Raw genomic sequence first — 144,179 nt, 5'->3', positions numbered from 1 at the left:
ACCAGAGGAACAGCAGCTATACAGCGCGCTGTGGTTAATTTGACCTCTGAGGACACTGAAGCACTCTGCTAACTAGCCCAGACTCCCAGGCACAGAAATTGTCTTTTGATATCATCTGAGTTATTGCCATCCCCTATGAGCCTTTTGAAATTCTCTCAATACAAGCGTTAGGACCTAGGAGTCCTTTAGTAGACGGTATAAATGCAAGCCAGAGATCATTGAATAAATCAATTATTACATCTCACGGCGTCGTTCAATAGGATTAAATAACCTGAAGGTCTGATAGATATCCCTAGCTGTAGCAGACACAACAGCGACCACCATCGGAGAATTTTAACTGTCGCTATAGTACTGTTAAAGGAGAAGTCACTGCCTGAGCATTCACAGCCCATCCGAGGGCTCGCACGCACACACCACCCCAGTCTGTCACTGCTGGGACCAGGGTCCCTTCGCAGCAGGCAACCCCCAGGAGCCATCGAGTGGCCCCTTCCCACTCCTCACACACACACACACACACACACTCACTCTTGAGCGCGCTTCCTCCTTCTTCAGGCTCGACCCTAGGTCTCCCACAGCAGTCTCAGGCGTCGGATTTCATAAAAATAAATAATTTAATTGTAAGGCACAGCAGCAGGGTCAGCCCGGGCTGGGTGCCTCCGGAAAGGGACCTCGAACAAAGAAATCTCTGGGCAATTATACCCTTGCGATCTCTGCACCTGCCCCTCATCCACTGTTCACACATCTTTTAGTCCAGTGGTGATTTTTGGTCTGGGGTCTTCTAACACCTTCTTGGATTCTTTTCCTGTGCCCAGGCGGGCTGACCATTGACTGCTCTTTACCTTGTTGGTTTGCAGTGTCTGCTGAGGGTTGGAGCCTCCTCCTTATCTTCTGGTTTACGAGTTTTGTGCACCTGCACTCGCTGGCAGAACACCGGGAACTGAAAAGTCCCAGACTTAGGGAAAACACCACCAAAACATCAGTGTGTTATCAACATTTTTCTTATGCTAGAAGACTAAACACAGCAGCCTACCAGCTGCTAGGAAAATGACTAAGAAAATTAACTCCATTGTGGCCTAAAGGCTTCAGCAAATCTAGCTACTCATGCCAAGTAAAGCTAAGCAAACAGCATAAATCACACCATATTATAATCCTAAGTAATTTATTCTAATTAAAACTTACTTATTTAAGCTAAACAACTAATATCATTCTACCATATTAATATCAAATCTTGGAAGAGAAACTACATCTTTAAATGCCAAAGTGTCACTAAGACACAAAAGTGAATGATGAAATCTGTCTTTCTGGCCTTTTAAAGAACAAAATAGGCTCCTACAATAGCTTCTGCTTTTAGGGTGAGGGCAGGGGTGCATCTCTCTCCACCTTCTTCATGATACTGATGCTTAGCATCTCCTGAGCTCTTGTCTTTTGTCATATAGGTGAATAAAAATGTCAGATTCTTATAATCTGAAAAATACTTTGATTTTAGGATATACAGATTTTGTATGCAGCATCTGCTTTACATACTCCTTGCAGAAGTAATGTAGTAAAAATAAAGGTCTGAAATGCAAAGTCTGGGCAAGAGCTGACAGACCACAGGTTTCCCCTTCGCTCTGCTGGTGGACCTCAGTGCACCTTTCAGGATCTTTCTTTCTTCTTTAACAAGGCACTGCTGCCTGCGCTTGAGTTGTGCTATTCCATGACACCATCACATGTGCTGCGAGCAGAAAATGAGTGCATCTGCTATTCATATTCTTGTGCTTCGTCGCATAAACAATGACTTGAACCTGTCCCTTCCGAGCTGCCATCCTAGTTCATTAATAGATCGAGCAAGGCACGTAACCCTAAAGTGAGCAAGTTGTCTCTATGGGATATGCCTGACTTCAAATTCAAAGACAAAGAAATCCAGCTGAGACCTTTGTTCTTTCCTCACATGGCAAGCACTGAAAGCCCCACTGGAAATTCGGAAGGACAAGGTACACACACTTGGTGGGTTTCCAGAGGGGTCAGCCTTAACATTTAGTACCTATGGTTTGGGGAAGACCAGATTTCAATAACCACACACACAGATTAGCTGTTAACTTTGGACATACATATACTTAAGTCTCACCACAGTAAGAAAACGGTATTTTTAGAAACATAGTATTCAAAAATTCACACAGTTCTTATATTCTTGAACATTCCCAAGTTCAGTTTGACAGCAGAACTAACTTCTGGACAGAAAATCTGAATTGCTTTAAACAGTATGAGATTCCACTGCTGTACTAGTTGACAAGTATAATTCAGACAGCTCAATGCTCAGTTCTGAGTTACTGTTTGAGTCTAGCTTGCAAAGAAAACCGAAAAGTTTCTTAATGTGTATTCTTTTGGAAAAAAAAGAAAATAAAATCACTGTAGGATGGAAACAGCAAGATCCCAGCCCAAAGGCTAAAATCAAGACATAATATTGAAGAAAGAAAACAAAAAAGGAGTAGATACCCACAGTGAAAAGAGGGTATAAGAAAAACAACTGTGTGGAAAAAAAAAAAAAAGGCACCGTGAAGGAATTTTCTGCTTATTGTTATGTTGCCATTCTCTCATTCTAATTACCATTTACTTTAGAAGCTAATAAGACAACATAAGCAGATGAGAGATCAATAAGAGCAATAAGCCGCACTCACAGATTAAAAGCAGGTGGCAGAATGAGAGAATAACAGGAATGAGGGAGGACTCCTGATCTGATGGAGAAAGATGTGGACACAGCTCGCCGAGGCCGGGCTCCAGCATAGCGGGGGAGCGTGGTGGCCCCCGCGACTGGGGCTCCTGCCGAGAGCCCGAGCTCGCCCATCTTTCTCACTCAAGTAACATGAAACCACAGAAAGAAAACTAGAACTCTCTCCAATGTTTTAAGTTACAAAAGCTTTTGTCAGTGCCCAACAAAGAACACAACTGAGGCAGTGCCACTGAATTAATAAATAAAAGGCAGAGTTTCAACATACATTTATAATCTAAGTATGTAAAGTATGCTGCATATACAATGCATGTATCTCTCTTTACGGAAAGATACAATCATGCCTTGTAATATTTACATATAACTTCTATTTAATGCATGTGTAAGCATCATATAGAAAATATAAATTATATGGGTGAAATATAGATCATATGTGTACAAAAAATCACCCACTGAGAAGAAGAGCGTCTTTACCTTACAGTGTTCTGTGCTGTCTTTCCTACACACTCAGCCTATGGAGGTCTTCCTAAACCCAGCACCAGCTCGGGCAGCCCCCAGGCAGGCTGTGTTCAGGCAACCGAATCCTACTTAAACATTTAGAACCACGATCAACAACACACATCAAATATTTCACTTGTAGTGCTGTTGAGCACCTTCTAAATTTAAAAAGCTGAGCACATTACCCATCCAAAGAGGGTATTCCTTGTTATCTTGATGTTAGATGTGATTTACAAGGCCAAGAAGTAAACAGCACAACCAATAGCTAACAAATGTTTTACTGTGAGGGTGGTGAAGCACTGGAACAGGTTGTCCAGGGAAGTTGTGGATGCCCCATCCCTGGAAGTGTTTAAGGCCAGGCTGGATGGGGCTTTGAGCAACCTGCTCTAGTGGAGGTGTCCCTTCCCAGGGCAGGGGGGTTAGAACTAGATGATCTTTAAGGTCCCTTCCAACCCAAACCATTCTGTGATTCTGTGAATCCATAACATACAAGTAGCAAACATGACTCAACTCACCTGTGGCTTATCTCTTAGTACACATAGGTGCCTGTACTCCAGACTCTTTTCCAGTTCTGCCATAGCTAAAAAATTGAAAGCAATTTCAACCAAGAGTTTTACAGACCAGCAATGCAAATAGTCTTAGGAAACATGACAGGTCCGTCTCTTTAATGAGCATTTGTCATCAACTTATGGAAATGTGGCTGGAGGGAAAAAACGGAGAGATTCAGAAAATAAAAAAGGAATAAGGGAAAGAAAAACGAAGTGTTGCCTTTACAAATTGACGAGAATGGTGATTGAAACAACCTTAGCACAGAGTTTTTAGGAATTCCCAGCACCCTCAGTAAGGAATTGGTTGGGCAACTGGTAAGCCAGAAGCTTGACCAAACTAATGTCTTGAATAATGCAGAGGGTTGAAGGGAGCATCTACTTATGGAAGGAAAAAAAATAATCCATCAGGTATCTATCTTCAGTTGTTTATATTATTGACCTGATCACTTGGCAGGGTAGGTGAACAATGTGAAGTCAAATTCTCAAATGGTTTAATTCAGCATAGCTTAATTCAGCTTTACTTTAGCAGAGTTTCATTGACTGCAGTCCAGCTGGGCTGATTTATTCCAGCTAAAGAGTTAGCCCCATTCTAGTGTAACTGGTGAAAACTATTATCCACTGAAAGCACGATCATAAAGAAAAAGGTATTGAGAGGCATAGTATGAAATACGCTGTGTTGATATACTGAATGCTAACAATGTTTATAGCAAAGACAGCTCACTCTTTCACTGCTGTGATTACAGTTGCCTTTTGTTACTACAGAGCAAAAGAAGAACATCTTTATTGCTTGCGAGTCCCTGTGCTCTCCTATTTATCTTGCACTTGAAATCTTTACCCTTAGTTTGTGACAACATAATTATCTCCATGGAAACTAACTAAATTCTCATTAAATAGAACACTTACATAAAATTTGGACCCTGCTACTTCTCTAGTAACCACGCGTCCTGTACGAACTGCCACTGTGGACAGACTTCATATGAGCCCACTCTCCCTCTTGTAAGAATGCTTGAACACAATGCTTTTCCTGCTTCTGTTCATTCAAATTATACCACTTACTACATTAAGGCTCCATAAACACCTTAATTGTTCAATGTAATGAAGAATTACTCTGGTTTCATATTCAGATATATGTATGTCTACCTAAACGAAGCTTATGGTGATTTATAGAACAGCACAACGTATGAAAGCTATCATCAAAAATCAAGAGCACTTCACAAAACTGAGTTTCCAGTTTTGTAACCTGAAAACACAAGTCAAGCAAGGAAAATATTTCCTAACATAAGTTAGAAGTTCATACCATGGAAGCTTAGCGACAATGAGAAGATTAAGTATGGGAGTTCTATTAAAGTATTTTTTCCTTTAGTGCTTTTGAAAATCCCACTGCACACTGTTAGTTGCAACTATTCTGGGCCAATCCTATTAGCTATCTCCATTAAATGTTCACAACTTCCACTGAAAGATGTGCTCTTCCATTTCAGGAGATATTTCATAAATTAATCGCAGGCTTTTCACAGTTAAGTTGCATTCATCTGATTTTAAATTCAGCGTGCATTGATGCTTTGCATGGCATTACATAGAGACCCTTGAATATACCACAACATTAATAAAAAAAAATAAACACATATATACGCACATACGCATTTTTCCGGGAGTAGAAGAAAGGGAATTGTGTGGTAACATACCATGCATTTGTAACATATTGCAGATATCTAAAGGCCAAATTATTTTTAGCCTGCTCTCCTAAAGAAATGAGTCTTTTGTGCTTGTGCCTCTGTCTGTCCCTTTGAATCAGTTACCCGCAGCAGATAGGCAGTATTATTGGAGAGATTGTTGCTAAAGATTTCATGAAAGCCAGCGGCTGGTTAGAGGCCAGAGCCAAATACCATCCCCATCAAGGAGACGCTCAGAGGACTTTGTCCCTGTACCTTCTCACAGCATTACTGCTTGCTGCTCGTGCTGAGGACGTGCTTACCCCTGGACTAGCAGCGATAATGTGCAGTCTTGTGCCCCTCTAACTATGCAAGAGCTTATGAACTATTGGGAAAGATTATGAAATACTAAATTAAACAACTTCAGTAGAAGACAGGGCTAGAACACGGAAAAGACTTTGAGGTACTGACAGGGAGAAGATGTGATGAGCGAAAATGAAGTTGCTGGCATGACAGAACACGTGTAAAGAAACTGGACAGAAATGTGCAAGACTTCATTAGGGAAGGTTCATAATGGAGTTTGTCTTGGAAAAACAAGTGCTCTCTTATGGTAAAGCAATTAACCGCGATTCACTGTCAAAGCTATTGTGATTTTGTAAATTATTTCAAGAAAATAATCATCTAAATATACTAATGCTTTTTGTTCCAGGTGAATACATAAGGCTTTTTCCCCCCTAAGCTACTCATTTCTAAAGCTGTCCTGTGCTCCAACAACAGCAATTTCATCCCACATTGTATTTAGTAAATTGCACTGAAGCGCATGAAGCCTTCCCATAATCTCTGTAAACATGGCCGTATATCTAAAAGCAACTGTTACATTATCTATTCTATTGCTCAATATCTCCTATTCACGACCATGTCATCTCAGTAAAAATGAAGTTGTTTTGCATTTAGATGCCAAGTAAGATGTTCTAAAATATATAAAATACAAATATTTCCATAAACATAATTTGCTATTCATACGGTAGATTATATCAGTCATATAATGCCTTTAAACCAAACAAAATATACATCTGGAGATTTAAACAGCTCCACAAGCACCAGGTATTTCGCTTTGAATGCGTTATTACCTGTATACATATTATCTTCTCCTGGGCAGCAGCAATCTGAAATGTTTTGGAAGTTTCGTTATGCATCTGAAGTTTAGTATAAACCGATTCAGGAAAACAAGAGGCCAGGGACAACAATTTTCCTGAAACTCAGGGTGGTGAGTAACACAGCTCACACATATGGTGTGGCACCTGGTGCTTATTATGGACAAATCAACCAACCTCATCATTCTTGTAAAGCATTTCTCCAATATGAGCCTGTTAAACCCCCTTCTCTTCTATTTCTCTCTCATTTTTAGACATCATGGTCAAAAGGTGACAACCGCTAACAGAAACATACCAGTTTGCCATCAGGGAATAGACTGCAGCTGAGTTCCCTGTTTCTAAAGACTTTCATTTTGTGGTCCTTTTAAGATTAGGGCGCACGACCCACCCACAACAGCTGAGAGCACTTAGCAGTATCCCCCCCTCCCTCATTGCACCCTATAGTACGCATTTCAGAAGCTCTACATTGGACTGAAAAAACAACAGAATTCAAAAGCTTCTAACAGGAGTAGCAGAAAGCCTGCAAAATCAATGCAAAAAAACCCACATAAAATAGAATTGTTAACAACCTGCAATTTGAATCAACTTGATAGAATTCTTGCTGCAAGATCTGGGCAGTTGCAGTGGTTACGCCAGTGAAATATAACCAATGCAGAATATTCTCCAATGCCATTTAATAAAATGTAGCCCAGTAGTGTTTACGTAAGAGTGGATACGCACAGTGCGGCCTCTAAAGGACTTCTCCTGAGGTTCTCCGATTCACCTCCTACAATGTTTCCCGCAGACTTTTTCTTAGGTTTGCAATAGGCAGAACACATTTAATGACCCAATAATTAGCAAAGAAAAGCTTTAATTATATGACGATTTGATGGCTGGGTTAGGGAGGGCTTGTGCTATGAAACTAGATGTCTTACAGGAGCACCTTGGTGAAGCACACGTTTCAAAATTAATCCATTTTTATTTCATATCTGCTTTTTGGTCTAGAATATCCACAGAGACCTGCAAAAAGGATGAGCTGATGCTGTGGCAGCCCCATGATTGTATGAAATAGTATAGGGAAAAGGGACCGTCCTGCTTCTCTGTACAAGAAGCTCTGTAGTACGGCATATCAATTACCCATTCAGTAATTACCCCCTCAGATTCCACTTACTTTTTAAAAAAAATAAATCTTTCCATCTAGTTTTCTTATATGAAAGGTGATGCTAGAGGAAGAGGCCAGCATTTGCATGTGGGGTTTTTTCCCTCTTACTTAATAATAAAAGGGACAAAATCTGGGCTTTTAACTTGTAGAACAGTTTGGATTCACTAAAGCTTCTGGAACAGCTCAAAATAAAAGTTATAGAGTCAGGCACAGAATAGTAAAAAATAAATATAATCCATAATAAAAAAAATCAGAGATGATACATATATCTCTCTAAGAAGCCAGTGTCTGGCATTTTGATACAAAAGTTCATCATGCTGCTATTTTGTGATATTTTCAAAATCTCATTCTTTTCCTCAAAGAAGAAATTTAACATTTTTTGCAATAGTATACAGCTCATTATTTTAACTGTGACGTGAGGGAAAGCAGTCACACATGAGTAATACATCATCAATAACAGATGAAAAGACTATTGGTAACTACCTTTATAAAAAAGATTTTGTGGGTAAGTGAACATATATTTAATCTCTGTTAACTTTTTTTCCCCACAATTTAGAGCAGGAGCTTCACTGTCATTGGAACACTAAAGCATCATCTATCATAAGGGGAACAAAAGACCAAAGCACTATTCAGAGATGATAACATGAAAGGCTTTGGGGGCCTTTCATGCTTTCAATCACGTAGCACTGAATCCTCCCTTTCTCAATTATTTCTGTATATGACTATATAAAACCATGCATCTATCCAATGGCAGCTTATCTGGAGGTCAGGATTTAAAATAATACTCATCCGAAACCACAAATTGTTTGGATGCTTTCTCAACTGCGAGCCCTTTTTTTCCTAGTTTTCATAGTTGTTATACCAAACAGGTGAAGGCATCTGTCATAAAACAATTTATCCTTAGTGGCAGTGTATTTAGGCCCCATGGCTATTTATTCATTAAATCTTTATTAAATAATACTTCTTTTCATGTCTTTAGTGCTTTTCTCAGAGGACTTCAAAGCATTTCACAAATTACAATTAACAACATCCTAATCAGACTCATATTTTTATTCTCATCTTTCCAACAGAGAATGAGAAATATGGGCAGTTTTTTGCAAGATTTTTTTAAATCTTAAAATAAGCCTGTGGCTTATTCTGTCTGTGGGACAGAACCCATAATCGCAGATGTCCAAATACTGTCCTTTGAACACAAAAGCATTATTTCAGAATGTGCCTTGTTTAGAACAATTTTCTATGCTAGTAACTTTGTAGACAAAATGCAGCAGAGCACTGAAGCCTTTCAGTGTTTTTTTGTTGGGCCATAGGTACATGAAGTATTTATTCACATGTTGACATGAATTGTGTCTATGTAGCCTATGAGAATTCTTTCTTATTCTGTTTTCTTTCTACTACGTCTTCAATTTTTCCACCTCTCATCAATCCTCCAGAAGTACAGCACATGCATTTTAATGGAGAATACATCAAAGGTCCACAATGATGCCTGGCTACTCAACAGAATGCCAAACTGGTGAATCACAGCTCGCAGACAAAACAAAGACCAACCTAAACACTTTACATGTGCTCAGTATTTAATCTCTGTACTCAGGAATATGCTCAATGTATTTTCCTGGGCTCAACAACATTTCAGCTCTGCTTCTACTGTTCGCACACAGTTTTTGCAGCCTTCTAGAAATATCAGCAAAATCTCTAACACCTAGATCTGTTAGAACCGTGTCTTTGCCAACCCTCCTGAAAATGTCTTTAAACAACATATTAAAATTCTATTTGAAGAATGAAAGCAAAAAGTGAGGTGGAAGGATTTTTGCAGAACAGTGTATGAGAGATTTTGATTCTTGTACTTGCAAATGAGGATGTAAAGGGAATACAATTTATCTAGAGGAAATAAGCTATATCTGAGATGAGGTCAGCTCTATAAAGCATTGTTTGCCTGCTGGAATTAGAGGCAGGGATGAAAGAACAAGATTGCATGTAAGACAGTTCAAGAATTTCATCCATACCCAATATGTTCCATCCATTCAGTAATAGTGCTGTTGTTGCATAGTGCCTCCCCCACTCTGTAGAATCATTTCATTTTTAATGGAATAAATACATAAATTTAAAATCTGAAAGCTTGCCTGCAGCCATTAGACGACTATTGACAAAGTCGATACATTTTCCATGAAAAGACCCTTCCTTGCATCCCTCAACACTGGCAAATCAAAGGGCAGCATAAAATGAGTAAAATGGAACCAAAAGTTGAAAACCAAATTTCTAATCCATGAAAATGTTGGGTTACCCTTGCTTTGTGCTGATTGTTGTCGCTTTTCACATCAGAACTTCACAGTACTGAAGACAGACAGCAAAAAATTAGACAACCTGTGTCTCCAGGAGGTAGCACCAGTTTTACACCAGCATGACTCCGTGGCAGCAGCAGAACGGTTAGCACTGCAAAGCTGTTGTGATTGAGTGATGCTTCAAGCACAAAAACCTACTCTTATGGCTGACCAGAAATGCCAGAAATCTAATGGCAGAAGCGCTTCTACAGCTGCTTTACTTACATCCAGGTATGCTTGACCTGGGATTAACACGTAAACCCCAATCTCATGTCAGTGGTGACCTTCTCTCCTCAGCGCTCCTGGGGTGTGGAATAGGAATGGGTCTGTGCCCGGGACAGACCGTAGGACCAAGGATTCCCATGGCTGGGGTACAAACTCCTCCTTTCTTGTGTCTCCTGAGTGCCACCTAATTATCCCCACTGCTGACCAGATCATCAGAGTGGGCTGCCAGGATCTGATGGTGAACAAACCGAGCATCTTTGCTGGGAGAGCCTGCAAGGCATCGCTCAGGATGCCAGGAGACTTCATCAGAGAAGATCTAATAAATCTGAGCAATCTAACTTCGTGGCAGCTTTTGTTTTCTTTAGCCAGAGACCCAAGATTATCTACAAGCCTGGCAGAGAGCAGATGTTATTTGTATCACATACTGCAGATACTGTTTTGCATCAAAAGCTGAAAGATATTTCTCTCTAAGCACGTAGCTTCTTAGGTGCTATTTGGACCTGGAAGGTGGAAGGATGAGACATCTGTAGAAAAACTACAACATTCACATGTTTTAAAGTGTTTAGAGTCCAGGCATACCCAGATCCACCCTCCCTGCTTGCAGAAAGCAACGCGGGCTCACATTAATTCCCATTTTTACCCCAGTACATACCTAAATTAACTGGGAAGTGAGAGGTGTAACCACTGCTGAGTGGAGGCTACAAAACCAAAGCTTCAGAGTAGAGAAGTTTGTAAGAACTCGTCCTTCTGAGAAGAAACACATCAGTATGATATTGTCACAGAGACAGCATCCAATCAAACTGAAAGTAAATAATACATTAGAAATAAGATAGCAGGGAAAAAAAGGTGGGTTTGTTGTTTCTTGGTGGTTTTTTTTTTTTAAATTAAACACTCTTGCCTAGTTTTCCTTGGCTAATTAGCATCCCTTCTTAGCGGTTTAAGTAACTGCTCATTTAGATCAGTGAATGATTGCTCTGAGATTAGGGTGTGGGAAAAATCTTTCTGTTGGGAATAATCTACTTATGCTACTGTTTATTTGAAGCAGTGATAAACATAGAGATTTTCCTTCCATATGTGCCAAGTATAAGAGAAAGCAGAATGATTAATGAAGCCTTGCATTTTACCAATAAATTACTAACTTCAGACACAAATTTATAGTTTTCGTTAGTACAAGACATCACAAAAAATCGTAGCTAATTTAAATCAGTTTCATTGCAAGCTATTCTTGTTTTTTTAAGAATGTTTATATTATTTCCATTTGATCTGCTGGGAATGGAATTTTGCGCACCATTATTTATAATCTACAAAAATTAATTATGCTTCTAATTAACAGCATGCAAATAAATTATTGCTCAAGGAGTTATTTATTCAGTTGTAAAGCAGGAGCTTTAAAACTGTATATATACCCATTTCAGTCGTGCTTCTGGCGTTTTCTGTTTTTCCCTTTTCTTTTTACTTATTAATTTCTTCCCAGATTTCTGAGGTCCGTTGAAGTTTAGCTTTTGTCTAAGTTTTCAGATGCTCGTATTTACTTGTTCTCCAGTAAACAAGAACTGGATATACAACTTCATGTGCATTTCCTTTCCCATACATAGGATGAGAAGTCTAAGAAAAATAATAATGGGAAAGGAAAAGTGAAACTATATTGACTGGTTAAAGTACTCCCTTCTCATGGCCATTTAATGAAATTAGCAGTTGTGGAAGACACCAAAGATGGCTCCGGAGACTGATGTCTCATTACCTACAGAGCACATAAAGCAGACAACCACAATGCAAGCTACTTTCTTTTGCCCTACTATTTTATCCAGGTGCAATTAGAAGGAGTCACCTTGTGACAGGTGACCCTGTCCCACTCCATTCTCACCTCCTTTTGTCAGGGTCTCAAAAAGCTGCAATTTAGTGGCAGTTCTCGCCGCGGGTTTGCAGTGGACCTCAGTGCCTTGTTTCTGAAGAGCGGGTCTGACACCATCCATCTCTTTTCAGAGAAAGTCTCCCAGTAGCTGTTACACGATGGAAACTCTCCCTTACAAAAGTGGCTGAGTGAATGCAGCCACACAATCACTCCGTTTGTGCCTGTTTTCCATACATTTACAAGTTAATGATAGACACAGTCCTAAAAACATATTTTGAACTGATGGTGCAGAATATTGAGAGAAAATGCACTTTGCATCATAAATATTCATTTGCCCAAATTTAAGAAGTAACTGCTCCACATAGGGTGTCAGGGAAATTGTAGGTGGTGTCTTGTCCAGGCAGAACACCTCCAGTTTCAAAATGCAAACAGCCAGAAAATAATTTGAAAACACTTTATGGACTGCATTATGCTCACAGAAATCATTTTGAACAAATAAGCAAGCCCACCCTCTCTGCTCATGGGCAAACACAGGATAGAGAAAGAAGTTAACTATCAAAATCTTAATTGTTATGCCAGAGGTAGCCCGAACTTTTTTTTTTTTCTTTAAACTAAGATAATAATTGCCTACTGATATAATTTATCTGAGGTTCAATGAATTGTTCATAACCTTTAAAAATAAAGATTAAGCCATCTAGGACAGTTTTCAATACTATTCCCACTGTGTGTTTTGGGCTGTCTGTGTCTCTCTCCTTTTCCCAAGCCCCAAACCTCAGCTGAGGTTTAGTACTTGAGCAAAGATGAGCGAGCGCCGCCTCTGTTGTCCCGCAGCCACTGTCACACCCGCTTCTGCAGAGCTTCCTTCATGCTCTTGCAGTTCGTATTCTGCAGCCAGTGCCACCGTACGGCTGTCCACAGAGGCTCCTCTGCTCTCCATGGAGTCAGACAGAGCCGAAGCGACCAGCTCCGCATCCCTGGCAGCCCGTCCGCATTAATCTGCCAGCTATTTTCTAGAGAGTTGCTCTGGCACAGTCCACTTCGGAGGAAGTTGCAGAAGCAGCTGGAGGTTTTTGGAAGCAGCCACGGACTAAATGAATAAGATTATTAAAATGAAACAGATTTTTAAAAGACAGAGCCTTGTATTTATGGAGGGGGCCGGCCGCTGTTGAAGAAGGGTCCATCACTGTTAGCGCCGAGGGCTTTGTGCACAGCAAACGTAGCGATGGCCGGTGGTGCCTGGTCTGTTCCGCTGAAAGATCCGTCAGCTCCTCCTCTTGGTATCGGCAAAGCTGGAGGAGGCTGTTTTCTCCCTGGGGAAGGGACTTCATTTCAAATATAAAGTTTTTATTAGCTGCCAGTGAGAGTCTTGCTTCAGCCACTCATTAGCTGCGTAGCATCTGCCACAGTGACATGCCGGGGCCCTTAGCAAGAAGGGGAGTGCAGGCTGCTGAAGCATCAAAAAGAAAGCAAAGCGTGATGACAGCCGTGTGAGGGGAATCTGGTGGCAGCAAGAGGGAGAGGAGACTCGGAGTCTTCTGAAGGAAATACTTCGTGAACCTGTTGCACATAAATGTACTCCCTTAGGTCAGAATTATTTCAGGCTCTACGCACCTACCCCAGGGTGGATTTATGGCAGGGATGCTCCTGCTCATGAGAGGCTTCCCACCGCAGAGGTGAACATATGAACACACACAGAGGAGAAGGGAAGGTCCTTGTCCAGGCCCTGCTGCTTGAGGATTGCCAGGATGAGACCCAGCCCAACTGTTTTAACAGGGGGGCAATATATGGAATAACTGAATATAAAGCACTACCAGGGACCAAATGCATGAATAAAGGGTTGTATGAAACCACTGAATACTATGGCGCTAACACCATATTGATCTGAAAAAGTACAATAACAGTACAGCAATTTTGCTTTAAATATACAGCACATACATAAGGGGAAGTCTTCCCTTTCAATACTGGTCCTTGATCATCTGTTCCACTTGGTAGTTGCCATGTGGGTCATGTTGAAAGCGTAATGAGACTATCAAAAGGTATGTTGGACAGTTTAATAGAGAAGTCTAATAAACATATGTTAGTAATGAACAGCTACCAAATATATTAACATATCTTCTTTCTAATAAAACATAACGTAAAGTAGATGGATTGTGATACTCAACAACCTCAGCAGTGGAGTTAAAATTGAATTATATGGAAGAAGAAACAGCTCTGTTCTGATTTCAAAATTATGATGATCTACTATTATGATCCATCACTAGCAGAGCAGTAGGTGAAACAATAATAAATCACTGTTATTTATAATGCAGCAAATCATAAGAAGCATCAAGAGGAGTCATAATTCATTTTCACTTCAGGTCATAATTAGACATCTACTGCATTGTATTTTTGCATAGGTATATCAGTAGCATGGTAATTCATAATCCATCACACAGAATCGAAACAAATGCAAACCAAGTAAAAAACTATTTTTCTCTCCCCAGTGTATTTAATATATGCATTAAGTAACTGGAATAAGTACAGATGTGCAGTACACACAAGTGATATGCAGTGTATTTTTTCTATTATGCTAATATATTTCAATAATTTGTGCAAAATGCCCTAATGGCTTTTGAATTTGAGAACTTATTAAAGAAACTGCATGCTTCCAAACATACATTTACCGGGGGTTTGCCATACTTTTTGGATAATACAGTTGGTGATTTGCCAGGCAGATAGTGGCTTCTGGTTTCCTTCTTGATTTCTGAGTGCACAGACGTTCAAGGAAGCTTAGTAGCAAACTGGTAGGGATTTGCATTTGAGGGGGAGAATTCAGTTATTTTACCTTCTCCCTTTTCTTTTTTTTTTCCCTCTCCTAGTGTGAGAAATTTTGCTCCGTGGATCACGCAGGAAGCACCATACTGCTGAAAAACAGCAACTGTGATATACACCTGTTCAGATCGGTGGAGTTTATTATAACAGGGATTAGAGAGTCTTAGTTGTATTTACAAAGAATTTCTCTCCAAAGCAGAGCGAAGCCCATGCAGCTTATTCTTCATAAATAAATACATTTAAAAAAAAAAAAAAAAAAAAAAAAGCAGCACAAGATTAGTTTGACATAAAGACATTGACTTTTTCTTTGAGATCCTGTAAAAGAAACCTAGCCTCTTGGAGGCAAGGGGCTGCATTTCCTAGAAGCCAGATCCAAGCACCAGGACCAGAGTATTTGTTTTTTAATATATATCCAGGTTTGTACATGCCGGGGTTTCTGATGCGCAGGAGCTGTTCATTAAAGATGCAGGTAAGGCCCCGCATTGTGCATCTCTTGAGGCGCAGCTCAGAGGCACAGGCAGCCTGGGTTGGCTCCGGGGCGGATGGGTAAAGCCAGCAACCTCAAGGCATAAATTCAGAGACATCTGGAGAAAGTTACGGCACTTTACGGAAAGTTTACAGCACAGTTGAAACTGCTTCAACTTCCTATGGGTCGTGGCATTCCCGATGCCCGGTGTTACTCAATTTGTCGCCTCTCCCTCCTCTCCTGCTACAGCCTTTCCCTCGAGCTCTGCCCCTTCCCTCGGGCTCCTGACACCCTGACCTATTCCCGGCAGTAACAAGCAACGCATTTCGGTTACAATTTACGGCTGGTCGAGGTCAGACTTTAACACCTCTAAGCACTATTCTACAATGCTGTTGTTCATAGAATTATTTCACTGAATTTCACTGAATTTCACTGAATTTTTAGAGTTGGAAGGGACCATAGAGATCATCTAGTCCAACTCCCCTGCTGAAGCAGGATTGCCCAGAGCATGTCAGAGCATGTTACTCAGGACTGCATCCAGGAGGGTCTTGAAAATCTCCAAAGGAGGGGACTCCACACCCTCCCTGGGCAGCCTGTTCCAGGGCTCTGGCACCCTCACCGGGAAGAAGTTTCTTCTCATATTTGAGTGGAACCTCCTATGTTCCAGCTTGTGCCCGTTGCCCCTCGCCCTCTCACTGGCAACCACTGAAAAGAGTCTGGCTCCCTCCTCCTTCAACCCACCCTTTAGATACTTATAAGCATTGATAAGGTCTCCCCTCAGCCTTCTCTTCTCCAGGCTAAAGAGTCCCAGCTCTCTCGGCCTTTCTTCATAAGGGAGATGCTCCAATCCTTGAATCATCCTCATTGCCCTTCGCTGGACTCTTTCCAGTAGTTCCCTATCCCTCTTGAACTGGGGAGCCCGGAACTGGATGCAGTATTCCAGTTGTGACCTCACCAGTGCAGAGCAGAGGGGGAGAATGACCTCCCTCGACCTACTGGCCACACTCTTCCCTATGCAATATTATTTCGTGAGAACGTCTGTCTTCCACTTAAAATGTATCCTCACGTTATTTTTTCACTCCTAAGGCCAGAGCTGGAGAAAGAAGCCACCCGATACCAAAACAAGGCAACTTTTGAAGAGCCCTGCAGGAAACGTGAAGGTAAGCTATACATCAGAATATAGTTACTCCTGCTTCACAAGGCTTTATTCAAGAAAAAGTTATTAGTCTTATATCTCCTGTGGTGCAAAGGGGCATTCCTCGGCAGAGCTCCTTCACCCCACACGGCTTTGGGAGGTAGGAGGGTTAAACACATCCCCTCCCCGGCAGGTTGTGGGAAATAAAGCACCGTTACCCCTGGAGCGGGAGGGGAGCTGCCCCTCCGTATCTGTGTACTCCAGGTTCGGTAGAGACATCTGTCTGATAAATAGCTCATTTTGCAATCACTATCATATAATTTAGTATTTTGACAGGTGCATAAACTTAACATGAGCTTTATATAAATATTAAACAGTCTTTCTAAAAATGAAAGCTCTGAAATGAACACAGTTCCCTAGGCCTGCCTTAATAATTATTCTGAGGAAAGGTTTTTCTGAAGAAGAAAGGGAAAAAGGTCTCTCTAGTGAAAGAGCATTGGAGTAATTTCGTTATATTGTATCTAGGTTTTGAGAGTATCAGTCTCAGGTGCTATCAGAGTGTACCAGTGATGATAGCTTTGTACCAGGCTTTCCTTTTTTCTCTTTGTTTTTGGGGTTTTTTTTGGTTGGGTTGGTTTTTTTTTTTTTTCTTTTACAGTTCAGGCTTATCTCTTTTTCACTACCCTGAAGGGAGATGTTTACTATAAATCTGCAAGGATATCACAGGATGGGATCAAGGCTGAGTGAACACACAAGAAGATTTAGGAAAGTAAATACATGATAAAATTAATGAAGATGTTCCCTCCTGATGCTCTTCCTGTTGTGTTACCCCTTTCACCCTGCGATAGCCTTTCTATTGTCCACCTCCTTCCTCCTGGCCTCCGCTCCTGCCCTTGCTGGGCACAGCTTTGTTCCCAGAGAGGCACTTAAAGGATAAATCCTGAAGTCTTTGTGCTGCTTTTTTCTTTTTTTTGCCTTTTTTTTTTTTTTTCCCCTCACAGACATTGATTTACACAGAATGCTCTCTACTCTCAGCACTTATTGCAATCAACATAAAAATAGTGTGGTACCACCTCCGAGGGTACCTTTCTTGTTTTGTCTCCTATTATAAAAGATCATTTAAAGAGAATGATACAGCTGAAACCTGCTGTTTAACTTCTTGTAGAAATGTTCTCTTCTTTTTTGTCCTTAAAGACAGTATTTAAAGTAACCTTTCAGGAGGCCGCCTTTTTGTCATAATGAACCATCTAAAAAATAGTGGTCTAAATATTCTCTTGCTCTGTCCTCATAATGGCAATTAAAAGCGACACCAAATGCTTGCCTCACTTTAAAGATGTTTAATGGTCATCAGTTAAACAATACCATCCAAGCTCTTTAAAGATAATTAAATAACCTATTACCAACTTCACACTAGCAGCAGGAAAATGCCCCTGAGCAGTTATAAGTTGTCTGACACAACCGAAGGATCCAGCCTTGGGACTGAAAATTGAGAGCCAGGAGCTCCTGGTTCCTAATTCCCCTCTGTGGTTAAATCTAATGGCCCTTCTTGGCCAAGCGTTGCGTGGACATCTCAGAACCCTGATGGGGACACACTAACCAAGACACCAAAACCTCAGTGAGAGCCACCACGTAAATCACACAATCTCTGTCACTTCTGCCTCTGATACTTCCTTGTATATCTTTTTTCTTTTTTTAAACACCATCATATTTACCTGTTTACAACCTATTTGCTTACTCATTACAGCTTTGTGAAATTCTATACATTCCATGCTTCACTAGATTTCTTGCTCATTTGTTATTTTCGTAGTATAATGAGACACTTTTAGAGTAGATATAGCTTTGAGATGAGGATTTTCAGGAGGTTTTCTTCCTATAACATTAGCTGTATTTCAGTCTTTTATGTCCCTACTGAAATCCCTTGCTAATATGCAGTTACAAAGAGAAAATAAATATTCATGCATCATTTCTATTAAGGACTAAGTTCTGCTGGGCATGACATTGAAGGTGAAGTTTTCAAAAGATAAACTTTCCCACAGGAGTGAATGACATAATTCTAAAAATTCCTTCTTAAAATGGCAATTTATTAATAACAGCCTTATGCACACACAATTACTGGGGAGCTGATTTTTGTGACATATTTTTTGTGACACATTTTGCTTTGAGAAGTAAAACAAGCCCGTAAAATCCAGAATGTTCTTTAAATTTATTCATCAGTATTCAGACACTGAATATGTTTTATTGTCTTTTTTTTTCTTTGTATTTTAGACCAGTGAGTTGAACACATAAGCTCTGATTCATGATATTGGGCTATAGCAGTCATCTCCCCTTAATATGCAGGGCACTGCTTCGTGTATGAGCTGAGTACCTGATCCCGCAGCTCTGTGTCACTATGATGCTAACAAAGTAGATGAGGAAAGCCAGCCTGAACTGTGTTTTCAAAGGCTGATCAAATAAATCTGGTGTTTAATCAATTTAGTTTATTATTTAAAGGAAGGTGCCAGTAGCTGCTCACCTGAGGTCTAGGTCCCGCGTGGGCTATTTTTATACACGAGTGATCTCATCTATGGAAAAAGGTGAATTCACTATAAATAAATTTCACTGCAATAAGTTAATATGCATAACTGCTCTAGCATCACATGTAGTATTCTAACACCAGAAAATACAGCCATGGGCACGTGAGTTGAAAATCTAGACCAACTATAAATATAAGATACTTTGAATTCAAAATCAAGATGATTAAATGCAAACTCCAAGAACATTTACCAGAAGTTTTCAGGAAAACTAAATCCATTTCTTGTGACTGCTATATCAAATAAATTCTAATTCCTACAAACCTCTATTTGAATATTTCTATACTATGTCACATTGCCTTCTTCCTTACATGAATAAATCCCCTGAAGTCCCTCATTATTATTTTACCAGAATGGCTCCAACTAAATAGAGTATTTGTATGTGTTGAAGAACTGACTTTTAAGGACAGATTTTTCCAGTAAAATACAGACCTCAATAAAGTAAGAGAACTCCCAAAATATTTAACAATGGTTATTTTTAAGACCCGTCTGAATTTCATGGACAGGTTTTTTCATGTGTGATTTCCATTCCATTTTCTTCATCTCTGTTATAGCATAAAATTTCATCAAGTGTAAATGTCAGATCTTTTCTTTATTATTTGCTAATGTCATAAAAAGCTGAAATGTTTGCTTTGTTAAAGGGCTTACTGAGCATTGACTTTTCTTTATTTGTATTTTACTACCAAAAATGTTTTAAAAAATAAAATGATAAAAAAAAATCCCATCTGAAATGGGATTTAAATAACAGAGCAAGGTTTGCCATTATCATAAATGTATAAAGTGCTTTGTGAGTAATAAAATGGATCATGGATTCTGGATAATTCAAACTGAAATGTTATGTTCAGTATCAAGATTAGATTACATTAATGTAGTTCATTTTAAATGGTTTAAAGGCCATCAGATGCATGTGAAAGGAATCTGTATCATAACTTAGAATAAATAGACTGAGACATTTGTTTATAATGTCAGTGCTAAACAAATCTATTACTACATTTCTGCATGTAACATTATGTTACCACTGTTATTAAACAAGCAGAGCATGAAGATAAATTATAGCTTTAATTATAAACATTACCTTTGAATATTTATTAATTTAAAATGAAACAATGTTCACTAACCTTGGATTATTTATATTTGCTAACATTTTAATTAACTTTGGTTTATTTATGTAACTTCTTTCCTGCTGGTGGTCATACGTAGCCACTTAACTTGTGTAATCTAATTTATCATACTACATATTATCCAGGAAACCATACAATGTTGTTATGGTCAGTTTTGCTATAAGATACATATAAAAAATCCGAGTTAACAACTGATGGGAATCCCCTTTAAGCTCACTTTTTTTTTTAAATTACACCCATCTACCCAAGATGCCAGCCATAATTCAAAGAAAATTCTGCTTACCCTGAAATTATTCCATTTGACAATATGCCCTTGATTCAATATTTCTAGCGTTCATTCTTAAAGTGATTTGGGGAGAAAAAAAGCCCTTGAAGGACTCCATGTTTATTATGGCTCAATAATGAGCAGATAATGGGTTATATGGAGGAATTAAGGTCATAATACAGCCTGAAAATTTTCTTTGCCTGGTTGAAGTATATCAGAGGAAGAGAAACTGCTGAAGTTTCAAATCCCTGGATAAGTTTCAAATCCTTCCAACTTCCAGCTAGAAAATGGGAAAACAAGCTTAACAGTGAAATTCTTACTGCTGCTGTACAATGAACCTCCTTATAACTTCCCATCAGCCACACTTAGCTAAAGTCAAAATGAGACTCAGCTGACTTCAATAGCAACTCTGTTGGGCCCACCTGCAAAAATCTGATTGAGCAGCTCTCAGCACTGTAGGCTTTGTCTGTCTCTAATCCTGATGACCCGATAAAAGGCAGTTCTACCAGCATTTGTCTTAGGATAGAGGTTTATGTATGGCTGGTGAAGTGGATAAGAAGCAAAGCCATTCCCACACAAATGCTTTTAAAATTAATGTTAAATTCTTCTATGAAATATTGGCTTATACTTATATGGATTCTCTTTGTCCCACACATCTGGGAGAAAAATTGTTTCATATTTAAATAAAGAAGAAGTATTCAGAGTTTATCATATTTTGTATAATTAAAGTTTTTAAAAATAAGTTTTATAATGAAAATGCAATATGTATTTTTAATATAGAAAAATACTTTGAATAACAAATGCCTTTAAATAAATAACATAAATAGTTTTATTGTATTACTCCCTCCAATGCCAGAGTTGCCTTAGTAACCACAAGTCAGAGACACTAAAGGGAACCAGCTAAAAAGGCCTTAGAGTGGAATGAAATACTAATACATTTTTAATATTGAGTAGAAAGCTTAAATTAAGTTTTATAGAGGATTTACACCCTGTGATCCTTACCTTTATTACGCTACAGCAACATACATTCTGAATAACTGGGAAGCTCAATATACTCCATCTTCTACACGTTACCGTATGCGAACCCAATTCTGCAAAATTTTTCTTGCAAAAGTGCTGAAGATGACTTGAAATCAGCCTGACCTGAGTTGGGATTTAGCCGACATTCAAAGAGAAGCTACTGGTGTCCTCCCCATCGCAATCAGGTGCAAATTATTAGCAAAACAGTGGTTTTTAAGACTCTGGTCAAAGACCTATCACATCTGAAATGAAATAAATAGACGGAAGCCCAGATCACTCTGTCCCTTTTAATATTAGAGTAGCGGAACAAAATATGTGTTATTTTTTGAAATATTTCTAAGTGGCACAAAGAGTTGGACTTTGCGGACAGTTCCCCAAAATTTCAGTTCCCCAGCCACAATGTAGCTGTTTAACTGACCATATGTCCAAGATTTTCCTGTTTTACTAGGAAAGTAGCTTTTTTTTTTTTTTTCCTACTGTGGCCCCCAAAAAAGGATTATGCAGTTTTAATACATCTTAGTTACAAAAAAAATGAGCCCAAATGTTGTCATTTTCCTACTTTCCACACCCAAAACTGAAACTCTACCTCCATCTTTATCTAGGACCATCTAAACCGCTCTTTCAGGAAATAGTATATACCATACAGTGTTGCAGCCCTAGCAATGACAAAAAATACCATTAATTATAGGCTGCCCTTTTTTAAAAACCTGATCAGTAATCCCATCTAAGAGCAGTTGAACCTCTTTAGTGAGATCACATGTTAATTTCTGATAATCATCACTAAAACTGTCCAATTATTCCAACTCATCATTCATTATGACAACTGAAACCTCCTTTATCAGCTCTTTTGACCTCCATAGTTTTATTATTCTTTAAATCATTTACAGCATGTCTCTTGCCATAGCTGAAATTGTAATTAACCTTAGTGATATCATCAAACATTTTATCAAATTCTTAATCTGAAACTTTGGAAAAGGTTGAGAGTAGTAAGCAGAACTAAAAATAAAATGTCCTCAGTGGTGGACCTTGTTCATCCAAAATTTGTTGTGAAAAAATGATGTAAAATTAAGGTTATATATGGATGATAAAGTAAGAATCATCATTCTTCCTTTAGAAGAATACTGTCTTAGTTTCTGCATAAGAAGACAGTATTTTTAATGATATTCAATTAAACTCAATAAACCAATTAGCATTAACTCTCGGGGTAATTACATCTCTGGGCTTGACAAAGATCATACTTCAACCAACATGCTAGCAGAGCTTAGTGACTAAATAAATGTGTGGTTTACCTCGCAAGGTCATCTCCCTGATGTTATTATCCCTGACAAAGGAGTCAGCACCGCAAGAGCGGAGCAAGATGGCAAACGTGCACACTTGTCTGATTATGCTTTAGCCCCATTTTCTCGAGAGGCAAGAAACATCTCCTGGCACAGCTCAGCAAAACTCTGCGCCATTCTGGCCCTTCTTAACAAAAATGGAGGAGAAAAGCAATCTAGCCATGCAGAAATTAAAATAGGAAGTGCCAAGATAATGCAATTTTACTTTGTATATGCTGGAAGGGCTGGCAGAGCAGAAACAAAAGCCATCCATGCGTGGTGTACCTGGGGAGATGCTGCAACTGTGAGACTCTTGTATCTACTTTAGAAACGGTGAGTTATGCAGTTCTTGGGCTGTATTTCCCAGCGATTCTCTTCCTGTGCAAATATCGTACAGAAGAGCAAAAGACCAAGTCAAAATCTTATGCGTTCATTCAAAAACAAATCCTGCAAAGTTTATAATACCATTTTAAAACATCTCAGAAAATGCTCCAAGGTTGAACAACCTTTAATTTCACTGAATCTAGTTACAATTTCAAACACAAGCATTTTCTTTAAATTTTATTTAGTTTAGATTTTGCCGAATCAGTCTCCTACTAATCCAAACATGCAAAATTTTATTAGGAAAAGACAAGGAAAAGGAATTATCTTATTTTTATCCATTTTTTTCAGGTGGATGGAAACCCCACAAGAATGATTTACTACACAACATTATAACTCTTCCTACTGATGTTAACAGATGTATCAAAATGCAAAAGTGAAAAAGGTGGTAGACATTTATTATTAAAATGTGCACAATAAATTTATTTCTGATTTGATCCTAAATTGATCCCCGATTTAGTTACATTTTCTCAACTAGTTCACTTTTCCCTAATACCTTCACTTGTTCACATCAAGAAATCTTAAGAAAAGAATTGGAGAAGCAATAATGCTAATTCTGCTGTGACACTTTCAATATTGTGCCAGATTTGACAGTCGGAAAAAAAACCCTATTTCCAGCATGAATCTTAACTACAGGATTTGATTAGATTTCAAAAAGTTACATTTGAACTTCAATGGTGAGCACGTCCTATTTGGGCAAATAGAGGAGAGATGAAGTGGTGCTCGTGCTTGTGAACCTGCACGTCCAGAGCTAAATCCTGCTCTGAAATGCAGCGAGCACTGATTTTGAAGGCTGTTGCCTTTCCCCTGACTCCAGTGGGACCCTCCCCAGGGGCACAACCTTTTGATGAAGAAAAGGGGGTGACTACACCTGAGCACCTTCCACCTGGGTCTCCCGTTCTTTCTCTTTATGGCAGCTGGTACAAATAAATACGAAGAGATGCAGATTGGCTTTGCAGGTAGGTGGGACAACTTGCAGGACTTGCTCAGACCAGACAGTTGTATCCAACATGTGGGAGCCATGTCTGGGTGGCTGGGACTCCAGCAAACCTCTTTTCCAATTTCACAGCACATATGCGAGATGTTGATCCACGGATGTTGTGTATATAATCTTAATAGCGCACCAATTTAATCAGGTCTGCCACACTACCTTAGCTATCATTTAATTGACTGTGGTTTATATCTTGCATATTTAATAGTTATGTGATTTATCCACTTAACCAAAAATAGACAAATATTAACAAATGTTATACTGTGAACTCAATTTAAATATGATGGTTTTATTTCTCTGGATTTTTTATTGGACTAAATAAAGCTCACAAGCTGAACCTGTAGAGGAAAAAAAGATGTTCCTAATTATACCTTTCCAGTCCCACAAGAAATCAAAACATCATTGCTGATACAGCTAAAAAAGATCTCATTATGTCCCACTCATCCTTAGCACCAGGTCTTTTTCTAGTAGCAGGTGATCTTTTGATCTCCCCCTTTTTCCTCCAGGTTAACTACATTCAGCATTTGTCTGTAAGGCTGCAACACGTCTCATGGCATTTCATAAGCTTTATAAATTCCATTTTTCCTTTTACTTGTTTCCTCTGGTAGTTTCAAATCAGTTTATCTCTCCCACAGAGCAGAGGTCCTGACCTGACACAGACCTTTGACCGTCACAGTGCTAACACAAGAGTTCACTTATCAGACCCGAGTGCCTTGGAAACCCAAAGACAGCTGGCACTTACTGAGAATGGGAGGTTAGTAAAATTAATGATGTTGTACTGAAATGCACAAGGTAAATATTTGGATATGTTAGAAGAGCACATATACCCATAAACCTCATCCATATGGACACCACACATGAGCGGGGGCTGAGCCGGAAAGGGAGAAGCAATACTGAATGCCACAAAGAGGTTGCTTCCTCTCCAAAAAAAATTTAATTTTTTTTTTCCACCCACATTTGTATTTTCTATAATTGAGTTTTAAGATAAAAGGGAGGTCACTCTGCTTGTCCTTGGGCTTCCTGGAAAATTACTGAAAGTCAGAGATATGTGCAAGATATAATGACCTCTTCTGCACACCCCATGAAGGGGCAGCCAGGTGAAATTCTTAACTCAATTTGTCATCTAACTTATGACAAACAGTTAAATTAAATATTTGGGGCATAATGTCTATAAAAGGAAATTTTGATATCGAATGCTAAGCAGAGGTAGATGCTATTTCAGCTGACATATCAATTTGCTCATTTTCAAGAAAATTAACTAGGAAACAGCTGCAATATTTTCATAGGAAAAATACCCCAGCCTTTAGGAATTCAGAGTTTATTTAAGGTCTTATAAAAGCAAGAAATACATAGCATGAATGACTTTTTTTCCTCAGTAATTCATTCAATTTTCACCTTTGGAGAAAAAAAAAGAATTGGAATATCTGTAAAACAAGCCCTAATTTAATTATAGCTCTATACTGGTTCAAGTTTTCTAGTATTGCCACAATGTTCACATTTGCTATAATGTTTTCTGGGTGTTTGAAGGAAATTCCTGGATAATTATGTAACCTTGAGAAATTTAAGAGGGAGAATTCGCCACCTCCAAAATTAGGTCTCTCTCAGGAAATATATCTGGAATGACATATTAATTTGTAATGAGTATATAATTCATTTGTAGTTTGGTGGAGTAAATTTCAAGGTATAAGTTAGGTAATCAGTCTTACTCACTGCGTTAGCATTTATATTCCTCCTTCCTCCACCGTCTGTGCTGGGGCCAAGACAAGGAAATACCCTTTTGGGTTTGGATTCAGAGCTGGGAAGTGTAGCTACAGTCAGACTCTGCACAGCCCCATCCCAGCAGGGACACACTGGAAACTGGAACATCCCTTGTTCAGCAGGGAAAATGGAACTCGGATGTAAGGGTCACATTTCTCTTCACGTTCCTGGGGCTTCCTCTGGTACACATACATGAAGAGTGACACAGCAAATAAGCTGCTTCCTAAAAGTTGTGAAATATCTGCAGCTAATTGTTTCCAAGCAAGTTTTGTAATTCTGAGCAGAGGCCACCGAGTCTCACCCAATAATCCATCCAAGTAGTTTGCGTTTGTACCAGCAGGTACACTGTGAATTAATGACATTAAAGAATGGACAGATTACTGTATTCCTTGTTAATAATTTCAGCTGTTTGAGTATCTTTATAATATCCTGCCAGAGAAGTACAACCTCAGCTGGGTTTGCCCTCAGGAACTGGAGAAGTGACCACTTGAGGAGTCTTTCACACCATTCTTTATTTTGAATCTTGATGGTCATTTTCCACCTATTGCATTATGACTTTTTTTGCTAGATTCATGAACACTGTGATATCAGGGCTCCGTTTCTAATACATATCCATACCCACATTCTACTTTAAGATTTTTGCTCATCATATAGAGGCAGCACGTCTTATCTTAAGCTAGTCTTACCAAAAATGCAGTCTGCACTTTCATGAGCACTCCTAGCAGCATCAGTGGGAAAATGTATACGAGTAGGAATACGAAAACAGGTTCTTTGTTCTCAAATCTTGATTATTCTAGTGAAAACTAGCTTGGCACATAATAAAAATGGTGCTATGAACATGTTACCAGGCATATTAATATTAGTGGTGCAGTTGTTAAGATCCCAAAAGTTTCAATAGTATTTCAACAGTGGATTTACTTTTTTTTTCCCCACTGAAAGAATATAATTCAACATAGTAGCTTGCAGTTTACAAACAAGTTTTACATGTACTTGCGTGAGAATTTTCCATTTCCCTAAACACTGAAAAAAAAAAAAAATCAGACCCTGATGTTAATAGGTAACCCCTGGATTTGTCAAATGTAATGGCAGTTTTGCCATCGGCTTCAGTAAAAATAAATAAATAATCAGGATTCCAGTTACATGTCCATTCTGCTTTTCCTTCTTGCTTTTGTAATTAAGCATGTTTGCTCAGTACAGTTCATAGTACTTTACAAATAAACCTTTCATAGGCGCTATCCTACAGAAATGGACTAATTGCAATTCAAAACATAAATAATGGGAGCATAAATAAGAGAGCTTCTCTTTTTCCCCTGACTCGTTCCATCTTCAAGTTTGACTTTGATTGGAGTGGGATTGCCAGTAGTGTTGGACAGTTTACAAGCTGTCCCCAAAATCCTGAATGATGTGTTTCTTGCTGAGTCTATGCCCCACAGGATCCGCCAAGCAGGCATCACACTAATCCAGTATTGAACTATTCAAGCATGTGGGAGTTCGAGCTGTCAAGAGCTGTAAGAATCATGTGTAAGAAACTCAGCTTTTTCTCTCTTTTTCTTCCCTGGTTCATATATGTAACTACATTTATCAATACGTTATGTGTTCATCTCACCACTAGCCTATCTTGATTTCTTGCTTTGAACAAGCTGCTATAATCAATCTGAACCAATCTAAACAATTCAAGGCATCTCGTATCTTCGCTTCAGAAAGAGCTTCTGTGAAGAAAAGGCTTTTACAATTCACACGAGATGTGGATGCAGGGGTAGGTAGCCGAAACAGGACAAATCTCAGACTTCTGCCGAACCCCAAACAACAATCTGAACCTCTTCTTCCCCTTACCTGCCAGTACGGCCTCAGAAATCAGTGAATAGTTTTCACAATCGAGAATTTATGTAAAACATTAACAAGACCAGTTTCCCCCCCTCCCCAAGTTTAAAGACAGAGAGGAAGAAATGGGCTGATCCAGTGCAGTGGGATTGCTTGGCTGCGCGACGCTCCTGTTCAGAGCAACCTCTGTTGCTCAACGGTTTGCAAATGAAACAGCACAATTTTCTTTAAATACATGGTTTGGCTTTAAGGATTTTATATAAAATTCTGAGCCACTCTTCAGAAATGCCTTGACACGGAATTACTCCTAGGTGACACAATGTAATTGACCCTGCATTTCTGAGAAAGGTCTCCAAGAATGAAGAAAAAAGCCCTACATTTTTGGTCATGCTCAGTGTGGAGGTCCGCTATTGCATATGACCAAAAGAAGGTTAAGAAAAGCGGATGAAGGGGGAAAACATTCCTCAGAGTTGCTATGTGACCCCAGGAATGGAAAAGATCCTGGCTTCAGCTCTCTGTAGCATAGTGGGCAATATCTATTTCAAGAAAATGTTTTTATCATTTATTATGTCATAAGCAAAAGAGTAAAATAAACTGTTTATTATCGTGTATAAAATGCTTTTGACCAGCCAACTGAAAAACTAATTTCATTTTCTCATTACACTGCCTCGGGCATCCTTTAACGTCAATTTTTATTACAGACAAAGACAGAAAATTAAAATGATCAGTTGCAGTGGAAGGAAAAACATTTGTTTCAGAATTTTAAAAAGTAAGACTAATAAGCACTGAAGCTGCTAATCATTCTTTGTAATTACCATTAATTTTGCAAGAAATGGAAGAGGGGTCCTAGGGATCTGTATTTTAATGCCCCAGAAGGAACTCTCCTGTGTGGAAGTATTAAGGTTTCTAAGAAAACTTGAAACAGTAAACCCAGGAGTCTCTGCAGAGACTGCTAGGTCTCATTGCACTAGAATAGGAAAGTTAGTTATAAAGATGCTCCCTAAAGGAGAATTAGAGGCATTTTTCCTTGCTTCTAGGTGGAATTTATTGTTCTCCTTTGGGTACGATTAAACCAGCTTCACCAGCACAGTCACATGCCTTAGTACCTTTTATATTTCTAAAGTGCATCAGATTGCAATAGTTTTATGGACTTACCAAACAGGACAAGAAAACGGCCACAAGGGAGGTCACTCAATGGCCCCCCCGCCCCCCTCAATGGGTCATCACAGTCTTTTTCCTCCACAAAGGAGCTGCAGTAGAGCAATCCCAGACTGAAAGTGGGGTCTGTGGTGATCCCTGAAAGAAACACAGGAAAAAAAATTAAAAATAAATCTGCACCTACCAGTGGCCCAGTAACTCATTTTGTACTTTCACCAGGTGTGAAGGCCTTTTGGAGATACGAGGCCAGGAAATCAACAAGCAGCAAGACTGAAACAATTGACATATGTATTTACTATTTTGTGATTTTTTTTTTTAATTTTTTTTTTTGTCTTGAAACATTCAAAGAATGCCATCGAGCTCATCACTATGAAGTGCTGGCAGAGCCTATAGCAAAACATTTTAGTATTGGTTCTTGCAAGACCTTCCATGTGCTTCAGCTACTAAGGAACTGGCAGCAAGGAGGACCTTCATGGATGTAACATCAACAGCACAACGATACCAAAACTGATGTGCTTCTTACAAGGAGCTTCTGCCATAAACTCTACCAAAGCAGCATGTTCCAACAAGACAATAACACAAAAAGACATTTCATAAGAAAAAAGAACGTCGTATCTTTTTGTGTAACAATTTCATAGGCGTTTCCAGTCCGATTCCCAAGCTACTCACAGATGGAGGAATTCAGGCTATTCGTTTTCCTGGGGCAGCTTTAGGAGCCATCCTGTTCCCTTCCTTTTCCTTTTTTTTTTTTTTTTTCCTCCTTTCCTTTCCCATCAATTTCTTCCTTTTCGCAGAATGCCCCAGACTTCAGTGGGAATGATGAGTTTCAAATGAGGACAGAACACTACCTTAAATGGCTATCACTGTCTTCCATGGAAAAGACTCCAGGGAAGTATATGTATAAATATATGAAGTTTGAATTCGCCTACATATTGAACAATCGTCTTAAGATAGTGGAGTTGGTGATGGATGGAGGAACGAAGGCAGAAGTGCGTGCTATGAACGCGGTCAGCTCTGTCATTTTCTGGATTCAAACCATAGGGAATCGATCCTTACCCATCTGCAAAAATCAAATTAGAAACCTCTTAAACTCTGCTAAAATGCTAATTCTTAGGGGGAGTTTACTTTCAAAGCATCCTCTGGGACAGTCCCTCCTGGCTCCCAGGGGAGATGGATTGCTATGGCCGCTTCAGGCCTCATCCTCAGCTGTTGTATTTTGGTGGAGTTGCTCTAATTTATTCAGTAATTAGGCCAGCTGATATCTATTCAGAATGTATTATTTTGTACATGCCTGTTTTCAGTGATATATGCAGTGTCAAACATGAGACAAAAATATCCTCATTTAGGTCTAAACCCTAGACAGGTGTTTTTCTCTTTTGTTTCCGGAAAATTGTTTAAATATTTTAGGCATGTGCTTGAATGATCACCATTAAAAGCTAACTTACCATCTATCTCCTTTCTAAATGACATGTTGATTTAAGGACTGCATGGCACATCAGTTAGAACATGACTAAGCCCATCTTAATTATTCTTTTATTTAAGTCTACCCATTATCTTTAGGTGTTTCTCCGCCAGGCTAACACTGAGATTGTGGCAAGTACCCTTCACTTTAAAATTCTTCTGCCTTGTATCAGGCAAAATTAATGCTATTATTAAGCTGTTGAATCCTAATGTAATTCATCTTAAAAACAGGCAGCAGCAAACAGTTAATGCGTGAGGACGATGACCAAAGCTTCCTCTTCATAGGCTCACAGGAACCTGCACTAGCTAACGGTATGCAATGCAGTTTGCTTGGATCTGTAAAACAATCTAGTCTTTCAGGACATAAAAGTAATATAACACTGGATTAAGGGTACAAGAAGTGCTAGAATAATATTTCCAGAAAGCAGGAACGACAGTTAAAACAGAATGCACCCACTATACAGGAGTAAATACAGTATTTTGATAATACCTTCTATTATTCTTGTGAATATTCTCAAGAGGATAAGGAGGCTTTATATCATAGATAATTAAATGCAGGCTCTTTACTATTATATCTGTTGTATTCCAGAGAGCAGTAGGTTATAGGGCAATAGACTGAAATTAGATTTTAGCAGAACATGTGTCCTGACCTTTCTTTTAAAGCAGATCTATTTACTTTATAATGCAGTTCATCTTGTAGGAACTGATGTACTCATAGCCAGTGTAAAGGTTAAGACATATGTGACTCTTAAAACCTTCTTGCTTCTAACTCTGACATAATTCTCTTTGTTTATATTGTGCAAAGAGATATTTTAAATAGCCAGTGTTGAAAATAATCTTTTTTGTGGTGAAGTTAATTTCAGCTATCCTAACGTTTATACATGCAGTGGAGCAAATGCATTTCTAAATTGCAAATCTAATGGGCCTGATCTTCTCAGCGTAAATCAGAGCAGCTCCACTGAATCAAATACTGAAGCCAACGAAATTTCACTGATTTATATCTAGGTACCTCACTTGGAGCTTAAATGGATTAAAGCCAGATTTACATGATTGTAAGTGATAAGATCTTGGCCTCATGTATTTTGATACATTATGGGCCAGATTGTGAAACCCTTATGTCAGTGGCACAACTTGCATGAGTAAGTGCTCGCTGATGTGACTGTGGGCTACACAATCTGGCTCTGCACTACACAGATGTAAACAAGTAACCAAGAGAAAGTTATTAAGTGGCTTTGATGATCTCATAAATAAGCACGTCATGACACTTAAGTAGCTTTAATAGTTTCAGAACCACAAGAAATATGTACAGTCCTATATTACAGATACCCTGTGTTGTGGTCTTTAAATATAATGGATGAGAGTAGGTTCAACTATATCACGCCGTGATTCTGGATACCATTTGATTTGCAGAGAAAAAAGTAGCATAAAATAGGACAACGTTGCACTATGCAATGCAAATAGGAGGTTTTGCACATTCCTCACTATTCTTACTGTTGTTGTCTATTGATCACCCAAAATCTTTTTCCTTTGGCTTGTGATCTTGTTTTTTTTCCTCTTATTCTTATTTTCTCCTCCATCGTGTAATTTATTTTCCTAGCAAGACCTTCACATTTTGAGCATTACTGGGGTTTTTTTTTGTAGTAGGTAAATTTATCCATTAATACTGCTAGTAATTGAACACCAATGCACATAATAGGCATTATCAGTGTGTTTGTGTGCGCCCATTTCACAGACGATAATACACACATACATATATTAACAGATTTTGATTCTATATATATTGCATAAGCTAATCCACAAGAAATACAGCCATAAATTTAAGTGATGAGAGTATCCGAGTCTTGAGGCGGTTACTACGTAGCAGATCTCTCAAAATGCATGCCCACCCCTGGAGCCCCTGCTACGTCCCAGCAGAACCACGCTTTGTGACATGACGTTCCGCAGCCGTTTAGGACACGTTCCCAGAACACATCACTTAGCTCATTGACCATGCCTGTAGCTCTTAACCACCAAATACCGCATAAATTACCACAGCCAAACACACGGGTCTTTCTCTATTAACAATACCACCACCAATAAATACAAAAGAAATGGAAGAAAAGAACATTTTACTTTCAGACAAATGGTGGTTCGTTTTAGGGAAGTTTCCTTTAAATCTAGTCTGTCCGACCACTTAGATAATGGCAAAAATTTGCAACTTACAAGGATAATACTTGAACCTTCAATTGGGTTGGGAGGGGGAAGTGAAGAAGGCGCCTCAGCAACTTCTCAGACGTTGCAGACATCTCAGACATTTTACAAAAGAAGCATCTAGAAACAGAAGACCAACTATGACATTAGCTAACAGAGACTCCCAGAGATGCTGTGGGCTTCAAACACACCCCATCCCAAAGCTGCTTGCTTCTTCCGATGTTTTTTTCACAGATCAGGAACCACTCACTTCCTGAGGGGCAGGACTCACTCGTAGCACATTCACCAACAGTGGTACCTCACAGGGCTGGAAAAACAGTTCCCAAAGAGCACTCTATATCAACATTTATTCTGAAAAATGTGTTTCTATTTGGGTCAAAGGACATTCCCAACAAGGTCAAAGTAATCTGAACAAACAAAAGAGAAAGGCGGAAATATAAACTGTGTTGTGCACCTGAACGGCAACAAAATTCTACCTTTATCTTCTTGAGAAATATAAAAAAATTATGTACTTTAGAGAAAGAATTGTTTAGGTTTTTTTTAATTTTTCCATGTATTAGTTTGTATACTCCTTGCTATTGCCATTCCTTTCATTCATTGTATGGAATTCATATGAATTACAAATTCCAGTTGTATACATCATAGTAAAAAGAGCAATAAGTAGTAAAACTAGGAGGTTCCAAGGGGAGAGTCTGGACCAATAGCTCTCTTCTGACATGATACGATAAATATCAATTCGCCTGGCTGTTAGGCCTTCCTACTGGGTTATCCCGAGTCTATTATTACTGTGCACAGAGAGACATAGGGCTATAACCGCAGGTTTTAGCACAGTTAGCAAACAGCAGCCGTGTGGGGTCCCAGGCCTGCGAGAGGTGAACCAGCAGCAAAGGACCCCGGAGCCTTCTGCACAGCCTGCCCCCTCCCAGCAAAGCTCACCCGGCAGCTTTGCTGGGGTTTGCTACTGATGGCTTAAGACAAGACCAGAAAATTCTTCTTTTAGAAAATGCAAGCCCAAACGCGTAGCACCTGGCATCAACTAATTTGCTGGTATCAAGTCATCTGTTTAGGGTATGCAGGGAAAAGAAGGGCCAGGGAAAGGCTTTTGGCAGGAATATTTGCTCACTGAATTTTTTTCCTCTAACGAACAGGTTATTTTAAAGGCTGGCCCAGGGTAGGAGTTGCACTACTGCCTGCTCAGGTCTATGGGCAACAGGGCTCTCAGGAGGCACCCCGGTTCCTCTGATACTCCTGTCCTTTATCACACTGTCCTCTGTTTTATGACTGCCCAGGTGAAGAAGTGTGTCTTGCTCGTGGCATTCAGGGAAGAGGAAAAACAATTCCAGGTTCCTGTGTGAGAACCAAAGACTTCAGGGAAGCCCTTATATATTTTGATGGAGCAGCACTTGTTACTAGCAACAGTAGTGGGGAAAAAAAAAATGTTGCGATGGCTATATAAATACAACTGCAGCCTAACCACTATCAGATCTGCTGTAGAAATGGGACTTTGGAGGTGTGCAACCACTAGGTTGCAAGAGGGTTGCTCTTGGTACCAGGAAGAGCTGAAGAGCAGGGTCCTTGCAGTGACACAGCAGCAGGGGGGTTCCCTGCAGCAGCCTCTGTGGGTACCCAGAAACTCCAAGGTCTCTGCCAAGATCACAAACTCTGTCTCTGCCATAAATGATGGGAGGCGAAATGGCAGGGAGGCTCCTTCCCTTTCCCCTCAAAGCAAAACTTTCCTGCGATCTGTCCTGAGGTGAAGAAACAGCCCTGAAAGGCGAGCGCTGGTACGATGGTTGCTCTAGGCAGCCCGCTTACAGGCGTGAGAAGTAGCTGAGAGGCTGTAACAGAACACACAGCACCCTGAGGTCTTCAGAGGCGGCCCAGAGACTGTCCCTGTGAGCACTAACGTAGGCACAAACTGGCGGTGGGGATGTTCTTGTAGCCCCCGGCACCGGTGCCTCTCCCCACTCTCCCCTTTCCCTCCTTCCCTGACATTTCCCTTAAGTTTCTAACCTCTCACCCTTCCTCCTTTCTTAGGCAAACGCACGTGAGGGCTGCATTATGCACAGGGAGATAAGGGAAATGGTAAATCATGAATATAACGCTGAAATGCCATGTGTGGCACTTTTTTGAATATATTGCATGATATTAGTGTTTCATATGGCTGGGCTTCTTTCCAATAAAAGAATAGGCTTTCTCTTACAACTGAAATAAAAAAATCAAACTATGAAGCAGCACCAAAACCACGAGCTTCGTAACCGTCCTCAAGTAATGTAATTTCAAGTCCCACAAAAATTTACTTATTCTGGCAACCTCAAAATCTGTGGAGCAATTACCACCAGCATAATAAGGGGTATCGGCACTGACTTTAATGTGAGCAAAATGCCTTCTGCAGTGTTCTTAGAGGAAAAGCAGATATATTATGGAAAGGGCCTTACATAATAACCTTTTTGTAAAGCTTGGATGGCAAGATGATTCTGTAAGACACTGAAGTCACATGTCATTAATCAGAAATGACAGTCTTTATTCATGTATATTTGACTGAAACTGCATAATTTTAGCCTCCAATAGCCCTGGATAAATGACCCTAAGTATAGCAGTTTTTCAAATTGACAGTGATTGATGACAGACCAAAAAATTATGAACACAGAAGAAGTAAACATGAAAAATAGACAAAACCTTTAGTATCACACAGATTTCTTGTTTTCACTTTTCCAAATCTTTCCCTCCTGTTTTTTATCTCTGTAACCTTGCTCATCATGTTTTAATCATTTTTATGCTACTGCATTTGTTACATTTTGCCTGCAGTGCCCCCACACTAAACCCTGAGCTTGCTGAAAGATTCATTCAGATAAATGGAATTGATTTCATATTTTCCCATTCATGAAAAGAGTCTTTAAAGTTAGAAACTCTTTATGCAGTATGAAACTAAAGAAACTGATTACTTCTGGGAAGCATTTATCTACATCTCTCGACAAAACTGCACAGCACTTACTCACGTGAGCAGCATCCCTGACACAACCAGTGGTTAACCAGCCTCACCAGGGCTGCAGCAGCAGCCACCCTGTACCTTCCAAGTGCCTTTTATAAACGCAAAACACCTGATTGACCGTGGGCTAAATAAGGTAAATAATGTTCTCTAAGTAATTAAAACCCCACCCTATTGATCTTTTTACAAACCACTATGTCCCTGCACTAATTGATGACATAGTAAAGAGAAACCAGCACCTAATTAAATTTGTTCTGCATAAACTAGTCCTCGCCTGTAACAGTAACTGCTGCTGGAATTAATTGCTGACCCCACCTCAGACCTGGCACAGCTCTGCACCATGCCTCAGCACCGGCTGATGCTCCCTGCACGGAGATGACACAGGTATAAGCCTGCATCTCTGCTGGGGACAGCGTGACCAAACCCACTGTGGCAGAGGGAGGTCACCTCTTTGCTGAGAGGGCTGATCCGGCTCACTGTGACCCACCAGGATGGGACCAGCTGGGAGATGGGAGAAGGGCAAGCACTGCCTGGCATCTATTCCCTCCATCCCCTGCAATCAGTCACAGGGCGAGACGTGGTTTCTGATGTCACACGGGCTTTAGATGGAGCAGCCTACAAAACGGATTGCGTATCATGAGCAAAACCACTGAGCAAGAGGAAAGCCAGTGGCTTGCAAAATGTATAAACATTTGGACTTATTTTGCCATTTATCTCCTTACAAAAAGCTTTAAGATCTGAAGATGAAATTAGATATAGATGGTGGCCCTATTTTTTTCTCTTCAGATCAAGTATTGGCCAAGTGTGAGCATAGTCCTGAAATCACCATAGCCCCGCTGTTTTATTTTGCGGCCGAGGCTGATGGTTGAGCTGATCCATCACACAAGGTTGGTTTTTTTTTCCCTGTTGCAGTCAGCAGGTCTGAGTGTGTGCGGTGGGTAGTCGTCCTAGCAACTGCAACGCAGTTCTAGATGCTGCTTTTATCTGGAGCTATACGACAACACAAATCTCTTCTGCCTGTCAGGCTTAAATGAAAAGTTTTGGGGGTTGTATTTAGTTGTGGGTTGTTTTGGTTTTTTTTTTTTAAACCAAATGATTCTGGATTTCAGCAAGTAATAGCAGTTGTTATGAAGGTAAAAATGAACCTTTGAAATTGTTTCCATTGGTATTAATTCACTGTACTCCAAAGCTTTGAACTGATTCCGGGAGATTAAAATTGTGCATTCATTAAGAACAGACTGGTGCATGTGCTGTTAGCCTCTACAAAATGAAAGGCTTTTATTGGCTCTTTTCTCTGTCATGAGAGTGACTTTCATATTGGATTAATAAGGCTAATATTGCCACTGCATTATCACTTTATGAAAATTTGCTAATGAGATTTGAAATTGCTTAATGAAAACTTCCCAGTTCTTCCAAACACCTACCCTGCCATCACCTGCTGGAAGCTGGACCGCATGGCCGCCGCGGAAACGGGGAGCCAGCACCCCATGCCAGGAGAGACAAACTTTGATTTTTCTCACGCACTGCATCCTGTAATGTCATTCCACATCAAGATCCCCTGAGTTACACCGTGTCAGCCCAGCTTAGGGCTTCACACAGTGTAACAGAAGGCGACATGGTGTAATCCGAAGCAATAAGCTGTAAGGAGCCTGTTGCCTCATTAAAGCACTCGTGCAACAGGGCTGGGCGCTGCCGCGATCGATACGGCCGGTCTGCCCAGCCCTGCACCCCGCTTCCAGCAGGGTCAGCACAGGACCCCGCACCGGTCTCCAAACTGGGGTGGCCAGACCACGCTGCAACCATCTGCCCCCAACAATCCTGGGCAGAGGGAGCAGCTGGAGGATGCGGGGATATACCCTGGCACGGACCTGGTGACGGTTCCCATACTTCAAAATAGAAATAAAAGAAACCAACCCCAAACCAACAGCAACAAAATTTATCTCCCGCTCTTTACTTTGAACAGCTTCCACTTGTGGGTTGAAAATGAATGGCCTTTTACCAGACGTAGTTTTAGGCTGTGCTAGTCCCACTTTGCTGTTCTTACACTGAGGAGACGCAGCGATGCTTTGGACTCTTGCAGGAAGTAGCTGCGGTTGCTGATTTACAGGTGGGAAGGTCTTGGAGGGTATCTACCATCCAGAGACCCCCAGGAGCACTTTGGGACTAGGAGAACAATCGCAGTAGATACGCACACCAAGTCCACAGGTTTGTGACAGATCCGTTAAGACGGACCAGTTCTCACTTCTTACAGTAATTGCTGAAGGCCAGCTGACTCCTCCGGAAAGCAATAAAGCTCCATTTTTTCCTCACTTCCAGCTGTCACAGTTTTCTGCTGGGCCACGAAGACAACGAGAAGGAAAGCTGGAAAAGCGTCGGTCGTAATTCTGCATTCCCTGGCACATTTCTCAGCCGTGGAATTATGCAACAGAGGAATCTATCCTCGGGTGTCTGCTTTTCTCCTGCCATAAGTCATGGCTTGTAACGCCGCATTCAATACCCAATGAAACAAAAAGAGCCCCTCTCTGTAGGAGGCATTTGGGTCAACGTTAGTGGCGCGAAGGGCTCCATGCAGGGAGCAGAGTGCTGCGCTCCAGGAAGCGCTGAATGCCAGTGTTTATCCAGTAGGAATCTGGAGCATCTGAATTTCTCTTTCTTTTTCTTTTTTTTTTTTTTTTTCTTCTTCTTTACTATCTTTTCATCCAAGTAAAAAGCTTAGGGGGGAGAGCTACTGTGCAGTTTAAAAACAGATTAGTGAGCAGATGTTCATCTAATCCGAGCACCCACCATGAATTTTTTTATTTATTATTAGATCGTGTTTAGATCACAAGAAAGATGAGGCTGCTACTAGAGTGTGTATACACACGTCTTGCTCATCAGGGCCATCCCACTGTAGGTTTTAATGCAGAAAGCGCAGTCCCAGAGGCACAGACACAGTAACTTTAACAGGAAGCCCTTAGGTCAAGCTGTTCTGCTTTCACACTGAGCTCCTGGTGCCACCCAGATTTGCACCAGCTGAGATTCACCAACACTACAGAGACATCTGATGTCCAGCTGTGGGCCGTTAGGACTCATTTCCAAGCTTATAGCCCAGACCATTTTACATTTACTGTTTGGTTTCTTTTCACTTCTCCACAGGTTGGTATTATTTCATATCACATCTGGGAGATGTGTGCACCTTGATTTGAGCCCTATGCCAAGGGCAGGTGGATCTACTGGTTGTCACTAATTAGTCAATTCCCAGCACAAAAGGCGTAAACAAAGTTACACAAATCAATGTCAATAAAATATTAAAACAAGGACTCCCAAACAGTCTTCATGTATTGATCAGACAAGGAAAACCACAGAAACGAGCAAAACCCCAGCCCCTGAGCCAACTTCCAACATGGCAGTTGAGGGACTCGAAGCTCCTCATTCTCATTCATACAAAGGTTACTGAGGCATCACTCCGGCATCATAAAGATACCTCAAAGGGGATATAAATATTCAAACCTTAAGGTCCATTTATATTGCTAGAGGGGGGTAAAATGGCCTTAGGGTAAATGAGAATTAAGATAATAGATTTTAAGGCCAGAAGGGATCCCTGTGATTACCTAGTCTGACCATAGAGTTTTACTCAATAATTCATTTATTGCGCTGATGTCTTCTGGTGGCAGGAGTGCACCTCAGTACCACACGTATTTACTGCACAGCGAGCCATAAGGATATTTTGCAATGAATACTCCAAGGCTACACAGTGCAGTGAAGCGCTCTCGTGGCATCCTGACATCCCAGTTGTAAGAGCTGGGTCCCTTGTGTTTGGGCAAGATCCCACCCTGCTGGGAGTGCTCAGGCTTGAGCAGGTACTGGGGTACAGCAAGAGAAAGAGCAGTCAGAGCAGCCATCCACGGAAAGCACTTAAGAGGAACTCTTTCTTCGTCAGTCAAGGCAAGTAGCTTTACACGTGTGGAGAAGTCACAGCCAGACACCAGAGACCATATTTATCCCATCGTTCTGCTGCTGGTGGTCACGTTCATCGGTGGAAAGAAACATGGTGCTGAGAAACATGGCTTCGGCAAAAAGCAAGGAGGTGGGAAGGCTTCACCTCCGAGGTGAATGCAATAGTTCCAGCCTGAAACATGAGAGGATGCAGTCCCTGACCCTGGGGCTCTTCTCCCATCTTTCCGGGCACAGAAGTTTGTATGCACAGTGCTGGATCAAGCTCTTTGTGCTCTAGATGACCTACTTGTAAAAAAACTGGGTTCAAAAGAAGGCCCTTGCAGAAAAACAGCTGCTGCAAGTGAGCTGAACAATCCTGTGTAATTAAATTGTAATAAAAAAATTGCTTCATTCATTAACCATGGTAATTGACCAAAAAGCAATAGGACACCTGCTATTTTCATTATAACTGCCCCAATATAATTCAGGGTGCAATCTCCATGTGGAACAGGTCATTTAGATTTAACATGGCTTCAGCTTATTGTATTAAACAGCTCATGAATATCCTCACTTTTTATTTCCAATCACTGCTTTCAACAGAGTTTGACCAAAGATGAGTCCTTAGCCCAGGATTTGTAACAAACAGCATTTCACCAGATTTCTAAGAGTATTCTCATCTTCTTTTGCCCATTCTTCTAGGCTCTATCTAGCATGAAATGTAGTCTTTATAGATCTCTTAAAGTTCAGAGGGTGTTGCCTCTTATTTTCTTTATTTGTTATTTAAATGTGATAATGTACTGTCTTACTGTTATTTCTACCTTTTTACTGTGTGCCAATACATGGAAGTGTCTCCCCTGCAGAGTACAGTCTGACAGACAAATGTACTGGAGATGCAAAATAAGACTTTTATTTTTCAGTAAAGGGCATTTTTTTCACATCCTGCACAAGAAGCATTTATTGTCTGACTGTATGGATGTCAATTCTGAGCCAAATCCATGCCCCAGTCCGACAGGGTTCTTACTGCAATAATGCATTTACCCAAATAACAATCCTTGTGGCAACTGGCTGCAAGAATCCAACCAAACACATTTCTCCCCGTTTCAATTTAAGTTGTAATGGAGTAGTAATCAGTAACAAGAAAAAGAAGTAAGATGAATTCCTATAAAGTGACAATTTCAGTGGGTTTTGTACTGTCAAAACTACCCCAAAGCTCCTAAGTCGTGTCTTGAGAATTTTAGCTAAGCTGCTTCTTGGCTGTGTTTTGTAAGGGCTCTGCTTATTTTCAGTTTCAGCTGTACAACTTGTACAGCACATTGAATGATTAAACCAAGCAGATTTAGAGTTCAGTAGACAGTGTTCTTTGTTAGATTTTAGTCACATACCAAATTCAATAGACTCTCTGCTGCAGGCGTACGTCAAAATGCCAGGAAGGCATGAGACATTGTTGAATATGTTGGAGTTTATTGTTAGAAAAAATTAAACTTGGTCTCTCATTCAATCTTTGATTAAATAGTCATACTCTAAAGCTCAAGGGACAAAGGAAAAGAGAGAATAAAGACAGTTGTTCTGTAAAACACAACAGATATTTCTTTATATCTGTATTGAACAAGTCAGTATATGTCATCTTCTCTGAAAATAAATACAAGTATTTTGGGTAAATGTGTTCCAAGCAATGAATTACCATCACTACTGCTAGCTGTTACCTACATAAGATCATTAACAAACAGACAGCTTTTCTGCATAAATAGAGCTGTGTTTGTTCCCTAATAAGAACTGCCATCATACTCTCTGCTGGTGAGTTTTGGAAAACAAGTCTTAGATCTCTCTGTAAAGACCTCACACAAAAACTGAACATCCATATGTGATAGCTAGCTAAAAAACAAGTCATTTCTCTGCTCCCTGTCTGCAAATTTGTCCTTAAATATGAACACTGAGCAGACTGTTATGTTAGATCCCAGGCATCAGGCGTCAGGCATCAGCATTAAATTGCTTAAGGCCCGAGAACTGCCAGGAGTCTGCTGAGCCTCCCATTTCCAGGCACCCTTTCAAAGGCCACTATTAGTGGTCTGACCACAAATCCGCCCAACTGGATTTTGGAGCGGGAACACTTGAAAAGTGCTCAAAGCGTGGGGAACCACACCAGAGAAAACCATCAGCCCTTAACTGTGTCACCCCGCTCTGCACTCTCCGGGGGTCCCCGTGGGAAGCGTGCTCCTCTCGGGAAGATTTCTTGCTGCGTTTTGTTAAACCATGGAAGCAAGATTTCCCTTTCATGCCATCCATGAGACATCGTCCTTGCCACTCCGTGCCATGTTTACCAGACAATAAAGCATGTCAACAACCTACATTAGAAATAACAATGGTTTGGGCTGCCTTCTGACATCGACTGTATGATCGTCAAAATAACTAGTAGCAGAAAAGATAAATCTCTTTTACCCAAGTAATTGCTAAATTCTGTGACAGAAGTCCTTTATTCCTGAAAAGGTAATGGGAGTGGGAAATGGTACAAATTCGAAATGATTTAATTACAATCTTTAAATTGTAAACCTGTTTTCCTCCTTGCAGACCTTATTCGCTGTAACTTGCAGCAAATCAATCAGTAGCTCTTAAAACTGAGCTTCTTAATATTCCTATTCTTAATTATCTATTTAATGTTGGTAGTGAAAGTGCATTATTCCTCTTCACTCCAGATATTTTTAAATGCAAACTGAAGTTTTACAGGCTTATGACCAAAATATGCACTATTTTCTTACACTGAATTGTGAAGGTCAGTAAAGTCATCCGATTAGTGGTGATCAAACAGCAGCCACTTACAGGCAGGAGCCTCCATCTGTTCACATCGAAACTGGGAGTTGCTCGGACAGTTCGGCAGAGCAGGGCTAGGTCAAAGCTGAGCGGTACTCAATAAAATAAGAAAAAACTTATTTTCTTATAAGAAAAAAAATAAGAAAATTAGCAGCTACTGTTCAGTGCGCGACAATTAGGCTTAAGGCTTGGAAAAGACTAACTTAATATAGTAATCTTTCCCATTTCCTTAGCCTCCCACTTTCACAGATTTTGCCTATAGAGTTTGTTCATGAAACTCAGCTTTGCCTTCCCATTCTGAAACTTCCCAAAGCCGGAGTAACCTTTGCCGTGGTTTTAAAATTATGCCTTTAAACTTAAGACCTAAAAATAGGTGTAGCAAAGGTTTACCCAGCCCATTCTCTGATGCCCAAATCCAGCTGCTGTGGGACGAGGGTAAGCACAAGGCGTGCACAACGTGGTATTTTCCCAGCTTGCCTTCCAGTCTCCAACATGTTTTATCTAGGGGGCTTCCCAAACCAGAAAGGGTGCCTTCGTGTTGAATAAACCTGAATGGATTTTCCTTGATAAGTTTGACCCGTCCATCCTTTGCACCCACACGAAGGTTTAGCATCCTGTCGTGGGGAGTCTGGCAGCTTGGGCACACGTACTGCAAGGGCAATGGGCTGGCCAGTACAGGTGCTTTACAGACAAGGAGTGCAGGATTTCACCTTTTTCATGAATATGTCAGAGTAGGTCTTTAGCCGAGAGCACAGTAGCTATACAGCAGGTTTGTTTCTTTTTTTTTTTTAAGCACAAGTTAACTTTTTTATTTAGTTGAACAGGCTTGAAGTGAAATCTACTGACTTTCATTTTCAAACTACAATAGCCAATAATCACTTACAATCCAGGTGCCGGGGAGGTGTGCAAGAACCTTTTAAAATGTAAAATAACATGATTCTGTGTCAAATAGAAAGGAAATCATTTTCAGTCTAGAAGCAGTTGGGAAATTCATGATGTGTACTCATTAAAAGTGCCTTCAAGATATCAAGACAGGCTTTCTCTATAAACGCAAGATGAATAAAAATGGTAAGTAGCAGCTATGATGTACAAAACACTTCAATGAACACCGTTGTTTTTGGTTTATGCTGCTGGGATGTGTTTTGTTTGTTGTTTTTTTTTTTTTTAAGCAAAACTCTATTGCTTTAAAGGTCTGCATATGGACCAAAAGTGGGAAAAGGAGTAGGGAAGAGAATCTAATCCCACCGCTATGTGAAGACAAAAAACCCCAGCAATATTGATTTTGCTTTGTGACCAAATATTGGCACGGTGGAGGCACTATCTTTTTTTGTAATGACTAGCTGCTTAATTGCCTGGGTGTGGAAGGCAAGACACTGCGCTCACAAGTACATGAATCAAATCATACTTCAAGGGGAAACAATATCAACTCTTTCAACACCAACTACATCCCCAGTTTTCCCCAAGCTCAGTATTGCTCACAATCATTCACACAGCGCTGCAAAGCTAAACAGGACTACACTGGGCTCTGAGCCAAAACAGCCCTCACCTCGCATACAGCGGGCATTTAAGCACAGCTCTGAGTTATAACACATCCTTTTATTTAATAAAAGTATTGAAGCTGCTCTGTCAAGATTTGGTCCAGTAGCACCACAGCCATTGTGAGCTTTACAATTGATTTCAAGAAGTGATGGCTAAAAGCCCACTGGCACTAAACTAATACCATAGGATGGAAATGCTATATATGAAACTCTAATGTGTTAATGAATCTCTATTCAAGTGCCGTTTAATTCACAGAGGAATCATCTATCTACTCTGCTCCAAGGACTCAGTTTCTTTCAGTACCTGACCAGAAAAATCTCAGTTGCAGCAATATCTGCCCTGAGCTGCAGACGATCAGCCTCTCACCCTGTGCTTTTCCATGTAGGAAACCCAGGAGGATGTTTTAAAGCAACAGATGCAGTTATCAGCACTTAAACATCCCAGAGTTTAATTAATCACCAAGAATAATAGCAACCTGGTTCAGCTTTTCATGAAGTCACCTATTAATCTGCTGCTTCCATTTTAACGAAAAATTAACAAACTTTTCTTCTCACTTCGCTTTCATAGAGTGAAATCCTTAACAGAACCAAAACTAAAATAAAAGTAAAACAAATCCTTCGGAAATTCTCATTATTTCTATTTCCAAGGTTGGAGAAAGATGAGATGGATTATGAGCAGTTACAGGCTTTTCTACTGTTCTTAAATCTTAATTATGTTTCCTACTCAGGAACATACTTCATAAGGAGCTTAACTTTAAGCACGTGCTTAAGAGTCATTGAATCCAAGAGAAGCAAGGTAGGGTCAGGTCACTGGCAACCAGAAATGGTCTCTTAGCAGGCCACAGATATCATTAGCTTATCTCCAAGTTCAAAGGGTGCCAGAGGACATTGGTGGCTGCGGGAGACTTATACTGGTTTGATTTGATTGGGGCTTTCATTAGTGTTTATAATTTTTCTGCAATTAAAATCTTTGCAATTTAAGCAGATTTTTACTTCTAAACCCATGCCGAATCAGTGTCACCTGAATATCACCAGGCTTGAACACAGGCTTTTGCCCTGTACGGTAAGGGCTGAAATACAATTAGGCCAACATCTGTCACAACACCAGCCAGATGAAGGTGCCCTTCGTGGTGCTCTTCTTCTCACTGACCCAACTGCACCAACAGGGAGGGTGGCACTGAACCCCCCTGGAACTGCGTTCTCTTTGTAGGGGTTTCCAATCAATTACACCAAGTCCCCCCCTTTCTCCTCATTGCCCTGTTACCATTGATTTTTCGGTAGCGTACAGAGGCCACTGGAGAGATCAGTGCCACATCATGGTATCTACCACCCCAAGAACAAACTATCCTTGACCCCAAGACGTTGCAATTCAAAAGTTTATGTTCTGCAACAGAAATAGAAAAACTTCAAACAATCCGTATTTTTCAGAAGTGGAGGATTACAGGCTGGAAATGATCCTGTCCCTCCTCCTCCCCAGGATTCTAATCTTACAAGTGAGACATAGCATTTTCTGCATGTGCCTTAAACTAGTCCTTTCCAATGAATTTGTGTTGGTTGTAGCTCTGGATCCTCTAGTGAAGGTATTTGAAGGCAAAAAAAGGATCACCGCCCAGCGCTTGTTTCTTTCTGCTTCTCAGCGTTGCTGCAGGGTTCTCAGCTCACACACTGCCTGGTGTTTTGCCACCAGTCTCCATTGGGCCAGCACAGCAGCCACCACAGAGACCCTCCTCGCCACCAGCACCCTGGAGGCCACCAGCTCCCTCCAGCACCAGCACAGCTGATGTAGATGTCCAGTTCAGACAGGTTTTTCTTTCCTATAATGCCCTGCTCAGGCAGCACCTCCAGGAGCACCAGCCAGGCAGAGCTTGAAATGACCTCCCAGGTCAGTGGAGAACCTGCAGAGCATACCCATCTCTAAACATCTCCCTATTTCCCCAGGCCTGATGCAGCCACAACGCCCTCAACCCGGAGCAGGACCACCACGAGCCCCCGGGCCCTGTTTCACAGGGAAGGTTCCCTCATCTTTCAGCGACTTCCTATGATGATCCTGAAAGTCACTTTACCATCGACGTTGCCTGGCCGGGACCGGCTGGCTGTTGGGAACAGGCTTCAGGGACTAATGACGTGGCCTCAAGCCTGCATAAGAATGAGAGCACGCTGCAGCGGCGGTAACAAACAGCAAGTAACATTTGCCCTCAAGAACGTAGCTTGGATAGTGCCTATACGTGCACTGAGCCCCGCAGGCGCTCCGCACGCCTCTCATGTTATTCCCAGTTGAATATCATGAGCAACAAATACAATTCTGGGGGGAATTTTTTGCTGCACATAAAAGCTCATGCAGACCATAATTCTGAGGGGGGGGGGGAAATAATCATTTTTGGTACTTTCAAAAAAGCTGAAAGCTATTTTATTTCTATTTCCTCTTTACATGCTTTCTTGACTTATTCAACTTTTATTTGCCCGTGTTTTCTGTCGAGACAGTACCACGTGAAATGCTTCTGGTTTTCTGAACCAGGCGATGCTGATACGGAGTCCTCATGTGCCCTTGCATTTCCTTGGCTCCCAGATGTTGGCTGGAGATCTGTGCAATTAAAACCATGTTTCCCCATACGAATGCTTATTTGGAGTCTCTGCTGTGAGAAGGGCAGCAACTGCCCAGGTTTCTTAAGGGTGCAAATTATCCCAGAACGCATAGTATATGTAGTCTATCCCAAGACATGTAGGTGAGACAATATCTAGCCATTGCCTTTTCCCAAGATTACTTCCACTTCACCCCTTTACCAGCAGAGGGGAGGGCTCGTGCAGTCCCCACCCTCCCACCTGGCAGCACCTGAAATCGCCCCACGTGAGAGCCGTGGCCCCGCCACGGACAGGCTGGCAGGAGAATTGTGTAACTCTCCGAAGAGGTGACCTTCCTCAGGTTAGTCTTATCTCAATCCATCTGTTTGTATGGTCCTCTTGTGCTCCTGGCTCCCTCGGAATTGCCCTGGAGAACTGTGAGTTACTACCTGAGATAAATAAGATAAGGCCAACGGTCTTGCCAGCCTGGATGGAAAGGACCTGGAATCCACCTTTACTACATTTGTATGTGAGCCAAAACTCATGTGGAATTCTCTAGGAATACTACAAGTATTTTGCATTTTTTACAAATAAGGCACCTCATACTGTTAACAGCTATTACCAAGTATAATTGCACTGTAGTTCTATAAAAGAAAACGTAATATAATACTTACACTTTCCAATTGCACAATAGTAATTGTGAATAATTATACGAAACCTCAGGCTTTTTTATGGCTGTTTCTAACACTGAGTTTGTGTACCCTATATAAACACCATCTGTAGAAAATGGAAGACACAACTTCTGTTTGAGCACAGGTACATAAAACTGTACCGTCACCTATTCAGTGAGCATCCAGCTGAACAGCTATTGCCTGTATCTGCCTCTAAACCACATTCATTCAGCAACTTACCCTTTTGGGTTCACGGTCCTGCGTCATCGCATCCAAGCTTACATACCTCCAGGACTTTCTGTTTAATGCGAGGACATTTATGCACATGCCCTGGACCCCTTACTCCACCTCCATCCCGGCCTCCCGGGGCTCCCTTGGGCGCCTGGACCACCACGTCCTGCCCCGGCCCCTCCGTCCGCGGCGGTGATTACGCACCAGCGGCCGACACAGAGCAGTGGTTTCCAAATTCTTGCCGTGAAAGGCTTTTGAGGTATTTCGGCAGAAGGCTGCTAGTTGTGCATACCAAAGCAGGGGCTTTCCCCTCTGCAGAGGCCCCTTCCTAAGTATAAAGTACAAACAATGAAAATGAAAAGCAATAAAAAAGAGAGATCTGGGCTTTGAATGCTTCTTAGGGTCAAGCACTAAACCCTCTTTTGACAGCTACACAACCCACACTTGTTCTCCTCAAGAGAATTTGACCTCAAGTAAGGAACTGAACAAAGTGTGTATTTTGTCTACAGTGGACAAATGCCTCGTTCTAAAGCAACAAACAAACTTCAGATAAAATATACAGATAACGATAGGAAAAAAAAACACTCCCAGAAATGAAACCCCCCCTATAATTTATGCAAATTTTTAAAAAAGAACAAAGTATTTCTGGTGTCATTGACTTTGTGTTGTATGGCAGAAGGTTAATCAAACTAAAGTGTTACATTTCTCCTCTGTTATTGATTAACCAAAGTCAAATAACATTATCATTTTGCTTAATGCATTTAAATCATGGATATTTTCCCAGATGCTCTGCACAGTTACTTCACAGATTTCTGTGGAAGTTGTTTACACGCTGAAGCATTGAGCCTGGATAGAAACACTTTGCTGCGATAGCAACACATACCCAACAGTTTTCATTTTCTCAATTCAGGAGGAAAATTGCTGTTCCTCCCTTTCCTTCAAATTCTCTCTCTCTCTTGCTACAGGAATTATTCCTGCATCATTTGAAAAAATTACAAGCACGTTCATAATGGCTGTATTTTTGTGCCCATCTTCAGCTGAGCCCTGACCCAAAGTCCCCTGAAATCACTGGGATTATTTCTACTGGCTTCACGACCTCTTCTTTAGCCCTGAGTACGCTGCAAAGTGTGTTTTAATTTTTGATAGGTCCTGTGCTCAGTGGAGTTGCTTATGCAGAGCATAATTTGGTCTACTGGCCTAGAAATGATGTCCTGTCCTGCCAAGGCGACTGCAGTTACACAACCCACCGGGACAAGGCCAGGAAGATGCAGTGGTGGTCCACGACTGGCTGGCATTCCTCCCTTTGAAATGATCGCTTACATCTTGCATTGACTTTTAACACTAAGGTGACATGAAACGAGATGAGACCAGAGCCCGCGCTGGTGGACCCACTGCCCACCGTGCCCATCACCTGGGCGGCGGGCACCGGGCCTGGCACAGACTCCCAACAGGGATCTATCTGCCTGTTGTGCAGCCGAACAGGCAGGGATGCAGAATCATCTATCAATTAATTTTTGCTGATCAGTAGCTTTGAAAACGGAAAGAAATAATCAGAACAAACTCAGCCTTGGGTTTAAACCCAAGTACAGCCTCAGCTGACTTCAACAGAAGTGAATGTGAGAATATTACATTTCTATTACTATTTTTGTTCAAAGATGTTCAATTTGTCCAAGTCTGCTAGCAAGCTCTGGCCGTTTTCTGAAGTGAAGGATAAGGATTTCATTTGCACTGGGATAAAAAAAAAAAAGGAAGAAAAAAAGAAAGGCTGCTCATTCTTTAAAGAAACAGAAGTATCTCTAAATTGACACTTGGAATTACGTGTATTCCACCAGGAGCTCAGGATCTGCTGTGATAGACTACTTGCTGTAAGTGGCCAAAACACTTATAGATTTATCTGCCACAATATTATAAGGCAGGAAGTCTGTTTATACAAGGATGACAATTATCACTAGTTTCATCTGTATTCTGCCAGCGGCCAGTGCGCTGAGCAGTAACCAAAGCCTTTGGCAGCCCATGCTGCAAAACACCTAGAATATTACCTGACCAGCCCCAAATGCACACCTCGTTTTTACACATATTTTGGACATTTTTGGACATACATACAATTAAGTGCACACATCTGGACATGTCTTTATTTAAACCACTGTGTGTTACATATTTGGACTATTTATTCATCTCCTTGTGATCCTCAGGAATAGGAGGACCAAGAAGTGGGTCTGGAAGAGGAGAAGCTCTGCAGAAGGAAAGAAATTAAGCAGTGGTACAGCTACTTATTAATTTTTTTAATATCCGTACTGCACGGTCAATTCTCATGGTTCATAGAGCACCAAAACCCATCCCAAAATTAAGCACCTATAAGCACCAGTGAGAAAAGTATAAGACACGGGCTTTATTATTTATGTATCCTTTATGCTAATACAACGTGTAATGTTTGTTATCGGTACACTATGGGATATAGCATTAAAAATAAACCAGCCCCCAGTAACTATACCCTTCAGGTTTCTATAAACACTGCCAGCAGGTGTAATGGTGCTTTGTTTGCCTGCATTTACTTCTCTGTTGTGTCAATACAAATATTTGGTCAAGGCATCTGCTCAGTCAAGAGCCGTAACTGCTGATTCAGGTACAAGTTTTCAGGCCCGTGCACGGCAGGAACCCACCTGAGGATGCAAATCACCGGTCGGGTGGTTAATTCCTTACACATTCATGATGACGCACAGTCACTGGGCCAACGCAAAGGTTAGATACCTGCGCTTGAAAATCAGACCCGTGACTTGTTTAGAATAGCATTTAATAAAAGAAAATGGAGGAAATGTAAGTTAGGTGATGTTACTCTTAGGTTCTGATTATTCTTATTATTGCTACTTGGAATTGTTTGGAAAACAAATACGGGGCTTTGCAATTAGACCCCTGACGTAGGAAAGCACTCCAGCGACTGTATAACGAAGCATACGAGTAGTCACTTTAATGAAATTACTACTTATATACATGAATTATCCACTCATTTTAAGTGATTTGCTGGATCAAAGCCTTTCTGCTTCAATTAGAGCAGCAGAGTTAAAGTAATGTAACAACTCCAGTTTGGAGAAAATAACAGAGCAAAGGTGGCTGTATCAATAAAGATATTCCCAGAAGGGAAAGAGAACAAACGATACCTGTAGGAAGTGCTCGTACAACTACACCACATCAAGTATAATTACCTGTTCAACTTTTTTTTTTTACCTGAAAGATTAAAATATATTTAATTTCAAACCTCGTAAGAAAACAGCACTGCTTTGGTTTGTGGAGGGGCTGAAGATGTTAATGCTCCAAGAACTTGGACAAAACCCGCTATTTAAAATCCCACTTCTATTTTTTAACTGAGGTAAACAGAGTGCATTATAAATCTCCAGCGTTGCCTATTGAAGTGTCAGAACAGCTCATTCAAAGCGATACATTCTCTTCTGAAAGATTTTAGTATTATAATCGAAAATTCTCTCCCTCAGATGCACCTGAGAAGCATTAGCTTCTTGGTGACTTTAAGAACCAAATCCTTTAATACAAACCTAGCTTTTCCCACAGGCACTTGAAAATATTTAGCATTTTTTCAGCTGAATGCAATTTTCATAATAAAGTAGCTCACTCAGATACCTGACACCCCAGACAAAGACAGCGAGTAAGCAGCTCCTGCCAACTCGGGGAGAGCACGATCGCAACCCCCGGTTACATACGTAAGTCGGCTTTTAAACGCCCAATCGATGCAAGAATTCAAGCAATTTATGTGTTATATGCTAACGTTATATATTTCATTTCATAACGTCCAGACGCAACTCCTGTATACCCGATGTCTTTCAGACACCCTTCACGGAGGATACAACACATCTTAAATTTCTCTAACGTTTAAATTCTACCTCTATGACCAGTTTTAGGATACCAAAGCAGCCGTTTCCTGCTTTAAACCCAATTTGGATGCCTGATTTTAATTTCTGTGTTTTAGGGGCTGGAAATCAGAAATTTGCTTAATATAACATCTATCCCTCCTGCTCCGAAGTAGATTCCTGCAGATTAAACACACGCCCCTTCGCAAGCGGCACCGGCTCGTCGCTACTGATGCTGCTCCCTACTTTCAGTCGACTGCTCGTTTCAGTTCCACTGGCAAAACCTCTCAGAAAAGTATGGGGAGGAGGTACGTTTCTTTCTGTGCCAAAATACTCAAGTCCAGTCTATCAAACCCGAAATGTTTGTATTTAACTGCATCTCTGGCCATTTCAAGGGTATCATTTTAAAACTACGGTCTATTTTGTTAAATCGAGCCCCACAATGATCCTGTTTTGCTTCCATCCACTTAGCCTATTAATGCAGGCTAATACCGCGTGTTCCTGTGGCAGCAAACCCTAAAGTGTACCAGGAGACTACAGTGATAGATTACATGTACATGCTGTGTCATATCCAATTAACTCAAATTGACTGTGTACTGCATTATGCTGTTAGTGCATGGAAGATCAATAAATATGGAGAAAATCCAAGGAGGCTCTCTCCATTCCCATCCAATTCTAGTAGGTCTGAGACAGATCATGCTCCGATGATGTGTGTGCTGCTGCTGAAGAGGGCAGGTGGTGCATAGACACCATTCAAACTTGGCCTATTCAATCTAAACTCCTCTAACTCGCCATTCATGCATAGCAAAACACCATCTGGTCCTATTTTGCCTCCAGCAATCACAGCTGACCAAAAACGATAATAACAGCTGTTGCAAAACAAAAGCCAAACAAAGGGGGGAGGGAAAGGTTAGAATGAAGTCCGGTGCTGCAAAACACTCCATGAAGTGAGAAATGGAAAAGGAGCCATTCAAATAGCCAATCCCCATTGAAAAGAGTCAGTGCAAGACTTCTGGTTAAACTTGAGATATTTAATCCATCTGTCCTGCCAGCCACAGTGGTCAGGTGATAATATAAAATTGAGATTATGTTGCATAGAGGTATTTAAAGCCTTTGTTCTCCAAGTTAGAAACTAATGACCCTGTGTCAGCTAAAAATTAAACCTCCTTATGTTCTTTCATCATGTGTCAACCTGGGTTAATGTGAAAGTAGAATGTGGTTAACCGGGGTGATAAAGCATCTGAAACCTTGAGAAAAGAAGGGAGCAGTTAAGTGCTTGTAAATGATATGAAGGAAAACATTCTTTAAAACCATGCACGACGCTGAAATCATACGGATACCGCATTTTTCCTGTAGAAACTGCGTATTAAGCAATTTAAATTAACAGTTTTATTTATGACCTATGATAGCAAAGTTACTCACTTAGACTCAGGGAATATGAACACCAACTTGCACAGTTTGAAACACAAGATGTTCTGCAATATGCTATTGTGGGTAACGTAAAATATAATTTTGTAGCAAGCAGAGGGATGCTCCAGTTTTTCAAGACTCAAATTTTGATATTTAAAATGTACAGTCCTGCTCGATGATTAATTTTGTTTAGCTGCAGTAATTAAAACTATTTTTCCTGGAATTGACCATCAGTAGTTCAGCAGCTCTTAATCAAATGTGATAAAACCCAGGATTTATGAAACCATTTAATGAGTGTAATAACACCTGCTTCTCACTGCAAATAGTTGAAAACAGACTTCAGTTGTAATTAACTCTTATCACTAGTGACATTTTTCCAACGATACTTCATAGGTCTTCAAAATGACAATTATGGAACTAATACACAATTACTGTCACATGTAGTTTAGCAATTATTTCTGAAGACATTTGTCTAAAGGTTTCAAAACGACGATAAAATGGTTCCCTTTGTTATGCAACATTGGGTAGAGCCGGCACAAACAAAAATCCCTCCCCAGCAGCCTCTGCCCAAGGCAGGCAGGCTTCCCCCGGCTTGGAATAAACATCCGCCCTCCCAGACATTATCAGATATCACACTAAGGCTATTAGGAGCATGGGTAGCTGTCAACTAACACCTATCATGAAAAGCTTCAATTTATACATGATTTTTTTTCTCCTCCAAGAAATCTATAAATTTATAATTAGAATCTCTTGCTGTTCAATATTTGTACATAATAAACAGAGTACCTGAGGATGATGAAATATTGAAAGCTGAATTCATTATTAATAAACTCACAGGGTATCGTACCTCTTCCCTCAAGTCTGGCTCCAACTTTTTGGGGATCTATATTCCATTATTTTTCGGTTGTGGCCTGCGCCTGGTAGCCATGGACACCGCCTCAAACAGGATTAGGATTCTGCTCAGGTTTGACACTTGCTGTTTTTAATTTTCATTTTATCATAAGCAGTTTAAGATTGTTGCCAGTGGTAATTTGCAATTTTTATCAAGACCTCTTCATTATAGCTTCTGACAGGACAGATGCTGTAATTAATCATGCAAGACAACTGGGGATAGTGGTCAGACTGCACCCGCAGCACAGCGATCGCAGGCAAAGAAGGGAAAGAAGAAAATAAAGGATTTCTCCTCTCTGTCAGGAGTAAAAATATACGAAGGGCACTAATAACCTCAGAACATACTGGATGTGAACGTTTCCAACTCCTTTGTATGAAATACCCGCCCTCTCCATACCCCGCTATCCTGTCCTACTCTTATGATAAACTGAGTCACAGAACTCGGGACCAGCCCGAGTCAGAGTTGGGGGCTTACAGATGGGAAGCAAGAGCTGCCTTCACAGCTGAAACTCCAAGGTACAAAGAAAACCACAGTTTGTGCTTATTTGCATCTCTGAACACCGCTGCTGGGAGAGAGGTTGGCTGTCCTGTTCCTGGGGATAAGTAAGACGGTACCGGCGATGCTTCGTAGCTACCACCTGCTTCCTCCCTCCGAAGGAGGGCAGAGACACCTCAGAGAAGTTGCACCCGGCCCCTCAGCAGCGCGTCCTTATGGACACGAGGGCCGGTCCCACACTCGCTTCCCATCGGCGCCAATTTACCCGCTACATCTGATAAAATGAAAATCCAAAAAGTGAAACAAATTTGCCGAGGAAGCGTTTTCATACGGAAACGTTCCTGGGTTTTCTAGCAAAGACTTATGCCCATCGGTTTTACTGAAATGTGTTTATTCTATAGCAAGATAAAAGCATTTATTTTAGATAAGCAAAATACAAACAACTTAATTGCTGCTATCGTAACTCATAAAAAAGTATAAAACAGCATAAAAACACAATAAGCAATGTAGCAATTAATAATTCATGTTACCAGTGTTTACATTAAAGCCTCATTTATGAAAACTTTACAACACATGATATGAAAACTTACAACTTTTAAAGAAAATATTTACATTGATTATTCGGTTGTGGAGTTTCATTTAAATATTCTACTGGTTTTACAGCGTATTAAAAACTCTTGCATTTTTCATCTTAGCTTTCTGTAATAACAGTTTTATTTAAGTGCATTTCCCTTTTAAAAATACAGTGTATTAAATCTGAAACTCATCACTTCGACACAGAATATAATATTCACATTTGTTCTGTAATTGGAATTAACGTAAGAAGGTAAATGTCAATATATATTTTCTTACAAACTATGGTAGGTTTATTTGGAGAAATGAAGCGAAAGGTTGGGTCAAACATTTAAATTCAGTTACTTGCATTTGTTTTTCTGAAGACATTTAGGAGAGAAAAAAAAATTAAGAGCTTTGGCAAAAATCTGTGATTTACTCTATTTTTTTCATGACAAAAAATGCCATCAACTAACTCATGTCATACAAGTATGATTGTATGAAATCCAATCATCATTTTACAGGTAGTTACAACTGTGCTTTAAGGGCTTCATGAGTTCATACTGCCTTGAAGTGCATTACTCACTTTTAGAGAAAGAAGGGTTATATCATATAACTCTGAAAGGCCATTTTGCAGTCATAAGGTCCAGGTATTTATTAGGCCATTTGATTCACATATCGTAGGTAAAGCTTAAATAAATTAAAAAGGCATCACATGAAAAGAGAGCACAGCTTTTTTTTTTTTTTTTTCTTTTTTTCCTTTTTTAAAACAAAATGATTTATAGTCAGCTAAAAGATGATACACAGCTACATTGTAGTTCTTTATTGCCTATCTAATAGACACTTTAGAGGATCATTTGATCTGTTATGCATCCCTGCATAACTACCATCAACAATTTACAGTTTTCAGCCAAATATGGTTTACCCCTGCCCCCTCCATCAACACACAGCCACGTTGCGAGATCCTTTCTCTTCAGAAAATACTGACCTGCGACAATACTTGAGTCTGTGTCTGAGATTGTATTTGTGACTGGTGCTGCTGGGGTGCTGGCGGGGGGCTCCCGATGGCAGGGATGGGAGAGGTGATCTGAGAGGCTACGGGCGAGTGCTGCTGAGGAGAAGGCTGGGACTGGTGCTGCATGTGCTGCTGCATTTGCTGCTGCTGCATCTGCTGAAGCTGCATGTGCTGCAGCTGCTGCTGCATTTGCTGCTGATTCATTTGCTGCTGGAGATGCTGCTGCTGCTGCTGCTGCTGCAAGTGCTGTTGCATGTGGTGCTGGAAATGCTGCTGCTGCATTTGCTGCTGTATTTGCTGATGCATTTGATGCTGGTGGAGCTGCTGCTGCTGCATCTGCTGCATCTGCTGCTGCTGGAGCTGCTGTATCTGGTGCTGCTGGCTCTGCATGGAGGGACTTACTTGAGAGGAAGATGGCGTTGCCACCATGTTCGTCCCCATAGAGCTTATCAAGGGGGCGGCAATGTTTGTTGGCATGTTTGGTGCAATGGTCACAGAAGCTACAATCTGATTCATGGGCAGTCTCATGGTTAAAGGTTTTGGAGCGATCGCTCTGGGGAGGGACTGTTGGAGAGTTTGAGGAGATGCCGATACTGCCGCGTGTTGAGAAAGAGAAGTATTCAGAATAAGGGAGGAAGACAAATTTGTGGATGCCAGTGTTTGCTGAACAGAACGAATTGTCTGGGCCTCGGCAGATTCTGCAGCAGCCTGTGTTTGGAAAAGAAATTCGCTGGATTTTTAAGAGAAAACACACTGTTGCTGTTTACACGGAAATAAAAGTCACAACTACCCAGGGAAACTTTTTCATCTTTTGTTTTCTACCAGAAAAGATCAATCAGCAATCCAAAAAAGATCACTGATCCACCACATCACCTCTTCATCTGTCTCTGCATACAGTACTTCCAGCTCTTACTTGGACAAATAACTTGTGCCCTTGTTCAACACCAGAAAGTCACAGATGTCACATACATTTTGTGGTTGAAAGAGCTAAAAAGCACCCAACGCTTTCTACATTTGTTTTCAAAAAAACCCTGTTCTTTGGGAGACAAACCTAAGCAGAAGCATATCCCCCCCTCTCCCCCCCCTTCCCCAGTTATCATGACATGAGAGTAGCATACAAACAATGAAACTTCTCAAATAACTACTTTAATTTGCTTGTTGCAGTTCTTTGCATCTAAGGCATCAAGTTCCAGACAAAATTCTAAGGGAACATTGTCAAGGCACCCCCAAGTGAATACACTGGAAGGGGTAGAGCTGCATCAGGGGGTGCCCTGCTTAGGGAATCCAGCCTGCTTCCAGTGTCCTGCAGGTTTCTGCTGAGGCGAACCTGCAGGAAAACTACAGTCCGAAGAGGCTTATCACAATAATTGAGGATTTCCGGTGCCTTTGAAGGCATAGTTCTATTAGATAAATTTATAAATATTGTGTATGCTTAAATTAGATATATCTAAGCACCAAAGGTAGGATTCATTTTTCATGGTTCTACACATCTGCATGTACACGACACGTGGAACAGTCGCCAAGAATCCCTATATAAAGACAACGGAAACAAGAAGTCTCTTCCAGCACAATTCAGTGACAAGTTTTAGACTCTACCTTGGAACGTGTCAAATTGTGCTGTGCAAGTGTCTATTCCATCCCTACTCTCAGCAACCACCTCGGATGAAAAAGCTACAGCAGGGATGCCTTAAATTAGAGGAGATGAGATAAATACTGGACTTAAGAGTGCAATTTCTCGCAGGTTTCCCACAAGTTACTCAGTAGCCCAGGTCCCATGGATTTTGGGAGAAAATATGATTTCTGATTTTTTTTAAAAGAGAACTTAGGACTAATAAAATAAATTCCTTCAAAGGTATTTAGAATTCCAGCTGTAACGAACTTAGCATTGTAATACCAAAGGCTTTGAGAATATAGTAAGTCCTAGAGACAACAGACCAACGCAGCTTCTCAACACAAGAAGAAATCTTCCCGCTTTCAAGAACGCATGTGTGTAATTTCTGCTCTTGTATTTTTAATCATTAATTAAAATACACGGCAACTTTCTGTGTGATTCACTAATGCTCTGCAGATGCACATTCAAATAAATATTCTCAGGGGTTAGATATCACTTTCTGCTGTTTCTTTCTTGAGATAGAAGATATTTTCGTAACTGATCTTTATGAAATATTATTAGAGAAAAACATCACCTTGATTAATTTTTACCCATCTTTTAGATGGCTATAGGCATATTTACTTTTATGGTATTGAGATGCAACAGATCTACAACCAGTGTAGCGCTGCCGGTTAAAAGGTAAATTCTCAAGTAAGGCAGCAGAGCTTTGTCTTCTTCACGAGTTTTATTTTAAAACTCATGATCTGCTAAAATACTCCCTGTGGCTCACTGCCAGCTAGTCCATTTGTAAGTACCCTCCAAATTCAGAGCCACCAGGCTTTTTTTTTTTTTGCCCCTCACCTGCAAGAAATACCTTAAGCTTTGTCACACAATAACCGCTCTCCAGCTCCAGGCAAAGCAAGCCTGTTTTTTAAGAAGCAGCACTTGAGGAGAAACAAAAGTCTGCAAATAGCTTGCAAACGTTAGTGTCAAAAGGTCAGCATATTTTTCATGACCGAAAAATTTTACTTTTGTAGTGAAGTGCATTATTTTGCCTTGGTAGATAAAGGAAGATGCACATTTACAAGTTATCGTTTGGTACTCATTACTCTGCCACGAGAGATTCGGGTTTTTTTGGCAGAGACTAAGCAGGGTTCAGGCAGCAGCACACCACCTTGTAGAGCTGCGTTACAGAAAACCCTAGGATTCTACTTTTATTTTGCCTAACACCCTGCCCCCCCCCCCCCATATTAAAACCCCGTTGCCAAAAGCTAACTCGCATTCCATTGAAGACATTGTTAGACTTACCTTCGAAACAAGGCTTGCTCTATAGGCAGCGAGTGCCTTTAGGTATTCTTTTTTGGCAGCTTCAGTTTTTCTTTTATATACCTATTAAAAAGAGACCACAATGTCACCAACTTCAATTATTAAGACGTTTTTGCCAAAAAGCTCTAAAAATCACTTGCAAAGAAACAAAAAACACAGACAAAAAAAACCCAACAACAACCCAAACCACTACTGTTACATGTGCTTTTTCTTCCCTGAAAGATCTAAATATTCTTGCAGGTGGTTACAAGAGTTTCAGGTCTACTCGCTGGACTTGCACAACAATTTATGTTGATTTATTGCGAATAAAAACGGCTGCCAGAGCAGCCAGCTGTTTGACAAGACTCCCCATGTACAATTTACCTCCACAGGAAATTATACTATAATGACTCCAAGTAACAGGGATGTTAGAACACTGAGTATTTCAGATGCTAAAAAGTGTCTGAAGTAGTATAAAATAGCACAAAATGCCTAGGCGATTTTTTAAAAAAAAAAAATCTTTGAAGTATATATATATACAAAAAAAAATCTTTATACCTTTAGAAAAGATGGTTCATAGAGCTTGGTCAATGCACTTTCCCCAAACCCGGTATGAGAGAATCCCATTGAGTTAAACAAGAACGGTTTGGCAAAAATTAATTAATTGGTATTTTTAATCATCAGTAAATTTAAAGTCCACTTTTAAACCATGTTCACCATCACGTATTAGATCAGACTAAAAGTTTCCAGATTTTCACAAACAAGAATCATTCACATCTTGCCAGAAGGTGCTCTATATGGGATTCTACTCTTCCATTGTTACTGGGAGCTGCACGGAGTATCAACAGGCAAACAGCCTCAAAGGATTATTTTTTTTTTTCCTCCAATCTGTGTGTAGGAGTTACATGTGTATAGAAAGAAGAACAACCCTCAAGGAAGAACAAAACTCATCATTCTGTACCAAGTTTGAGCTGGAGATAACATTTCACACACGACAGTGTAATGAGGCACAGAGGGTTGGCTTCAAAGGTTGGAAATCAACACGCTTTGTAACAAATTCGTAAGGCAGATCAAAGGAAAATGGTAAATGTGCTGTACCTTCCCCTTTTTTCTTCTAACTTCTGATTAATAGGAAACAAGAGCTTTGAAATAGGAATCATCAAAAGATGGTCTTAACAGGACTCTAGGACAGTATCACCTGAGCTTTTTTACAAACTGCCCTTTAAAATTTAAAGACAAATACAGCCATTTGATACTACCTACTGGCTCTTATAGGAAAACGCTTTTTAGATGCCAGGTCTTCAGCAAGATCAAAAATCAATGTAGCTCTACAGAGTAAGAGGTCTACATCAGCAAGTAGCGTGGTCCACTCAGAGCAGAGGCAGGAGGATTTTTTTTTTTTACAAGGATTGTTATTTTACTCCCTGTGAGACAACCCTGCATCAATTTTTTACCTGTTTTTGTTCTTCTCCTAGACTGTCCCACATAGACGCCACTATTTTTGAAACCTCTCCAAATGTCGCATTTGGGTTCTGCCCTTTAATTGCAGCTTGTGTATCCCTGAAGAAAAGGGCATATGCTGACACTGGCTTCTGTGGCTCATTGGGATCTTTCTTTTTCTTCTTCTTTGGAGTTTTGGGCTTCTTGCCAGAATCCGGGGCAGCTCTTTTTTCTCCAGCAGCCTAAAAAGCAGTAATAACAAGAACAGTCAACACATGCATGAAATCGATCAGATTAATTCAGAAAAATTATTAACAGTCTGGCTTAATAATGCATGGATGAAGCTACACATAGTAGCAACATAGGCAACGTTTTGGAGAGTGCTGTTGTGCAAGGACACAAATAGCGTCCTACCACACAGTACTTAGTCTCAGGTTAATCTCATCAGATTGACTGGAATTAAACGCATGAATAGTTACTACTCATTGTAAGTCCTACGAGTCTGACCTAAAAAAGTATACCCCAATGCTAATTTGTATTAAAAAAAAAATTAAGATTTAATCTATAGTATATTTCAAATGGGCAATTACAGAATCACAGAATGATACGGGGTTGGAAGGGACCTCTGGAGATCATCTAGTCCAACCCTCCTGCCAGAGCAGGTCCACCCAGAGCAGGTTGCACAGGAACGTGTCCAGGCGGGTTTGGAATGTCTCCAGAGACGGAGACTCCACCACCTCTCTGGGCAGCCTCTTCCAGGCTCTGCCACCCTCAAAGTGAAGAAGTTCCTCCTCATGTTTAGATGGAACTTCTTACGTTCCAGTTTGTGCCCATTACCTCTTGTCCTGTCACTGGGCACCACTGAAGAAAGACTGGCCCCATCCTCCTGACACCCACCCTGTAAGTATTTATAGGTGTTGATCAGATCCCCCCTCAGCCTTCTCTTCTCCAGACTAAAAAGACCCAAGTCCCTCAGCCTCAGCCTACATTCTTCCATTAAGATGTAACTTCAGCAGTAGGGACTCAAAAGACAGGAGTTGGGAGGCATTTCCCGATTCCCAGACTTTGACATGGGTCAGGGGTTAAAAAACCCACCCTTCAGGCAAAACCCAGAGCAGTTTCTATCCACCTGCAGGGAACACCCGCTGTGCCCAGTGCCCACCTCCCTGCCCGCTCCTCCTGCAGCCGGGTGACGGGGAACCCCCGGAGCAGCACACCCAGGACTACAGGTAACTGGTCCCCGAGCGCTCCTCCTCTCCCGTGCCCTCTCTGGTTGAGCTATACGCAGATTATTGCAGCAAGGGGATCAAGTGGCTCTAAATATACCACTCAGTAGTAATTTTACTTAGATATTTTGAGGATCCTGTACAATGATCTTTCCATATGCACAATTTCCACTAATGTCATGACAAAACCTTCCATGAACAGTCTAAATTAGGCCCTTTAAATATACTGCTATAATAACATTTGTGCTTTATTTTTTTTGACAAAGTTTTCCTTTTATAACAGCTTTATTTAAAGCAAAATGTAAATTATCTAAACTTCCAGTTAGAAGAAAGCTTATTCTATTTCTAAATGCATCTACATTTTATATGACTCTAGGGAATACCAAAATGACAAAACTGTCCAGAGCTGACAAGTAAAGAGATTCACCAGATCTATAAAATCTGAAATGAATTCTGAATCTATTAGGTCAAATATATATATATGTATATTCTTACATGCATTATTACGGAGTTATTATGGAAACTTCTTAAGAAGCTAAACAGCAAATCAATCATATTCCCCTACAGCATAACATTTGTGTTTTATATGACCAGGTTGCAGCTGAGAAGATGCTGCCACATTCATGAAAATCCAGCGTACGGCCACGTAGAGCTTACCCACCGCAGCGCACGGAATCACTTACTCTGTTTGATTCATCTGCGTCTTCCTCGTTGATGGAGCTGGATGGGGAAGGAGTGGCTGATTTACTTGCAGGAGGGGAGGGAGAAGTGTGCGGCAAATTAGTGCCTCCTAAATTTAGCCCCAGCTGGGCGCTTAGCTGAGACTGGTTAATGGTGGTTAGCTGAGAAGGAGGCATAATTCCTGAATGAGCAGCATCAGTCATATGGACAATGGATCTCATAATCAGAGAGTGATCCTGGCGGTACTGGGACACCTGCGTGTGGCTCTGCTCCTGGAAGAGATGGAAGCAGTATTTAGTCATTGGCAGTGACCACGGAGCATTACCAGGTTAAGTTATTTATTTTCACAGGCTTACAGAACTGACACTGTCAACTTGCAGTTCGTTTCGTTGCTTTTTAATGAATTAAAAATGCATTTTTAATAAACGAAACGCAGCAACAGCTACCAGGCTTCACTTCTCCCCCACTTGTGGGCAGGGTTTTTCGGTGGAATAAAAATTGCATTTCCCCATTTTTAAACATTTCTTCTCTTGGTGCGGTGTGAAATACCCACACAAACAACAGGGAAACAGGCTGACTGACAATACAGGGAAAACATTGCAACTGAGAAGACACAAACTGCTGTCAAATGCAGAACGTAAACAAAACCGGGGTGGGGGGATATATATATATATAGAGAGAGAAAAGCATCTTCCTTTACTGACATTCAATTATTCTTAGCTGTTAGTAGTAACAGTAGTAGGTATAAAACAATCCTGTCTGTGTGGGACTTGAAAGTTGTTTTAAACAAAGCAGGCTGCCCTGCCAGGTGTGGGGTGCTGGAAAACCCTTCCAGTAACCCCCATCACTCGGAAAAATCCTTGTTCACAAGTACCACACAAACCTACACGTTTTTATCTTTAATCCGACAATCAAACGCAAGCTAGGTACCCAGCACCGACTTCATTTTTTCTTGTACTCCACGTCTCGGAAACTCAAGTGCTTGCATGGTTTTGTTTCTACCGCTTCTTGAGGGCACAAACTGTATCTTCTTCTAAAGCTGCACAGCACTTACCACATTTGTAAATGAAAAGAAGTGAGACCCTGAAGGTAAAGTCAACTGGAATCTGCCTATGAACGACTCAGTTTTGTTATTTTTAACCCCACACGGACCAATACACAATGAAGGAACATTTAAACAGAAAAGAAGATTTTTTTTTTTTTTAAAACAGTTAATAAGTGGAGAGAATAAATAGCTCACAAATTGATTCAGCAACCTGATTAATCTACGGCCATTGTTTGAACAGACAGAAACATGAGAAATAAATTAGATTTTGCAAACTCTTTCATTATTAATAACCTACATTGCAATTAGCAGCACGTGCAGTGATCCTTAATGAAATGACACAGAACAAAACAGCAATGCTGGGAGCCCGGCGTACAGTCCACCGGACTTCCACAGCGGAGCCTGACCTTCCCAGAGCTCTCTTATTAGGTATGGACAAGCCCAAACCACTTTTCAAAACTCTGTGTCAGCACTGAGATAAGTTTAGCCCAAGTGACTTTTCCTTTTACTTTGCACGACTCTCCCCTCAGCAGAGGCAGTGGTTCTGTGCCCCTGGAAACCTTTTCTGGGACGGGAGGAGCGCAGCCGTACGAAGGAGCAATTCACTCGTTAGAGAAGATGCACACCCTGCCTCATCCATCTTACGTACAAGGGCTGCAGCACACCACTTCCCTATAGCAATAAATCATATTAATTCCGAATTTGGCATCTGTGTGTCTTTCTGCTGAAGCCTACATAGAAAAAAGAAATCCTTCTTAGCATAAAAGTACATGTAGTGCTGCACCTGGATCCAGTACGGACGAAGTAAACCCCAAAAGCTCATATTCCAGATCTTATACACTAGGTCTCACCCTCATTTTCCCCATGCCTTCCAAGCCATTGCCAGTTTGGCTCATCATCTGTACCCCACCACGCGGCTCTTCCTACTTCTTAAATTCTTGTAATATCTCCAGTAAAGGAGTGTAGCTCCTTAGAGATGGATGCACGTGCCAAAAGTGGAGCACTTGATACAGACAGATCAAAAACATCATCAGACTTATTGGCTGAAATACCCGTTTGCTTCAGGGCACCATTCTGTGAAAATGTACTAGCGTTAACTATAGGGTCATTTTGACTGTGACTCATATTGGCAGCGGCATCTGGAAGTCATTCGAAGTCTTTTGTAAGAGGATGTTACTTTCCACATATTACTCCACTCATTTTAGTTTACAGACATTACTTTATTGCACAAAGAAAAACTCTGCTGGTAAAGCAAAGGTCGAGTTCATTGGAATGACCTCTCATCAAAATTAACTTTTGTTCATTATTTTGCAGGCAGTACTTTTGTGGAGGTGTTTCTACACCTAAAAGGCTACCTTTTGTTCTCGCTGTTTTTACACAATACAGGCCTTTCTGGCCTTCACACCCAGGCAACAAAATGTGATGACACGGGTTACAAACCATTTACTCCAAGTCTTGTCATTTCGGTTGCATCTATGATTTTATTGAGACTAAATTCTCTTGACTTGCACTGACCCAGAATCTAATTTTATACACAAGCCCATGAATTCTTAACTGCCCCTTTTTCTGGCACTATTTGATGCTTGTGTGTTTTTTACATCCACTTATTTAATTCCAGATTTTCTTTTCTATATCTTTTCCTTTTTTTTTTTTTAAAAAAAAATCTTAAAAAATTGAGTAAAAGCTAGAAGTTGAAACAACAATATTTTTTAACTGGCTATCTAGCACCAAACAGATAAAACATATAAAAAAAGATAAAAGAAAATTCTTTTTCATAAAAGAAAATATTTTGTATCATTTCCAATCTCTTATCATTTATATCATACGTGCATATGATAATGACAAACTAGGTATTTTCTACACTTCGAATTTAAGTTACATGGCTAACCAATATTTTTTAAAAAATCACAAAGAAATGAATGGGAATTTCATTTTTTACTTTGTGGTATGGTGTCATGGGCCTCAACAACTTATGGTACCTATAGAAGAGCTTTCAGACAAGGAAGCATAATCCATATTTTATGTTTGTACAGTGGTTTGGCAGGTAGCAAGAAGGCAGGGGAACTAGCCAATAGCAACATGAAAGTCCACAGCATTTGTATGTAGCTCCTGAGCAAACAGAATTTTCTAAGGAGGAATCTGTAATCACCAAAACAAAATTTCCATCAATTATCTTAACTTTTTTTCCCCCCTATACTACAAAGACCAATACTGAACCAAAAGGATCAGGAGCATTTGATTATGCACAATTTGATTATGTTCATCAATGAAATGTTTAACAACAAAAATCATCTTGTATCAGGAGCACGCATGGAAATACAAGTGCACTAAAACATCCACATGACACCCTAATTACATTAATACACAAAAACTGAAAAGCTCATGTATTCAAAATAATCCACTGAGAATACTGTGAGAATTTTAGAGAATATCACAAGGTATTTTACATAAACTGAACCAGAAGTAGAAGTGATACGCAAGTATTAGGAGGATTCAGGATTTTTGTAACATTATGCAAAAACGACAAATTAGGTCTGACAAAAATTCATGACCTTCTCAAGTGGACAGAATCAAATTCTGATTGAGCCTGATCTGCTTTACAGTCTTGGACGGAAGCTCAACAAAACTTGGTGATTTTAACACAAGTCAGGCAAAACTCAAGCACTGGTTTACTCAGCATCAATCAAACAAGGACATAAGGTGTGAAACAGAAAACCAAGGAGAAATAACTTGTGTGATTCCTCTGCAGACTGAAAGGACTTTGTCTCAGATCTCTCTGTTGTTATCCTAGATGAGTGCTACAAAAAAACCCCTAAGGTATAGAGACATTTACTGAGGGGAACGCCAGCCACATCTCCGCTCTCTTCAGTTATAAACATGGATAAAAAAAAGCAAAATATGGTCCAAAATGTTTACTCCTCAAAACAACTTTATGGTGCGTGTATCTAGGCACGTTGGCCTTCTGTCCCCACTCTCCTGCGCAGCTCCAGTAGCACGTGTTATAAAGACATCCAGCATCAGATGCATAGAAGGCCTCATCACGGGAACCATAAGGATGTCTGTCCATCAAACTATCCTACTCTCGACTATTCTAATCTATTTAGACAGTCATGCCCAAGAAGTCATATTTAGTCATATTGCCAAAATGACACGAGTCTCATAGCACATGCCAAATATATAGCTTATTTTAATTTGATTTGTAAAAGTTTAAGTTCTCAAAAACTGGTAAAATATCAATTCCTCAGCAGCCACTGGAAAGCAAACAACAGAGTAATGAAACTCAAAAAAAAAAAAAAAAGAACACATGAACTCCCACACTTTAATTTATATAGCATTATCAAAGGTGTTTTTCAACAATTACTGTACCTGAGCCAGCATAAACGAAACATACCATGGAGTACTAAGGGAAAAATCAAAGCAATAAAAGATAGTTCATTCTTCTGTTATCAACTCATTAAGTATCCAGTAGTTAATACAGCTCATAATACAGCTAGTATTTATTTTGACAGATAAAAGCATCCAGCCATTACGTCGAGACATGCCCTAATTTCCACTTACCCTGCATTTTGAGAACCATTTACATACAGTAGTTTTATCCTGGGTTTCTACCCAGGATATAGTTTTAATCTCTAGGAGCATGCAACATCGTATTTAAAAATATAACTAGGAAATTACTTTTTAGAGCATTTTGAGTAACTGAATTTCACTGAATTTTTTTTAGAGTTGGAAGGGACCATAAAGATCATCTAGTCCAACTCCCCTGCCGAAGCAGGGTTGCCCAGAGCATGTCAGAGCATGTTACTCAGGGCTGCATCCAGGCGGGTCTTGAAAATCTCCAGAGAAGGGGACTCCACACCCTCCCTGGGCAGCCTGTTCCAGGGCTCTGGCACCCTCACCGTGAAGAAGTTTCTTCTCATATTTGAGTGGAACCTCCTATGTTCCAGCTTGTGCCCGTTGCCCCTCGTCCTCTCACTGGCAACCACTGAAAAGAGTCTGGCTCCCTCCTCCTTCAACCCACCCTTCAGATACTTATAAGCATTGGTAAGGTCTCCCCTCAGCCTTCTCTTCTCCAGGCTAAAGAGTCCCAGCTCTCTCAGCCTTTCTTCATAAGGGAGATGCTCCAATCCTTGAATCATCTTTGTTGCCCTTCGCTGGACTCTCTCCAGTAGTTCCCTGTCTCTCTTGAACTGGGGAGCCCGGAACTGGACGCAGTATTCCAGTTGTGGCCTCACCAGTGCAGAGCAGAGGGGGAGAGTGACTTCCCTTGACCTACTGGCCACACTCTTCCCTACGCAGCCCAGGATTCCATTGGCCTTCCTGGCCACAAGAGCACATTGAAGCCTTGATTGAAATCAATATCTACAGCCTTCAATCATTTAAATGGGCAACACCTGCAGTAGGACTCTTTCTAGCCATGTCCTGCCTGAGCCCATGGAAGCACCTACAGGAAGACGTAGGGCTGGCACCTGACCCTATCCTGCCTCAGCTAGGTTTTTAAGGAAAGGGAGATGTCCGCCAAAAAAAAATAACTATGCAAAACCCAACATTTATGGTTACGCTCACTGTGCCCTGGTTTCAAAAGTTGACTTAAAACATTATATATTCTATTGCCTTAGGAATTCATCACTGTCAATGTAACATAAGCTGATGTAATATTTTAAAGGATGTATTTAAGTTGAAGCAAATGCACTGCGATGTATTGAGTGAAATCCTCAGTTGTCCCTGTCTGTAAATTACTGCCTTTCCTTTTGGGCAAGTCAGCATATCTCTAGAAGAAATCCTCAATACTCTTTTTCTCCACAAGTAAAGTACAGATAAAAGAATCCATTAATCTAAATTTTACAAGATTGGAATTCACTGCCAATCAAAACAAATCAAACTAACAGGATGCTTTCCTCTGTCAGAGATTAAGCCCTTACTTAATAGAACACAAAACAGTTGCACTTGGTACTGCCACCACTGAAGAAGTGTCCTTCCTCTCCCCTCCTCAGATACTGCCATCAGTAATAGATCTGTCAAACTGCAGTTATCAGAAGATCCACTACAAGCAGCAGCTTCTTTTCCCTGGCAATGAGAAAACTCCCATGTTTTGCTTCTTGCCTCCGTAGAAAAGTAAACCTTACCTAATTTAATTCCCAGGTAAAGGCTACAACAAACAGTACTCGTCGGGTTGGGAAAAAATGATGTCTGCAGCTGGATCTAAAAGATGGGTTGGTGACAGGAGGCTCACGCACACTCTGCTGCCTGAAGAACATGAAGAATATGCAACTCCTTGGTCTGTGTGCTCCCCCAGTCCCACTACACCAGGAATTACTCTTCTCTATTCAGACAGAGCATATAAGCCAGAGAAGGGACATGAAGGAAAAAAACCACACAACCAAACCCAACAAAAATAAGGCCCCACTGATTTATTCCTCAAAACTGAGCAACTATCTCCTTTTGTTCTGGCAATCTCAGATGTCTCTAAAAATTCACATCCTGCTATATGACAGAATTTTCTTATGTGGCTGCAACCTCCAAGTTAAACATGTTTTATTGGAATCTTTCTGATTTACTGTCCCTGGCTTTTCTTAGGTGCCTGCAGCCACGTCTGCAGTGACCCCTGGCATGGCTGGTGTTCCTCAGAACCCCCTGTGCAGCACGGAGCCTCCTTCAGAGCAGATGGCCTGACCCGTTGCAGGGGATGGTAAAGATGCTGCGAGACCACCAAATCACAACTTAAAACCATTTCTTCTATGGAACCACACTCGGCTGTTAGGCAGCAGGAGCACACCTCAGCCAGGCAGTGTGGCACCACCTCAGAGATGCCATTCCAAGCAAGAAGGTGCCAAGGGACAGGGCGAACCAGCCGGGGCACCTGCCAGGCCAACCTCTCCAGGTGCCAGGACAAGGCACCTCTGCAACACTGCTCTGTGGCCTCTACTGGCACCAGCTCATTTGCAGCATGCTCAGCTACTCCTAACAAAATGCTGCTTCTCATGGTGAAGAAATAGTAAAAACTCACAGCTAGGCCAAAAATCACACAAGGACCAAACTAAGAGGCAAAGACTTTTCTCTGAAATGCTTATAATTCTTACCCAGGATGCCCCATCACCCTAGCATGGAGCATGTGCTGTTTGGGAACTTTTTTCTTACCCATTTACTTTCCTGTGACCCTGTAGGTCCCTCACGCAGTCCCCAAAATGGGCTCAAAGGCTTTGGGTTGCCTTGGTTGCTTTTGAGTCCTTCTGCTCTGGAAAGGCTTCTGCTCTTGCAGATGGACGGCACCACAGGCTTGCTATGGCCCTCCACCCATCCATGGTGGCTGCTACTGATCATAGAATCATAGAACTGTCTAGGTTGGAAGGGACCTTTAAGATCATCTAGTCCAACCATCAACCTAACTCTGATCAAATGTACTGTGTCCAGCTTTGGAGTCCTCAACACAGGAAGGACATAGACCTGTTGGAGCGGGTCCAGCGGAGGGCCATGAAGATGATCAGAGGGATAGAGCACCTCCCCTATGAGGACAGGTTGAGAGAGCTGGGGTTGTTCAGCCTGGAGAAGAGAAGGCTCCGGGGAGACCTCATAGCAGCCTTCCAATATCTGAAGGGAGCCTACAGGAGAGCCGGACAGGGACTCTTTGTCAGGAGATGTAGTGACAGGACAAGGGGTAATGGTTTTAAATTGGAAGAAGGGAGATTTAGATTAGATATTAGGAGGAAATTCTTTACTGTGAGGGTGGTGAAGCACTGGAACAGGTTGCCCAGGGAAGTTGTGGCTGCCCCATCCCTGGAGGGGTTCAAGGCCAGGCTGGATGGGGCTTTGAGCAACCTGCTCTAGTGGAGGTGTCCCTGCCCAGGGCAGGGGGGTTGGAACTCGATGATCTTTAAGGTCCCTTCCAACTCTAACCATTCTATGATTCTAAAATAAATAAATAAATAAATAAAAACAAAATAATGCTTTAGCATCACCTAATTCACAACTCCTTGATGTTTTGATTTTTACACCGTTTTGTAGAGGCATTTAAAAACAGATTCTCCACTCTCTTCTCCCCAAGCATCTACCACACTCGAAAGCATATTGAATCACGCTCCTTTTTGGAGAAGGTCCCCGGCAGCGGGATCACAATGCGTGTGTGACTCAGAGCCCAGATCTGGGCTCCGATCTGACGAGTCTGTCGGCGCCAGGAGCTCCTCTCCAAATTAGCGGTACAAGCTTAGGTCTGCTGTGTGCAAACAGCGGAGGCACGCTGCAAACAAACCCCGGGGAGGCGGAATCGAGTCCCGGAGTGTCAGATAAACGCTGTTAGCAGATTTGTTACCACCTCTGCAACTTCAGGTGCTTCAGCTACCGAATCAAAGGCAGACTTCAAAAGGTCCTCATTATGCAGTAGGCAGCGTGGGGAAGAGACTGCAAGGAAGCATGACAACTAACAAACATTATCAAAGGTAACAAAAATTGTGCAAGGAATTAGGGGGGGGGGACAGACTTGGGGGTTACATGGCATTTGTTTGTTTAAAAATTGCTAGGAGTGTTGGTAGTTATGTTCAAAGTGGGGGGTGGTATTTTTCTTCGGGTTTTGGGGGGAGCTGTGTTTTTTTGTTTGGGTTTTCTTTCTTTCGTTTGTTGTTGGTTTTTAAAACAAATCAGAAAAGTGGGTCTCATTATCTTTTGTATTACCAGAGCCAGGTGGTTTTTTTTGCAGCTACCTGACAACATAGAATAATTTAAAACTCTACAGAGAGTTAGCATTTCTTTATAGCCTGAGAACTTGAAGTGGAAGCTGAGTACCGGGTAAGCTGTCCAAGGGGAAACACAGGGGGTAACCGCAGAGAACAGCAGGAATTTGAAAGGAAGTTTTCCCAATGACCCAAGAACGAGGGTGGCTGGACCCAGCAGAGCCTTTGGCCAGGTACAACATGTCCAGACCAGCTGCAGCATCTGCCTCACTTGGCTGCCTTGAGAAAGCAGCACCTGAATTCAGAGTTTCAACTCGGGAGGCAGAATAGTTTAAAGCCGTGGTCCAGGCTTAACGCACAGCTGGTGTCCACGGTCATATACACCTGCGTTCCTTCCGAGCTCAGTTCTTGGGAAGAAGTTCAGAGATTCAGCTTCTGCTCCAATCACTGACACCTTTCCCAGTATCATATTCCAGATATTCATGTGGCACCTCGCGATATCTTCTGGAGCTGACAGATGTTGATTTAGGCACTATTAATACACAATAGGCACAGTCTTTTTTTCCCAGACTGTCCTGCCAGTGTTACCATGTTTCTCTTCCTTCATGCAGAAGTCCCTCCTTTATCTTGATAGGTAAGAACCTACTTGCATTTTTTTTATTATTATTTTTTCTGCACCAGCAGTGCCTGCTGTTCAGACGGGTGTCTCTGGCAACTGCTGCCACTCTCTTTCCTATGGCCAGGTCCTTTCTTGCGATTTCTATAAATTGCCTATTTTTGAAAAGAAGGCCAGACTATGTTTCCTTCTCCAACCATAACATCTCATTAACAGATGGCCCATTGCGTCTGCATCGACGAGTAAGGAGGGGAGAGCATGTCTCAGAAAAGCGACTGTATTATCCACATCAAGTACGACAATGTCACTGAGGACACGAAAATCTACACACTATTAAACCCCTATTATTTAGTACGTCATCAGGCCAGCGCCACCCTCATATCGTGCTAAAGCCGTGGCATGTTGCTTCTGGGCAGAAGTCACTGCTGTCTCTTGCCTCCAGGGTTTCCAGTCCATTGTCCACCCCCCGCCAAGGTCCCCAGGAGCTGTGCACACATGGTCTCTGAAAGGTAACTAAAAAATGCACAACTACATCGTCAGATGTAAAATAAAATAATTAACTATACACAGATTAAAAAAAAAAAAAAAAAAAAAGACTATGTAAAGACTTGGAAGTTCATCAGCAAAGCACAGAGCTGCAAAGTCCCCACGGAGTCCTAAACATCTCATTTTACAAAGCCTCAGCCCCTATTTGAAAGGTTCTGTGTATGGCCAAATGCCACCCACCTGAGCCACCGGAGCATCATTTAATTTGGTACTACTTAATTTTGAGATAATTTTTTTTCCTTGGTACCACAAATTATTAAAAACAGTGGTGGCAACAGCTACCCTTTCTGCTGCGAAAGTCCAATACAGACCAGACGGACGCTCTCGATCTAAAACTTGAGTGTAGTAATCCACCACAGCAATCGAAGGAAAAAGAGAAATAAGGAAACTCTGAAGGTGATCTCTCTTTCTAGCAAGAAGAGTTGCTATTCCTATAAATGAATAATTATAACCTTCCGGAATTAGTTCTATGTTTTGTATTAAAGATGACAATAAACATGTTCATAACAATAACAAGGGCTTGTTTTAATAGACCGTTCCAGGCGTTAAACACATTAATGACCCATGAAATAACTGTTTCATCTGCAACACATTAAACAATGTTGTTATAACAGTGTATTAATTGAAAACCTACTCCATTCTCTCTAGATAGGAGATTACAGACCGGGTATTAAAAGAGAGATTTACAAATAAATTTTGTTGTAAAGGAAAATTAAACATACAAATTAGAGGCACGCAGTCAGGTGAGTAGGGAAATAACTGTCGTTTGCCAATTTTAAAACAACTTTTTTAGCTTTTTTTCTTGCAATCTTCTGTTCATCTATTAATTTGAAGTTAATTAGTAATCTGGGAATTTAAACTACTAAAAAAGATTTGGACCTTTAAGCAAAAGGCACCACTGTTCTGAAACATGAATATTTCTGTTGTATGCAGCCTTTCATAAGCTGAAATTTGCAACTCAGCTCTTCACAGCCACAGCATTGAGCTGTTTATTTAAAAAGTCTCTTCTTGAAATAAAAGCAGTAGTCACCATCATGTCTTTGATTTGAGCACAGTGCCACTCCTAAGTAGTAATGTAATTAAAGATGAGCGTATTCCACTATGAATTAGCCTTATCTGCGCAGAATCCTGAATGCACCGACAGCACTGCAACAATTATAAAATATAAACAGGCTCAAGTCTTCATCAAATAGGAAACACATTTTTCTCTAGCAGCATAAGTAATATAGGGAGCAATATATGTAAAATTATCAGTCTGTTTTTGTAACATCTGTACTTTTTTGAATAAAAGAAAAAAAATCAGACTGAAAAGAGACAATTATTTTACTGTCTGTTTCTTAGATATCAGAAAGAGAATTTTGAAATTCATCAAAGCTAACCTTCTGTTATGTACAACAGGCTAAGCTGAAAAGAATGTTAACAAGTTCAATTTTCATTCAATCAGCACTACTGCTCTCTGAAATGTTTCATTGCAGGAAAGAAATAAAAATAATCTATATGGTAATTATGAGGATGAATCCCCCAGTAACTTTCAGCTACATGAAAGGTCAGTTCTATTCAAGATATTTTATCAGTCCCCTGCACATACTCCTGTCCTGTCATTTTAAATCTGAACAGCATTTTATTTTCCCATTTACAGCTACCTGCAGAATTAAGTACTTAAGCCAAATAAGAAAAAAAAAAAAAAAAAAAAAAAAGAAATGTTGAATGCTGGCAAAGGCTATAATAGCATGGAGATAAATCGTTCAGCTGCTCTCTCTCAAGCCTCTGGGGCTGCAGATTTTTCTTCTCCTGGTGCACTGTGGGTATTCAAAACTTGTTCAACATGATTTCATTTCATTTCAGGCACTGCCTGAGAAAACTAAATTACAGAATCAATCATACAGAAGGTCAGAGTGAGACTTCATTACAAGTATTGCATGCTTGCATGAATATCTTTCATTTATGACTGACCCAATATGTCACAATAGCTGTCTAGTAAAAATAATCCACTTTCTGAAATTGATGTACTACTGATGTCAATGCTACTCAGCAGGCTGGGCAGATTATAGAGAGGTGTTAAAAAAAGGAACCCTGAGGAGCCCAAGTTGTAGTTTTATAGAATTGCCACAGTTTGCAGATTAAAATAATTTTTCTATGGGCAGCTCAAGAGAAAACAGCATTAATATAAAATATCGGGGGTTGATTTTTAATGAGGATATCGCTGTTGATTTCCACTTATTTATATCCAAGTATTTATAGGGATAATATTTGTATCATGTAAATCCATGTGTTCTTTGAAGTCAAATGTACATCCACACTCCATTTGTCAGTGACTCATTTTTTAACATCAGGATTTTATTTGCATATTATTAAAATATTAAAAATAATCAAATTGCCTCCATTTTGTCTCCTCTTTTTGTTGCTGTTGTCTCTTTTTAAATGCAGGAAAATGCTGTTAAGTAAGATAAATGTGTTGTGTTTGTTGCCAACAATAATGAAGTTAATCAGCATTGTGACAAATTGTCACTCTTTCCATAGTAGGTATATCTTAACAGTATGAACAACTGTTAACTCATCAATATGATCTTTTAATAATTGCGAGGCCACATTTATGCTGAGAATAAATATCCTTGTTGCACCATGAATGATTTTTTCAATATAATAATACAGAGAGGATATGTTAAAAAAAGAATGATTTCTTTTTTTTTTTTTTTTTTGGTCTTCCTGTGGGAAATATGTGAGATACTTGCAGAAGTATTACGAAGCAGCTACCCAACTCCATGCCCTAAGGGAGACATAGGAAAACCTTGACATAACCTATTTTTAACCATGCCTCTGGCGATTCTGCATTCAAGTTTATAGGTGAACATGTCAGGTAGTACATAGAAAAAAGCCAAAGACACACAGTATTAATCATAATTCTGTCCAAGCCCATTTTATTTTTTCAACATTTGTGATTTAAAATCTCATGACATTTCTTCAAGGTGAAATTCTTCTACCGGACTTTTCAACAGGGTAGGACTACATTTATCTAAATTAAATATTGCTTACAGTAAAGCTCTCTAATGCTTCACAAGATAGCCAATAAACTCCAGCCAGTTCATATTAAAATAATTCAAGTTTGTATTCAGCTAAAGAAGCTTTAGTGATTAGCAATACACTATTAATACAGCTTTTAAATAACACTATCCTAGTATCACCGGATAAGAACATTGTTCTGTAACTGTATACGAACATCGTAATTATTTTACAACCCCATCTTTAGTTCTTTCAGATATAGTAAATTCAATTGACCATGAAATGAAATTTCATAGTCAAAATGCCTCCTTTACATTTTTTTTATTGCTGCAATAAAGTTTTTATAGCTCCAAGGCAAGGTAATTCATGAAATGTCTAATTTAAAGATGAATTCTAATATTATTAATAAATATTTACCAGTTTAATAAAGTGCACATTTTTCACATAAAATATGATATAATGTTTTCATTTTCTATTTTTGAATTACAGATTAACTGCTGGAAAATTTGAGTACTATAGAGAGCTATGTGAGTTCAGGGGAAACCTACGCAAGGACCCTCTGTTAACATTTTTAAACTTCTGAAGCTACCCAGCATTCACGAGAGGAAGAGAAAAAGACCACCGACTAAAATGCAATGGCAGGGGCCACTCCATCTCACAGTATAAAACGAATCCAGCAGTTATGGGGAAGTGTCTGACACACGAACCTCCCTATGTGGCTCCTCCGTAACAAATCACGCGATTCCTCATCCATTCTCTGCAGCAAAACTACACCCAAGCTGCCAAGGCACAGCTTTGAACTGGCAGTCACCCTAGAAAATACCACCGGGCTACGGGGGTAAGAAGGCATGAGCTTCTCTAGATCTTCTCCTTGCCCTATATGGGAACAAATTCTTACCACAAAAGTCAATGTGAACTATGCCAATAATTTCTAGGAAAAAAAAAAAGAAAAAAGAAAAGATGTAAAGCCTCTCATCTGGTGCAAGAAGAGGTGAGAGAAGAGATATCTAACCAGGAGGCCTCTTCTGGTTGGAACTGTTAAGGTGACAGCATTTACTCAAGGAAAAACCACATTCAGTAAAAGGATGCAAATTTACAAGGCAAAACGGGGTGAGGATACAAACCACTTGACACCATTGAGGGGACACAACGCTGGCCCAGCCCATGATATTTATTACATATTTCTGAGCAAGTTTCATTGTATTCCGTGTACACACACTCCGTTACTTCAGTTTTCAGGCATAACACTCCTGACTCTCAGGTTTTGTTAATCTGATCTGTCTCTAGTAGTCACCCAACATGTCCAGTGCATACCAAATCCCATGCGAAATGGGATCTGAAAAGAAGTATCGTATCCCTCAAGGCCCGTTGTAGGCAGTCCTTCCTGCTTCGTACCTATGGAATTACTGCATTCTGTACCTCCCAAACAGTGAACAGTTTGTGCTTAATTCTGTATTAGTGCTAGCTACTCTCCATGACCTCCAAGGAAATATTAAAATTTGTAACGAAGCCAGCAGCCTGCGGAATTCCAGAGAAATATTTGGTGCGTGTTCATTTGTAAATCTTTAATTAATTTTCACTTGCCAGAATAATAAAAAAGAAAAAAAGATTTACATGAAATCATAACGCGACGACATGTTGACCTTTATTACAGTCCAGCAGTAAATCTGTATTCTCACTACGCCGAGTTTAGCAAAAGGTCCTACATAAAACAGCTAATCAGGAAAAAAATATAGTTGATGTAAAATATCTGTTCAAGCTAAACATTCGCTCTGTCTTCAATATGCAATACAGAAACTAATTCTAATTGTAACCACTGAGTTTAAAATGCTAAGTATGACAAACTGACTCACAGCTGCCTCTCATCACTGCGAGCGTGAACGTTGCTGCTCAAAGCTTAGAGAAACCCAGGCAGGGAGACCCCCCAAAGCCTAAACAGAAACACAACAAGAAAGTGGAAAGTGCCCCCTACATCCACCAGCTGAGATCACAACCCTACAGCGCGTATAGATTCTGGTGAAGACTCCATACAGCCTTGGTTTTGCTTGTTCTAATTAACAAGAATGATCACTGGAATTAGCCTAACAGTCCCCATCACTCAGCCCTTCCCCGCACCAGGATGGTCCCTCCCCATGCCGAAGGGGTTGGAAACAGCCCAGGAGCAGGAGAACAGGCCCAACCTGCCCCATCACTATGGTCAACAAGAGCACTGGACAGAACAAAGCCTTTTTACGGCCCCATATTTCTGAGTGTGGTCAACGTAATACATCCCTATCCCTTCTATTATGAGTTTAAAATAAAACAACATCAATTTTCATTTATAAAGACTTAGCCCACAGAATACACAGAATATAAGGAACTATATGGGTTTTACTGCTGACATACTGCGTCTGGCTCCCTTTCCAGGCTACTCCCAATGCTGCACTTTCAAAATATCCTGATGGCTGTCAGATGTGGGTCCCATACTTGACACACAGACAAGCAATTCCTTCTAAACGCCGTAGTTCATCCTGGCCAACACAATGGTCTTTCAACTCTTGATGCCAGTGCCAACTGTCTAACACATCTTTGAACGTTAGCAGCACTTGGGATGCGTGTGATGCCGATGGATATGGACTTCCAAGTCCAATCCCAAAATTGAAATTCTGTGTTTCTAAAGCCTGACTGCTTCTTCATAAGAGATCTGTTCACACACAGAATAGTATTGCAGTGTACATTAACAACCACGTTTATCTTCCTGAATCCACCAATATTAAACCCTTAACCATTTGCCAACTGCCTTAGGGAACTGAATGATAGCATAGCATATTATTGTTTGCTGTGTAACACTGACAACACGTGTCACCGTTCATACAGAATGCGCCTGCACGTGACACGGAACATCGGCAAACGCCTGGTCAGGCTACAACACCACGGAATCGTACGATCTTCTGAGAGGTCAATTTAAACTGATAGACAACACAAACCTACGTTTACTGCGCTGTGACAGACAATAGAACCGCACCTACCATGTGCAATCCATTGCTGTGGATGACGCCGTCTTGCTCCATGAGGTTTCGGGATATCGTAATAGAGGGAAGATCCAGGCTCTGGGGGGGAAACTGAGGTGTAAATTCATTTCCTTGGGTGGGCAGCTGGTCACCGAGGCTCTGAAAGGGCAGCAGTATATCTGCCATCCCCAGCGCGGGGTCCGACTCGGGCGGGGGGGTAATGGGTGGGATTTCGAACTCCTCGTCCCCCAGGCTGGGCGTATGGAACGTCTGCTAGAGAAGGACAGGACAAGGCAAACCACGTTAGGGCACGCTGCTCTCAGCAACCACCTCCCCACCTGCAGTCCAAACCTGCTGCTGTTCTCAAATGCAAACTCTATACGCGACAAAATCTTTTAAGTTTCATAAACTGAAGGGGTTTACGGATCACTCTGATTAAAGATTTAAGTCTCATTATCATATGGCTTTAATGGAGTATCAGTATTAACAGTTTTTTAACGCGTACTTAATTAGCAACATCTGTCTTTGTTGTTAGTCTGCATATCAGCTACATTGGATTTGGCTGTATAACAAATTGCCACTTTATTGATATGTTAGTAAAATAGCACAAACAGCTTACATTATTCTCATGCTTCATAAAATACTGACAATTTTGTAGCACCACACCCCCCATTAATTCAGCACTGACCACTTCACATCTTTTCTTTCCTTTTTATCCACTAATAAACAGGAACTATTCTAATTCTGGTCTCTATTTCTTTCCCGTCCCAGAAGTACGATGCACCCTTTTTTTTATCCAAGGGTTGTAATTTGGAGGAGACACACGTATGAAAAAAAAAAGAGCAGGGGGTGATCACAGCGGCTTCCAGGGCTTTCTGAAGCACGCCAGCTTTGTTTGAACAGTAGGTTTGTTCCGAACTAAACACCTGTTAAGATGCCTTGAGCAAAACATTTACTGCCAGTTATCTTCAGGGTCTGTGCGTGTTTGTACGGGTGCACGTGTCTGTCAAAGATAATCTTTATTCAAGTAGAGTCTATATCTGGCTTCAACGTTGCTGACTTTTATTTGGGAAACAAACGAGCTACGCTTATTCAAATTTTCTTGCGAGTTAAATGAACTTTCATCTATTATTTCAGGTCCACTGCTGCTTAATAATAGAAATTCAGGGCTGGAAATTAGGCCATTTTAAATGTACCCAAATCAGGACTGTCTTGATCAAATCGGGCAGTTGGCAATCCTAAAATAGGCACTTTTGTCTTGTTCCGGACATGCAAGGCTGCTCTGGGATTTGTTTGTTTGCATTAGTTCAGGATTCAAGTTGGGGGGGGGCAGAATTGTTTTATGTATTATTTACATTGTTTGAAAGAGTGACTTAATGCCAGTTAATTTAAAAATGATATGTTCAGTGAAAGATCTCATTAACTGCTGCAAATTGTCATCCTTCAAACTGTTAATGATGATATAAATTAATAACCGCTTGAGAGAAGATGGAAACCGAAACACAAGAAAAACCTTTGCTTGCACATAGAACCTGTCAGCTGTCATTATTGGTCTCACACCAGAAATGATGAGGTCCCAGCCTGCTGCAGTCTGCGGCACCGTCAGGGTCTGCTGAGACTCTACCCATCTCCCTCGATCTGCGAGGTTGTAACTTAATTCGGGACGTGAAAGCCGGGCCTGGATTAGGGAGACGTTTGACTTCCCCGCTGCTGTATTACAAAAGGTGTGAATTTTTCTTCTTAGCTCAGGAACACAAAGGATGGATTGGCCAGGAGAAGTGGTTGGCTAATGAACATAACCCTATGGCTGCATTTGCAGTTATTTTGGCACTAATGTGGTCTAGTAACAGATGCAACTGTAATTTGTGACTCATTTGCTACCCCATTACTGCTTAATGAAATCTAACATATCACATTAACAATACGAATAAACACTCATTCTTGATATGTGGCATTTGGCTGTTTTCATTACCACTGTAATTAACACTTGAAATATTATTTCAATAAATATTTAAGGTGCTTTAAAATAGGTCGTAGTAATCATGACATAGAGACAGAAAACATAAAGCAAATGTGTGGTTTCTAAGCCTGAATGTGCTCGAGGATTACACTCTTAAGGCATTATTTACAGGAATAAAATGGGTTTCTAGCTCAGCAGTGCTCAGGCCCAAAATCATAGCGAGAAAGCTACATTCACGTTAATGTAAAAACACTATAATTAAATACATTGTAATGCCGTAATTGCAAAGTTAGGTTCACGCTTTAATGCAAACGCTAACACTTAATCATATTTTTATTCCTTGTTCAAGCGAAAGGATTCAATGAAATCAGTATTATTATAGTACATTTGAACCTCTCTTTACTTGATATATCTATGAGATAGTAGCAATTATAAGAACTGGATCTTTTTTCCACATCTAACAGAATAACTCCAGGACAGCTATGTAAATATATAACACAATATAGTAATATAATAATACAGTATTTTACTTCGGAAAGTGGCATTCATCTTAACACTTCCAGCTTATTACAAATGGGAGAGTAAATTGATGAATACCTTAATGTTTTAAAATGTGAATTTAATTCTCACAACATAACTTGTCCAAATATGTATATATCTTTTTTAAAAAAAACATATAACAGACCTAAGATTGAGGATAAAATAGACGTAATCTAAGAAGAGAAAAAGCCCCTTAGTGAAGTAGTCTTAAATCCAAATCACTGGGCTATTCAGTCTGTAAAAGGAGCCTGAATAGTATGCAATTTGGGATTGCAGCAAGGTGCTGTTATGACCAAAAGATGGGATAACATTTGGGGGATTTATCTTACCAATCACATTTTTTAAAGTTATTAACTTTTCAAATATTTATATCTTACACATTTTTTTAAAAAAAAAACCCAAAACTGTGTGCATGGTTAAATGCCATCTGTACTGAAATGTTCAAAACATTTGTTCCTTTTGATAAAAATGCAAATCTGGAGAACTGTTGTATCAACATATAACAGCCAATGTCTGACACGGTGAATTATCACAGCTGGAATTAAATTGTCTCTGAACAGCTGCTGGCAGCAGAGCTTTCATCAATGTTTGATTCAAATGTAGGAAAGAAATTCTACAGAAAGAAACATCATGTTGTCATTACAGATGGGGTTTGTGTTCATTATCACAAATAACACTGGAGCTAGTGCCAAACAATATTCCCTTATCTAAGCAGTCTTGCTGGGTAAAAAGAGATGGTGACCATTGTACAAATGATCGTAAAATATGACTCTTAATTCTAGCCTTCATATTTATTGTTACACCTTTCTGCTTATTTTCTCCAAGATCATTTTTTTAAAAGTGCACAAGAATACCTGCGACTGAATCACCACTTTACAACGTGTAAAATCAAGGCTGCCCAGTTTTCTAACCTTTGCTCACGTGGAAAAGAATTTATGGCATGCTCCCTAAATAAATACTTAGTTCTTCTTTTACATATTGCCATGCACATTAGTAGACAGTGCATCTTGCACCTTCCATCCTTCCCTTTGGAATAAGAGCCGCTGGGTTTTAGTGATGAGCAAAAAGGTGTTTCTGCCTGGGGCTGGGGTCAGGATTAGCATGTTGATGGTCTGTTAACTGCTGTAAGAAATATACAGCCACTGTCCTGACCATACCTTTCTCCTCTTTCCATTCTCAAAGGCAGGGATCAAATACATCACACCTCCACAACGCAGCAACTCCACCAGCCTGGACCCTGGGCTGCCATTTCAGGCAACAAAGTCGATTTTGGTTTCCTAACTTATACGAGTATTAAGAACCCGAATTTAAATGTTTGTATCTATAACAAAGATTAGCACATCATCTAGTAACGACTATTACTAAGCTTGCTTTCAAAGTGTACACCTACTGTGCTTTTTATTTGTTTCCTTCTGTTTATAATTTTTTTCATACCTAAAGCAGATTTGTTTCTATTGACATGCTATGTAAGTAACAGCCTTATGGACAGCTAAATTGACTAGTAATGGAGAGCTGTCAGGTTATTTTCTTTCTCATTAAAGTCTTTATTTTGTGCTCCATAAAACACAGAGAAATTCGGCACTTCACTCTTCATCCATTCAAAGTCTGTTAAATTATCACAGCAAACAGCAGAATATGAGCATAGATAAAAAAAGAAAAACATCTACCTCATTTGCAGCAAGAAATGCATTGTTTGCCTCTGCCATGTTCATGTAGTTGTTATTGTTTCCAAACTGAAAGAAAAATAAATATTTGGATTTTAATGCATGCCACGATAAACTTCTTTATCCCATCACTGGCACAGAAAAAGCTGCGGAAAAAAACCCACAACAACAACAAAAGAACAAACAGACAAGATGTAATTTTGCAGATGTTCTTTGAAGTCAGCACTAGATTGGATTCAACACTATTATCATTACATACTCTGCATCCCCAGGTCTGCACATGGAATAAATCCAAGTGTAGCTCTTGAACTTTCTTTGTCCATGTAGCAAAGCCACCCCACAGTCCTAGAGGTGACTTTGGAAATTAAGGGTCCATTAGAAAGAGACTATTCTCCAGCAAAGACATTTAGACTCTACTACATCTTTCCTGACGTGTTATAATATTTCTGCAGATGATCCTGGTCCTGGGGGTTGCTGCAGCTAGAAGTAGCTGTCAAATTACTATTCCAAGTAGACCTCGTTTTAAAGAGATGAAGGTCAATAAGGGGAAGAATGAGAATCTGCAACGTTGTTCTTAAAATGCCATTGTCTCCACAAAAGCAAAAAGCCAAACAATCCCCCTTTGTCTACCCTTCATTCCAGTTGAGCTCCCCCGCCCCCAGTGAACATTAACACCAGAAGATTTTGCAAATCAGAGAAACCGTATCACAGCGAGACCTTGAGATCTACCCAGGGTGGCGTGGGCCGAGCGCCCGCTGGCTCCAACTGAGGTGCAGCTCCTCTCACGCACCAGTGATCTGGAAGGATCCTCTCGGATGCCACAGAGTCATTTCCTCCAAATTCTCAAGTACGAGCATTTGTTGAAGAGATAACTACTTTTTCTTTTACAGACCGAGCATAGAAAAGAAAGAGATTATCAGCATTTGGTTAATGGGCGCTCGGTGTGCCACAGTCCCTTAACCGGCACTTCCAAAAAGCAGGTAGTCTGGTAACTATTCCTGCACGTGTTCCCAGAGCAGGCAGGCATCCAGAGTCTTTGCTTCAAGGAACAGACACCACGCGTGTCACGCAGCTACCACTAAAACACTAAATCTCAGGCTCCCACATTCTTATTGTCCTTGCACGCTGCAAGGTAAGAGCATCAAACGAGAGAAAACTCCCCATGCTCTCCCTGCCACATCCCTGCTGCTACAGCCACACTAAGCATTCTTCCCTCAACTCCCATTTTCAAGTTCTGTAAAGCACATTTTTTTCAGGAAGCCTTTAATTTATCTTGCCAGATCGTGGTGGACCTGCCTCCCCCCAAGCCACAACAGCAAACACCACCACCAGCAGCAGCAGCACAAGCTCTACAACAAGTGGTGGACAGCAAACTTTCCAGCAATGTGCCCTTGTTGCCAAGACGGCCAATGGAATCCTGGGCTGCGTAGGGAAGAGTGTGGCCAGTAGGTTGAGGGAGGTCATTCTCCCCCTCTACTCTGCACTGGTGAGGCCACAACTGGAATACTGCGTCCAGTTCCGGGCTCCCCAGTTCAAGAGAGACAGGGAACTACTGGATAGAGTCCAGCGTAGGGCAACAAAGATGATTAAGGGATTGGAGCATCTCCCTGATGAGGAAAGGCTGAGAGAGCTGGGACTTTATCCTGGAGAAGAGAAGGCTGAGGGGAGACCTTATCTATGTTTACAAGTACCTAAAGGGAGGGTTGAAGGATGATGGAGCTGGACTCTTTTCAGTGGTTCCCAGTGACAGGACGAGGGGCAACAGGCACAAGCTGGAACATAGGAGGTTCCACTCAACTATGAGAAAAAACTTCTTTCCGGTGAGGGTGCCAGAGCCCTGGAACAGGCTGCCCAGGGAGGTTGTGGAGTCCCCTTCTCTGGAGATTCTCAAGACCCGCCTGGATGCAGCCCTGAGTGATGTGCTCTGGGCAACCCTGCTTTGGCAGGGGAGTTGGACTAGGTGATCTCTAGAGGGCCCTTCCAACTCTGAGAATTCCGTGATTCCGTGAAGTGTGTGAGGATAGGTAACCATGCACCTGAACAGATCATTCCTTCCAAGCAGGAAATTCTGTTGTGCTTTCAGAGGAGCTGAATCTGCCCTGAAAGGAAAACCACTTTGCTCCGGCTCAATTTGCTACTGCAGTACTCGGTGCCTGATTGCCTTTAGCAGGGAAGTGCTTCAGACCCTAACTCTCTCCAGCTCCTCCAGCATCCCACAGCAGCGGAGGGGCAAGAGCGACCCTTTCAAGAAAGGCCCTTTCCTTGAAAACTCCAAAATCAATTTCCATAAATAAGACCAAAAGTTAAAGGGGGGGGGGGGGAATAAAAAAAAAGAAGAGGAGGAGGAGAAAACTATAGTGATACAGTGATAGAGGATGAAAAAAGGAAGACGGACACAAAGAATTGGAGCCTCATGTACCTGAAGAATTGGTCTGACTTGACAAAAAAAATCAGAAGACAATCACGGGGAGGAAAGAATATGAGATGAGATTCCTCACTCTGAAGTATGAAATTCCATTTGTGTACTTAACATGCTGAATCTTTCAACCTATAACACATGTTTAGCAACAGAGGCCTTAGCACAATATGTAGGCTGCCTCATAGCTATTAAAACTCTGTTATCCCCAGCTATGCAGATACTCAAGTAATGTCATCCATTTTTAAAAGCCCAGATGTCACCCGTTTTTTGGAGATTAAAAAATTCAAATAAAATTGCACATTCGAATTACTGTTTTGGCACATAAGGATATGTGTGTGTGGATTTGTTGTACAAAGACACAGTACTTCAGCTCAGCAGTGAGATCGACGGGATAGATTTTTTTCATGTCAGTTAGCGGCAGACTAAGAAGGATTTTCATGAAAAACTCCAATGGCTCCAATAGAGCTGTTCTTTCTACAGTAAAAACAGAAGTGAAATCAGGTTTATTAAATTATACCTAAGTGCAAAGGTACAATAGGCAAGTACAGCTCAGGTAAATAAGTGGGCACAAACACTATCCTATTTTAATGAGCTCAGCATCCTAAGGGCTCCAGTGCCTTAAAATGGAAATGTAGCTGATTTTTACCTTAAAGAGTAAAAGTCTACATTGTTTTGATCTACACGGATTCCTCACACCACAGCGACTGCTGTTCCGATTGCCAAGTGGACTGCTCTGGCAGGGCTGGAGGAGATGATCTCCAGAGGTCCCTTCCAACCCCCTCTCATTCTGTGGTTCTGTGATTCTTCCTTTTTGCTTTATTAAAGTAAAACAAAAGGGAAAGTGACAACATAATTTTCCATTTCATTAAGCCTGTGGAAGCAAATGACGTAATGAGGAACGTCAAAGCTAAGTGTCACAAGTACATATCCTTAGATTCATTCTGCTCTTGAGCTACAGTATTTAAGACCCTATTGTGTGTGACTCAGGCACTGATGTCAGAACCTGGCATATTTAGGCTTTGGTTAGTATGGATCATAACTAATATTATTTAAATTTATTTTTTGTCCCTGAATTAGAAATCCGTTGAAGGCACACAACAATTATCAGTGAGTATTTCTAAGATTAAACTTCCTTATTATCTAATGGTACCTATAACAACAAAAGAAAATAAAACGGTTATTATCTTAAGGACCTAAACAATTCAAAAAACAAATTAAGCTTAGAGTGAAATAAGAACTGGGTTAGAAATCCTCTTCTGAACAGTTAGTCTGCGAATGTAATTACTGAAGAAACTACAGCTAATCAGCTGTGAATTGTATCCATTAATTAGTATTTGCCCTGGAGAAATGAGAAAAATCAGTAACAATGTTAACACTGCAATGCACTGATGAGTACTGAAACACAGGGCCCTCAGCGTTTAGTCAAGCAGGTGGCTCCAATGGTCCAAGTAATTTAAAAAGCTCTCACCTGAAGTGCAGAGCTGGAATTACAAAGCACTTCTTGCATATCTTTGTATCTATATAAGGCTATAATTAATGGCTTTTAATTTAGAAACACTTTGTGATCAGCTGGGAACAGTTATAAATCATTCTAAATAGAACAAGGGGTTCTCGTCTATTTTAGTAAAATAATTTGGGAAAGATGTTTTTTGTGAAATGACTCTTGTTGCAGTCAACATTCTTCTCCACTTATTTTCAAAAGGAACCCTTGCTCAGACCCCTCAACCATCTGGGAGCATTCCCATGGCTGACAGCAGACGTTCCAATTCAAGGCCAGGTCCGGCGATGTGCTCTGCCCAGGTATACTCCGGTGGGCTCCCACCCTTGGATTTCCCTGGGACAGAGACAGAGAGTAAGATGCAGCACCCAGTCCAGCTATCGTTTTGTTTCATGCTTTGCAAATTATTTAGCCATAGCAATTAGCAGGTTTTGCATAAAATTTTGCACCTGAAGATCTCAGAGCACCCTCACTCCGTAGCTACGAAAAGATAAAATACTGGAGCTTCTTCTGGCAGCACATACCATTGCATTACAAACCTCTATTTGTTGCCTTTGATTTCAGGAGTTCAACAAACTCCATCTTAAGTTCTGAAAAACATATTAAGCGTGATTTCCACAACTCACTGCCACAGCAAACCATCGGAAACCACGCGCACACGCCGATTTCATGAAATGGACTGCAAACACACAAAACCTCTTCTGAACTTGTTGTGAATCACAGCTTTCGTTCTTCGCGCAAATCCTTGCATTAAAACTATGACAGTTCAGTCTCTACTCTTTTATGTTGCCAGGACACTTGAATCTTGGCCCTACTGACATCCGTGAGGACCGACACGAAGGCTGTAATGGGAGAGACTGGATGTCTGCTTACTAGTACCGTGTATAAAGCATGTCAAGAATTTTTTATTATTTCTAAAAGAGCTTGTTGAAGCTCTTCTCTTAGCTTTGCCTACCAAACCTGAAGCCCAACATCTTGCCTCCTTCATCTTTTCTAGCAAGGGTGTGTATTTGCAACGCTGAGGGAAAACTCATGCCCTCTGTTCCTTCCCCAGCGCACGCCCTCATGAAGACCAAATCAAGCCCTGCCCAGGAGTGGGGATATAAAAACTGTATCACTGCCCCACTTCTACAAACTATGCATTTTCATAGCCCAAACCTCCTAGGCCAGACGCTATGATACCTGTTTGGAAATCCACACGCACTGCCTGGACATTCAGGCTACCCTTTGGACCCACCAGAGCTTAAGTACTGGTGGGTTACAAAAGCGAAGACCAACGAACAGTTGTTTTAAGAAAGAAGTCTGATGCAACGAACGCCACAGAAAACCTTGGCAGTTCGGGGTAAAAATCTGTGATTAAATGTCCAGAGTCTGCATTCCTACTGAAAAAAATATTCAGAAAAATCCCACAAGGGTAAGTAGTGGCTACTGTCTGGGCTTTTCTTCTACAATTGGGATGAGTCAAAAGCCACAGCAAGAAATAAAACAAGCAAAAGAGAAGTTCACACCAAAACCCCATAATATTAAAAAAGCATAAAAAGTAAACCAAGTAACTAATTTTCAAGGCACTACAGATACACAGAATAACATTTGAACCTATAAAAGGTAATGGGAATTTTGCTACTGATTTTAATGTAGAAATTATTTTACTTACAACATTCAGTCATTAGTATTTATTACAACCACATTTGTGTCTTCAAATCGACTCAATTATGGTGCAACTCCAACCTGAAAAACATTAGAACTCACACCCAATATTCATTTCCTGAAAAGTGCTAATACCTAAGTAACTTAAAACCAGACATAGAGGAGGCCAGACTTTTACCTGAGCATCTCAATGGGACAAAAATGAATTTTTAAAATACTAGTATTTTAATGTTCAAGAGTAACATTAGATTCATCATGCAAATACATTAGATTTTCTAAATAATTATTTTCATAATATTGCTGCTTAATTTAATAGTGAAACCACAAGCAAGAAGAAACTACTGGAAGGGTTATTTTTCCAGCACAGAATACTATCAAAACCATGGAACGTGAATAAATGTCCCAAACGAAAAATGCAACCAAAATATATCCAGAACAGGAATGAAACACATTTTATCATCTTTTCATAACTAATCCCGAGACTTTCAATTTGCTTAGAAGGAATGATTGCAATTCTGTACTCAAAGACTACATATGTTATATCCAATAATAATAATAATAATAATAAAAAAAACCAAAATAGAGTTATTACAGAATCCACTCCCCTCACTTTTTGTTTTTTTAAATTTTATTAAAGAAAGCCCTATCCCAACCCTTACCGCAAAACAGAATTCAGGCTTAGTTGTCATGGCACTACCAGTTCTTTCAAAATTATTAGTTAATATTTAGTCAAAATACACATTTAAAGTTTTTCAGGACAGCATCTCCAGACAAAGTTCTCACCGGCTTGACGCCAAACTACTGCCTGTAGAACTAGCTCTAAACTAGTTCTGTCACAGCACTACATATCCACTGGCATATGTATTTTAGGTAGTTACACATCCAAATTATATCCTTTCTGATGCCATTTTATTGCTTAGGGAAAATGGCAGCCTCAACTGATCACGCTTCCAGTATTTCTCCAATAAAATTAGAAGTTGTATTTTTAAAAATACTGGCCATTAATAAAATAATTCTTTTCAGTGTGAGCATGCTCATATTTTTTTATATAGAATAATATCTTCTTGCACAAATATATATTATGGCAAGGATCTCAGTTCTATCTTCATATTTGGCAAATTAATTCCTCTGAGGTTACATTATCCTTATGAGTAAAAAGAAAGATAACGATCCCAAAAGATGTAATTACAGACCAAAACTAAATTACTTTGCAGGTCTAAGTACTGTATCTTAATAATTTCACCGGAGAATGTCTTCACTGCATTTGGGCAGATTTGATTTTGCTGCCTGACCAATAATTACAGCTCTGGCAAATACAATGTCTGATAAGGACATCAATTAAGAATGAGCATTGTGTTATTCAAAAAAAAAAAAAAATTCATCATGTTCACAGCCTGTCTGATTGAATGAAATGCCAAATTAAATTAATGGAGATTGCTAAGTCTAGCTGGCTGGTGGGGAACCATGCAGAAAGTGGGACAGCATAGACAATAAACTGTCTGTAATTAAAAGATGAGAAGCTGGACTAATGCTACTTCAGCCTGATTACTCCAAACAAAACAATATACACTAAAATTATTCTGGCAACAGAAGTAGATGGAGTGGGAGGAGGGCTGGGAGAGGGGGCTTTTTCTTTTTTTCTTTTTTAAATAGTATCAACCATCACAATCTATGAGCAGCAGTGTCCTCATCAGATGTATTAAATTAAATATTGGTTTTTCTCATCAGGAAACACAATTTATTTTCTCAATGAACATAGAAATAAGAGATGAGAATTCTCCAATCATTTCTGTTGTAGATGGATATCCAGCTAATCTCTGTAGAGGCTTTACTTTTAAGTATGATGTGTTCCTAGCAGGAGCAGAGTGTTCTTTTCTGGAAGAGCAAGTCCTTCATGACAGTTTCAATACTTCAGAAGCAGTAGGTGGCATTCGTGTTATTTTAGAAAATACAAGTATTCTACTTTATTTTTGCTACTAGAAACAATGAGGCAGATTTTAGTAGCTGGTTCATGGATGCAATACCACTAAAGTTGTTAGGGATTTATATAGTTATAAGTGACTGAAGTGTCTTTTTAAACATGAATTTTAAAACCTTGTAAAGAAAGAAGTAATTTTACCTCAGAGTGAACGCAAAATGGTATCCTCAATTTTGACGCTACACAGCTCCCCATAGAAATTTCCGTACCCCTCTGGCAGGACGCTAACATTTTGGAAGCAATAGCACACACTGCCAGATACAAGAAATTGTTCTTTACCATAGACAACGTGCAGCTATTGGAGGCTGAGGATCGAGTCACCGAGTATGAAGGCCATGGAGAGTTGGACCAGGTGCCGTCAAAAGGCTGTCCGTTTGGGTCAGCCTTTGACCAAATATCAGGAACCAGATCCTGTATCCCAGTTACATCACAGATCAAACCACTACGTGCATGCGTGCGTGCACAAGGGTGTGGATACAGCCACAGAGACAATGCTGTTCTCAACAAAAGATAACATTTTTTTGAAGAATTTCACGAAGTATCGGACCACTAGTAGACATGTATTACATATGCCAAGTATTGTATTTGAGCCTTTCCATTCATATTCTTACAGCAAATTTAGGACTATTATAGGATAATACAATAGAAATCAGCTCTCCGAGACAGATTACAGTATTATTCTTATTTTCAGTAGATAATATCTTCTGGAAGCAGGTTCATTTCCTGCTAAGTTCTGCCTGCAAATTCTCTAGGAAAGATCTTCGTGTACGTGTGAAAAACTACGCGGAAAGTGTTAGTCTTAGTGACTTCTGCCACCAGAACTTACTACCCGCCAGTCATTTCTCTCTGTTTCTTCCACATCAGGATTGTCTAACACACCATATCAGGACCCTGCAATAACCACGAGGAGATGCGGGCCCTGGTGAAAACAAAAGGAGTTCCCATAGGGAATTTCATACCAGAAAGCTTCATTAGCTTAAGAACACGTTGCTGATGAGCAACTACCCAACAACAGAGAGGAGCACAAAATATTAAAATAAATGTATTTAAGCACCCAGTTTTGCAGTCACATCCCTAATGCTGAATTTTAGGCAAATGAATAATCTCATCAGTGGTTCATTAATTATTGAATCTGCACATAAGTGTCTGTACAATCACACATTTGACAGTCTTTTGATATTTAAAAATCTTAAAAGCCTTTAATTCAGGGGACCATTTAGATTCCAATTTTCTAGTCTTAAACATCTGCCACACTAATTGTTATATATATGTTTATATACGTGTGTCTACACATCTACATACGTGTACACACATTCTCTACTCTTTGCTTAGAGTCAAAAAAATCTGTGGGATAAAATACTTGAGCAAGATCCTGAAGAAAAATAGACATTTATATTTTATTCATATATCCTCAAATCTCCATCAGACACACTGTTTGCAGATAGTAGAGATTTAAAAGTTTTAGGAAAGCAATTAGAATGAAAATATTTGAAGTTACTTTAAAAGCTTTCAGCCAGCAAATAAAAACTTCGACAATAACAATAAAAAGCACTGACTTAATCTCCCTAATTCCAGCCAAACTCTTTAATATGAACTCCTTCAGTGGATTCCACGGCCAAAAGCAGTAAGTGAATGATATTTTGCCAAGTGTGATACTGTGCGAGTCTTAGGAACAGTAATGAAAGGAATATTTAATGGTCTCGTGTTAGACATTTTCAGATCTCTTAAGAAGGATACAGTCTATAAAAGTTTTTATATGCAAGAAGTAACTTTGTATGAATATGCACAGTATTATTATTCTGTTGACTGACAGTCGAGGCAATTCAATATATGCCAGATTTGTAATGCTATTTATTCCCTATTTAAATGCATAAATATTAAAAGGTGGTCCAAAGTGCAGCCCTGGTCCTAACATTTATACAAGATTGAGGTGTTACAAAATTGGTCTGAATCTTGAAACTTCTCTCCAAGACAAACATACCAAATGTTTTGCTGTCACGTGTTCAAAGAGTTTCAATCTACCGTTTGGGCTCCTTGTAGGCAAGAATGGATTTTTCCATTCTGCCCACCTTGGCTTCAAAGGCAGTAAAATCAAGACTCAAACCTGGATTCTTAGTATATCTATGCCTCCACCTACATATACTAAAGACTATACTTTTTCCTCTGTAGAAGGTTAATACAAATATCAAACTTAGACCAACCCACTGTTTCACATAAAAAAGACTCCACAAGATCTACAGATGTTACTTCAAAGAGTTAGTTCTAAAGTACGTTCACTATCGTCACACCCTGTTACTGCCTGAAGCTTAAAATACGGGGAGAGACCAAATGTTAAGATAAACACATTCAGTAACAAAGCCAAGGAAAGGCCACTGTAGTTTTAGTATTTGTTTAAAAGTATATGAATACTGAAACAACGTGTTTTCTTTCTTTGCGTTTTAACCTAGAGTTATTTGTGATGATGAACTACGAAATTATTTTTGGCATCGCTCTCATGAGCACGTACTTGTCGCTGGAATAAATTAGACATACATTGTCACGGAAGGAATATATTGCTAAAATGCAAAAGAACTTACTTACACGGCTAGGCCTCTTGTTTATATATGTTTTTCTACAACTTTGTAGCAATTTAGACTCCACATGAGAAAGGTCTTATCAAATATGCAGTTTCACAGCATCCATTCAATGTATGCATTTTATGAGTTATATTTATACAGTTAATTTATTACTAACCGGCTCATGTTATATATAAGATCTTATTTCTGGTGACATCAGAGGACAGATGGCAGTTAAATTACGCTTTCTTCCACAACAGCTCTAAAGAACCGCAGCACGGGTAAAGCACAATTGCTCCCTTTCCACGTCCCTGTGAGAGGGTGGAAATATCTCTACCCTCCATGATGTTTACCAAGGGGAAGAAGACCAGCAGCCTCTCAGAAGGGCCTCGACGCGTACACGTGGCCCTGCAAAATCACCTGCAAGGTAGACCCCAACCCAGTCTGTGGACCTGAGGGAGAGCAGCACCATGTCCCCTCCTGCACTAACACACCAAGGTCAGTATTAAGGGCCCTTTTTTAACTCCCCCTCAGCCCAGGTATAAGATAACTAACCCTACACCTCCATTTGAGCATCCTTTTGCCCCCAACTCCTGTATCGGTTATTTTAATAGGTTTTTCTGAGGGGAAAAAAAAAAAAAAAAAAGTATAAATACAGAACTATTTTTGCCATATGAAAATTTCTCTTCTACCTTCCTCTTCGAGGCATTAAGTTCATACAACCAAGGTGTTAATCATGTCTCCCTCCTCCATATTTATTTGATATAAGCTGTCTAAGCATTGAATCTAAGCATTTCTTAACATAATGACAGCATTTTATTCTTAGAATCCCAAGAAATAGTTTTATATCACTATATTCAAGATTACTGTAACATTTTCTCACACGAATTTAAAGTGATGTGATTATACTGCAATTGGGCTGTAAGTAGCTTTTCTTAGAATCTTATATCAAATTTCACTCACTCCAGCGAAAATCGTAAATTCCATTCTAGACTGTGATTCAGCTCTACTACCCTAGCAAATTATATCAAGTTTTAAATATAAAATTGATAGAGAAAGGGTGAAGCAGATGTAGACACTTTATAATAATCATAATGGAGGATTAGTCAAGACACTTTCAGGCTAAAATCAGTACATGCATGAAATCTTAAATGTCTCAACTCTCAGTCACATTGATACCATGGGTTCCTGCGACTTTTTTTTCTGCGAAATTAAATACTTTCCACTTTCGAAATACTAATCATAATCAAATAGAAAAATAGCGGTTTTTTATAAGTCTATATTAACTCTACTTCGTTACATGCAAGGCTGTACAAAGCAAGCCAGCCGTCGCAAAGGCAGTCTGTAGGATGTAATCTGCTCTTACTACACACATACCTGAATAAGAAGCAGAGAAAAGCCACCCAGAAATGCACCCGCTGCGGCGCTCCAGCCAGTGATGGCCACCAGCATGCACTAAGAGATGCCTTTCTGTGTGGGAAGGAGAGGGAAGCCCAGATGAGGCTCAAGGATTTCATACGGTAACCTCCTAACACCAGGAGCTGGGCAAGACGCTGACTGACAGGCACAAGATTTGGGAATTTTGCTCAGCCGTAAGACCTCTTCTAATTTGGAAAAATTATGTGTGGCAACATACTACAGTTTGGAGATGCACGTTGGAAACAGGCCCATAACACATCGCTTCCTCCTGTTTCTTCATCTTACATCAACCTTGAACCTGGAGGATTTCTCCACTATTTTTAGCTGGGGCTGGATTACAAATCCCACAGCAGGGAGGCCTCTGGAGAGTCTTCAGCAACAACTAACTTTATTTAAACATGCAAGATTGAATTGGATGCAATGCTCTACAATAACAGTAGAGGAGAATTAAATTTCAGAGTGGAATAATCCCTCATGTGAGCTTGTATTCCTAATTTATGCCACTGAGACCAATCAGGCTTAATTTATCTATCTTTAGCTTCCCACTGTTTCATTCCAACCTACAGGCAACGTTTTGGGCAGCAGAAACTTTATTTTGTAGGTGAGTAACCTACTTTAATTGCATTTTCATCCATTACTACAGTCTAGCATTTTCTTCACTTAATTGGGTCAGCGTATTTCTTCTTGTAAGTGGGTGCAGAAATTACTTCTGATATTGATTGCAGCCCCTGAGGTTCTGCCGAGAGTTGAGGGCACACAAAGGGGACACCGCAAATTCCATTTAAGACGAGTGACATGAATAAAGTTTCAATCAAAACCTTCACTCCCAGTAATAAAATAATAACAAAAAAAACCCCAAACACCAAAATAAAAAAACCCATGAAAACCCTAATGTAAAAATACTGAAGTATTATATTAAGTAAATTAATGCCGGTTAACAAAAATCATGTTGCTCTGTTTGTAATCTTATTTCAAATGCAACCTGACCAACAGCCTCACAAATGCAGGGCTGGAAATGCCCAGCACCGTACGAAAGCCAGGCCTCTCAAGTCTTCACGTGATCTTCGGCACCGATGGTTGTAAATACTAACGACTAATTAGTGTTCAAATTAAGTGCATATTAAAAAGCACACCAGGCATTTCAGTAATGTAATTTCTCCTCATAGTTTTCAGATGCCATAGAAAAAAAAAAAAAAGCAATTTTTTTTTTAATATATGCCTAAAAATGGTAATAAAAGCTCGCTTCAATAGTCAAGTACTACACTTCACGTTTTGATGTAAGGAAGCCTGAGCTTTGATGCATGCAAATTCTTGAGTTTCTTTTACTGAAGTATAAGAGACGTCAGATCCTGGTGGCATTTCTGCCACCAAGCTGTTCCACAGCCACAACTCACACTCTGAAAACATTGTCCTAATTTAGTGGACTGAGACAATGCAGTGTCTTACGCCATTCACACCAAAGATGCGCAAGAAGTTCAGTACTTCTTAGCTGAATTTGAAATCATCAGGTTTAGCTTTAGTATGAATTCAAACTAGGTGTATGAATTAGCTGTAATCTCTTCATGAACTTCCTTTGCCTGAATGTTCAGAAACTGCAAGATATTCCTAGGAATACCTGTTAATTACAAGCCAGGTTAATAACTGGAGTTCAAATGGGAAAAATCACAAGCTTATATTCATGTAGCACACTGAAGTTTTCCTTATCAGCTGCTGTCACGATGGAGATCTGAGCTCTCCAGAAACATTTCCCCAGGTGTCCCTGAGACAGTATTTTTGAAACAGAAACCATTCCTATCAAACCAAATAACACACTTTGTACCATAACCGTGTGGTTCTGGCAGGCAGACGCCCGCTGCAAACTACTGTGAGTTCCCTCATTTTTATTTCGTATCTTGAACCTTTTCATTCCATCCCACTTTTAGAAGCAGAAGATTTCCCAGAGATCAGAAATTTTTTGTGTAGAGACCTGGACTCAGTGCACTCACAGAAAATCCGATATATTCAGGGTTTTTTTTTTCCAAATACCCAGGGCTACAGCTGTCTCATTACTGCGTTATATTTTGGATTGCATAATAACTTTAGCCAAGTTTTACGATACGGACAGATTATGTTTCTGTGATATCAAAGTTGCATAAGAGTTGAGAACTACTAATCCCACGTCCAGTTCTGGAGAGAAAGTGAAAGGATGCAAAACCACGCAAGGGAGCATGAAACATGAAAATTGCTTTATACGTTCACAGTAAGGACAAATCACAGGTGATTTGGGAGGTGATTCGGGAGGTGATCGTCCCCCTGTACTCGGCACTGGTGAGGCCCCACCTCGAGGGCTGTGTCCAGTTTTGGGCCCCTCACCACAAAAAAGACATCGAGGTGCTGGAGCGGGTCCAGAGAAGAGCAACAAGGCTGGTGAGGGGTCTGGAGAACAAGTCTCCAAGAGGAGAGGCTGAGGGAACTAGGGTTATTCAGCCTGGAGAAAAGGAGGCTGAGGGGAGACCTTATTGCTCTCTACAACTCCCTGAAAGGAGGGTGTAGAGAGGTGGGGGTCGGTCTCTTCTCCCAAGTCACGGACGACAGGACTAGAGGAAACGGCCTCAAGTTGTGCCAGGGGAGGTTCAGGCTGGATATTAGGAAAAATTTTTTCACTGAAAGGGTTATCAGACATTGGAATGGGCTGCCCAGGGAGGTGGTTGAGGCACCATCCCTGGAAGTGTTCAAAAGACAGGTTGATGTGGTACTGGGAGACATGGTCTAGTGATGGTGTTGCATTTTGTTGTTTTGTGGGTGTTTATTTTTGTCAATTAGGTTGATGGTTGGACAAGATGATCTTGAAGGTCCCTTCCAACCTAGAAGATTCTGTGATTCTGTGAAATCCACAAGGCCAGTTTTTCGTTGGCTGCAAAACAGGGCAGATTTTGCTCTACCGTAGAATTTGTCAGTAATTTTTTCTACCTGAACTGGGAGACACTGCGCACTGTTAGTGTGAGCACAAGGAAGGCGGCAGGAACAGAGGAATAGCACACGGTGTTCTGGCTGCTCTCTTGCCACCAACGGAGGAAAACACCAAGCAAGGGCGGGGAAATAACCAATTGGTCACAGTAAAAGGTAAACGGTATTCTAAATCATGACTTTCTCTTCATGCGTATAAGCACCTTGAATAACTTCTGATAATGTTTTGTTGTCCGGTGATTTTTAGACTTAAGTCCAACAAACCCATTATCCTCAAGATAATGGTTTTGCCTGCAATCGTTTCCCTGATCTGTCCTGGAATTATGACAACAGTTCTCCAGTGAAAAAGATTTCCTTTTCTAATCAAAACAAAGTTGCTCAATGGTATTTTCAAAACTTGTTAAGAACAACATAAAAATATATATATGTATTTTCATATATATATGTATTTGCATGGGAGAAACGAGTTGTCTATATACACACAGTCTGGTTTTGAGAGGAATAAAATTATAAACAAGGGCTATAAAATGATGTACAAGGGCTGGTTAGTAGGAGACAGAGAAAGGGTAGAAGAAGCTGGACATGAGCAGGCAATGTGCTCTTGCAGCCCAGAAGGCCAATCCCATCCTGGGCTGCATCAAAAGAAGTGTTGCCAGCAGATCCAGAGAGGTGATTCTGCCACTTTGCTCTGGTGAGACCTCACCTGGAGTGCTGTGTGCAGGTCTGGAGCCCTCAATATAGAAAGGACATGGACCTGATGGAGCGGGTCCAGAGGAGGGCCACTAAAATGATCAGGGGTTTGGAGCACCTCTGCTATGAGGACAGGCTGAGGGAGCTGGGGTTGTTCAGCTTGGAGAAAAGGAGGCTCCGGGGAGACCTCATAGCGGCCTTCCAGTACCTGAGGGGGGCCTACAGGAAGGCTGGGGAGGGTCTGTTTACAAAGGCCTGCAGTGACAGGACGAGGGGCAATGGTTTGAAGTTGGAGAAGGGGAGATTTAGATTGGATATTAGGAAAAAGTTCTTTACCATGAGGGTGGTGGAACACTGGAACAGGTTGCCCAGGGAGGTGGTTGAGGCCCCTTCCCTTGAGATATTCAAGGTGAAGCTCGACGAGGCCCTGGGCAGCCTGGTCTAGTTGGAGGTGTCCCTGCTGACTGCGGGGAGGTCGGACTAGATGACCTTTGGAGGTCCCTTCTGGCCTGGACCAATCTATGAATCTGTGAAGAAAGGCCCATAGAATGGCACAATAAGACAATGATTACCAGAGCAGGATAACAAAAATTAGCTGATCAGATGGGTAAGGAAAAGATAAACTGAAAACTGGTAAGAGAAAAGGGATGAAAATAAACTTTGAGGAAAGATTAACGCAAAGGAGAGGTATTCAAAATTAGAAAAAATATTTAGAAGTTTGTGATACCTTGTAAAACATGGTTTTGAGAACATCTAGAAGCAATTCAAAGCGTATATGTTTACATGCACTTTCAAATGAATGACATTTTTTTTTCATATTTTGAAAAAATGGACGTCTTTTAACAGTGAATATGAAATTTAAGTTTTCCTTTTTCCTTTGTCTCCCATACAATCTTATGGTTTTGCCTTCCCAACAGCATGGAACAGTTGTCCATGTCCATGCTCAAACACGTCCATGGGAAACTCTGAGGAACATGCCCATGATGATCCTTCACACTTCTCTGTGCGGGACCTTCCTTATCACCACTGAAACCAATAACGATAGATTACACATGACACAGGAATCTATTCCAATGCTATAATCTCACCTTCGCCCAACCATACAAAATCCACTTGTTATAAGAAACGCCTCCACTTCTATATATATATATATACACACACCAAAAGGCAAAACTCCCATCTCTCTCATAAAATCAAAATGCAAACAATAATTCATTTAAGGGTCATCTAGGAAAACCAGAAATCTGCAATGGTACTCACCAAGGAGAAAAACGGTGAAGGGTTATTTGCCAACATAAATCAGGCTGTACCATCCGATTGAGATGGTGGTGGTGTGCTATATTCCAGTAACTGGAATATCATTGGTAGCTAAACTAGCTACTATAAAAAAAAATAAAAGGGCTATCAATTTTCATTTCAACATATAAATATATCATCTTCTGAGATAAGTTTCTGCCGTGCTGTAATATTTAACCATGCATGTGTGAAAAGGGGGTGAGGAGTGAGTGAGGGTGCATGTATTGGTTAGATTCCTTACAGAGAAGTATGCATGAAATGCTTCATAAAAAGAATACTAAATTGAAAGAATACCCCATCTCCCTAAATATGGCAAGTTTTACATTTCCTCTGTAAATCCTTCACCATTCTCAGATGCAAATTCTCCTTCTACTGTGTTCGCTTCTCCTACGTTCTGCTCTATAAGCATAAATTTGGATAAAGTCAGGCCCCTTTCCGGTCTCTTCATCCCCTCTGAAGCACAACCCATGCTTCTGGCTCAGTAACCTCTGTCTGCTTCAGAGATAAACAATGGTGTTCAGCTCATGAACGTCACAGTGCTTCAACCTCATCAATGGATTTTTTTATTATCAAAATCTAAAAATGGCAATTTCACACACTCCCCTCACACCAGAAGTTCCCAGGTCATCTAAACAGTCTCATCAACATTTAGAACGAGCATCAACAACAATGAAGGAGAATTACAGCATCTCCAGCTTCCATAAAACGGTCACATGCGGGATTCAATTCCAGCTATCAGCAGCAGTGGGTACCAAACTAAAGGACATTCCAGTGACTCGAAGTCACTGACGATGTCAGCACTGGCACCTGCAGCCACGTCCTTCAGTGACCTCAGGTTCCAGAGAAGATCTTGTTGTGCATCATGCTTCAAACCTCCAGCCCCTTGTTTGTTTAGTTATTTGCTCTGTAATGCAGTATCCCTTTGCTTAGGCTGATACAACTGGTTTTGAGGTCCCACTGCAAAAAAGAAACACTGAACTCATCAGGGTTTGGGGAGGTAAAAGCAATTGAAGTTTCTTTTCACCAACGGTAGGGATGAAGAGCCGAGGAAGGAACTCCTTAAGCTAGCTATAATGACAAACCTGGCACATTATGGAACCACACATTTATTTACCAATAGAAATGGTCAGACTTTCAGTTATCTTGCTGGCTACAGGGGACCTTTTGGAAAAAGTCAGCTTTTACACAGAAGCTGAATTATTAGAAAATTGGCCTGGAAGGGGCATGTCGGACATTTACAAATCTTATTCCCTCATTGAAGTACGTTAGATATTCTGTACACAATTCAGTTCTGACTAAGGAATAAAATGCACATGACCTAATGGAAGCAGTGATGATTAAGATTTATATAACCAGCAGATAAATTTTGCTATCATGCACTGCCGAGAAGCTTACGGGACAGAAGCAGGATTAGGTCAGGACCAGGGAAATTCTACATGTAAGAGTTAAACCTTAAGAAAAGAGATCTGTCTTCTATCAAGTTGACGCTTCAGATAAGAGACTGCATTATATCAGGTTATAGTTGCAAAAATAATTTTGATTGGCATATCATTTATACTAACTACTGCTTGGAACCCACCCAGAATACGCAGCATACTATAAACTGTTAAGAAATATATCTGTGTATTGTTCAATATTTACAATGTGCTTTATTTGGTAAATACAAGACCTGGCAGAAAAATGTAGAGTATTAAAAATAGTTCTGCTTACGAAGAATCCCCTTTTCCCTATTAAAAGAAGTATTTCACTAACAGCAGTTTATAATTTTGTTCAAAAATGTTCACAGTGAAGCTAAATAAACTTTCAATGGGAAAGATTTGATTGCTTTGTTCAGCTGCTCAAACAGATTTCTATCTCTACTTATTTGCATATTTCTGAATATTCTCTTTCAGGCCCACACCATTTTTGTTAGCAAAATCAATTTTCTGTTGGACAAAAAGTGAGATTTGGTCTAATGATTTTAAGCTTTTAAATAAACATGAACCGAATGGTGTAAAGAGCTCTCCTCTTAAGAAAAGATCCTTGCTGTTTGGAAAGAAAAGAATTCTTTGCATTCACAGATATCAATTGACAGCAACAGATTTTAACAAGAAGAGTGAAAAAAAAACATACAAGGGCTAAACAAAAAGAGCTGCAACCTAATTATGTAGCTACAACATAGACTAATGCGAAGTTTAATTTTTAAGGAACATTCTGTACACACGTTCATGCACAAAACGTAAGAAACATTAAACTATGATATAAAAGCTTTATTATTGATTTTCTACAGCTCAAACGACGCTCGTGTTTATGAAATCGTTTCCTCTGCACCTGAAGAGAAGGACTGTTTTACAATCCAACAGTTCTGCAGAACCCTTAGCAAACGCCAACCAAATGCAATTTTTTCTAGGTCTGCTAATAGTTATTGTTTGCACAACTGTAACTAAGTACATTACCAACTAGTTGTTCAATCTATATAAATTTAAGAAACACACATTGCCAAGGAGTGACTCATATATCAGTCTATTATATGCTACAGAGCTGACTGTATTAAACAAATCACTTTCCCTACAGCTGAAGAATAGAAGCTATATACAGAGCAGAGGTTATTGTCTAATTTAAATCTTGGCTCCCTTCCCAGAGCTGTACAAGATTCCAATTTGTGGAAATGTTACTCTCTGCTACTGCCAGAAAGGCTACAGAAAATGGTATTGGGTGCCTTCCAGAAATATGTCTGCAAAATGCCAATCAACAAGTCACTAAAGATTAACAGTATGACTGTACCAAATTAATTTAAATTATAGAAACATATGGCTAGGATGTTTGCACTGCACTTAACACAACACCTGCTTCACAAACAGCTAAGTTTCCTTCCACAGTATAAAATAATATATGTCAAACACCTCGAAGCTGATTCCTATAAATGGGGAAAAAAGCAGTTAATAAACAGTAACCAGGGGTTACCACTATTAGCTACAAGCCACCATTTTGTAATGGTTAGATCCCTTATTTATTTAAAATTTTACATCAACCCAGATGAAGTGGTCTGTTCCCATCACAGAAAAAGTAATTAGCTATGACAGAAATGAAGAAAAAAAGATGGCAAGCACAAACATCTTTATATTCCATTTAAGAAATCTAAAATTGTAAGTTGATTTTGCTAATATACTTCCAGTTTTATAACAGTCATTCAAATACAGTGTTATTGCGTCTTTTATATATATATATAAAGTTGACATCCTTAAGCAAAAGCCACTCCTGAAAGGCACTATAAGCCCATGAAAAGTTAAAAGATTAACGATAGCACACCAAAAGTCAAATATTTTATATTTCCTTGATGTGGTTTTTCCATTATTTTTATAAAACTCCTTAATATATATGATCATGTCATCAAATAAAAAAAAAATAAATTAAAAAATCAGTGACAGTCTTAGAAATATTTACACATTAGTGTATGCCATATTTCAGCTGAAGAGGAAGGGAGCTGTTTTATGTTTCTCTCCGCTGCTTTTCTATTATTGCCTAGCTAATGGAAATACATCAAACAAATGTTCTACAAGAGCAATAAATATTAAAGTTGACCTATCCATCTGGAAGAAATGAGAACAATACTGCTCACTTTTAGCCCAAATATGACACTGATAAATGAAGCCGTGAGATTCCATCACACTTTCTGCAACCTGGGCTAAGCGCCCACCACGTGATTCTTGTACCAGCAATTTTCTCCATTCATCTTCATTAGGCAGTCACTTGACCTGCCTCCTAACATCCCTGTCAAATTTGAACCTTCAGGGGGCTTGTTGTACTTTCTAACACTGTACTCTAAAAGCTCTATTCCCTTTTGGAAAAAAGCTCAGATGAACATAAAAGAATATATGAGCCATTTCTTCTGGAGAGAGCCCCATTAGACGCTAGTCATGATTAAAAAAAGGAGATGGCAGCACCGATGTGTGACAGTAGGAACGGTAGTGTTCTTACAGTCCAGAACCAGCAACACAGCCTGGCAGAAAGCACAAGTGGGCAAAGCGATCACCCTTTCGGCCATCAAAAGACAATTACACATTCAAATGAGAATGTACGTAACCTCTTGCCACAAACAAAACGCCCTCCATCTCCTCCCTCAATCAGGGCTCGAAGCAAGCTGGAACAAGCAGCCATAGTGCTCCTAACCTAACATAATAAGAGCGCTTCATCACATTAGCAGTTTTACATTACATCCCCATTATTTTCTTTTTCAACAGTATAATAATAACAGCACTGATTTGATTATTCTGTAATAGTGAAAATGAATACCAATTCAATATGAATTTGCCAGTATAATAAAAAGCTCCTAACAGGATTCTTAGAGACCTCCTAGAAAGACTGTTTATAACTTTATGATCACTTAGGGAAATCAGAAAGGCTAAAGGCACCAAAAGGCATTAAGCTTTTGACGCTAAAACTCTCTGAGACATTGATGCAATTGCAATACCTTCGTTAGGGCAGATCCACAATGTTTATCTGACAAACATCTGATGTATTGACTCTGCTTTTCTATTGCACGCAAGCCGCTTATCTGTCTTTTTTCAAAGAAGTCTTTAGAATTATAAATATTGTAGACTGTCATGGTAATGTAGCAATTAAAATACACCCACATAGATTTCTTTTAGGCAGTAAGTTCTTCAATCCTTTTTCATGTTGATCAGGTCTTACATGAGTGGTTTCATACAGCTGCTAAGCACACCAGGGACTTACTCATCCAGGAAAACATTGCTGAATGCGAGCCAGGACTGCAGAATCAAACAGCAAATACGAACCTCTGATACTGAGGTAAGATGGGTTTCACTGTGAGCACCAGAAAATGACCAGAGACTTCTTTTATACAAAACAAATAGAGTCCTTTCATGAACAGACATTTCAGTCATGCTGCGTTGGATTTATAGCACTAAAATTATTACTTTTCTTTTTAAAAGCATTCAAACTGTACCTGACTTCAAGGGAAAACATAGAACATCTTATTTTCTGTCATTATTTTACAGGGTTCTACAAGTATCAGAAACTACGCTGAAATACTGAAAACATTTCTGAAAGTGTAGAGAAGAAAAAATATTAACAGATGTGCAACATTTAAAATCAAGACCTAGCATAGATGTATATACGGTAGGCACATTAATTTCTTCACTACAAAAAGCATTACAGGTAGTAACTAAGTAATTGCTGACAAGATGGTGCGCTTCCCTGCACGACACAAGGGATGCCTGTCCATGAGCTGGAATGCTGATCTGCCCTTCTTTTTAATTGTAATGATATGTTCCTACATCAGCATTAGAACAAGCACACAACAACCCCTGGTGACATTTTCCTCAGGCTTTTACAAGACAATGGACAAGTCACAAGAAAGCCATCGGTGGCATTAGGTTCCACCTGAGCCAATCCAGTATCGCTATTAATTACTGTATTAATATTATCTGCATTAGTATCTGTGGCTGCAAATGCCTTTACCGATGCACACCGAGCCCCCCTTTGGAAGGAACAAAATGGGTTCTCTCTTCCTTGCTTGTCCGAGATGCTGAAGATTTTGGGTCCTCTGCATTGTTTGCAAGTTCAAAGTCTGTCACGTTTCCTTCACTGAGGACACCGGCCTTGGCCATTTTCTTTCTAGGAACGGATTCTTCTCAAGAATGAACAAATGTCTTTGTGATGACAGAGAGATCAAAAAACATCACAAGTGGTTGTCACAAGTGGTTTTCACATGTGGTTCAGCCTACGGCTGCTGCAGACAGTTGACTCTCAACATAACGAAACTTGGAAAGATCAGCTTGTAGATCCAGTCGTCCTCAAAATCAGCCACATGTCCATTATGTCCACATGAGGTGCTGGAGCAGGTCCAGAGAAAAGCAACGGAAAGGCAAGGTGAGGAGTCTGGAGAATAAGTCTTACGAGAAGAGGCTGAGGGAGCTGGGGGTGTTCAGCCTGGAGAAAAGGAGGCTGAGGGGAGACCTTCTCACTCTCTACAACTCCCTGAAAGGAGGGTGTAGCCGGGGGGGGTCAGTCTCTTCTCCCAAGTCACAGGCGATGGGACAAGAGGAAACGGCCTCAAGTTGCACCAGAGGAGGTTCAGATTGGATATTAGGAAAAATTTTGACACGGAAAGGGTTCTTAAGCCTTGGAATGGGCTGCCCAGGGAAGGGGTTGAGGCACCATCCCTGGAGGTGTTCAAAAGACGGGTTGACATAGTGCTTAGAGACATGGTTTGGCGATGGTTATTTTATCAGAGTTAGGTTGATGGTTGGACTAGATGATCTTAAAGGTCCCTTCCAACCTAGACAATTCTATGATTCTATGATTATCTACCAGTTCTCTTTGGCTGAGGTGACTTCTTCCAAAAGATTAAGATCAAGTTAATAATGAAAAAAACTGCTCTAAACAGAGTCTCTGGTTACCAGGTGACAATGATTTTTCAGTATTTCACTGAATTCAGTTCTCGAATGAAACCTGATTCCAACAAGATTAAAACAATTGTTTTGCCAAGGTTGGGATCTAGAAAAATCCAAACACTAAACAAGGAAAAGGAGAGGCCTGAGGTAGTTTTCAAGGAACTTGTTGAAAAAACCAAAAGTGAGGGACAGATCTCAGCACAGCCCCAAAGATGATCTATGTGTAGCAGGACAGATAAAGTTACATGAAAATCTAAGAAGGTGTGTCAGAGAAACTACCCGTAGGTCTCAGAAGACCTGATTAAGGCAAAAAAAAGGAATAATTTCATCTGCTTCCAAGACACACATATATATAGAGAGAATCCCTATATACTAGAGTTAGAGAGGGGAAAAAAACCCCGAGTGAACAACAGATACTCTAAGACGTGGAGTCGAACAAACAGGGAAGCAGATTTTCACCTCAGCCGGCTGATGTTTGCTGTGGAACGTTTCATCAAAAGTGATGACGACGTGTTATGATAATGTCAGCTTTACCATCACCATCATCTGTCACGCCAGAATTATTCCACGGCTCTTGATGATGAAGTGGCTCTTCAATTCTTCAAGACTGAGCGACACTGAAGCCACCTGTAAAAGTATTTGCTAAACACCTTCAGAAAAAAAGAAGGGAAAGTATTCTATGCTGCTTGAATAAGGCTATGCACACATCCGTGCAGGATTCTAGTTGGAATTAGCCTTTCTCCGAGTAGAAACTTCAGGGAGCAGTTGTACCTTGACAGCAGGCAATTCATCTTAAATTTCATTAAATTTTCTTCCACATTACTTTCTTAACTTTATTCAGAATGCCCTTTCAAACGCAGTTCAGCCATGAACTCCATCATTTATAGCGCAGCATTGTTTGTGTCGAGTCTTTGCAGCAGGGTTATCGCTACAGGTTAATGGATTTGTGTTCTGAGAAGCCATGATTAGAGTAGGTTTACCAATAGTGACCTGTGTTCTGCATTATACAGTGAAAAAAACATATCTAGCGGCATGATTGTTATCAGCCGTCAAAAGAGATACTGAGAGCTGTGTGTATAGACAGCACTAAACTCAGATGGTTTTACTACTCGATATAGGTGTTGTGCAGCGGTTAAATTTGACATGTACAAATTGCTGAAGCAAAGATTTGCAAAATAACAGTATCTATCAATGCTAATGGCTTAGTTTGGAAAATGATGTGCAGGATTTCAAGCGCAGCATGAATATGTATTTAAAATATTCGTGGCACTGTAATGGACATTTTCATTAGCAGAGGTTATAACAATGGCAAAAATCTGAAATTTTAAACAAGGTATGGAGTTATTAAAATAATTCCACAAAATTCAAAGAGATACATTCTTACTGTTGGAGAAGACATTAAAAATTAAGACCCTTGAACTCACAGAATCACAGAATCTTCTTGGTTGGAAGGGACCTTTGAGATCATTGAGTCCAACCACAAAAAAACCCCCAAAAAACAAAACAAACAAACAAACAAACCCACCAAACACCAAAACCAAAACAAAAACCACACAAAACAAACACCCACAACCACACACCACACCCACCCCCAAACAGACGCAAACCAACAATCTCAGGCACTAGAGCATGCCCTGAAGTGCCACGTCTACACGTTTCTTAAATACCTCCAGGGATGGTGACTCCACCACCTCCCTGGGCAGGCTGTTCCAGTGCCTGACCACTCTCTCAGTAAAGTAATTCTTCCCAATATCTAATCTAAACCTCCCCTGCCGCAACTTCAGGTCCTGTCATTATTCCCTTGGGAGAAGAGGCCAACACCCACCTCTCTACACCCTCCTTTCAGGTAGTTGTAGAGGGCAATGAGGTCCCCCCTCAGCCTCCTCTTCTCCAAACTAAATATGCCCAGTTCCCTCAGCCTCTCCTCGTGTGACTTGTTCTCTAGACCCCTCACCAGCTCCTCTCCCAATACAGCTATTCCAGTAGAAGAATCAAGCATAAACAAAGGAATATGTTTTCATAAAGGCTTTATAAGTTTTCTTGTCCCTTCTGTAAAACTTTTCAAGCACTGTCCAGGACAAACTAGTAGAAAACGTAAGCTGTCATAGCTTTTCTCTTCCTCTTTTTCATTATGATACACAAGCTGACATCAAGGAGAAAACACACAGAAAACTCATTTATATTTTAAGTGGACTATAGAGCTGCTTGCTATACTTGCAGGGCATCAGAAATAGTGATTAGGAGTGCATTTAATAGTAAATATAACATTAAAAAGAATAAGGAGGACACTCAAGGTAGAAGGCCAACTAATCACCTAGTGAACAATAACGCTTGCTGTCGGAACGAACTGCACATCCAGTGCAGGCTTGGACTTTCCAATCATTATGCATGCACAGCTACAGCCCTCCCTCGTTCAAAATCGCACTTTTACACATTGATTCTTTTAACAAATCCAGTGATACTGCGTTGTAACTGAGCCCATTCACTTATGAAATGTGCATCAATAAGAAAAAGCTGGCAAGGAAAGACTTCAATGCACAGGTTCAAAATTTAAGCACTTCTCGCATCGTGCCTCGAAAGTCATTGACTTTCATGAGAGCTTTACCTAGCGTCTTTCCAGCTCCTGCAACGGAGAGAATTCTTTCCAGGTTAAGTTTGGTATGCTTGAAACAACTTGGGCTATGGGGAAGAGTGATTTCAGATGGTCTGCAGCAGTCTCATTCACAGCTATGGCTTAGAGAAGCCCAGATTTGGACAACTGTTTGTCCGCTAGTTCAAGTACTTGCCGGCGGGCATTGCTGACCCAAGAGCAGCAATGACTATGTGTGTCCACGTACACAGCTGACTTCTAACTATGATACTTCAAAATTCAAGTCTCTTTTTTTTTCCCCCCTCCCCAGTAATCAGCCCTGAATCATCAGTCAGTTACGCCAACTGTTTATTATGCTTAAACAAAAATTAAAAAAACCCCACACTGCTTTCCTTCAGAGGCAGTAATATATTTGCATCTGACACATGTTGTCCTCAGGTCGTAATCTCATTGAGCATCTCATCCTCGTTTACTGGAGTAGCTTAATCTGCCTTAGTTCCTGTTACAGCTTGTTTAAACTGGGCTCAGATAGGTATTTTTTTCTACCTAACACCTATTATGCTGGCTGTAATACTTCTGACATAACGTGCTGAGCCCGGAGTCGCCGATGATCATTTCCAGGATTGTGCCACTGACACATTGTTTTCAGTAATACTGGTAACAGCACTTCTCCTTAGAGGGACCTGATCAAAAGGTGCTAGGAAAAGCCCTTTGTCCCTTGGATATTGTGTTAACATGGAATCCGAGTGGTGCCTCCGCACAGCACACTCGCCAGCTTTGAGCCGAAACATCTGTTTATGACTTGCCTAGACAGTAACTCCTTGAAGCACCACCTCCCAGATCTTCTGATGGGAACTTCTGTTACGATGAAATCATGATCTCTGGGATAACAATAATGACTCCAAAATAAGAACCTCTGCGAAATACCGACAGACTGAGCTTGTAGGTAACTGCCCTAACTTCTGCAGTTACCACAGTTAAACTGCCCTAAAGGCTGTATTTTCAAAGGCTGAAAGTTGTCACACCCCTGGGCAATGAACTAACCATCACTTGCTCAATGTGATAGGACAATTCAGCCCATTCCACTCAAAGAAGCGCTTTCAGGATTCTGCTCTGAAGAACATCAAACTCAGTTCTGTAGTGAAGATGGTAACTACTGTCTACAGAAGAGCATCTTCTTACCTGGAACCACACTATGTTAAAGAAATATAAATCGAGAATAATGGAGAATTCTGGCACTCCCTGAACTGAAGCAGCAACCACACCAAGTTTTGGTTACTCAGACATCTAGAGGCTGAAAAGGCCTGAGATGTTACTGACTATGAAACACGGATTCTTTCTTTTCAAAAATCCAGACGCTACAAATAAGATGCCTTGAAAAAAGCAGTATTTTGAATGCCAAGAAAAGAACTCCACGCAACGAGATGCAGAACACACAAGTCAGTATTTTTCAGGAAAACAATCATAAATGTTACCTTTTCTATGGGGCTTAGTGTATTTTGAAGTCTACATAAGAACATAAGCAGAAGATTTCATTTGCAAAGGGTAATGTCTTTGTGTTTTACTGCTTAAGCGAATAGCTGGTGGTTCAGTTACCTTTTATTGGGGAGGAAATCCATTTGCACCTTATTGCATGCTAAGCTCTGTTCTTAAAAGAGAGAAGAAGAAAATTAAGAGCACCTAAACAATGTCCGGTCCAAGTAAAAGCACTTTATTAAAAGTACAAATATTCTATGAAAAACTCTATGTAACTTTGCTAACTTAAATCTGTATTCCTATGTATGCTCATTTTGAGCTTTTTTTAAACAATGGTATGTGTCATTTAAGTTAGAATCAAATCTGAAAGCGTCTCTATCCCTGAGCAATAACCAACAGGAACATATTCCTGTGAATTTTTTATTTTTCTGGCACAAGAAGTTATTCTCACATCTGTTAGGGCTGATTTGGAATCGCTACTCTTGGAAGACAGATTCTTTTATTTATTTCTTGAACATGATTCCCTGAAGAGCGAGAGAGGCCTCAGACACACAAATGGGGTAACCTAGGAAAACCCAACCTGTGCCAAGGGGCAGGGGAAACAGGTTTAATGCTACAGTGCAATCTCCTCAGCCCAGGGAACTGTAACCAGCCCCAGGACTTTTACTGATTACAGTCCAATGCAGCTTTTAAATTTCTTCCCTGGAAGCCACTGATACACGTGTAACAGGCTCAAGGGAGTTACCCACAGGTTTCTGCATCTTACCAGGAAACACTCACTAGGAACGGAAAGGATGGAATTACAGCTAAGAAAAGATATCATAGAATGGTATGTACAGTTCCTAATTCTGCCACCTGAATCTGCACGACCTTGATCAAGATACTTCTCTGTAACTCTTGGCCCCGAGCGTCTAATGGAAATAATAAAACTTCTAACATCACAGGGTATAGATTTTAGGAAACGCTAAAATGTACGTAGGAAAACTTAAAGGACTATTGTTCTGAAGGCGAAGACAATAAGCCAAAAGCACTAGAATCTATAAGGATAAAGGATAAATCCGGCTCCAAAATTTAATCACCGGGTCGTATGTTAATATCCAGTTGGGTATCAAATTAAGGAGGCCAAAAAATGGGGAATATTCATACAGCCTCTATTTACAGAAGATTGCTGATTAGAAACTAATTCTTGATATTTGCTTTTACTTCTGTTACGTAACGTCTGTTAGACAACCAAAAAGAGCAACAGAGAGATACACGCTTACGGGCTGAGTCAAGATGCAGTAGTCTTTCCTCGGAGACAGCCTGGCATTTCTTTGCTCCTTCAGTGTAGCAGCGCCACATCTAAAACACGACGTCCCCTTCCGCTGGCTTAGGGATAGATCTGCAAAGCACTGCCCTTTGATTCTTGCCCGCACGTAACTTGTGGGCACCAGGGTTCCGCGACAGAGGCTGCAGCCCCGAATGAAAGCAGGATTCACAATCACAAAGTTTCTCTTTGATCTAGGTCTTATCAAGCTGCGGTCTTCTCTTTACCAGGCTTTCTGCAACATGGTGGCATTGCTGGCCACCTGCAGAAACACAGGAACTTCTTCTAGGTATAAATACTTCTGAGAAAAATCCCAGGTTCCTATGGGCTTTAAGGAAAAGAACACTGAAGCGGAGATTTCTAAAGCTCACACTTTTGGATTTAGACACTTTCTGTCTAGTCCTCAGCCCTACACACAAGACTATAAACTTCTTAGGTTTTTAAGTGACAGAAATATTATCTGCTGAATTAGTTCTTGGCACTACAGGACGAAACAACCACTCATAACAAGTGACTGATGGATTTTATTCTGGCAAGTCATCTGGCTGACTCAATTTAAGACTTTTTTTTTTTTTTTTCCCTTTAGTACAAGGATGACTGTACAATGCAGAATATTAGCGATATGAAGCTATTTCAGCTAGACATGTAGTATTCGTGTGCAACTCAATACCTCCCCCTACACACGCACATCACCGTACAGAGCAGCAACTGCTGCTGCTGCCTACGGTAGCGCTGGAGAAAGCCAAGACTGAAGATTTATGTTCTTTAAATATTTGCTTAATTCTCTTGCACAGAGACTTTCTTCCATTATTCACCTTGATGATTTAAAACACAAGCGATACTGCCTCTGCACTTCAAGTTAGTGAATCTTATAAACGGTTTACAGAGTTTAAGAAAGGCTGCTCCCTCTGAGCCAACAAATAATGAATGTTAACACTGGTGTGAGGTCACAGTCAAGGTCCAGAGCCATTCCTCCATGCAGGGAAGAGTTCAGAACCCACTTCACTACCATTTTATCTAGTTCTGTTCTGGGGTGAAGCCGTTGGTTTCATTTTAGTCTAGGAAGCAGGTGCCACTGCACAGCCCTGCACGGAGAATGCATGAAAAGTCATGAATGTTCAACGTGAGATTCACAGATTCATAGATTCATAGATTGGTCCAGGCCAGAAGGGACCTCTAAAGGTCATCTAGTCTGACCTCCCCGCAGTCAGCAGGGACACCTCCAACTAGACCAGGTTGCCCAGGGCCTCGTCGAGCTTCACCTTGAATATCTCAAGGGAAGGGGCCTCAACCACCTCCCTGGGCAACCTGTTCCAGTGTTCCACCACCCTCATGGTAAAGAACTTTTTCCTAATATCCAATCTAAATCTCCCCTTCTCCAACTTCAAACCATTGCCCCTCATCCTGTCGCTGCAGGCCTTTGTAAACAGACCCTCCCCAGCCTTCCTGTAGGCCCCCCTCAGGGACTGGAAGGCCGCTATGAGGTCTCCCCGGAGCCTCCTTTTCTCCAAGCTGAACAACCCCAGCTCCCTCAGTCTGTCCTCACAGGAGAGGTGCTCCAGCCCCCTGATCATTTTGGTGATAATCTTTGTATCTTAAACTATGACACTTGCATTATATATGCTATTTATTTATGTTACTCATGGCACAAGCGGCAGGCCTATCTCGTTGAGCCTGAAGCCCGTGCTGATGTGCAGCCTCCCTGCAGATGGAAGCCAGTGCTCTCCAGAGCCAGAAGCTTTTGCTTCACTCCTGTGAGCTAGATAAGGTGGCGATGAAACTTCGGAAAGGTGCCGAGGACAGAGGAAGTAGAAACTGCTGTGCTGGAAAACTGCACTGCAATAGAATAAATCACAAGAGAACCACAGGAGCTGCATTTTTTTTCCTTTCCATTTTTGCTAAGAGAATGGACGGAGGTTGGCCCATGAGACAGACTCCAGATCGCCACATAAACTGTAGTTTATGTGTAGTAAAACTAGTATTTAAGGCTTTTATCAATTACCTTGCTTACACTGTGCATCATTCCTCTACCCAAAAACGAAGCATCTAGCAAGTAAAAACAACTTCCTTGTTTTAAAAGATGGGAGAGGTTTGCATTTTGTTTCTCTTCTAAACCGTGACTTTAAATACACGTGTTTTGACACAATCTTTGCAGCTGCATTTGGAACTAATACTCAATGCAGAACTATTTATACTGCTCTAAATCATTGGCTTACAATACCTGTTTTCTTATCGAACTACGTTCACTGTGAAAGAAACATTGCACAAAGAGTTCTTCCCCAGAAAAATAAAGTCAGAAAGCACAAAAGATGCCACCTTTGCAAAAATAAAGCATTCAGATACTAGATTATACTTAGGTTTTTATTCCAAGTATTTCAATGCACACTGTTAACCTTAGACAACTCTGCGTGAACCTCTTAATTAGCATGTTATCTTTGGTGCAATTAATCTCTTGTACCTCATATGTTATCTTCAAATTAAAACTTTTACTACCTGAACATTATTAATTAATCAATGCGATTCTAAGAGGAAACAGATGTCATTCAAGGCAAAGTCAGTGTTTATGGAACGCCACAGCCACTGACATTTTAGAACAATTATTTAGCTGTCTTCAAATACTACAAGGATATTAACTTTAGCTTATGCTGTCTTTGTAGAACATGCACAAATAACATAAATGACGTAAATATTACGTACTGTTTTACATCTGCTAACAAATTTTATTGTTGCATTATACGAAACATCCAAATATTGCAGTCAAGGGAAAATTTTAGTAAAAAAGAAAAAAACATATTTTTTTAAAATCCTTAATAATCCCCTCAATACAGTCAAGAATCTTCCTCTCTATTAGGGCCTGTAGTAAAGCATATGGGCGGTAGCACCAATTCAAAGTAAACAGCAATGCGATAGTTTGACTGTGACGATACCAATACACATGATGATCTTTTATAAGACTCTGTGCCACCTTGATTTACTGTGATGAATGAGAAGAGGGACTTGGGGGTGTTGGTTGGTGAGAAGCTCAACGTGACCCAGCAATGTGAGCTCACAGCCAAGAAAGCCAACAGCATCCCGGGCTGGATCAAAAGCAGTGTGACCAGGAGGTCGAGGGAGGTGATTCTGCCCCTCTGCTCTGCTCTGGTGAGACCCCACCTGGAGTACTGCATCCAGCTTTGGGGCCCCCAACATAAGAAGGACATGGACCTGGTGGACGGGTCCAGAGGAGGGTCACAAAGATTATCAGAGGGCTGGAGCACCTCTCCTGTGAAGACAGGCTGAGAGATCTGGGGTTGTTCAGGTTGGAGAAGAAAAGGTTCCAGAGAGACCTTATAATGGCCTTCCAGCACCTAAAGGGGGCTACAGGAGAGATGGGGAGGGACTCTTTATCAGGGAGTGGAGCGATAGGACAAGGGGTAATGGTTTTAAATTGAAAGAGGGGAGATTTAGATGAGATATTAGGAAGAAATTCTTTACAGTGATAATGGTGAGGCACCAGCCCAGGTTGCCCAGAGAAGCTGTGGATGCCCCATCCCTGGAAGTTCAAGGCCAGGATTGAGCAGCCTGGTCTAGTGGGAGGTGTCCCTCCCCATGGCAGGAGGGTTGGAACTCGATGATCTTTAAGATTCTATGAATAAATTTATAGCCCAATACCTTGTCACAATACGTTTGATTTGAGACATTAAAAGAGGAAATCATTTCAAGAGATTATTGTCCTTATAAAATACTTTAAAACCCCGGAAGATTTACAATTTTTCTATCACAGATCAGATTTAATAAAAGTAAACACAAACAAGAATAACATGGCTAGTCTCAATCAACAAATAAAGCTTTTTAAAGAAATTTCCTTTGCTTAAACTAGAAACTGTCTTATGTCTGTCTATAAACAAAGGACTCCTTAATCATTGCACCAAAGGAAATCAGTATATTCCCAAGAAAAAAAACAAAAGGAATCAGATGCAAAACATTGCGTTTTCTTTAATTGCCTTAGAAAATGAAAAGCATGACCTAGAAATATTTAACAGATGAGATGAAGATTTTCTTAGAACTGCAGCACATCAGATTCCCAGTTTTATTCCACAATCACTTCATTCCATACAGCCTTAAACACCAAGATTTAGGACAATTGGGCAGCTACCTACCATACAGTATTGCTATCTGCATAAAGATGTAAGCAGACGGCTATTCTAGTGATTTGACTTTGCAGTTCCACTTTTTAGCATAATTATTCAGTTTCTATTAACCCCGCAGAAATTAAAATCCATGTGTATATTGTTACAGTCTACCTATTTTAAAAAAAAGTAAATAATCCTGACCCCCTGACAATCCGAGTCAAAACACCTGTGGAGGTAAGAAAAAGAATTTGCTGCTACCTCTTGACATCTTTACTCTACTATAATCATAAATGGAAACAAAAATGTCAGTAGTGTCACAAGATGACTCATTAATATAAACTGTAATTATACAGGATGGTAGTCAATCATGCTGATACACATTATATATATAACAACATATATTACACACAGTCATAATATGCATTAATGTATATAACGTCTGCAGTAGTGCCTAGGCAGGTCTCCCAGAGCCCTCCACAGACAGCCATGAATTAAGCACTACCAGGAGGTCCCTATATATTATCATCTCTATTTTCATAGAAAAAGTCAGTGAAGGACAGGCACAATAAACAGCTTGCCCAAGGTCATACAGCAATGTAATAACGGAAATGGGACTGGAACCCAAATGCCCTGACTTTTATTTTAACAAATACACAGTGTTTCTTCTCATATAATAAAGGACAGAAACAGAACATGTGTTACTTTAAGAGAATACACTTGCTAGCTTGAAGTAATCAGGTTTCATTAGTTTACTTAGAAAAATCTTGAACTAGGTTTGGAACCATAGGAGGAAAGAAGACTACTAAGACAAAAGACTAATAAAAGAATTGCCATCAATTTGATAAGGAGTGAACTACATTTGTATCACATCCACATCCACATCAATCAGTGACATTTTTAAAAAGGATGCAATAGTTTAACCATAAAGACTTTTACCAAAATTAATATCTTTTCTCACCAAGAAACTAGACAGCTTTCACTAGATATTCATAACAAAATGCAGAGGTATTCTGACGGTACTAGTTTTAAATCAATCACTATCTAAATGCATTTTCTTTAAAAAGTCACTTTCCTAATACAATAAGCCCTGAGAAATAAATTTCCTGCTGAAATTATTCTATTTTTTTCATGCCACAGGGAGAAAGGCAAGTAGAATGGCTCGAATGAAGCCTTACTTGCTTAAACCATCTCTAGCAAAGCCCAGAGCCCGAAGGTCACATTAGTGCTGAACTGTGCACACACATAACAGTCTGTTGGGATACTGCTAACTTTCAAACACCCCCAACCCATAAATATCACGATAATGGATTATTAAAAATTACTACACAAAAATTGTAGATTTTTAACTACTGCTTCAAAACCAAATCTGGTTTAGATTGAAGTAATCGGAAGAGAAGACTGATGGAAAACAAGGTAGAGAACTCTGTATAGAGCTGAAGGAACCAGTGTGGCGTGTGAAGAGACCTCTTTTTTGGCCTTCCAAAGAAAATTTATTTGGAAGATCCAAACCACGAGAGATCCAGAACCACCCAGCTGTCTCTGCCATGTTCCCTGAGAGCACAGCACAACCCACCCAAGATTCACGAACTTGGATGCATTCCTCCAAATCCTCCTGTCTCAGCACATAACCATGGATCTTTTTGCCAGAAGCAGCAAAGACAGGGTCAGGATAGACGCTGTTGCCTTCCCACCTACCCACTGATGGTTTATTTTTCTTTTTTTTCCCCGTGTTTACTGACAAAATTACCATTTTAACATGGCTCAAGCTTTGAAATTCCAAAGAATTGTACCAGAAAGTACAGAAGCTTCATCCGAACCACAACTATGCCAGAAGTTATTGCTTTTACTGACCCACCTATCAATTTTTCAATTCTTGCGCCAGTGAAATTACCACATACAATAATTTAAAATGTTAAAGTATCGAATCCTAAACAAACCATTGCTGAATACCGGATGACTGATGTACCTTATATAATATATTTTTAACTTTAAAGAAATTCTTCGGTTAATCTGCAACCACTAGTTTGGATTTTCCTTTCCAAGGACATGATGATCCTGATAAAGAAATTTACAAAACTTTGTAACAAACATAGTTTTCAATTACGTTTAATAAATCTTTGGAATAAATGTGAATAGCAGCTTATGCAGACGAAGAGCACTAAACAACTAATTTAATGCTACTGAGCAAATGCCATTAACATTTTTTTGAAGACTGGATGAATATTAGCTTTGTTGGTAAATGACATTTTGAATATTTAGGGGTTTATAAGAGTGTTTCGTTTCTTTATACAGCAACAAATCTTCAGACAGTACTTTGGTCTGGTTGTAGGAAACTACAATTGATATCTTTTCCATATATACTTAACCTCCTACAGATTTATTTGATTCTCAATAATTACTATTCTCTGGTAAGAGGCATATGTTATTACAGCACACTGCACTCCCACAAGCTGTCCACTCAGTGTATTTTAATAAATCTCTGCCAAAGCTGTATAAATTTGATCCTGTTTAAATTTAATAAGGATCAGAATATATCAAAGCACAGATTCCCATGGGAGAAATAGATATTTTGCATAGTTATTGAGTGCCCTATTCACAAATACAATGTGTAAGACCTAGACCATCAACCTTGAATTAAAAAGAAAAAGAGATTAATGTGTGCAAAGCCAGCTACTTCTTAAATAACTAGTGAAATTAGCGTTTAATAAAACATTTTTCCCTATACTACTGTTAAAGACAGCAGCACTGCTACAGTTTTAATATTAGCATTCTAATATGTAACTACAGAATATCTGCAGTATAGAAATACCTTTTCAGGTACATTTGCAATTCTTTCTTTAAAGCTTTACCTACATAAGGACAGGGATTGCTCAACACGTCACCCAGTGTTTCTCTCTGGGTTATGCCTTACCCTTCTCTCTTCAGTGGGCCCACTGCCTTGAGCAGAGAGCAGATCAGCGACCGAGAGCCACGGCTGCTGCACAACCTGAACCAGGCTCAGGACAATGAACAGCATGAGCTCATATTTGAAATCCATTTTCTTCCTTTTTTCTGGAAGGATGTCTAGAAGAGGAAGAAATTCTGCAATGCTCTATTAATTCTAGGTAAATTTTGGTGATTTTACATAATATCCTACAAAATTTTATGTTCTATTAAGTAGATCATTTTAGTGCTTGCTGCGGCAAAATACCAGGAGACGTAACTATGCAAATAGATCCTGATCTAGCATCACGGGAAGAATTTTGAGGATCACTACCACAAACACAAATACTGCAGATCTTCCAAATACAAATACATTTATATAATTAGTTCTTCAGATTCCTATGTTTTTTTGTTGCCGCTGTTTTAAAGAAAAACTGCGTATAAGGGGAAAAAAGCCAAACACCTGAACCACATTTCCACCAACATGTGTAAAGACCACGTCTGAGAGCTTCTAGTTACAGAAATGATTTGTCTTCCATAGGAAAGCTGCATTCCTTATCATTGGTTTCTATTAGTAATTGCATACATAACTGTGTATACAACCTACCACCTTAAAAATACCTCCACTTTCTTCCATCATCTTTGATGTTTACATGATAATAGTTATGGGAAAGAAATGAGACTATATTTATCCTGAATTAAAATTCATATTTTCAGAGTAAGAGCATGGAAGTCAAAAGACAAATCATTTTACATAGAATAGAGATCTTTCCCAAGGGAAAAAAAAAATGTACTAAATCAATTTGCCGTTGTTTTACAAGTCAGCCACCAAGAATGAAGTCACAGACGGCTGAAATTAATAGGAGTTTTGCCATTGACTTCAACGGGCCAAAGATGTCATTCTCAGTGTTTTACTATACACAGAAGCCTGATGTCAGAATTAGCACAGCTTTATGAAGTACAGTACAACATAATTCAATCCATCAAAGTGAAGCCGATCATATCATCGCTCAATCGCTGTTCTCACTCCTTCTGTGGTAAGATTCATTCTTGCTTTCTTTTCCCTTTGACATCATATAGGTGTTGGAGCTGGGAAAAACCTCAGCCGTGTTTGTCAGCAACATTCCTTCATCCACTGCCAATATTATGTTGTTATGGTGAAAGTGCAGACATAAAAATGAAGTTGAAAATGCAAATTATATCAATGGAAATGTGTGGAAGCCACAACACAGGCAACACAGCTTTGCCGGGATATTGCCATCGAAATCATAGCGCTTAAAACACAATGACTTTGAATTAAGATCAAACAATACCATGATATAACTATTCATCCTGGGTAAACACATGGCTAGGTCTTTTATGTGCCACCTGTAGCACAGGGTTACAATCTGTCTTAGTTTTCAAGAATTTTAGAAAATATTTCATATCGAATGCCGATAACTTTGGATCCATTTGTTTAAGAGGTTCAGTGCTTAAGCACAAAGAGGCTGAGTTAAGAGTACAGCGACTTAATTTCCTTGCTTTTACGGGTTTGTGTCTTCCAACTTTAATGTTATTTCAACAAAGTGCTTTATGCTTATTATGGAGATATTCTGCTGTATTTCCCTTTTCTCAGTTCATGAAATTTTCAATATAACAAGAAAAAAACAGCTCAAATTCCTATTTTGAAAACCATATTGCCATTTTTATTCAGCCTGTATTTTAATATAGCATCAATATTTAACTACTTCATTAAATGAAGTGTGACTTTTATAGTGAAAATGTCAGTCTTTGCAGTTCATTAAATTCATTTAAAGTATAGCTGCTTGATTTTTTTTCCTGAAGGAATAAAGGACTATTAACTGAAGGCATAAACTTAGCATTAGCATGTACTTTTTCCTTCAAATTAACATCCAAGATTTGTAACAGTCTTTACAAATTTAAGGGATTGTTTGTATCCTTTTGCATTATCCTTATTTTTATAATAGATGTCACTTTAATAGCATATACAACTGTTTATCACAGTTGGATATGACCAGTAGGATGTCATAGAAGATATTAACATGTCACGTGCTATTATGAATCTGTAGAATTCTACAAGTAGTATTAAAAATACATTATTTTGAACCGTGGCATCTGGAAAAATAAACTGTATATGATGTAAAATGTAATAACTCTTGGAATCCAACAGGGTTTATGAGTACTGTTTTCTGTTTCATAAAACATTCTTTGATGAGTATCCTTCTTCAAGGAGGGTTTCTATTAACTAATGCAAAAAAATAGAGGGAAAGCTCCATTTCCAGAGAGGTAGCACCATATTTCTGCCAGATGTAAGAAATCCTGGTGGATATGCTCTAGGACTTCTGTGACTGATATCTCTATAAACCTGGAAAAGCTAATTATTTCTGATTAACAAACTGATGCAATTATAAAATACTTTAGTAAGAATAAAGCTGCTTTGAAATGTACTAAGATATAAAAGCGGTGTTTCTTTCTTTTCAACCTACTACCCCTTTCAATGTTTGGGGTAGGTCTCAATGACAGTGAAATCTTTGGTTCTGGAAGACAGTGACAAGTTCTTTTCAATTTTAGTGTTTGGGTCCCGTCCCCCCGTCATCCCCACCCCCCAACAAAGCAATTTGATTAGGCTGCTCTCTAAGTAATGATGTGAATCACTACCATGATGATTCTCACACTTCCTATTCTCAGATTGCACTAAACAGTCAATGCTTAATTTATTACAATACAGATGGTGATTAGTGGGAGGGGTTTGGACATTTTAAAGGACTTCATTTTCATAACTAGAATATTCATCCTGTGAAAATCAGATACTTTTCTAGTGTCTTAAATGTAGAATCCAAAATGCACGCAAACATTTTGGGTACCATTACATGCCACAAAGCTTCAGGTTGGAACTAGGACTTTTAAAAGTAGCGAATTATTCAATCTATGATTTTAAAGTTCACCATATTCCCCATTCCTCTCTCACATGGGCACTTTAGCCTCCATGCAACCAGCAACTGGCACCTAACTAGAGAGGAAGAAGAAATGAAGAATGCAGTACTTACTGCCTATTTAAGCTAAAGGTGTCCTTCAAGAAACATTTGTCCATGAATGCTGTCCAGAGCAAAGTTTTATTTTCTAAGAAAACTACTTTACACCTCCAAATTCATGCTAAACTATTGTGATTTGGTTTCCTATGTGTCAAAAGTAACAGGGTTTATAGGAAATTCTGGTGTTTAAACTACTTTCCTCTGGATGATTTCCAAAGAGTAAAGGGAATAAAAATTGAATTATTATGTGAGTAGAATTCTGAAGAAAGAAAGAAACAGGAAACGCTAAAAATTATACAAGCAACAGCCCATTCACATATATAAAAAGTGAACAGGTACCAGTGACACGTATTGCAGATTGGAGTTTGAAAGAAACAGTCTTTGCACACTGTTATTTTCTACACTGTTACATCTGCCAAACCAAACTGATGGGCTCGAACCAGCAATCCCTTGCAGCAAGACTACATGGAGCTAAACAAAAATCTTTCCTTTTAGGATGCCATGAGTTAACAGGCAACGACAAAGGGAGAGGTATCCAGCCAGCTGTATTAAATCCACATGCTCTAGACAGGTCACAATTACCAGCTCGCTCGCACCAGTATGCAGTGCTTCAACTTGAAAGCAAACTCTTCACCAACAGAGTTCAGATAGCTCTCCTGAATGTGACACAAGGGCTTGGTTCTCCAACTGCATGGACCTTCCGGGCAAAGGGTGAAACAACGCCACTCTTCCAGATCCACCTTGTTCTAAAAGAGCACAGGGGGGATCAAATTAATCTTTGCTACCTATTCACCTTGTGCAACCACAGGGTCGCTCGGGTTGGAAAGGACATCAGGAGATCTCTCATCCAACCTCCACTCAAAGCACAGGCTGCACTGAATTCAGGAACCGCTTGCTTGAGGCTTTTCTTCAGTCAGGTCTTAAAAAACATCAAGGATAGAGACAACCCTTTTGGGCAACCTGTTTCAATACCCCGTTATCCTCAAAGTGATTTTTTTTTTCCCCCCTCTCATTTCAACTTGTGCCTGTTGCCTCTCATCCTCCCGCCACGTACCCCTGTGAGGAGCCTGGCTCCATCTCCTCACAGGTTCTGCCGCTACTGTCAAGTCCCCTGAAGTCTTCCCTTCTCCAGGCTGGACAAGTCCCACTCCCTCAAGCTCACAGGGCAAGAGCACCAGGGACTGACCATCTTGCTGGTCCTCCGTGAACTTGCTCCTGGTTGTTGATTTATGTTACTACCCACCAGGACCCATTGGTCCTTTTCAACAGATCTGCTCCCCAGCCAGTCAGACCCCAGCACACACCTCTCAAACCAGTACACCATTAAAAGTTTTGGATACATTAGGCCAAGGATAAATGCAGTGACACTGAGCTTCAGGGTTCTGTGATGCTAAAGGAGCCTCACAGATCTCCAAGACCCTTTTTTAAAGTCCACTTTACAAGAAGAAGAAATAATTTATTTTTTCTTTTTTAATCTAGATAAAACACTTAATTACCAATTTGATGCACAAGCATAAACAAATAAAATCCGATTGTGAGTATTAAACAGCTGAAGTAGGAAGAATGCTTTGGAAAATTGAGCCTTTGAAGAAAACTTTCACATCACCTATAGCCACCTGCTTCAAAGTTGAATTCCAACAACAAGTGAACCCACGCTTCAAAAAAAAGACAAAGCTAGAACCCTCCTTAAAAAATTGTATACTGGTTTTTCATTGCACTTCAATTGCACAAAATTATGCACCTGCCCTAGGACACATTAAGAAATAGCAGCAATGAAACTTGAGAATAAGATTTTTGCGCTCAAACCGCCTTATAACCAAGCAGCTCATCTTCACAGCACATTTCAGAGCTCAGTAAATTCCCAGGAAATCATGCCGCTAATGCAAATAAGGAGACCTCTAAAAATGAGACTACTGGTGTCCGGGAAGAGCCATCCAGTTCTTAAAACTTCTGAACTAGTAGATATTTGCTACTTTTTAATTTTTTCTGGACTTCCAAAATTAATCTACAGATTTCTTTAGTCTGAGACTTAAAACCAGTCCAACCAAATGATCGCTTCCAGAAACATCAGCCTCTCACGTTCAGTGCTAAAAATGAGGGGCTTTCAAAAGATCTATCATTTACCAGGTCTTTGACTACTGTACCACACATTTGGGCCATCTCTTTTGTAAACATAACTAAACTGATTCCACCCCAGTTGAAGAATTTTAAAGATACTGTTTGTTGCCATACAATTTCTGCTCAGTTTTGCCCTTATTTAATGTAACTTCTCAAAGAAAATTAATTGGACGAAGTTTCAATTTTATATACTCCAACCAGAGGACCATCTCAGGAAGTCACCAGATAATCTTTGTTTAAAATGAACAAACACGCCACTTACATTTTTGTATGATATAATAGGCTGGGGAAAAGAAATTTAGCAGAAAAAAATCATAAGAGCAATTAGAAAGAGATAACAATAATAATAATAAACATCATCATAGAGGACAGTAAAAATTTCCCTGTACGAGCAGGTAAGAAATTACATTGTTATTTTTGTACACTGGACTAAAACCCGATACAAATGAAAATCACAGGATACAGTATAAAACATATTTCCTGGGAATGCCGCATTCTCAAAAACTTCTAATTTGCTTACAGAAAATTAATACAACAGCTCTTTTAGAACGGAATTCCTTTTACATTAATTTACTGATTTAGTAAAGTTAAGATAGAAGCATCCTTGCAACTCTAGCCAAAAATATGTATTTCATCACTACGTCTGCAAGAACAAATACTCTATAAAATGATATATGGAGTTGTATAAAATTCATCAATTTGCTACCTAAACAGGGTTATAAACCAGACTTTTCAAGGAAAGATTGAAAGAATGGAATTATGCTGTACCTATGTACCTTTGATATTAACTAGTAATCCATAATTTAATTCTAATTCTTAATTTACTCTACTGTAATTCCACTTTTATCATGTATATAAAAACAATTGGTGCTGTCATTTGCTTAAATTTAAAAATGAAGAGGCTACATTCTACAACGGCAGAAAATACCAACTGTACAAGGGGACCGGAGTTTTCCCTTTGCCACACAAACAGATCAGGTCAGGCCACGAGTAATTAAATTTCCGACGTTGGGGCAGAGGAGCGTATCTGCAAAGAACCAGGTAGTTGTAGTAGCTGCCCCTTCCTAGGCTGAAATATTGACAACGGTGCTGGCAGATGGAACTTTTTACACAAAAAAGACTCCATACTCTGCCTTCATGGATTAAAGGGGAAATCAAGGTACCCACTACCATCACTTTCAATTTTTAGGACCTCTGGAGAAGAGAAACAGACTTGCGTTGCTCAAGAACACAAACGGATACGAAGATGGGCTGCAAATTTTTGCAAGTGTTTCATATAGCTCCGTGAAGGGCTGGCTCAGTTCCACTCTCCAAATGCTTTCTGAAAATGGAGTTCTCATTCAGATCGGCGAGACCAGAATACTTTCAGAAACTTGGAGCCAAGGCAGTCACCAGGTAGCAGAGCGTGGTGGTAAGGAAGCAGATGACCATCTGATGTGCACTCTCAAAACACCCACACCAAGACAAACCATCTAATAATTTGATCCCATGATTCGACAGACCGTCAAACTTTGAGATGTGGATTTTTCCATCACCCCTTTCAGATACTTAAAGGCCTTTCCCCCACCACCACGGAAGAGCATGCCATTTCTGGAGGAAGAACCAAGTCATCTCTCCATGTTCATAGATACTAGCTAACTCCCCAGCACCTATATTATCTCATTTGTAATAGTTTTCCACTATAAAATTAGACTTCAGAGATGGCTTTTCTTTACTAGCTGTTGTGCGTAACTCCAAAATTGCTGTTGAATCTGTAACTATCACATCTATCGTTGCCTTGGCCAAACCAGACTCACGTGGGATCACAGAGTGCACAACACAACTTCGATATCACGTTTCAGAATGTAAACGTGAAGCCTAAAAGAATCACGTTAAGCAAAATTAAAAATACAATCAACCCCATGGTCCCCGTTTCAGCCAGCCACAGGATATGATATTTAGCACAAACTCAGCACCTTAGAAGTGCCTGCTGCTCCTCTGTCCCCGCTACGTCGGGAAGGCAGCCTCAGCACCTTACCCCTCCACAGGACAAAGGCTTTTTTCTCATTCCCTCTCTAAGCCCATAGCTGGTGTTTACACAGCCACGTTTGGAACAACACTGTCTTCTCTCTCACCCTGCTGCTCCCAGTATTACTGTTAAAGCACAGACACTTCAGCCTCTTACGTCTTCTTTTCTTAAGAAAAATAAATTCTCCAACTGTAAGGTACTTATTCAAAAAAAAAAAAAAAAAAAAAAAAAAAATCTTTGCTGCCAGACCTGCAATTTTATGTCAGTTCTTTCACAGAGATGAAGATTATCTAGACCTTCCCAACTTGAAGCAGCTGAATATAGCATTTTGCTTCATTTTCGTTTGGCTTCTAAGCTGGGGAAAACATAATAATGATTCATTTATTTAGTAAAAGTGCAGACAAAACCACGTGGAGACCATTTTTTATGATTTCCGGTGAGGCAGATGTGCTGCTTCTGGTAAGGATGGGAGGCCAGAGAGAAGCGGTGCTTTTCAGCAGCCAGAGCAACGCTCCCCAACATTACAACCTGTCCCCACGCAAGGTATCATCAGTACCCACTCCTTTGTTTCGTCAGCAGGTAAAAAGAAGTGGCTTTATCCTTTTAGGAAATGAACGGTTCAGGGCCCAAGAAACTACTACTTCAAAATACATCCTCCAAGCTGAGTTTTTTCCACTAAGTTTATGAAGCTCAATTCAAAAGCAGAAACATCTCTCTTCTTCAAAGAGGGTATATTCCTATGTGCAAGAGCAGGATTGCACCCGTTTCTTTTGAATCCATAGAAGATTTTAGCAAATAAGGACGAGAAAGAAAAAGTTGAGCGTGTTTTTAATCAGTTCTTACATGAAGTTCAGTTTGTTTGTCTGTCTCATTGATTGTTTGGGTTTTTTTTTTTTAAGATAAACATAAATCATCTTCACAGGGAAAACTTCAGTAGTTGGGATCGATAAAGCAACTGGCCTTGCTCTAGCATACATACTGAGATTCATCATCTAAAATCTTGTTATTTCTTATTTCTACATTCAAAGACCCCTGGCAACTAGAGTTTCAGAAAAAGGCTGCAGACAGGAGCTCCTTTGCTTGGGTGCCATAAGCCAACAGAACAGAAAAGCAAAGATGAACCCATCTCTTTTGATCAAATGAGAACCACAGATCAGTTCTCCAAAACGTATAGGAAATCTTTAAATTTAACATGTATTTTCACCCTCTTCTCCCCGCTAACCTCCCGCTCCCCCCAAAAACCTACAACAAAAAAACAAATACCACCCAGAATTGCAGGAAGTTTAGGAACTTGGGCAGACTGAAAATACTTGATCCTCAAATTGTAACTATTTAGCAGCGTTCCCCTGCCACCACTCCCTCATTACGGTGTTTCACTGCCTTTTCTCTATTCCTTTTCCAAATCAGCAAGCGGCCATTTCCTTTGGCAACACGCAACGCAATGACTGCTTCCTATCCCAGCAGCGTGGAAGATGAAGTAAAACAGTTAAGACTCAATAAAAGAAGAAGAAATGGAAAAACCGTAGTTAAAAAGAAGTAGGAGATCAAAGATTTCTCACTGTCAAAATTCTGTGCCAGATTTGTGGTGCGTCGCTTGGGCTCACTGCAGCTGCAACGTATCAATCTGAGTTCATGATTCTGAAGGACCAGAATTGATTTTCCTCCATGGAAATTGTTCCTTCTTTTTTACTTCCACATTCATTTTATAAGAAAAAGGTTACATCTGGGGGGCAGAAAGGAAGGTGTAATGCTTGATATCAGTTCTCACCCATGCAGAGAATAAATGAAACTCAGAAGATCTACAAATACTTTATATACTCTGAAATTATATGGATAGCTATTATATTCTTATGATTTCTACACTTTATCCTTGCATGTGCATTTTAAATACTCACTCTATTGATGTCATGGTATTTTAATGGAGTTTATTATCATCTTTGAGTCACAGAAAGACTGAGGCAGAACAACATAATGTTCACCTGCAGTTAGTCATAATATGAATCAAGCTCTTTATCATCACTGTCTCTCACTTATGCCTCACGATGGAGTAACCTTAAAAGCTTTGATTTAGAAATAATTCCGCATAAACACACAAACAACATGGAATATGATACAGAGAGCGCTACAGTGGAATTCAGTTAATTAGCAATCCAAAAGTTACAAGCAATGATAAGGAGCCCCACGATCTCCAAAGAATATGTGCGTATCCTGATGTATGTACCCTGTACAGCAGCAAATAGCCTCTCCCTGCATTTTCCCAGCGGTGGAAGATTGCCACAACTGATGCAGCCCAATACACACTGTCTGCGCTTTAAAAATCTGTGACTGCACAAGAGTCACGTTTTTGATTCAACTTTTATTAGTTACATGTATTACAAGTAATAGTCGCCAATTTTCTTTACAAAAACCAACACAAAGCTCAAAAAAACACCTCACTCCTTAATACGTTATCAAGAATCGGGATTCTTTTCTGGTATGTAAACTCTCCGCCAGACTATTAACAAAAAGGCGAATTCCGAGACCTTCCTTGAAAGACCGCTATTTACTAGAGACGAGAGGACAGAAGACAGGCAGTGCGCTTGTATGACGTGTTATCGCCAGCAATGCCTTTGTGCTGATAGAAGTCAAAGCCAATCTTCGCCATCCTTACCCAAACACTTTCTAACAGCGAAGACAGCAAAAGGCTGCTATCCTCTCACAAGTTGTTTGCCGAATAAATTTAGAAAAACAGTTTTGCTACTTAAACTGGGCGAGCTATAGCCGCAGATTGAGGCAAAGCAGACACAGAAGCTCACAATACAATCTTTGAGAAGAATTACAGGCAGAAGAGCAAGACTGATCTCCAAGCTGTACACTGGACGTACCGCAAACCCGTGCATGCAAAACACTGAAGTGCTATTGGTTTGCCTACTTGAGTTGATATTTAACGCACAGAACTACTAAGTTTTCCTTTCATATGATCTTTGATTAATCTCTCTGAGTTATATTTAGCCCTAGAACACACAGCCTGCCTTTCGCCTTGTTCAGTCGGAGCCACACGTCGACTGAAATTCTGTCCCGGTGCTGGCTGGCTCCAAGAACTTCAGGTTTTTCTGGGTGCTCTCAGGCAGCAGGTCCAGGCCAAGGCAGGCAGCAGAGCCACGGGGACGTGAGAAAGCCACCCGAGGAACGCGTTGAGGCAGAGCACGCTCCGAGGGTCCTCTCACAGGAAAGGCACCCTCAAAGCTGACTCCCCAAAAGCTAAACCTCAGGGGCAAGTCATGGATGGATGCAAGGCACGACGACTGGGAGAGCCTGACTGAATCTCTTCACTGAAGCCACTGATGGACACCTCCGGTTCAAACTAAAAATACCAAGGTACAACAGCCTTCAGAACTGAGAAGGCACCTGTGCACGGCTCGTCAAACCCTCGAAACAACCATTACACATTTTCAACAAGCCACGCGATACCCTACGCGCCCTACAAACACCATCCAAGATCCCAGCGCAAAGCTACCACGTTAAAAAAGGCTTAGATGAAGGTACGAGAGCAAAACAAAGGCGGCTTTCCTTACCGGCCCCTCTGCTACACCGTAAACAAGAGGCAAGTCTCTCCATGGAAGCCACGACGCAAGACACCGTTTAGGAGGCCAGGCTGCCCTGTGTGACACAACTTATGTCTGATTGACCACCCCACGTGCGCTCCTGGGGTCTCCGCTGCACCACCACAGGAGCAGAAAGATAACTTTAAGCAGGTTTTCAAAATGTCAGAAGGAAAGGGCAGCAGAAGCATCTGTTAAATCCCTTTAATTAATAATATCTTGGACTTTTAAGTTATTTGGGAGGAAAAAATAAATTGATACAAATTACTGCATTTTATCATTTGAAATACAGCTACTGGACACTCTCAGAAAACCACAAAGTCACACAGGTATAAACACATTATTTACTTTAATGGTTACTTTGTAGTGCAAATCTAAATTAAGCTCTCACATTCGCACCTCATGATGTATTTACATTTGTGGTATGTCCAGTGTACGGTCTCGGGATCAGTCTTGTATTTACTTACAGTTCTGCTGTGGAAAAGAGTAGAAAATGCATTGTAAAAGTCTGTTTATTTTGCCATAAATATATATTAGGCTTTTTTATTTATTATTATTTTAAATGTAAGGTTAATGTATTTCCAACCATATCAAGCAAAACAATAGCAGAAAAAGGAACCGTGTTGCATTGTGGTAGGAAACCACAACTAGCAAGTTTTCCACTAGAGCAAATCAATACCATGATATCCTCATATATACATGACCGCCTATTATTATCATTCCATCCACATGCTTACCAAGAACCCACAAAAGTAACAGCATTAACCTACTAAAGCAAACAGAATGACTATTTTCCCATGCCTAATCAAATTCCTATTTATTTAAGAAAGCAAATGGCTTAAAAAGAGAGTTGTTAATCCTCTATCAGTGAAATAGTTTACTGATAAAAGTACAGTTCAGCAACAGCACTTTTATTAATAACAAAGTAATACTGAAATACAGTATCCTAAACCATTCAAATTTCAACTATTTGTATAAGCCATATGAGTATAGAGTAGCACAAAAAGAACGGCAGCTAAATATGATCTGCTCCGAAAACAAGCTACTCCACTATGCAGCAATTGATTTTTGCATGGTTTTAACACAATTTTTCATATCAAAATTAGACAGTTAATCAATATTGAGGTGTTTAAATATGTCCTGAACCTACAAACCTTTATATAATTCAGTGACTTTAAATACAGGACTTTTCCCACTGGGATAGAAAGGATGATTCATACAGTTCAGATTGTTTCCAGGGATGGGTTCCTTGCAAAAAAACCCAACCCAACCCAAACCAAACAAAAACCCAACCCAAAACAAAAAAACCCAATACTTTATTAATTTGTATATCTAACACTATTTCATTTTTTGATCCCTATCTAATTTCTCTCATATTAACTGTTTATAAAAACAGTGTAAACTATATCCGCTTTGGGTGCTAAACACAGAACAGTTTCTCTTGAAAAATTTTCTTAAGAAAACCAAACAGATTGATGAAGACAACTCGCTTCAAGTGACCAAAAGCATCTGCATGTAGAGTCTGTTTTCCACAAATCCTACCATACTGGTGACTTCACACATTTGCAACCTTTTGTTGGGTTGCCCAGTTGATCAAAACTCTCCAAAATATTAAATATAGAGAAAAGAAAATCTAAATGTAAATGCATCTGTTCAAGCAATATTCTTCTTTATCGTAATGATTTTACATCATCATCAATGACATACTTCGTAAAGCAGAGGAGGAAAGTGAGGAGATACCCATGCTATCTGCAGCTCTCGCCTCAGCCAGCAGCAGATAAGGTCATGCCAACAACAACAACAAAAAATTAAAAAAAAAAAAAACCACCAAAAAAAACCCCAGAAGACAAACAGATCCCTTACTTCAGAGGTTGCCAGTCCAAATCCTGGCATTTCATCCCAGCGCACCCTTCATTTTTAACTTCACTATGTCACAACCCACTCTTTTCCATAAGATTTAGCCTTAGCTCTCACAAGTCTTTGGCCAGGAATGATAATATATGGTCGTAGTGACCCAGACAGTAAGAAGGGCTATAACTTTATAACAGCAAAAATAAAACATGGAATTGATAACAATTTCTCCCATGAAATGCCAAGGGCAGGCCTGATCTAATGCCCATATAAGTAAGTGAAAGATGTCCACGTAGAATCAGTCTCCAATGAGCATAAACAAAGCTGAGATGCAAGTGCCAGTGGGAAGAAAAAAAAAAAAAAGGAGATTTCTATCCATGATTTTATTTTTTTTAATCAAGGTTAAAGGGATATTAAGGGGTTCTTTCAACTGGCAGTTTTAGGGAACGGACTGCTTTTCTTTTCCCTCTTGATAGTTATACAGGGCTTTTCAACAAAATGTGGGCTGCTGGGCAAACTGGCCATGTAGGAGTAAACAGAGAGCACTGATGCCAATAGCTGGCACATGGACTATACAAACAAACTGAAAACTAGATGAGCTGCTTGTTTAAAACATTTTTCATTTTTGGTAATAAACTAATACTGTCTAATTTTAGTAGCACACCTTTTCCAACAGAATTGTGTCTGCAGCACTGCTCGATCATATCTCCAGCACTCTGCTCATAAAACTCAGTTCTTTTTAATGGGATGAATATAGTATTTTCAGCCTGTCTGCCCGTTACCATGAAGTGTCTGAAAAAGTTCATTAGAACATCTGTTCAGCTATGCGAGGTACCTGTGGCAGGAGCGGTTGTATAATGACAGTCTCCCCTTTGGTTTTCGCTAGTTCAGCAGCCCTGTAACGCCTGTAGTTTTCAATATATGGTTTCAGGTACAAACAGAGAGAATACATTCAAAACAGAATTTTTGGATTGCTTTGACAGGTGCTAACATGCGGTGGAAAAGATACGAAATAGAAATCTCGTTACAAAAATAAATAATGAATAAGGCGGCAGCAAGCGTGATCTCATCAAAGTCTTCATCTGAAGGGAGCACGGTGGCAAAGACCAGAAGGCTCTTGTGTGACATTGTTATCTAAAGTCCTGATTAGATTTTCACCTCAGAGTTCTCAATTTTGGTAGCAATCATCGCAAAGATACTATGGTGACTGGCACTCTATAAATACATCACACAGACAGGCAACGGTATAGGAGACGGCTATCAGGTACGGGTTTGAAGCATTTGAAAATTCAACCCTGCTATTAGGGCTGTGTAACAGTACTCAATTTTACAGCAGTAGAAATGTGATTACAGATAAAAAGGTAGGATTAGTGCTGTACAAATTCTTCTCCTCTTAAATTAATTATCATCGTTCAATAGCATTAGTTAGGTTTTTAGGGAGTGTCAGAATTCAACAAATACATAGGCATGTATTAACTGGAAATTTAATAAAAGCCCGCAGCAGAACCCGAAGGTCACAGTTTGAATGGCCTCGCTTTGCCAAACACTGCACAAAACTGCCACAAATGAGTCACACAGCTTACAGTCGACCCAAGCTATCCTCATCTCAAGTATCTGCCAAAGAATGTAAACTGTTGTTTCCTGTGTTTCTATTTTAGGTTTTATTAGAAATTCATAATAACTCACTACGGGGTTCGGCTGGACGCGGCACCCCCGAGTGCAGCACAACCTGTGATGCGGGCGATGCTACGGGAACGGGGTTCTTGCCATCCCAGTGGATTTAGTCAGTATTTCCTCAGTCTAGAACCCGACCAGCAAGAGGGGGTCCATGTCCATGGCATGCACACATCAGAGTTGTCATGGCTACAAATTACCACTATTTTAAAACACACCCGCTAGCCGTTTCCACACACCCCATACGTACTCCAGATTACCTCTAAGCGTTAAACTCAAACTCTTCATACATTACTGTACGTTATTTCGAGTGTCTTACTAACACAGTTGCAACCCATTGTAACGAAAACATCTAAAAATACTTTTAAAAATCAACTTCTACTAAGTATACTTTGCATACAACCAACTCAAATGGCACGTTCAGTACAGGAGCGGCATTATTTGAGCAACAGGAAAATTCTACACGGCACAATCCAATTAGTATCAACGTTATACGTGCTCACTCTGAGCAACACGGGTCCTGCAGGGCTCCTGCCTTTGGCGTACAGGGGTTTCCCGTCACAGCCAGCTCCTCAAGTGCATTGTGAAACCTGCAGGAAGATTGCTCCTGAAAAACAGCATCACACGAGCTGTGGCGATGATATAAATCGGAATTTGTATCCCTGCGGACATACTCATCTGATCGTTGCACTTCCTCTTGCAAGCACTGGGAATCCATTTTTAGTGCACCATTTTTAGCGCGAGATTGGACAGCCAAATGTTTTGGGAACTTTTTTGCTCCCCGGCAGTAGCTGCCTGCATAGTTCTGAGGTTTTGAGATACCAGAGGCAGGGGTGGGCTGTTCTGGGAAAGAAGCAGTTCAGCCCACTTACCACACGTGCCAGAAGGTCAGTGGGAAATACCGAAGATAAAAAGGCATTCGCTGAGTTGATACTGCAACAGAAAGTTCCCAATCCCTTGCTGAAACCGTCTCCAGCAAGACCCATATTTGTGTCCCTGCTCATGCACCTCTACTCTCTACTTTGTGGGAGCTCCTTGGTGCTTTCTGGCCCTCTCCCACCACCTGGGGCCACCTCTGCCATGGTCAGGCTGTAGGTAAGGCTATGACCACAGCACACATCAGCTTCCAGTTGCCAGAGGCTACCCCATCCACACCAGGGTAGAGCCCAGATGTAAACGAGCGTATATGCAGGGCAGATGACGAGTGAGCACAGAGCCCCAGCACACACGCACCCATTGTCTCTCACCATCTGCCAGATGAAAGAAAAACCTATGCATATAGAGCCACGCTAAATTTGCAAGAAGAGTAATTTTCAATCGTTTGCATAACTGTAATCCATTTTTTCCTAACAACACGCGCTAATAGGAATGACTTATAGCCCCAGTTTAGCACGCTACTAAACTACCGCTGTCTTCGCTTTACCTCTGGAAGAACAAGATAACCTTCCCGAGCTTCCTTTGTAAAATGCAAAATATTTCAGCCAAAACCATCAAGCTCTGACATTCACATATGTACGCTAGTGCCTAAATTAAGGTATGTACGTTTGAAATTTGTACCCTTCAAGGACAATCTGTGTAGAAGAGATAAACATTATAAAATGTGGACAGCTAAATAATGAAGTAAGGATTCTGGAATTTAATATAATGATAACTCAAGCACTGAGCTCTACGTGTTTAGGTTTTGGAGTTTTCTTTTCCCTTTTCCAAACTGCATTATAAGAATTATGGTTCCTTTAATAAAAAAAAAAAAAAAAGAAAAAAGTATTTGCTATGATGAATAGTAGTTCCTAGTTCCCTAAATATTTTTAGTACAAGACATGTAATTTCAATAAGAGAAAAAGTTTGTTTAGAAAAAACTACTCAACTATAGCAAATGTCCAAAATCATTTTCCATCTGCAGAACCATAAAAGGGCTCAAAACAGAAGCAGAATGTTTTACAACAGCTGGTCTCTTTCAACTTTCTGTAATTTTTATAGCTATTTTGTGGTGATTTTTTTTTAGTACATCGCAGCAGGACTCTTCTAGAAACAGGCAGACCATGATTTCACCCATGCAATTCCACGAAGCAGAGGTGCATCGCTGTCGTCCCAAACCACCACCAGCCAGACACATGCAGGGTCAAGTTATGTACTCTCACACCAGCACAGAAAACTTATCAAATATGGCCCTGATCCAGCAAAGCACTTAAGCACATGCTTTACTTTAAACACGTAAGTAATCCTATTAGAGTAAACGAGATTCAGCATAAACCACTGGACTGAATCTCAGAATACCTTGGTTGTGGCCCTGATTATGTCAGTGACCGACTGTGTAACCTTGGACAAATCACCGTATTTCTGTGTCTTTATTTCCTCTTTTGCCCTTCAGGTGCATTTACCACGTGGCACGCCGTTCTCAACATAAATGATCCCAATCTGGAATCTTCTAGAAGCTGCTGTACTACACATAATGGCAGGGATGCTTATGTACTTTAGTCCCTTTTCAAATACCTGTCACATGCTCAAAAGTAATGCTCACCCCAAAAAAAAAAAACCACCCCAAGATGACATCATAGATCATAGAATCATAGAATGGTTTGGGTTGGAAGGGACCTTAAAGATCATTGAGTTCCAACCCCCCCGCCCTGGGCAGGGACACCTCCCACCAGACCAGGTTGCTCAAAGCCCCATCCAGCCTGGCCTTGAACCCCTCCAGGGATGGGGCATCCACAGCTTCTCTGGGCAACCTGGGCTGGGGTTTCACCACCCCCATCACAAAAAATTTCTTCCTGATATCTGATCTCAATCTCCCCTCTTCCAGTTTGAAGCCATTACCCCTTGTCCTATCACTGCATGCCCTTGTAAAAAGTCCCTCTCCAGCTTTCTTGCAGGCCCCCTTCAGATACTGGAAGGCTGTTTTAAGGTCTCCCCGGAGCCTTCTCTTCTCCCTTAGGTCTTACTATCTTAGGTCTACTTATCCGGTGTTGACAACTGATTTCAAAAGCATGACATTGCTCTAAAAAAACAAATGTGGAGAAGGCCACCAACTGAAGGGTACCTGCAGGCGTGGGCCAGGACAGCCCCCGAGCACGTAGGGTTACAAGCCCAGGACTCGCGCTGCAGGTCCCCTCCCACTGGTAGTCACAGGGGCAAGGAGACCCCAAGCCCTGCCGGGGGGGTCAGCCTGCCAGTGTCCCACCCAGTAAAGGCAAAAAAAAACTGTACAGTCCCAGGAGAACCCGCTTAAAGCACGCTGTGGGGAGAACAGCATCGTCTCGCAGGGTACGATGCGTTTACGCTAAAAGGCTTTGTATTCACTGTTTTCAGACTTCGTGACACAAGACACAGGTTTCCACAGGTAGGCCCTGCGCCATCAACTCTACGTCTTAACGACCCTGAGAATATTTTCACATACATAATTCTGCTTTTGCACACATATACAACCAGGCAAGGTGTTTACTCTTGCCATCACACTTCCTGCTTCCCGGCAGTTGTCACAGGCAATGTCACTGTCACAAGGAGAATATGGATTCGGCTCCTAACAATGAAGCAGGCACGGATGAGTGGGCAGGATACTCAAATGAGTTTCAGAAACACTTGAGGTGAAATACTGTCCCCAGTGAAATCAATAACAGTTCTCCCATTTACTTCAGCAGAGTAAATATTTCAACTCTTTTTTTTTTCTATGCCTTCTGGTTATCTCGGTGCCTAACAGAATAATCATTTATTTTCCTTAGGAACCCAGGGAAAAGGACAGAACAGATAGAAAGCGAGGCAGGGAGGAAAGATTTCAAAATAAACATACTCTTTTTTCCAGGATAATTAAAAAAAAAATAAAAAAAATACCCCAACAAAAGCTTACAATGATTTCCGTAGCTATAGATTATAAACAACGCAGAAAAAGGAGATTAGATTAACACAGTTAAGATCCTCCTTTCTAGGAACTCATTCACAAATTCCTCTCCTGTCCTTGAAACACCTGTACACCACCACGGTTCTGCTTCCCCAGCCGAGCCACAGGAGAGCTCACCGCAACACAGCTCCGCGCGCGCCCGCCTGCTCCGCATCAGGCCTTTTGCATACAAAGCTATCTATTATAAAGACACACGCATCCCGAGCTGTGCTCCGTTAATTAAAATATTTTCTGCTGCAGATTGGAAGCCCGGCCTCCAAGACACTTGCCAAAATTACGTTCAGGAGCACAGCGACTGAAATGTGATTTTGAATAGGTCAAAAGTTAGTTACTTGTGGCTTTTTCTGAATGTGTGCTCTGTTCTCATTGTACGATGAGGGGAAATACAGTCAAAAGGTTACATATAACCGTGTATTTGCAGCAACCCAACGGACACAATAAACCACTGGTTTTCAGAAGCCATTCGACATTTTGCAAAAAAATCAAAATTGCAAAGAGCATGTACAGTAACCTGTAACAGAGCCTGAAAAAAATGCGTAGCATGCATAACACAATCAAGTTACTGAATAAGTGAAATTTACAGCGAGCATGCTGTCTGTCAGCAAGCGCTGCAAGTTTCCAAAATTAGTTGGCATATCAGACAACGGCGAACATTCACTACGCGTTTTAGAGCTCTTGAAGTCCTTAGCAGCATTCAAAGTCCAGGTTGACGTTTCATCTTTAATTCATGCTCCTGTGTCTTCCTATATTAACTACTAACAAAGCAGCATGCTAACGGCCCGGGCGCAGGGAGCATGCGCGGGGCAGGGGCTGTACCCGTTGCTCCCCATCTCCAGCCAAAAGACATCCCTGCCCTTCCACAAGGCAGGCAGCCACCCAGCCACCACCGACAATCTGCAACACCGCAGCAGCCGAGATGGGAGACGATCCTCAAGAGCAACAGAAAAGTGCGCTCAGGAGATGTATTTAGAAGCAATTTCTCCAGGAGAAAGTTTTCTTCAGCTACGGAACATCTTTATTTGAGCCCACGTTATTTCTCCCTCTCAGTTATCTTTGTAATTCGTCAAACTTTATCTACTCCTTTGGAAAGGACTCTTAAAAAAACACGGGTTTTAACACAAGTTCAGACTCTGGGCAGCACCCTTCTTCTCCCCAGCATCTCATGCAGTGCCTCACAAAAGGCCCCAGAGGTTGGACAAACATAGCACCAGGAAAAACACAGTGTGAAAGGGATCTTTATGTGCATGTGTGAGGGCCCAGTGCTAATAGCTCAATGTGCTATTGACACATCACAGTGCAAACAGCTAAGTCTTTTTCAAAATAGCATGACTCACAGTGTCATTCTTAACTTTGCCTTTCCCAGATTTGGGTAATCTGTGAAACAAATCATCCCCGCATTATTAAGACATATTTTTGCAAATGAAGGTAGCCACCGGGAGATGACTATTGCTCCTGACCCTAACGTTTACTCCACAAACCACACATGCCGCAGGGTCGGGCTGGGCAGACAGAAGTGGTACCGCAACTTCTCTGACAATCCTCGCCAAATCAAAGCGTTTGTCACCCTCCCGTGCAAGCCAGCTGATGGACTTTTAGATAATCCTCCTGTTCGCTATAACTGGCCATACCAGAGCCGGGATCACCCCAGAGAGAGCAGAGCGGAGGGAGGCGTCCCTTCCCTTCCCTTCCTCTCCCCGCCAGGGATGCCCGGGCTCCATCGGGGTTCTGCCCGACCCCCGCGGCGGCTCCAGCCCGGGGAGAAGTTCAGCAAGTCCCGGCCGGAGCCCCCAGCGGCTACAATCCCGGGAGAGCCGCCTTTTGTTCCCCGGCCGCGGGGAGAGGGACCCGCACCCTGAAGTTACCGGCGGGTCCGGCTTCGGCACCGGAGCGCCCGAGGGCCGGGGTGGCTGCGGCCTGGCGAGCGGCCGGCTGTCCCCGGGGCCAGCCCCGCTGCCGGAGGAGGAGGAGGAGGAGGGAGGCGGCCCGGCTCTCCCGTCACTCGCCGCCACCAACTTCCCGGGGCCGGGCGTCCCACGGCCCCGCAAGAGCCCGGCGGGCGGACCCCGGGGCTTTCGGGCATCCCTCTCCCTCCCCCATCCCCCCCCCCGCCCCGACGGAGCCCCAACTCCGGCTGTCGGGGAACCGGCCCCGGCAGCAGCAGGAGGAATTAACACACGCGGGAATAATCACCTTGTTGTAGTTGTAGTAACCCAAACACTGGGCAAAGTCCAGGTTGGAGGGGTCTCCGGGAAGCGAGCTGCCCGCCGCCGCCGGGTAAAATCTTACATCCATGCCGGTGCTTTGGTCCAAGAAGTGCACTTGGAGAAACCGCCGGGAGGTTTAATAGATCCACCTTCAGGTGCCTTCCCCGGGGCTGGGGAGCGGGCAAACCGCCGAGGGACCGGAGCTGCGGGGCGCCGAGCCTTCCCTCCCGAGGAGCGGGGACGACGGAGGGCCGGGGAGGCGGCGGGGGGCAGCGAGGGAGAGGGGCGGCGGAAAAGTGCAGGTAAACAAGGAGGAGAGGAGAGAAGGAGGAGGAGGAGGAGGAGGAGGAGGAGGAGAGGAGAGGAGAGGTGGGCGGCGGAGCCCAGGTGGGTGCCCGTCCGCCTCGGCGGGAGGAGGGGAGGGCAGAAGGGAGGGAGGGAGAGGGAGAGGGAGGGAAGGGAAGGAGGGAGGGAGGGCTGTTGTTTTTTTAAAAGCTCGGTGCCAAGCCACGGGCTTTGCCTCCGCATTCAGGAGCAGCTGCTGTACACAAAGGAGCCACGCGCCCGGCGCGGACGGACGGACGGACCGACCGCCGCCGCCGTGCCCGTGCCGCCGACAAAGACGGGGGGGGGTGGGTGGGGTGGGGGATCGGGAAGGGGGGGGGGGGGTCGGGAGTTGGGGGTCGGAGGGGGGAAGGTTGCGGGGCACTGCGGTGCGGCGGCCGCCCCGGAGTTGGTGCAAGAGGGGCTGCGCCGGCCGGGGAGCAGCGGGGGAAGAGCCGGCGCCGCGCTGGCACCGCTCCCCGGGAGGAGCGAGCGGCCCCGCGCCCCTCCCCGCGCCCCCCCTCACCCCCCCCACCCTCCCCCCGGCTCGCCACCGCCCCCCGACCGGGCCGGGGCCGGGGGGGGACAGCAGCCAGGCCCTCCGGTGGCCGTCCGCTCTCCGGGAAGGTTCTAGGTGAGTAACTTTCACCGCTTCCACCAGTTTTCTGTCTCTTTTTTTTTTTTTTTTTTTAATTTCTTTTCATCATGCGCTTCATTGACCGACAGCGGGTTGGTGGCAGGAGAAAGGAGACGTTTTTGAGGTACTGTCAAAGAGCAGGACCTTCAAAACACAGAAGGAAACCTCCTTGAGCTCTCAAAGTCTCTGGCTGCCCATCCGAAGCAATCCCCTAACGCTCCGGATTTGTCCAGCCGGTCAGACGTGCTGTACCCGCTACCCTGCCTGCAGCTTTCCTCGCCCCAAAATCTCCCTCCAGAACTTTTGGAAGAAAAGCTAAGGCAGGACAAAGGCCATTTAACCTCATGACTTGTGCCCTGCAGCCAAGGTGGGAGGAAGAAGGTGGTTGATCCTCGACAGGGAGAATCGCCCTCCAGGCGCAGGGCCGAGTCCTGTGCCGTTCCAACACTAACTGGAAATACACCCCAGACCGCGTTAAGTTTACTCCATCTGGTTGTAAAATAGCAGTGACAAAACGCAAGTAGACGAGGTTTAGCTGCACGCCACCACCAAGACCTCCTCTAAAGGTTTATGGCTGCCGAGGAGAGGCATCCTGGGCCTGTCCCGTGGTGCCAGTTCTGACCAAAGCCTGCACCTCGGGGGGCTTTATTGCCTCACGCTTCACGTCCAGGCATGGCTTTGCACTGCTTGGACCGGGAGCAAAGCGTAAACCAGTCAACAGCTACAACGTGTAGGAAGGGAACATCTTCCCAACTCCATTCCTAGAAACCTTATTTTCAATATTTATGGTGGAACAAGCAGCTCCCGCTGGCGCAGAGACACCGGATCACCCATATTCAGGGTACTGATCCTGAAGCATCGCAGCTTGAAGCAAAGAAAGTGATGTTTTGCACAAAGAGCAGAATTAAACATAGCACAGATATACATTGGTATTTATATGGAGTATTTAGAATTTAACTTTCTAGGAAGAAAAAAAAAAGTATAAGAACTGGTAAACACCTCGGTAGAAAAGAAAACAGGCATATTCTGTCAAATACTTAATCCCATTTCATATTCATTGTGTCAACCATTTTTAACCAAAGGGAAAAAAATTGCAAAATCTACTCTGTTGCTAGAAGGGAAATGGCCGAAGAACGTACAGGGCAGAGTGTTCACCCAAGCACACCCCATACCTATGGCAAAAATTATCTATGCTCCTGAGAGAAACAAATCCTTAGGAAATAAGACGATGTTGAATCTGTCTCAGAACGCAACACCGCGTTAGAGCATTCCTCCAAAGCAGTGATGGAAATGCGATAGCATATAGTCACAGCAAACTCATTTCAGCTGAGGTTAATAAAGTAATACCTGCATCGTTTTGTTCAGTGGGTGACAAACATTTCTGTAACCCCAAGTGTAAAAGTTAGACTGAGCAGGTTGTCAGGTACAGGAACAGATCATTGGCACCAAGTTCTGAGGTGCTCTGCTATAGAAATACAGAATCACAGAATGATATGGGGTTGGAAGGGACCTCTGGAGATCATCTAGTCCAACCCTCCTGCCAGAGCAGGTCCACCCAGAGCAGGTTGCACAGGAACGTGTCCAGGCGGGTTTTGAATGTCTCCAGAGAAGGAGACTCCACCACCTCTCTGGGCAGCCTCTTCCAGGCTCTGCCACCCTCAAAGGGAAGAAATTCCTCCTCGTGTTTAGATGGAACTTCTTATGTTCAAGTTTGTGCCCATTTCCTCTTGTCCTGTCACTGGGCACCACTGAAAAAAGACTGCCCCCATCCTCTTGACACCCACCTTTTAAGTATTTATAGGTGTTGATCAGATCCCCCCTCAGCCTTCTCTAGACTAAAAAGACCCAAGTCCCTCAGACTTTCCTCATAAGAGAGATGTTCTAGGCCCCTCATCATCTTTGTAGCCCTCTGCTGTCCCTTCTCCAGCAGTTCCCTGTCCCTCTTGGACTGGGGAGCCCAGAACTGGACCCAGTGCTCCAGCTGGGGCCTCCCCAGGGCAGAGCAGAGGGGGAGGATGACCTCCCTCCACCTGCTGGCCACACTCTTCCTGATGCACCCCAAGACGCCATTGGCCTTCTTGGCCACAAGGGCACATTGCTGGCTCACGGGCAACCTGCTGTCCACCAGGACTCCCAGGTCATGGAAATACGGGTATTTCCAGACTGCCTTGCTCTGGTTCTGTGCACTTTTAATGAAATCTGGAAGCACGTTCCCATTGAATTCAGAGGGAAAAGGCAAATGATTCCAAGTGGAGGATTTGGTCCCATTGTCATGTTGAAAGGAGCCTCTGAAAGGCCGCAGACCTTTGTGGGATGTGGCCTCTGGGCAGTACGTGGCCTATGAAGGGCTTTGCCTGCTGCACGGCTCCTGCCTTGGCTGGCGAGGGGCTCCCCGAGAGGGCGCACACCCCAGGCTGGCCAGCCCACCTCCTCTCTCCTCTCCTGTCCCACCGCCTTGGGAACAGGCTCTGCTCCAGCCAGGAACACGACGCTGTGGAGCAAGAGGTGGCAGGCAGGAAGAACACGAGGTGCTGTGGTGTGCAGGCAACTACCACCTCTGGGTTAAACAGAATAAGTAAGAATTAAAAAAAAAAAAAAATATATATATAAAAAAAAAAATATATATAATATAATATATATATATTTCCAGCTAGGCAAAACGCTTTTCCCAAAAATATTATTTAGTTAAAAGTTTTGAAGTACTGTCTATTTATACAATTATGACATTAGAATATAGAAATTTGGTGATATTTCCAACCAAAAAAATTCCAGTTCCTGACTATAATCTAGCTTTGGCACCTCTGCCGAGTGCCCAAATTAAGTCTTTTGCAGAACTAGTAGGACTGCAGTAAAATTAGTGAGTCATTTAAAGAAAAACAGAAGAGAAAGTGGGACATATATGCTAATTTCTTTTTCTTTTTAAACAAAATATTAGGTTTTATGTGATACTGTGCCAGAGAGAATTTTACAAACTGAAACACTAGGCAAGTGTGTGTTTTCCTTTCTCAATGCCTCTGCAATGTAGTTTATTAAATAAGTAAACCTGAGTAATCTCTGCTGCACTTTAAATCCATACACATGACGTCAAATCTGTTTGTTAGTAACAATGTACTTATTTCAGGAGTACATTAAAGATGGAATATGAGCCAAAGTATTTATATCTTTCTGTACTTATCCCTTGAAAGGAATCCAACAAATTCTTCTCTAAAGCTATTCTCTTTAAGGTCCTTCCGTAAAACTATGGCTTTGGAATAATTATTTCTTTTTCTTTCAGAGCAGTTGGAAGTATGAGGTATTTGCAATTTTGAGTAAGTATTCCCTTCTCTTTTGCTGGTTTAATAAAGTAAGCATCTACCTACAGTAAGTGGAGTACTCCGGTACCTTCCCTGGGCCTGGGTAGACTTGATTTCGAAGAAACTTTTTGAAAAGCACTGTTCCATAAAGATCTGAATGTGTGCCTTCTGATGCCAACAATTACGATTCAGGCAGTAACACACAAACTGTGACTTTGTTCCATCTTCAGCTATACTTTCTTCTGACTCATCATCACAATTCAATTTTAAAAGCCATTAGGAACACTCAGACTGCTTTTCTGAGGCAAGAGCAGAAATTGCATTGGAGTGAATCAGTCGTACGCGAGCTTGAAAGTGTACGTGCACAGATCCTCACTGCTGCCCAGAAACCTTCCACCCCGCACAGCCAAGCCTTCCACAAGTACCGCAACTCAACCCTCCCCTGCCTCTGGCACCACAGTCCCCCCGCCCCTCGCTGGGGGAAAAAAGCAAACACAAGAGGGGGCAGGAAAATGAGGAATAAGGAAAGAAGGGGTGGAATGAACCAAGGCTGGACCGAGACTCTTCGCTCCAGTTTCACAGTGCAGAGTCAATATTAAAAAAGACCTGACACAATCATTTTCCCGGTGCAAGGTCCATGTCTATCGGCTCCTGGGAGGATCAAGAGGGGATGGGAGAGCGCAGCATCCCCGATGTCACCTGATAAGGAACAGTGTCTTAGCCCCTTCCCCCCAGAGCACGTGTGGAAGATAAAAGGGCACAAAACAAAAAGGATGGGATACAGAAGGAGAAAAGGAAGACAGAGCACCAACCAGGTCTGGTTTAGAAAATAATCTAAAGCCTCCTAGAATCAATAGGAAGTCCCTTTAATTGATTGCAATGGGCTTTGAATTAGACCTGTATTCTACTTATCAAGTACAGCTGCTGAGAATCGATAATATTTTGACTTACCTCTCAAAGCAACAACTACACTGGTAACTTTGGACTAAGAAAAAGTACAATTAACAGCATATTAATTCATTAGAGTTTATCTCACTGAAGTCCCCTTCTCATCAAGCTGGCATTTGTAAGTGATGATGCAGGCATGAATATCCTATATAAATGAGGCACTAAAGAAAAAACTTTTGTTCGTAGCATTAATTCAGATCAAATATTCATTGATATCTACATTTCTCAGCAAGTGTCTCAAGCAGAGATCAATAAACACTTATTAGTCACTGACCATGTTTCCTGCAGTAACGGAGGGAATGTCAGCCAGCAGATGGGAGCAGCCAAATAATCGGGGGAGCTGGAGTCTAGTGCTTGTCTGCCAGATGATCATTTACCTTCTCTTTGTCTCAGTTGCTGCATCTAGAAAAGCATAGATCAAAGGATATATATTTTTTTTAAAAGTATCTTTAATAGTCATTCCTTAAAAATACAGCTCATTATTTCCAAATACAAGTATGGAGTGTTGCAGGAAAAAAAACCCCACAACTGAGAGTTGTTGGTTTGTGAAAATTCTACTACTTTCAGACCCAACGCAGGAAATGCATTACTTTTTGAAACTGGGAAAAAGAAAATTATTAAACTTTTCAAACACTTACATGTGCCTTCTTTGATGTTTCTGTGGATTGCTGAAGTCTCTTTTCTTACCTGAAGTATTTTACCACCTCAACTCACATAACGACAATTTTAACCACATTCTAGCAGAAAAACAAATATTTGGGTTGTCTACAGAGCAGAGACAACCGCTAATACTGTTGAACTATGTTATAGCAAAAAGGTTTCTGCTGCTTTAAAGAAAGCATTCCACAACCCTCCAAAATAACCTGTGTGTAATGGACAATATAGGATTACTTTTTGGCAGAGTGCGTATCCTGTTGCTATTGACTGCGGTGTTACAGTATCCTGACATACTAGTATACAGTTATTGTGAGATAAAGACCACGTTGAAAAACAAACTGATTGCGGTACTGAAAACAGAAAAGGAACTGTCCAGTAACATAAAAATTAACTTCTTTAAGAGAACAATGACTGGAACAGTATCGTTTCTAGATTAGCATTAAAGAATTAAAAGCTTTAACTGAAACTAAGAAACTATTGCAATCTATTCCTTTCTTCCACGGATGCCATTTTAAAGCAAGACAAGAAAACTTGGTTAGAAATGGATCTTTGTTTATATATAAAAATGTAGATAGACATATATATATATAGCATTTATATGTATAAATTGATTTAAATCCGTGGAAGTTGTGTGGTACGTTTCTGTTTGTTTGTTTGTTTTTCCCCTCTGGCTCTTTCCACATTCATACATTTTTTGAATTTAAACTAAAAGAGTTATTAAAAGAGGGGAGGGGAAAGCTGCTGGCATCTGCTTTTTAAAGGGAATTTACAAGGCCAATGTCTACAGAAGAAAAACATGCCCACTGTGAGCAATCCAAATTCTTCAAATTTCTGTATTAGTCTAGAGGAATGTCAGGCAGAAACTTCCATTTTACAGTAGAATCAAATCTAATTACTGAAAGAATTATTTTAATGAAACGTATCTGAAAAGTCTTAGTGAGATATGGTGAAGAGTATTTCCAGG

General features: G+C 40.8%; 1 protein-coding gene across 2 annotated transcripts; it reads right to left on the bottom strand.

Moving 5' to 3' along the window:
• Positions 1-55,239: 55,239 nt before the first annotated feature.
• TOX3 (TOX high mobility group box family member 3) lies at positions 55,240-137,444 on the bottom strand. 2 transcript variants are annotated; one of them, XM_074158109.1, is made up of 7 exons: positions 137,343-137,444; positions 81,751-81,816; positions 77,602-77,856; positions 61,728-61,997; positions 59,833-60,060; positions 58,382-58,462; positions 55,240-56,190 (listed from the first exon to the last, which is right to left on the bottom strand). In XM_074158109.1, the coding sequence occupies exons 1-7, from the start codon at positions 137,442-137,444 to the stop codon at positions 55,441-55,443; spliced, it is 1,752 nt and encodes a 583-aa protein (XP_074014210.1). In that variant the 3' UTR covers positions 55,240-55,440. The 2 variants fall into 2 exon arrangements, with proteins under 2 accessions (XP_074014210.1, XP_074014211.1); XM_074158110.1 differs by having other exon boundaries at positions 77,602-77,853.
• Positions 137,445-144,179: the final 6,735 nt, after the last annotated feature.

The sequence above is a fragment of the Numenius arquata genome, chromosome 13 (assembly GCF_964106895.1).
Source record: "Numenius arquata chromosome 13, bNumArq3.hap1.1, whole genome shotgun sequence".
NCBI lineage: Eukaryota > Metazoa > Chordata > Aves > Charadriiformes > Scolopacidae > Numenius > Numenius arquata.
The sequence above is the reverse complement of the archived record's forward strand: the minus strand, read 5'-3'. Positions and strand labels throughout refer to the sequence as shown.

Excerpts from the sequence above, each read along its gene's own strand:
- TOX3 (XM_074158109.1), bottom strand. The coding sequence starts at position 137,444 with ATGGATGTAAGATTTTACCCGGCGGCGGCGGGCAGCTCGCTTCCCGGA. Across the intron at positions 61,998-77,601 it reads ACAGCAATGGATTGCACATG|GAGCAGAGCCACACGCAGGT; the intron begins GTAGGTGCGGTT and ends CATCTCTTCCAG. Across the intron at positions 58,463-59,832 it reads TAGGAGAAGAACAAAAACAG|GTATATAAAAGAAAAACTGA; the intron begins GTAAAAAATTGA and ends TCTTTTTAATAG.